Raw genomic sequence first — 144179 nt, 5'->3', positions numbered from 1 at the left:
CCTTTTGCTAGCTGGTCAATGTACTGATTGGCTCTTCAGTGCTTGCTGTCTCTGCCTTACGCTGGCTCTTGGAAAAGAGATTAAGTTTCTACCCAGGGCTTGGTGACGAGGTACATGCTTCCACCAAGACATCTGAATGAGCATTTTCTTGTGCACAGTGAAATAAACTTCTTGTCTGCTTTCCCCTATCAGCTCAGTCTCTCCAAGTTTCAAATTCAAGGCACTTTCTTTGCTTGTCAAAGCTTAATTATATCCCCTCAGTTGTTTATCGCAGTTGGTGAGCAGTGATCAGAAAGAGTAGCAGATATGAATAAGAAATCCCTGGAATACAAAGGTAAGCTGTGGACTCTCTTAAATTTTACAAGAAAATAAATTTCAAATGAACCCACTTAGGGTTAACACTGGCAGTTTGCACCTTCTTTCCCCACTGTCAGCTGTATATTCTTTTAAATAGGGCATCTACTGAAATAGCTCAAGACTAAGTTCCCATTGAAACCATGAGGGACTGAGGGAAGCCGGATACCGCACGTACTTCAGAACATTATCTGACAAGAGGGTTGCAATTTGTTCAACCCTTCAGACACAACTTTTCCTGACAAACTAGAGAACAAATGCAGAAAAACAGATTACCACTACTTGTTTCCCAGCCTTGAACAACAATCAGACGAGCTGATCCATTGAAAATCTATTGAAAACACACACTATGCTACTCTATTATCCTCTCCAAGTAACAACCACTGTTTCAAGCAGCTGATTTTTAACCTCAAAACAAACACAAACCTGCAGAAAATGTGTAAAACCAGAGGCCTCAATGATGCACTTCTTCACTTATACAGAGAAAAATTTTTTTTTGTCTTTCCACCACATCCATGGTAAAAGAGGGTTTGATTTGAACCTGGGGAAATCATCTTCAGTGCAAATAATGTAAGCACAGTCAAGCAGATGTCTTCTTTGTATGGATTAAGGCAATGGTGAAGACATCATCTTAATTAAGGTGTTCAAGAAAATTTCTTGATTTTTCACTTCAGAATGATACAGGAAATTTTCCTAAGACCAGCTGTATTAAAACTATGTATCAGAAGAATGTGAACATAGGGGCATTTGGTTCTTCACATTCACCAGATATCCCCAATTATCTATCCAATGATTAGTTTATCTAAATAATTTCATCTTCAATGCAACAGACTGTAAATCTTTTTTCTAGTATATAGCTAATCCCAGGGACATATCTTACAGTAAATACTGATTACATTTCCTGATTAGCAAGGTGGGGAAAGGCTATGCGTAATGACAATATGACCAAATCACTTGTAAGAGTATTTTCAGTTTAAAAAGGAAGATTGCTTGAGTAAGTGAAGAAAAGAGAACCAGTTATTTTATTTAATTTTTATCAAGTATCTCATTCATTACTATTTTTCCTAAAATAAACAGTTTCTTTTCTTACTACATCTTAAACTTAAGGATTTCAAATTTTGTTTTTGTGTAGTATTCTAGAACTTGCATAAATTAGGAATGGTCAAAGAATGACAAAGATGTCTAAGAATGTATCAACCATTGCAAGGCTTAATGTGTTCTGAAGGCCGACAAAAAAAACCCAAAAAAATGGATAAGGCAACCAATTAACTAGGAAACAATCAAAACATTTGTTTGAAGGTATTTATTGATGTTATACCAATTTTTCATTATGCGTCAGTAAAAGTATTGTCAGTTTCACAAAATTAACGTAATTTTTTCACCTTTTGTTGACTTCTTTGAAGGCAGACTTGCTTCTCTTTTTCATTATCTGTTGTTTAAATGGATACTTTGATATTTTGATGTTTTATGCTTGTAAGCAATTCTTACCAGCTACAAAGGCAGTTAGTGTTTTAAAGTACCATAGAAATAAACATGTCAGAGAAAAATGTAGAATCACAGAAATGTAGACACTTCAAGGAACACAAATAATGGCCTGTGTTATTGAACCCTCATCTCTTTTCTAAAGGCTGCTAGGACCCTTCCAATTTTTACTGCATTACCTCCTAAGTACTGCTGGTTGAATCTAATTTTGCTTTTCATTTTCATTCCTCAATCCTACCATGGCACATCAAGTAGAAAAATGAGTTCCTATGTGTCTTTTCTCTCAGACTTGACAGCTCAATATGCAGGGTTAGCCCTAAGGTAATGTTATAATAAAAGGGGATTCCTCCTGCTGCCACCACCCTGCACAGCTCCAAACCCATTTAGCACACTCTACCTGCACTCTCATTACTGCATTTTTCCCTTCTGCGTCCTGTGTTTGGCAATGCCAGAAGAAATTTTTATCCTCGTAACAGTGAAGCCTTTTGCAACACAACATGCTCACAACCGAAATCACTCACGGCTCAGACAGGACCTGGAGTGTAAACACAAAAGCTGCAGATGGAGCCACAGCAGTCGCCTCCTTTTCTCTCTGGGTTGAAACTTACCTTTTGCTTCCCCAAGTTTGTAGATGGACATTGAATTCAAAAACCTGTCTTTCTGATAGAACTCTTTTAAAAACTTTTCAGTCTTCTCTCAACTCAAATAAATCTAATTCTATGCCCATCTTTTCCCTCCATTTCAGTTAGCCGGCTCCCCTCTCTATTTCAAGGTGCAATGGTTCCTTGGGTCTCAATTCCATATAATGATTTTCAAATGTGCAAAATTGTTTCTATCCTTTGGTACAGTTATGTGTAAATATATTTGCACTAAAGTAAAATAAAAATTCATTAAGAAATTCCAGGTGTCTATTTAAGTTCTATCTCTCAAAGTCTAAGTTAACTTTTAAAAGAAGGTGAGGTTTATTTCACTATTTTTATTAGTATTACCAAAATTATAAACCCATGGTTCAACTACTAAACCAATTATAGTTTGAATTAATAGTGGTTAATCACCAGAAGTGTTAGTACTAACTTCCAACAACAACGTGGTTTTATGGCAAGAAAAACAGAGTGCACTGTCTTATTCTATCTACCATGAGCCTTTATAAACATAGTTTTCTTTAAGCAATACGCAAGGAATGTGTCAAATTTGCCATCCTTAGAGCCTGGTCTGTGCTGCAGACTAAACCCCGGACAGAGCTTTGCAGAGTTATTGGAAACTCCCAGGGTGTGGGTATTACTTGGCTAATTCAGTGTTCCTTCCATATAATCTTTAACTGTAACTTTCAGTATCACAAAGTCTATAGTTCTGCTACAGACCCATGTTTTGATTGACAAGGGGTCAATCAGTGCTGCCTACTGTTTGAGCTGCAGGTCCCCTTCAGATGTGAACTAATGTGAACCTCTCCAAATTGGCACTCCTAGATTCTGGAGCCTTCCAAGGCTGAACTACACTTCCTATGAAAAATCCTATATATTTGGTGTACATTGACTCCATGAAACTTTAGTTCCCACCTGTGTTTTCATCATCAATATTCAAGAGCCACCTGGTGAACACAGGATGTCTCACCCTCAGTTCTTTTGCTAATGAAGATGACAGTATATTCAGCTGGCTGGAGTAAGGGAGGGTCTGTCACGTGCAGACACGTATATAGGGCATTCTCGTATGGCAAGTGTAATATCCAGTGTTTAAATTTAAGCTTTCAGTTTTATTTCAGGCTATGTCAAGTGCAGGACAGAACTACAAAAAGTGACTGAGTGCTATCCATGTTGTTTTGAAATGGAAATATAATCGCAATTGAAAGTGTCAAGCAATATTTGTTTACAGCCACAGATACCTCACCACAGTTAAGTAGGTCTTGCCAGGGTCCTTGAAAATAGGCCACGTTGGCTCTAACAATCTGACAGGGAAATCCAGATTAATATAAACCTTTTTATCACTCTGTCTCTGTTCACAGTCAGTATAAATTCACAGTTTTTCAGCTTTTGTATTTATAGCACATAGGACTTTCACCACAAGAAGCAACTTCCATTTCTGCAAAGGTGTCTGAACTGTGATGCTTCTGTTATCTGAGCAAGAGTTCCTAACTTTTATAGCCTTTGTATCCTAAAGTACCTTTAATATGCTGGTCCATTGATTAAAATACAAGTTACCGGTCTGATATGATAAAGTGATAAATGTGATAGAGAGCTGAGCATTTGGCCTAGATATTCAGTTTGAATATCATTTTAATGTTTTTGATGGTATTCACTGGTGGTCTTCTTTTTCACCTAAGGACATGAAGGACTCTGAGTCCTAAAACACACGCTATGACAATAGCATGGCAAGTTATCACTCAAAACCAGCAAGAGAGATTGTAAATTTAGAATGCCCATCTAAGGTGAGATACTGAGGGATGATCAAGGGCTTCATTTTCCAGTGCCCAAGTCTCCTGTAAGTTTTGAGAGCACCAGCCAGAGGTCCTGGGTCTTTTCCATGACGTAACACAAAGCAATTTTCACCAGCTCTGTGACAGAAGTGTTTCATCCATGGGTATGAGTTGAGGTGTGTTTCTGGTGGACCCACAGCTCATCCTGAAATGAACTAGCATCTTTTTATTAATTAGTGGTCTGCTTTTCCTGCAGTGCAATTAACACACATGCTACCTTCTCATGGATTTGTAGCACTGTTCCCACCACTTTTCTCATGTTTTTGGGTACCAGATTTTGATACATTTCTGACAACCAGCATGAGTATAGATAACGGGACATAACACCATCTGTTCAGAACCGATATTCTCTCTGCAAAATCAGTTTATGTTGTGCAGCTGATTCTTGTCATCTGTTATCTCAAAGTTTCTAATATTTCACTTCAGCTTTAGCTATGAGCACACTTATGAGATGCATATTTGTGACTGAAGAAGCAGATCAACTGTTACCGGCTGTCTGCAGCTCTACACTGAAGAAAAGACAAGTCACTTCCACCAATCTCAGCCAGGAGCTCTCTGAAGCTTTTGTGTGTTAGGAGTATTGTCACTCCTATCAAACCTGATAGAAAAATATCATCTAAAATGCCCTCCTGCATTGCTGTGTTGCATTGTCCCAAAACAGGAGTTCAGAAGGTCATGATTTTCACTCTCCATTGGAAATTGCTTGTCAAATATTTAACTACCAACAGATATACTCCCTAACCCTTACTAAATAGGTTAAATAATTTAAGAGTCAATGGGACATACTTATTTTGCACTTCTCCCTTTCCTTCTGATTTTTAGACATTTTGTGTTTACAAGGACTCTAAACCCAGAACTATGACTCAGTTTTGATTTGAAGCCTTTGGGGAGGGTAAACTCAATAAAGATTTCCTAACCAGTATCAGCAATGCATTGGTGCAAGAAAGAACAGTAACCAGTCTGAGTATATTCATTACTCAGGTAGGCTAATATAATACTTTCCTCTACCCATCTATAGAGTATCTCACCAGGAAAATATCAGTGTCTTAGAGTAAGGTTGGAAAAATATATTGTATAGCATGATTAAACGGTTACGTTTGGATAATCATGCTTAAAACAGAGTGCAACTGCTTGTCATGAAAAGATTGATGCCTTCAGCAGACCTTGGAGAAAGAGATCCATATTTCCATAAACAACAAGGATTATTAATCCCAAAGTCTTGTTATTTAGGCTTTTGCCTATGATTCATGCTGCTTTTATTCTTATATCATCAATCTTAGCTGGGTGGCAGAAGTGCTGCTGCTCTACAGGCCAACTTTCAGGGAATTGATAAAAGCAAGCAAACTGTGCCCCCCTACAATGAGGGTTTTTCCTTGTTAGTTGGGTTCCCACTACAGTCCTTAGAGTGTCCCACAGGCTGTGTGCCATGAGCATGCCTCCTTGCCTCTCCCTAGATTTAGACAGCAACATTGCAACAATTGGTTTCACTGTCATGCCTGGTTGGCATTGTCAAGGCACATGGAGAATGATTTTTGTACATCTCTGGTTTAGGCCACACCATCAAGACAGAAGAGACAGATACCTACAGCTTCATCGCTGCAGCAGCAGACTGCTGGGTTGGCATTTACTGATCAAAAGAAACATTGCCTGAAGAATTTCCTCTGTCCAAAGATAAAAGGAATACAATACTTTCATGGAAAATTTGTCTGAGCGCATTCAGTTACTACTCTTCAGGCATAAAATAAGAAGCTGTTTGTAGAGATCCTATTCCCAAACAAAGTACCCTGTGGGAAGAGCCAGATGCTCAAAGGTAGTTAAGTAACACATCTTTATCGTAGCTGTCACAACATTCCCAACCAGAATACATTTTCACAACTCCCTACACGCTGAACTAGCTTCTGCAGCTACTTACCACATATTGGTCAAGCACGTGCAGCCCCTCTCCTACGGTGTGAATATAAAAGGCATACAAATACACAAGAGTAGTGTTTGCGCAGTATGTTGTGCAGTGGGTCAACAAGAGACCCCCTCAAGTACTGAAGCTGCAGCTGTTGCAGGGATTAGGAAATCTTAAGCAAAGAGTCAACTTCTGGAGGCAGTGTGAGTTCTTCTATTACTGTATTCCAAAGGCTTTTGAAAGCCTTGGGGCTAGCATGACTCATAGCAATGGCTTTTATACCAGTGCTTAAACAAAGAAAGTTTACTTTTGTGTTAAGCATTTGTAAAATTTTCATCACAACTGAGGACTATCTTTTGCTATTCTAGCACCAGGTCTCTGCTGGGCACTCCTAGCAGTCCCTCTGAAAATCCCAGGAGTGAGAAAGAAACAAAGGGCTCAGCAAGGATTTGGGGAAGAAAGTACCTGTCCCTCTGCCTCACTGTTGTGACTCAGGGCTTTGCTCCTCCAGTATTTTCACATAAAACATACACTTACCCAGGTTCATAGCCTTTGAACCTCAGTGATGAGGCCAAATGCTTGAGTCATTTAAAACCCGGTGGAGAAAGGAGAAAAGCAGCCACCCCCTGCCAGCTGGACCCTTACTTAATTCACTGACCCTTCATTTCAGCACACTACATTTTCAGGTAAGCCACATAGAGCAGAGGGGACATTTACCATGGCATAATTTGTTTTCCATCTCTTAGATCCCTTTGACCTGGCCCCTTAAGACCTTTTGGTGACCCAGTTAAATACCTCAAGAACACATCAATGGTCATGAGCACCCATCTTCCAGCCTTCTGTTTTACTAAGAGTCCTTGTGTGATTTTTGGCTCTAGTATATCTATGCCTGTCAAGGAGAAAAATGGCTGCTCATAGCAAGTAAAACCAATAAAACCAGAATGAGTGACTCAGTTGTTGATGTGACTGCTGCCTAATGCCACAGCAACCTGACACACATTTAAAGCTTTCATGGAGGCCAAAAGAGGAGCTCTCAAACTTTGCACAGAGCAAAGCTAATTTAATTTAGGTACATTTAAACATTTTCCTTATATGTGATCCCTTGAAATAGCTGATCTTATGGTCTTGATTGAGCTTTTTAAAGAGATCTCCAGGAGCAACCTGCATTTGCACAGCAAGATGACACAGATAAGTTAGTTTTATAACCTGCCTTTCTTAATTCCCCTGGTTTTACCCTTTTCTAAGTTTTACTCATGTATTTTTCCTTTCATCTTCCTCCGTTTAGCTGGGAGATAGATGAAACACAAAGACTAACAAAATAGGGATGTAGTCCAAAACCAAGCCTTTCGTTGACCAATAGCAAACACTAGGCCTCTTGGGATAGAGCTGAGTCCCAGCTTTCCTCAGTCTGTACAGATACACTGCTTAATCCTTCTCATCTGCCTCAGTTGAGCTGGCAGCAAAATGCTTATAAATACTTTGCTGAGCTGCAATTGTTCTTATACACATGACACATATCTTACTAAAGCTTGCTCACTGTCTTTGGGAAAATGGGAAAAATGTCATAATTAGAAAGTTCATTAGAACTACTATTTAAAATCTCCTGATCTCAAAAGCATGTGGCAAATCTTACCAAACCCTTACCTTCCCAGTGTTGTGACCTCAAATTTAGAAAACTATTTCTAGATTTAGAAAGCCTGTCATATTGATGCCACCAAAATTTAGCCCTTCTGTGTGTATACAGAAAGCAAGTTGTGTTGCATCAGGGGAATTTCATCCATCTCAGTCGGTACTACTGAGATTTGAAGCTTATTCAGATGGTTTCAGTTGACATAAATTTATCTCCTTTATCTTATAATACAATACTATTAAAACAAATCCTGAGAGTATAATTTCTAAAATGTGGCTCCTGAAGGCAGATGACCTTTGGTTAGGGAAAAAAAATCAGTCCAACCAAAAGTTAATAACATTTGGGTTAAACTAGGTAAAACTTTTAGTCCTGCGAGCCCTAGAATTCCAGAACTGAAACATCATATTTAAATTCTGTACTGCAGTACACAGTTTCTGTTTCAACATTTCCATGACCTTTTCTCCAATCTGTAGCAACTCCCCAGATTGCAGGTGCTTGCCCTAGACTAGCTTTTCCTATTATTTCTGTTCTATGATTGCCACAATTAATTTATTATAACTGATATTTACTCCTCCCTCCACTTTCCCACATGATTCATTACCACCTTTGAGCTCAACCTTACAGATTTGCCAGTGCAGATATGACGAAAAGGCGTGGGCCCAATGCTTCCCACATCACACTTGCTGCACGTGAAGAGCACAACAAATGTGTACACAAGCTGTAAATCTCCATAATCTACTGCTGAATATGTTACTGACAGCAGGTCCTTTCATAGCCAACTCTGTTTAAGGTAACCTCAGCATCTAGACTGGAGAAAATCTGTGTGTTCTTTAGCATAGACATGTTACCTACCTGTGTTTTTTCAGGGCATTTTTGCCCAGTTATTTGGTATCAATTACAGTGTTCTTTCACATAGCAGGCAGAAGTAGAGAAATTAACCTTTACTATTAACCTTTACTTCATTCTTTGTGTATACTCCTCCAGGCCCTGTAGATATTTGAGTACAGTGTTTTTTCAAAGTATCCTCTTAAAAGTATATTAATAACTCCGTGTAAATTTGTCCTGACTCAGTATGGGTGATGAAGGGTGAAGAAGCAATGGAAACTGCAGTGCTACCAGCCTGGCTAGAAGGACTCCCAGGGGATGTTTACAGGTTTTGTCGCACCAGACCTGCATTTTGTCAACTACATAAGCACAAAAATTACTTCCATCCAGCACTGATTAGCAATAGTATTCATAATTTGTTTCATTACTCTTACTTGTTCTTTGTTAAAGAGGAAACTGTGTCATTTCAATTTCTTTCGCAAAATCAGTCTCTAACTAGAAAGGACTATATCTGACACAAAAATATCTTGGTTAAAGCTGACTGCCTTCTTCACTCTTTAGCATTTTGTAATTAGCAGTTTACAAAAATGCAGTTGTGGAAGTAGAGCACTACTTTTTCCACTCTTAACAATTTTTCCTAATTACCATGAAACCTACACAAGTGATACTGTAGTTCTCAGTCATACTAGAGTTTTCTCTCTGAACACTCAGGAGCCTTTCCACAGTGGGGCAGATTAATACAGTTTCCCAGTACCTTTTTGAGTTTTCCTATAGAAGAAAGGAATTATTTTTGCATGTCTCTTTGTGATCAAAATTAAACCTGTCCAAGTCAGAATTCAGAATGACTTAATTTTTTAATTAAGACATTACACACAGGAGAGAGAGCTTTCCGTGGAAACTTGATTCAGTTTGTTACTAGCCCCACAGGGTGCCTGAGATCTAATGAAGTGAAGTAGGCCCTAATTATACAGCCCTGTGACAAAATATCACTCCCTTCAGGGCAGAGGGATGAAAAGGTCATCCTAACCTTTTCATCCCTCTGCTTTGCCCTGAATGGACCTTTCCTGTACGAGTCTTGATAACCTACAAAAAGGAGAGTTGAAGTCTGTATTGCTTCCAAGAGGGACCAAACTGGAGGAAAAGCAACAACCTTAAATGACCTTTTGCTGAGAAGGAGAAAGGTTATCAAACCAAAAGGTGAGAGTTTATTTACTTTTAGGCTTGAAGCAAAACACATCTAACTGACTCAAATGATACTAAGCATCACATTGTCTCAACAGTTTACTTAAGACACTTTTGATCAGTGTTTAACTGATCAAAGTATTAACTCAAGTATTTAGCTTTGCACTTTCAATGTAAGTTATTTATCTTTGCATTTACAACAAAGGTATATAATTAATTGAAGAGTTTCTTGCTGTATGCAGCTAACATTTCTTTACAAGTCAAATAATTTTTGGTACCTAGGGACGGTGTTTCATATAAGGAATAGTTTTCATAACATATTTAATTAACATTGAATTCCTGCATGCCTTAAGTTTTGGTTGGGGGTAAGATGCAATAGAGGATCCTGCCCGCTTCTAAGAGGGAAGAGGTAGAGAATTTCAGTACAGCTTGATAAAGTAATAAATGCAGAAATGTTAATTCTTTTTGGTTCCTTTGATATACAATAAAAATATTTCTTCCATGTGTCATCTCTTCTAGAGAATAGAGTTGCATTGACAGAAATCAGTCCAGAAACACAATGATTAGGGAGGTGTGCAAAAGCAGACAAAAAGCTTTGTTTTAACTGCAGACCTTTCAATGTGGTAAGTTGTGTGACAGCAAGCGACTTCATGCACTATTTAACTTGTAGAGTTCTTCAAAGAAAATAATTAATCCAAAAGCACCTTTCTGTAGCTTGTCTTTTGCCTTTCTTTTGGTTCATGTACTATTTCAATATGTTAATTTCCATATCTTTTATTCCAACAGCAGTACATCATTAATTAATGGCAACATGGTTTTCAAATTGCAGACTGAGGACAGTTACTCAGAATATGTATAAGACATCCTCCTTCACTGAAATGATGCCTCAGGTATCATATTCAAGAAAGCAAAGGTTGCTTGCTAATTCAGACTTAAGATAACTGTTCAGTAATTGCTGTCCATGTGAGATACAGCAGAAGTTTTATTGGTTTTCTTGTATTAAATTTTCTAATGAGTGTAATTAGGGAATATTTTTTACTAAGTTCTTCATTTATTAAATATACCTGTTCCTTAGAAATGCCAGAGAAGCTTGTTACACAGATAATAGTCTTAAAGTAATTAAAGTTGATAGGAGCCTATCAGAATTCATTTTCTAGTCAGATAGTATTTACTCTGGTCCTAAGGGCTTTCTAGTTCCTTTCTGTGTAAGATTTTTGATCTTTGTTCTTATCATCTGGGAACATATCTGAGCAGTCAGCTAAGAACACCTCTCATCAAAAGACTCACCTCATGTGGAAGCAGAACTGATTAATTTTTTGCTGCTCATTCTATTGCTCAGAAGAAAATATGATGCATGATGTAAAAGATCCACCTCTTCAAGCTTCAACAAATGATCTATGGCATGAGAATAATTCATGTCTTAAATTCCCAGCCATTGGTTTCCACCTCCATTTCTTGATTTTGTTTCAGGAACTTAAGAGTTTGCAGGAGAAAGACCTATCTCTGTCTAGATATTTCCTGATAGGCCCTGCCAGTGGAGAGACTTCGTATGGCAAATGTTTCTGGAGATAAATAATTTAAACCTAGGGCCTGCACCTATACACAGAAAGGAGGAGAAAGGGAAAAAAATGAGCTGTGTAGCTAAACAAGTATCTCCAACACAAGCTGAGAACATCAGGCCTGTGGCAGCAGCTTGCAGGGGGGCTGACTGCAAGCTACCAGCACCTGGAGTGCCAAACAGCCTTTCAGTAAAATTGCTGTCACCTTCCCATGGGGCTGGTGCATTAACAGGCTGTCCTGGGACACCCTTCCACCAGGGCCAGCCAAGAGGTGCCAGCAGCCTTGTGCTGACAGCTGGGTGTTGGCCAAGGGATCTGTAACCCTGCGAAAAACCCATCTCCCCTAGAACATACCCCTGGCAGCTGCTCAAGGGATATGTTCTTCTGCCATCCCTCAGGCTAAAATTATGCTCTGAGCAGCTTGAGGACTGGGCAGGAGGATCAACTGTGCCCAAGTCAGCTTCAGGAGCTCCAGCAGACTTGCTGAAACAATGCCTTTTTGACAAATGTTTCTAAGATCCATTCCTGAGCAAATCTGTTGCACTTGTGGGCAATGGAGACAGGCTCTCCACAAGGCAGAAACGGCAGTGCGTGCTCACAGGCTGGCAGAGCTGCAGCATCTGTGCCCCTGCTGCTCTGAAAAAGGCTTTCCACTGCCAAACAAGATGAGAAGTGATGTCTGCAGTACATAACTGAGCAGGGCTGGGGCCAAGAATTATGTCTTCACTTCTGAGGCCCTGAGAGAACTCCAATCCTTGCTCATCTCCAGCATTACCAAGAACCTCCATTATGAGAGATTTTTAATTAATTTTAGATAGGGCTTCCAGTGGTTTCTGGTTACCTGACAGAGAATAGAAACTTCACTGCCCTTACAGCTTCCCTACAGCCTACTATACCCCAGGCTTGAAATCTACTTTTGAAAAGCCCTGGGTTTTGTATGCATTTCTTCCATCAGTAACTTCTTGCTGCTGAAAAGAAGAGTGAACTCTTTATTCAAGTTTACTTTGGAAAGACACATACAAGCTAATGGCATTTTTGTTTATCAGTATTTGCTCCTACTCAGACACAAGGTCACTTTGCTCTCTTAGTTTATTGCATGGATCTAGGGTTGCCTCCTGCAAGCTTCTCTAAGATAAAAATAAATCATGGTCCGCATTAGGTTGTGTATTGACAGTATCTCATAGCTATCTACTTGCCTACCAATACACAAATTCTTCCACTTAAAGCACCTCTGGCTTGTACAACAGTCATTACAGTAAAAAAAAATCCAGATCTGGAGCCATAATTACATGGGGCTTCCCTCACACGTTTCACATTCATCTGAATCACTGATGTTGGAAAGTACCTGAGGAAAGTCATGTACCACAGGAAATTTACTGTGGCTTCCATGTTTCCCAAACAAACAAAGTCTCTTCAACACAGTTATTTCTCCTGACAGGAACCAACAAATTACTGAAATCCAAATCTAAAAATGCTACTCCAGGGCACAATTTAGAATAGAGCAGATTTGGGAATCCCTACATAGGCTTTACATATCTACTTCAGTACACTGAATGCATCACCTTTAACTCTTTCAATGACTTATGTGAAACTGAGAAAACACACAGTTTCCATGAGCCTAACCATGGATTTAAAGTCTGCACCCAGTGATGTACAAACTCCACGAGACTTGAGTCAACAGAGGCAAGTCAAGGGACATAAGATCACAGTCATGATAATGGTAATTCAGAGAAAGGGCCGGTTCAGCATCCAGTTCCCAATCGTGACCATATGTGGATACCAAATCAATAAAAATACGAAAGAAGGACAAGAAAAGGGCAAAACAAAGGATCATAACTATTTCATATTTAATTTGCTTCGCTTATCAGTGGGCAGCTGGTGGAAGGAAACCACTTCAGCAATTCCTTGCTGTGAATGTTCCTTAACTTCTACATAGTCCAAAGCTACAAAAGCTACTGTGTGTGCTATATGTTTTTATACACTGCACTTGATTCACTGTGAGATTATGGGACATAAGGTCTCTGAGACATGATTGTGTTGCAAGAGGTGAATATTTGGCTTCCACCTGGGGCAAAATTTTCATCAAACTGCTCTGTTTTCCTCACTTACTTGTTGAGAAGCATACAATTAATGACACATCATTTATTCATTTCTTGCTCATGGCAGTAACATCTACTACATGATATTAATTGTAGAAGTGAGCAGCCTTTGTATAAGTCACTTTGTTTCCTTTTCACTCTTTAAGCCCGAATGCAAATTTTAATTTTATCTGATTTGGGGAATTTTTTCTTATTCAACTAGTGCATACCAAGCTTAGCAATTCTTACACTTTATAAATTCCATCAAAACATTTTTCAGGTTAGATTTTCCCTCCATTGATAAGATTCCTTTGCCAAGTGTTTGTGATAAAAGCAGATTTTGAAAAATTACTTTCAAATACTCCAGTTCAAACTTTAATATATTATGTTGCAAATGACAAAGATTTGCTATTGCCATTAGAAAATTACCCTTTGAAGAAAAGGTCTGACACATTCCTCCTCATTTTGTTTTCCTCTGTGACCTTGCAAAGGAAAGTAAATGGAAAACAAGGACAGACAATTTGAGCACAGTGCATTCAAAAATTAGGCATTGTACACATGTTTTATCTTAACCTTTTGTACCGATACATGTTCAAGACATGGAATTTTAATGGGTTTTAGTTTGTTCCAAAAGTAATCGTACTTTCATATATATAAAATTTAATATGTTTTGTCCAGTTTTAATGTCTTTGGAACTTGAAGACAGTAATTGCAATAATTTCAAGACTTTAGCAAAACTCTACATTACATTCATAGTCATAATTGCAAAATCTCTGAATGTTAGGCTGAGTTTTGAAACTACACTCACCCAGGGCTTTGGAGAGGAAAAAGAGTAGTTGCTGTGTTACAATAGAATGTGTGATTACAGGTTGCTAAGGCTGACTTGAAAGCAACCAGGCCAAAATGTCAGAAATAGCGGTGAACATGCATGAATTATTCCCCAGGTGATTCGCCTATACCTCTTTTCTGTTAGTCTGAATGATTTCCTATTTCTTTAATCTAGAATTGTCCTTTCCTGCAGTTGTTAGAGTAGTATCTTTTTCTAATAAAAAGAACTTTGTATTTGTCAGTTAGAAAAGAGTTTGCTTGTTTAAGTAACATTTTAAAATCGGAATTTTCTGTCAGCCAGCATCTCATTAACACATAGACAAAAGGCACAGTAGTATAATAGGACAAAAATATGAAGAATTTAATTGGTATTTCTCTTCTGTCTTTAGCAACTTTTTGGGGACCTACTTTCCTGTAAAACAGTATTATATTCTCATCAAGGGGTACGATATATTAAACTATGTTGCTATTAAAATTGTCAGACTAAAGACAAAGATCTATCATATAACATGTAATGTTCAGCTGTAGCAAAATAGCAGAATAATTACTAACCTAGTTATGAGATGTACGGACAACTGTGCAACCCAGCTTATTAACTGGCATAGGGAATTGTTTAAAAGGCTTCACATGGATAGTTTATTTCAGGAATAAAGACAGCACCAGAACTTGCATAGCTTCTTCATTTCATTGTCTAGAGAGTATTATACTTGAATGTCAATTGCTGATAGTGGGTTTTTCCACTTAACTACATCAATAAATAATCAAGAGTTAATTAAATCATTGGTTTTTACTCATGGAGTACTGATACTTGAAGTCCTACAAGCATGAAGTTTTCGAGTCACCACAGGATAAGATGATTTTTTCTTGCATCCTGGAGACCTCTTGACTAGTTGCCTTTATCAAAAGGCACGGGGAAGTACTCACCTGGAAAAATATTGCTCCATATCCTGGCATTCAATGCACCCACTCACAGAGCTGGATGAGAAAACTCCTCTGCCCTGTCATTCTCTTATTGTCTGAGATAGCAAGCAGTCAAAACACTTTTCTTCAAAGCTCCTGTTTCTCCAGAAACAATGAATGCCAGTGACATGGGCTTTGCTGGCTACGTTACCCCAGGTAGTAAGACACCAGGCAAGCTTAAGACTGTGTTTATTCTTGGACACAAGGGACTGAGTTCTTGATCACAACTTGGAAATATTAGAAAAGTCCCTCAAAGTACTTTTTTGCTCAGCAGTAACCTAAATATATAGCCAGCATTAATCTCCAGCTATTATTTCCATTTGAGACACCCCTTAGCCATGGGAACAAATGACCAACTCAACTGCAGTCTGTCTTCAGAGGGCTACTTTTAGCATGGGACCCCAGCTCCAGTTTTATGGCTCCCATTTGTCCGGGGTCATAGGTTTTCATTGCTATGGAAGCAAACAGATTTTCAAATGCTGCTTGGCATGTGCTAGTATGCCAAGGGAATACTCTTAAAAGTTTGTCAGAGACTGATTCCCCTTTCATAGAGAGGGATGCTTGGCATTCTGTTACAACTTCCCACATTTACCTTCTTTTAGGAAGACAGCTGACACTACTGCATTGTGGCAATACAACACTGCTGTTATAATTAACAATTTCCAAGTTGCATGGCACATTTCTTATCTTACAGGAGATTCGGTTCTTTTGTCTACTAATTTTCACAGAAGCCAAACATACATACCAATATAATGATGAATAACCAACATTTCATTTTAAAGATTTTTTTATCACAGATCTCATTTTTTGCATTTTCTTTTTTAGCCTTGGCCCTTCTCTGTTTCTCTTAAAATTTCACTTCTTAACTGTATGTTCTCATGGTCTGGGTAATTTTTCTCATTTCCTTTTAAGTTACAGTTGTCTGACACCTAATGGCTTATTATCTCTCTGAAACCTTGGCTCCTTAATATATTTCTCATCCACCTGAGAGAAAGACTCCGAGCTTAGGGAAGTGCTGTTCAATTAGCCTGTGCCTGAGATAACAGGGGCCAAAGGTAGTGTTCATAATTTGTTTTGCAACGGCTTCCTACAGGTCCACAGCTCACCCTGACCTACCTTGAACTCTTGTCAGCTCCAATCTGGTTATAAATCAGTGTAATCATATCTAAGAAGAGGTTTTGATTGAAAACCTCCTTTTTCAATGGGCAACTGTACAATGTTAAGCCTCCCTGAATTCTGTTTAAATCTTCTAACTAGTAAAGATGAGCCAATTTTTTACAATAAAATTGAAGCCATGTTTTATTAATGGCATGTTTGGGATTGTTTCACTGTTCTTTCAGTTGATCATATCTATGGTAGCTCTCTGGTTTCTAGGTACTGTATTTTAGGTGATTTTAATATGTTCATAAATGTCAATGAATATCTTGGTACTTCTGTAACATTTAGCAACAGGTAGATCAGTTACATTTTTAAGCTAGAAAGCAAAAATTTAATTAATTTGTTTGACTGAAAAATGGCAGCTTTTAGGACACAGTACATAAATAGAGGAACTGTTTTTAAGACATTTGAATTAACAATAAAAATGTTCAATATTACTTAACATTATTAAAGGTTTTCAACTAAAATAGAAGATGGGCCCAGTTTATAAAAGGCATTAACTTGCATGTGGTTTTTACTGTCTAAAACTTGACATGGTCCCCAAAAATATTTTCTCCTCCTTTCTGGTCATGCTATTTGCCATGGTAGGAAAACAGTAGGGTTTGGGTATGTCTTTTCCATCCTTGCTTGTAGCACCTCCTTGCTGCTAAAGCACCATTATAATTTTTCATTATAGGCTGAAGTTAACATAATACAACAAGACTTTTCTGAAAGTTTACTGGCTTTCTAAAGGGTCACCTTCTTAAAGTCATTCTATGACTCTCTCAAGCGTGAGAAGTACAGAACATAAAGGCTATAATCTGAAGGTAATACTGAAGAGGGAAAAGTACAGAATGGTCTTTTAAAGTAGTATGGTTAGACTAGAATCACTGAACTAAAGGCAGGCTTTCATTCAGAAACGGGCTGATATGAAGATTCTTAACTAAAATTTTCCTATATACTTGCTCTGAGAGAAATTTTCTGTTGCTTATTCTGTAGGAGTTTGAATATCAGTATTTCATTAGCTAGCTTTTGTAAGCGGGCACTGCCTTCAGATGTTAGCATAATTAAGCTAGTTCAGGGGGAAGCAAAAATATGAAATTCAAATGGTCTTTACAGTCTTCACCTATTAAACCTTCCTAAATGACGTGCTTTACCTCCTAAATGAGGCAATGCATTTACTTTAATGTGAAGAAGATAAGATACATTTAGAAAGAGCTACCTATTTGCATTGAAATCAACATACCTATAATTTCTGCTTTCCTGAAAGAAGGCATGACTATGGGGAACACAATGAAAATTAATGCAATAAGAATCTGGTAATGCATTCAGAAGGAAAGATAAAAGAAGAATAATCCAGTGAAATTCTAGGTCTCTGGAGATGAGAGTTGTTTCTTCAAAGTGGGAGTAATACGGCAGCAAACCCAAAATGGTTTTTTCTTCAGATTGCAAAGGAATCACATATCTACTGTTAGATGATGGCAATAAAGTAAGTATTTATATGTGCATAGCACTGAGAATTCAAGCTGGAAAAGACAAATTAATAGAGTAAAGACTTGGCAAGTTGAAACAACCTGAAGGGATATCCACTTGAGTAAAGCTGGGTAAACAGTTTTTACTCTGAAATTGAGCCAAAACTTACAGGGAAGTGAGAAAGAAGTAGAATGAGATAGCTATGTTTTCAAGGCTGGGTTAGCAACTGGCAAACATTTGCTTATTGAAGAGTAAAGGAGAGCTGACACAGCCATGAATCCAACAGACCTGGTCAGTGAGTTCATCTAGGGGTTCTTCGGAAAGGAATCAGAAAAGCAACACAAGATTCTGAATTAGGCACACTAGCTGTCTGATTTTATCAGTCTAATGTTTCAATTTTTTAACAAGATGAATGCTTTGGGCAACCTTGAGGTGGAATGCTAATGGAAAAGCTCAGGAAAAAAATTAATAATATTAAGTGTTAATTCTTTATGAAGCCCTTGTAATCCCCAACTTGCAGCTTCAAAAATTCAGCCCTTATAGTCTTTTGACAATTTATGTGCATTGATTAGGATCTTGACTGGTGATTGCAATTAAAGGAGAGACAGAGCCCCAGAAATGTGATTTTCCTTTCAGCTTTTTTAAAATGTCCTTTCTGCTGAATTCTTAAATTGATTTCAATGCCTCCATTTGGCATCTGTCTTCCAAATCAAAACATGCAGGAGTGAAGATTCAACACCATCTTTTCAAACAGGATAAATAGGTTTGCATGATGTCCCCAGATGACTCAGAATTCCAGTGGAAAAGTAGTGGCCTCCAGTTCCTTCTGTGTATTGCTGAGCAATGTAAGTCTGAGTCTGTGAAAAAGGCAGTGATGCAGCTTGTTCAGAACAAGTAGCAAAGAATTTGATTTCTTAGCAGATGCGGGGAAGGCAAAGAAATGCTTAGTCAAATCTATTAAATTTTCCTAACTGGGACAAGGTATTCTTGTTTCCAGCGTCTAAGCAACAGAATATGATAAAAATGTCTGAAAAGAGTGATGGAAAGAAGTCTTAATTTAATTCAAGTGACTGTGTTTATGTACTAAAGAAAAAGACAAGTTAGAGCAGCAGCTGAAATGGAATATCAGGCTCCTGATTTGCAAACAATTAAAATTGGAAATATAGGGCATTTTTGCTCTAGTATCTTGGAAATCTTAGTCAAACCTGTTTAGTTCCACCATCACAGACCTTAAAGAGGCCATTGCTTAGAACTGCGCAGTTTTAAATAGTTCTTGAATGGAAAATGTGGATTAATATTACCTTTAAGAAAAAATACATCATAAAATTTGAGAGCAAAATGTAGGGAAAATCTAATGTATAAATGAAGCTAATTCAGTGATTTTGACAGGAAAATAGAGTATTTTTTTAATTATTTGAATATAATTTTTTTTTTTAATCCAGGTTTTTTTTGCATGTGGGATAGGAAGAAAACCCTAGAAATGTGCATTAGGTCCATCAAATCTTTCAGCATGAAATCATGTAAATCTTTCTTCAGTGGTGATATAGATGGACTACTGCAGGGTATGTACTAGTATGGATTTAAGAAAAACCAAAACCCACTAGGAATTCCAGAATAAAATTACTCTAGTGTGATATTCCAATTTAAAATTTCCTTTCTAACAGAAAAATACTCCTTGTAATTGGGCATGGGACGAACGCTCAGCCTTTCCCTAGCAAAGGGATTCTGATTCTCTAGATTCTGATTGTCAGATTGAAGTTACGTATATTGCCTTAGAAAGCAATATCTTTATCTCCTCACTCCTTTACTCCTACATGTGCTTTCAGCTGTGGGGCAGGCTCAGGAAAACCGGCCAAATTGGTTGTTTATTTAATGGAACTAACACTCTTCTAATTTGGGCAACAGAGCTGAGTCATGGCTCACATAACTGCTTAGCCCTATTTCTCTCTGTTATTTACAACTCAGGAAAAAGAAGGCCACATGCTGTTGTTTCAAATAATGCTGATATTGAAGATCAGATACCTGATCAGTGGGGCCCCAGCAGTGGAAATATCTTTAGCTGGAAAATGAAACTAAGAGATTATACCTGTCACTAACACAGGCTCATAAAAGTATTCTTGTTAAATCTCTCCACAGGACTAAGGAACTAATAAATTAGCTAGCTCCTTAAATGAAAACAACTAAGTATCAAACCCAAGAATCAATCTCACCAGTAAATTCTGAATTGTTTCTCCTGCTTCAACAAAAAGCAAAGAGCCTGAATATTTACTTATCTGTCTAATCCTAATTGTCTGTCAGTTACAGAAGGAAATTCGAGTGTGAAAATGTTATTCTAAGGTTTGCTCAGCCTCAGGCAGGTTATTTGATGTACCACTGCTCATGCAGCCACTGCATATTAAAGACAGGGTAAGGTATGTGGAGCTGGAGGAATGCAATATGCTGTCAGGTGATGCCCAGAAATACCTCCTAGTGTTTTGTCTCAGAATAACAATGCAGTGAAATATCAATAAGTCAGGGTGAACCAGCTTGTTGCAAAGTTTACCTAGGAAATGTGTCTCAAATATGTTCTAGATTTGTAGAGCTGTACAAAAGCTCTGAGGTTATTAGAGTGCTCAAATAGTTGAAAGGAAACAGTTTCAACTTATTACATCTCTTTCAATTTCTTCCCTGAATTCATAAATGCAGGGACAATTAAAAAAAAAAAAAAGAAGAAGAAGAAGAAGAAACAACATCATATGAAAGAGTTCTGGATGTGATAGTGTGATAGGTTCCTTTGAGGAAAGTAATGGGACAGTCAGGGAAGTACTGCATCTCGCTGGCAGGATAGTCTCCTGAGCTGCTGCATGTATGGGAAAAAACACACTGGGTTGGGTAAGTGTCAAGTTATCTGCTTTTAAAATCTTTCATGGTTCTCACTGTTGGTGTCATTTTTAATGAGAGTCTTGTATTGTGTCAGGAGAAGAAAAGACAAGAGTGCTCATGCTGTTTAGGATGAGCTAGAAATTAATCAGTATTGCAAATAAAGTTATTACAGCTTAAAGGTGGTAGTAGAGGTGCTGTGTATGTCATACAGGAGGCAGCAGATGGGAAGGGACTCTTGGCTATAAGCAGGCTCCTGACAGTATCCAGCAAGCCATGGCAAGGCTGCTATAGCTGCGCTGCACTGCAGCACAGAGCTGGCTTCACTCCTGGCTTCGGGGACTGAAGCACTGCGGGAACTCATCGGTGCAGCAACTGCATCTGCAGAACAACCTCTGTACAAAAGAGCGAGCATCTCCTTGTGCTACTGTTTGTTGTTTTCCAGCTTATGCTAACACTTACAGACCTCTAGCACTTTATAGTACTGGCTGGTATTAAGAGCATTGCTAAGGGTCCTGCTGCAATCTTTTGAATGTTAGGAGTAAAAGAAGAGGAAAAGTTGAAAAGTGAGACTAACATGAGAATCTCCTGCTGGTATGCCAGAGGTAAATGACTTCAGTACGGGACCAAGCTTCATTTTCTCCATAGAAATGTGCACATCCCCGAGAGCCCTGAAGGATAGCTGGGTGTCGTGCTCTTGGTTCCGGGGGTTATCAGTCCATGAGTCACCTGCCCCTAGTGGATATTATTAGCCCCTCCTACCACTGAACCCAAGCATGTGAGCAAAATGATCCAAGCACAGGGCGGGTGTAGCTGTGCCTAAATCTATCAGTGCAGGTATGCAGCGGTGCACTGGGGCCATTACACAGCGATGGCCAGGAATGTGTAAGAAGATAGCCAGCACCAAATTAGCTGACTGCTCCTCTGAAGACCACTGGACACAGTGGAATGGAGTGCTAAATAAAACACTGAGATACTGACTTGTCATGCACGCCAAGCATGTGGCCACAGAGACCAAAAGTCAGTCAGGTGTGCCTAAATCCCAGGACTCTGCTCAGAAATGCTGGACGCTCTTCTGACACATGGATTAGCAAACAAAAGGCATCAAAGGAGTCAAAAGTTCAAGTGTGTTTCCACACAGCTCTATATTGTGCTTGTCTGTACTCTTAATTGGTTTTGTTCATTACTGCAGCTTCTTTACAAAGAAATTATAAATTAGTAGTGAAGGGCATAGAAACTATTTTGATCCAAGATATCCTTTGATTCGCTTGTATCCTACAGTGATTACTAGCTCCTTTGTTCTCCTTATTGCTTATTCTAATATGGATGAAAACACTCATATTTTGTCTTTATTCTGACTGGGCCAGATTATCACAGCATTGTTAGAGAGAAAAGTACTTTAAACAGCATGTGGCCTTTTAGTTTCACCACCACTATAGCAAAAGAAATGACAGTAATATAGCTCATTTAAAACAATTCACCATTAAAAGGCATATACAGTGAAAGGCCTTTCCTGCATGCATGATTTTGCACATTGATTTAACTTCTTTCCTTAAAGACTTGGCAATATTTTATGTATGTGATGTATTGAAACTTCACTATTAAGACAATTAAAACATTTGAATGAAGACCTGTGAGACAATTCTCTGGTTTTTCTTCTCCAAGTTACTCTGTCTCCTTTGTTTTTTAGCCAAATGCAAATGCTGCAGATTGAGAAGACTGGAGGGAGGGACTGAAGTTAACAAAAATTATAACTAGCATAGACACTGACAAGCAGAAACAGAAAATTATTTTAAGGATATTTTCATTAAAAATTTGAGTCAAGCCTGCTTGTATCCTGTAAAAAGATATATAGAGCTGTTGTCAACCCTTTCTTAGTTTCAGTTCTGTGCCTGCTTGCTTGATCTGGAGATTTTTATGTTACATTCCACAAACTGAAGACTCTTTTTCAAATTTCCACGTGCATTATTTTCTTGCTTCCCGTACTTTAATACTTTTATTTGTACATTTAACAGTTACAGATTTTTTAATGAAAGATATTAAAATGTCTATTATAAGCATTATCATTTTATCCAATAAGCCCAGTGTACGTGCAATTCATATTTCCACAAGCTTTTGTAAGTGATCAGGATTAATAAGAAATTCTATGTTGGTTTCTTTTGCTCTTCTTCTATATGAACACATTTTTCTGCAGAATGTTTCTGGCAGCTGGTGCTGTCTGTACTACTAGCACAAGGGAACTTGATCTTGCCCTTGGCTTTCTTAAATGAAGGCTATTCAGGCTTTTCTAAATCCAATCTAGTTGGCTTTGTTTGTATAACAAGATGGACTTCAAGCTTCTTTATTTAAAAAAAGTTACCTATTTATCTTTATTCAACAATATGGACATAAAGTGAAAGCAGATGGAGTTTATTTCAGACACATCCAATATCCAGATTGTTTTCAACTGACAAAGGGAGTTTTTCTGAAAGCCAGAGAGGCTATGAACTACCATGAAAGGCTGCCTAGGCTAAAGGTACAAGTGGCCAAGCATCCATGACTGCAGTGCAAAGTCAAAGCTTCCCAAGTCTCACTTCTATTAACTGTCCCCACTTTGTTTAACAAGTGCTTCATTTTGTATGACCTGCAGTACTTTTTACGAAGAGTACAGATTATAGGCCTAGTTTAAGCTTTTAAGCTTTTAATTGCCAATAAACAACTCTTGGCTCATTTGACTTTTTGCCACATTAGCAGACTTTGCTTTACTTCCAAGTTTCACTTGAGCTTACCACTGATTCACAACTGCTGTCAACAGGGTTGTTCTTGACACAGTGGCTCCAGAGAAATAACCTAGGGGTTTACAAGCAAGACTTCTGAAGAGCTGAATCAGGATAATTATCCAAAAGGGTTATAGTGTTGCTGAGATCTGAAGATCGGATTGGGTTGAGGAGGGGACTTCTGTCCACAGGCAGCAGGTCCTTTTAAGATTTATCACAGGAGGTCACTAGAGAACCTGGTGACATCACTGCAATTCAGCATAGGCAAAAGTTTTGTGTAAAACTTTTTATTTTATATTAGAGAAAAATAGCTGTGGAAAAATACCAGTGTCTATCAGGCCAGCAATCAGGGAAAAGGTCAGAAAATGATTCATTTGCTCACCAGACCCAAGGGTGAGCCTCAGGTGATAATTTTACTCAAAATAACAGAAGGACAATATTTTCTAATCTGTGTAATCAAGAATCTAATCCTTTCTCTTTGCTAGTAAAAAATATGAGGTTTTTTCACTGTAACCTTGTGTAAATGTATAAAACAGACTAAAATAAAACTGACAGGAAGTAAGCGTTCTCTGTTTTTCCAACACTACAAAATGCAAACGCTAAAGGACTGGACACTCCAAACAAATTAGATGCTCTCCTTGTTTGGTCTGTCTCTCCAGAAAGGGACAAGAATAATTTTGAAAAAAAATCTCATTAATAACTCTGATCTTCAGTTCAACTACTTAGTTGTCACTTGGGCAAAATCTCAAAAAGTAAATGCTACTGTTTCTTCATAAGAAACATATCCTGCTCTTTTTTAAAACTTTTACACTATTAACTGTTAAAATATAGACTTTTAAGTTTTGCACCTCATTTCTGTACTACCTAAAGTACTGTCCATTAGTACTAACCATGAACATGCTTGCTGTGTAGTTAGAAGCATGGCTAAAAACAGTCTAAGGTTCTCCTCTGCTTAGGTATCAAGACCATATTTGTGCATCTCATCTGAGGTAGCTAAATGCTTTAAACTCTTTCAGGAAGGCTGTATTTTAGGAGTCAGATTCCACCTCTCAGATCTTTCTGGACAGTTTTGTGACCCGATATCTTTTTGTTCAGTTGATTCTTCATTAAAATCTTGGGATTCCTACTGAATGAGGAGGGCAGAAAGGGTTACTGGTGTCTGCTAGTGTAGTTACAGGTAGAATTTTCTTCCAAAATCTGGGAGAAGAGGAACAGATGTGTAGAGGAGGAACGTGTTCTTAAGAACTTCGCTGTATTCACGGATGACTAGACTTGGTGGCTCCACCTTATAGTGCCAGAAGCTATTTTTGATGACACACCTCCCTTCAGCTCCATGCTAATAAACCCTCCTAGCTCAAGCATGGTTTTGTTAAGCTTAGTGTATGGGCTCAAGTAACTTCCACCAACTCAACAGAAGCTTGAAACTAGTGAGACACTGAGGATTTTCCAGCTACTAGCCTTATGGGCTTTATTTCTTCTGAAGAGTCCAACCTGGAATTCAGCTTCAGCACCTTACACTCTGTTGGAGTGAATGAAGACGAAGAAAGACATCATTTAGAGCCTGGATTTTGTTGTTTTGTTTTTTCTTTAACTGAAAGAAGCATCTGATGCTCAAGGAAAGAAAAACACTAGTCAGGACTGACTACTTTTTATCATTTTTTTTATCATTTTAGGGAGTTAAGGTGTTAATTTATGCTACTGTCACTACCTATAAATTTGCCTTGTATTCATATACATATCCTTCTCACATTAAATTATGAGACCAGCTGTCCTCTTTCTAAAATCCAGTTCACTTCATTATATGACCTTACTTCCCCAGGTAGGTGCTTCTCGTATACCTGTCAGCAAGGTCTCCCTTGGGCCTTCAGCTTGTCTCTCTCTCTCCATCATCCACTGTGGCTTTGCAGCATAAAGGCATCCCTGGAAAGGCATGGGGAGCAGCTCACCAGATCCCAAAAACACATCCTTGTTTTTACCACCCAATTGAAAAATCTGGTCACGAAATTGAACACTTATGCCAGGAAACCTGCAGGCAGCCTCTGCTGTGACAAAATCCAAAGATATCCCTCCTCCTCCCTGCTCTGAATAGGCAGAACACAAATAAAGAGTGGTGGGCTGCTCCTTACAGATCTGTCCCTGCCCTTCACCAGCCTGCTTCATTGGAGCTACAAAGTCGATCCTCAGAGTGATTTCATACAGTGGGGTCAGGGAGAAACAGAGATGTATTCCTAACATGCATGCAGTAAGTAACACCCCTTTTGCCAACTTCACCAGTTTACGTTACATATTTATGGTAAAAGCCCTAAGGAATACCCAGGAAGCTACCTGTCATTCTGACAAGTTGTATTTCATCAATAAGCAGAGATCTCTCTTCCACTCAAAGTGTTCTTGGGAGGTAGAGCCATGCATGAGGCCATTAGCAAGCATTCTGCAGCCTTAAGTGTTTGCACTAGTGAACTTCGAAACCAAGATCATCATAATTCTTATGCCTTTAAAAAGAGCTGTAATTTCTGTATTAAGTCATGATCTTTTCAGCATAGAAATCCTAAGTTTGCTTAGTTATCTGAATTTCCCACTAATTTTCACAGTATTTGCCCAGCCCTCATGTTTCAAGCTGAGTTTTGTTCTGAGCCTTAAGTTATACCTGCCTGAAGAAGGCTGGAGTCAGAGGCCTGGTCTATTGAACATGAGCAGAAGTGTGGTAGCATTACCCAAGATACTTTTATTTTCCTTATGCGTTTCAGTAGCAGAAAGGAATCACCAAGAGCAAAAATTTCTTTTTACTGTGGCAAATGCTAGGCAGCAACATCAACGTACTCTTTAAGCCAGTTAGGCAGATGGGTGCACCCTTGGAGATCCCTACAGAATCTTCTTACCGTTTCATTCCAAGTAGTCTTTTTTTTTTTAATACTTACTTTCTAATGAGAGATAGTGTGTAGCACTGTTAAGCTTGATTACACAAATTTAATTGGCTATAGTTAATGTATTTGTGCAAAAGAAGTATTCATCTTAAGCGTGGTTCTTAATCTTTCAGTAATTTAGAATAATTTTAAAAACCACAAATTCTTTAACTTGTAATGGAATTCATTTCAAGTAACTTCCTCTATTGTCTCTTCAACTGTCCCTTAAACATTGCATACTTCCATTTCCGACATTGGCACTCCTCAGTGTCCACGTCTCAGATAGACACAGCCATATCCCTTTCCTCTACCTTGATGGTTTGGGCTCATTTCCTGTATACTCTGTATGAAGAACACATTTTATGACTATTTGGCATTCTCCAGTTTAGAGTTTTACCATTCCCGATTGCAGACACCAGATGTAATTCATTTCTCAGCACACCAGCAGTGCTTGCCCTGAAATTTATCTCCTTCATCTTCCTGTTCATTAAGCTGCTGCATTCCCAGAGCTCCTTCCACCATAAGGGTCTGCAAGAACATGGAAATCAGAACAATTGAACCTTATACCATAGAGCTACATCAGTATAACAGATTTGCTTGAGGAGTATTTCTAATCATCATTTTCCCTCCAGGAACTTATCTTCCTTTTCCCTAAATTTGCTCTGCTTCGTTTTCAGTTTGGCAATGCTCAGCAGAGAGGTGGCAATACAGCCGGACACTCAACATTTAAATAGTCAGCTACAAGAAACTGCAAAAGAACAATCCTCCTTAAAAGCAATTGTTTGCATGACTGTTGTTTCATACTTCCATCCAACTGTTTTGACGCACCTCAATACAGATCTGCTCTGGCTACTCAATTCTAGTTATTATCTCCTCTCAACAAATAATATTCTTGTTCTGTTCATGGTTCTCCTGTTTCTATCTTATAGGCTTGTGTTAATTCTCACTTAATGGGTAAAGGTGTTGAAATGTCTTCTGATGCCTGTGACTTAATTTTCTTTTGTACTTTATCAAATGAACACTTCAATCAGTAAACTTAAACCTCGTATTACTTGAAGCATGCAGCGTGGATACTAGAGAACAAACAGCTGACTGAAAAATGTATCACTGCTTCTACATATTGTGTATAGTTCATCCCTAATCACAGCCTAATTGAAACCAAATTGAAACAAAATTTAAGCAGAATTTTGTTTCATTGCTGTTTGAATGCTATGTCCATGCCTATTGGACTTCAGAGTACATCTCTAGTACTTGCAACTAAACAAGCCAAAGTTGACAGTTGCAAGGGGCTGAAGGTTTCAGTTTGCTAGATGTGTCCTCCTGCCTTCAAAACAGAGCACCAGCCTGACATTGCCAAAGGGCAAAAGTCCTCTAAATTTCCACTGGTACCAATAACACAGTTTTAATACCAACCATGTTAGGTATTTTCTTCCTTTCTTTTACAATTAAATAAGGAATAAGCAGGACCAATGCCCCTTTAGTGATCAGAGTGACATCCAGGTTATTACATGATCTACCATTACTGATATATCTTCTGTGGTCCCATTATTTTATAACCTGCTTCCTGTAAATGATGTAGAAATACATGTTCTTGTCTTGGGGTGGCTTTATGACGCTGTATCCCCTATTGCCTGCTCTATGCCCAGACATGAATCCTGTGCCTTTCTGTGTCTTTAAACCGGGTTCAGGAGAGGGGGGAGAGAAGCCAGGCAAATTCTTCAGTGTTTTGTGCTCAAGAACACATACATTCCCCTGTGTTCTCACTGCAGCAGAGCCAAGGAAAGAACTTTCCTGCTTTTCCCCGACTTTTGGCTCCTTTTCTCAAGAAAGAGACGGAGAACTAAAATTCTTTGCTTTTTAGCCAGCCTGCTAGTTGAGGCAAGATCTTTTGCTGGGACTTTGTTTTTGTCTTTTTTTTTCTCTTCTCCTGGAACTGTTTGCTCTGGTCCAGAACACATCACCAGGCGGCCCCACACTGAGGCCCGGAGGGGCCCACGCCACACCCCAGCTCCAGACAGAGAGAGCCACACCCACAGAAGGGACTCTGAATCTTCCCAGGTCTTCTCCACAGCGAGAGGTTTTATTATTTAACATTGTTCATTCTCTTTTTTTGGTGCCTGCGAGCACCCTGCTTGTTAAATAAATAGGTTTCTTTCACTTTTCTCTGAGAAAAATTCTTTCCAAACCTGGTGGGGGAGGGGCTGCTGAAACCCGCCTTCTATCAGAGAACATTCATCTCGGACATTTTCCTCCAAATTTGTCTCAAACAGGGACAGGTCCACACCATGTTCTTCATAAGAAAACCCTCCAGGCGTCAAATTCAGCTTATGCTATCATGGACGCAGTACAGAAAACATCCAATTCTCCCTTCTCATTTCTATTTGCTCCTGTGGTATACTTTTAAATGTACCTGTACATTAGAGACACATAATCCTATTATTTCTGCAAGGTTTCATTAGTATATGAAATAAAACTCCCAGGTATTATGCTGGTCATCCCTATCCTTATGTAAATGAACAATCTTTTGAAGCAACAGTGCATAAGTTTCTCTAAATGAGGTTGAAGTCTCCTAACTGCAATATACAGTGTCATTATTGCTTCATTCTCTACAAAGAACACCTCTGGCAACTTCTAGAACTGTCTATAATAACCTTTGCTACAGCCAAGCTTTTCTCTCTTTGTGCTGTAATAGACTGAGACTACCAGCTTACATTAGCCCCTATCACACAAGTACAAGACCTTGTCTTTTGTGCTGCGAAATTTTTTCCATTTTTGCTATATCGATTTTTTGCAAAATATTCCACTTCTGGTTTCTGTTAAAGATGCCCCCAAGCTTTTTCTTAGTGCATTTTATCACCATGCTCTTACTAGTTTTGCCTATCTTATTCAATATACATATTTACTAAAGGTCCCATGACAGATCTTTGCTAAACTCCCTCTGAAATTTCTAACATCCTCTATTTTTTCTCATTAATAAAGATTGCTTATTTAATATTTCTTCTGCTAATTTCTGTCTTTCTCTGCTCTGCATCATTTTGATTTCCTTGATTTGTCTTCTTGCATACTGACAACTGCCCTGTGCTTGCAATAACCCATATTCACTCCTTTGCTACTGCAGCACAAAAATGGCCGGAAAAAACTTCCTTTCAAGTGTTCAGCTTCACCATCTAATTTCTTACACAGTTTGGAAAGACAGTGAGTTTTTCAGTAAGATTTGGAGGGGGTTTATCTATACTGTTTCTTTAGAAAGAATTGAAGACTTTTTTTGATAACAACACTCAAATTTATGATAGAAGTTCTCTCTAAAACATGATTTGTATATTATATTCCTTTCATACAAGACTTCACAAAATAAGTGCTTCATTAAGGGTCTTTGATGCCTGTGAAGAAAAACCTCTATGCAACTCAGCAACATCAAGGTGCTATAAAAAAGCAAATCCTCCAAGTAAGGATTACATGTTTCCCAAGAGGAATAAAGAACATCCAATGATTCCTTTTCAAACAGAGCAAGAAATTGTTTTGTGTCCTGTTTAGAGAGTTAATGGGAACTCAGTAAATCAATTTAAAACTTCTGATGTGGATTACTGTTTCAGTCTTTTAAGAGAAGTATTCAGAGGAAAAATGTTTTTATATTCCTGTTGGTGTCACTGCATGGCCTATTGCTTGAAATTTTAATGCTTTCCATAGTCTAAGGCTATATGAAGGTCACTGCCTGGCTACTCTTCCATTTGCCTTCTTCTTTGTATCTTTAGTAATGCGCTATATTGCAAACTAGTTTAAATCACGAAGCTGCTTCTTTTTAAATAACTATTGATTCTGTCAACCCATTAAATTTAACACCTTGTCAAAGCAAGTGATGCTCAGTCAATCAAATTATGTAAGTTTATATGTCAGTGTACAGTTTCTTAAAAGTCTAATACAAGTAGTTTTTCTGGTATCAAATATTTTGTTGTTGTCAAGCATTTTTCCCTTAAGTTTCCTTAAACACATTCCTGTTTAATCCCAACCTGCAGCATGAGTTACCTTGCCTATTTCCACTAATTGTGGTAAAGTTTTGTGTACAACTGGTTCTCATTATAACATCAGTTCTAGATATGTCTCAGACAAATAGGCCTCACCCACGATGTAGACACTTGTTAAGCAAAACAGTGTTCTGAACAAGTTAACTACTGAAGTGCTACACACAAGTCAAATGAGTCAGTCCCAGTGAAGACCTGTCACAAGTTTGTCAGGATACCATAAGTGCAGATACTGTTTTAGAACCTCATGCTGTGATTTGTAACCTCCTTTTCAAAGTTTCCCTACCTGTCCCTTTGTAATCTCCAATTAATGGAAATAGCCTGCCTTTGAGCAACAAGTTCCTTGTTCTTGGCAGGAAACATACCATGTGTGTGTTTGAACTCATTCAACAGAAGTGGGTTTTGCATAAATCTGACAGAACTATATATTCAGCATTTTATATGAAGGATGAACATGGAGCCACGTGCAACCAACAGAAAGCACGAAACCAAAAAGAAATCTTACACTTATTGGTAGACTCATTTCAATTTTTACAGAATTTCCAAACACTATATGGTGGAACTGACTAAGTGGCCCTCATCTGGCAGTTCCTGTTCTGTAACTCCTTCATCTGAGGATTATGGCAGGCTGAGGTCTCTGCAGGATATATAAACTCTTGTTCACTGTTGCACACAACCAGAACTGAAACTGCAATGCCAGCTCTCTGTGCCATGGATGACCACACAGTAGTAAAGGGTGCACTTTCTCATTCTTCCTGGCACAGGTTGCAGGTGGAACTCCCTTCTAACTCTGGCTCATCTTGTCTCCCTCCCTTGTAACCCTGGGCAGCACTCTAGGAAAACATTACTGATGCTCTCTGCCAGGTTCCTTCTCCCTGCCTGGCATGCCAGGTGCATCTATGTACTTTGTGCACAAATATTATAGTTTCTGGGTTGAATATCTTACTGCAAATCACGCAGTCTCTGTGTGATAAACACTGGAGGTTTTCATTTTCAGTTCTTTTGTCCTTCCCACTCCCAGGACAGGTCTTCTATTTATTGTTGCTTTTCTTGGTTTGCAGTGTGCCCCAGAAAACCTGTTCAGCTAGTTTTTCAGTTTCTTTGATTGATTAACTTTTCTGTTACTAAGCCGGGATCAAGCCTGCTTTCTGGCAGTACTATTCTGTCTCCTTGTGCTAAACTTTGCAATAGGATCAGTGAACTGGAGAATAATAGTGGAATATGCATTGTTTGGTGGTCTGATACCTGACCATTACTTTTTTTTACATCAAGTTCCCTACAATCATGTAAGTTTTCCTAGAACAAAGAATTTAGTATTCAATTTGAAATAAATGGCTATATCTCTTTGCAGAACATAGATCTGTAGTTTTTAGTGGCAATCTTAACATATCACCTTAGAACTTGCCTAATTTTCTCTTTTGCTGTAGCCCACAGCTTTCATGCCAAGTATCGAATGACAATAATTGGCAAATTCTGGAAACCTGAAAGATACTAGATAGTTCCATAGGCATCCTGACTCCTTTTTTTTGGTTTTTTTCTTAACAGGTGTCTATCCAGGCCAAGCTGCTCTCCAAGCCAGAGGGCAGAGACTGGGAGGGACTTGGATCTGTGCTGTCGCACAGGAATTTTGCCCTAGCAGCTAACAAGTGACACAGAAGACTGCAGCTGAAGTTAGGACACTGGAGCTGCATAAAGGTGCTCCCACTATGCTCAAAGCAGAAGACAGTGTGGCGATCACTCTGAGAGGCAATGTGGAGAGCCCTCTGAGCTCCTCTGCCTCTGGATCCTGGCAGTCCTGTTTTCTCAGAAGCCTGGGGTAGCACTTACACAGGAGGATCCACAATTTAAATTGTGTCATCTCTTCCATTTCAGTGCTTCTAGACACTGATGTTCCCAAAGATGGTCAGCTACCTACCCCAATTAGTATTCATCCTTCATTAATTTTCCTTATAGATTTCTTATCACACTCTGAGCCATGTTAAGGAAGTTGTTATTCATATGCAACAATGTTTATACTGAAGGGTTTTGTTTTAGTTTTGCTATTGGCATAAAATCTAGGACCATGTTTTTTTCCCCCTGTACAGCCTTTGGGGCTGTTAGCAGCTTTCAAGTGCTCCAGGTATGTCATTTTCAAGAGTTAAAATTGGGCAATTTAACTTTGACAAAAATTCCTCTTTTGTATCCTGAAATTCAAAATGTTTGCCCTCTCCTTTTCAATCCTGCTCTTTAGTACACAGTCAATTTGTTTCGCTTTTGTGTTACTTACACGCACAAAGCTCTATTCTTAACCTCTCCCAGAATTTGCCTACACAAACAGTCACATTTAAATTTCATAGCTCCATGGTATGGGAGGGCAATGAAAGTTAAACTTCCAGTTTAACCTCTTTTACAGCATTATGACATATTTTTTGTGACATTTTGTTGGGCATTAAAGCATACAATTTTCTTCTCTCACTGCAGCAGCAGCAGCAGTCATTTTTTTGCTCTTATTAAGTAACAGAAAAGCCAAACCATATGGTTCTTCTATTACTTTTAGAGATGCAAGAATATAGGAAAAAAATCTGTTTTTTCATACACTTCAGGGAAGGGAAATACTAATTTTTTTCTGATATTTATTTTGTGGTGACACTGTGGCATATTAGAATATTCTCTCAAAGTATACTGGAAATACTAAGTTTCAAAAGTCTTCAAGTCACAAAAATCATAATGAACATGGTAAATCCAGGTTTCAGTTAGTTCAGGTGTGACCAAAATAGAATTTGAATACTGCTCATTCATTGCAGCACAGACGCAGAATTTTCAATAAAATTTAAATATTTGCTGATACTTTTAGTTACTCTTTAATACAGTGCTGTGCAAACTAGACCACAATATGCCTAAAATGTCTTGATCATTTCACAGGCTTTATCTTTGAAAAGAATTTTTTTGTCATGTGCATGCCCATTCTGCTGATACTTACATACCATTTCTAAGTCCTACAGTAATGACATCTCTTTGTCTAATAGTCAAAAGTATCAATATCTCCTCCTCCACCCCCCAACATTGTTCTTCTATTTCTTTAAAGATCAAAATCACTCAAAACGAGCAAACCATACATTAAGTATCTTGGCATTCGGTATTGCTCCGTCTTTGGTAGCCACATAATGACACACTGTATTTGTCACTATGACAATGCAAGCTCAGGGTATTTATTTCAGAAATCTGTTTTTCGCATGTGAAATATAGGGAATTATCTGTAGTGTTTGGGGGGGTTTAAGTCATTATTGCACAAATTTTCCTTCCTGTTCCAGCAAAATTCTTTCAGTGCTTCAGGACTTCTGGAAACCACCTGCAGTTCAGGTAATGGCTCTACCATGGTCCATCTAAGTCACCATGATAGACACGCCAAAGCTTTCTTAGTTACAGCCACTTACCATATTTACACAATACAATCAGATATTTGCATCAGCTTTCTGCAACATTTCTGGTCAGAGTAACTCAGAGAGTATTTCCACATTTTAGCTTTGCTAGAGGCAAGTCAGGTTCAATGGCTGCAATGATATAGCCATTTTGTTGCCTTTTTTGCTCCTATGCTGGGAATTTAGAAGTTATCTTCCATGCCCTGTCACCATCCCCATCCCATAAGCTGCTTTTCTTCCCTGTAGAGATTTTTCACATCTTGGAAGAGACTGAGTGTCACACAATATTTAAAGGTAGTATATGCAGACCACTAATTTCTGGCTCTTTGTTTGTGCCCCAAGGTTGCTTCCTAGACATCTAGGATGTTGGGTCCAAACTTTTCTAGTGCATGTTTTTCAAGCTTACAGTGCAAAGTGAATGCAGAGTTTGGCATCCTCCTCGTCTCCACGGGTGGAATCAAACTCTCACAGGAAACAGACATCACGTACTGTGTGAATAGAATGGCTTCACAAAGTCACCAGCAAGATGACATGCCCCAAAACTGGGGACAACCCATCCTAATATGGGATTAAAAGCCCAAGATGAATACCTCACACGATGCTGACAAATCGAAAACATCAAGGGAAAGAGCACAGTAAAAGGCAGATTTTAGACGACTATCCTGATATCCCTAGTGTGCAAACTAGGGTTTGACACATACTGGAGGGCAAAATATCCTCAAAAGGAAGAGCATGTAATGGTCTACTTTTTCAATACAAAAGTAATAGTTACACCGATAAAAAAACAAGCAAAAAACCCCAAATGACCAAATTTTATTTTTGGGCTTCCCAGGGAACAAAAGTTGTAACAAAAGTTGTAACAAAAGTTGTCTAAGCTCATTTATGAAGATGAACAACTGGACTTATTAACATTGGCTTTTCCTCACAGTGGTAATATCTGTTTGCAGTTAGATATTTTTCCTTTTTCAAAGTTGCTGTTATGGTAGTTATCAAAATTAAAGGATGTACTCATGTCTTGAAACCACCCATTCTGTTTTTTATTGGCTCTCGTGCTTGCCCATGCAATGCATTCCTTGTTTTTAACTGGCTTTACTACCAGCAGATGATAGTGCTCTATTTCTGAGTTTTCAGCTCTCAAGGACAAGCTGGCATTTAAGGGCTGGTGACTCCTTTTTATGCTGCTTTGTGCCAGCCCTAGAAAGGCCTGTGAGCAAAGGAAAGCCAAGCTGCTCCCTAACCAATGATCCTTTAACTTATAGCAAAAGTGACTTTCATCACATGCAGGAAGAGAGTTGTAACTTGTCAAAATTTAGCAGGGCTTGCATTTTAATCTGCATGCATGAAAATAATTTGAGTCTCTGTTTTATGTTAAGACACAGTGCTACGTATGGTTTTCTATGCTTGTTTTATTGTGTGGATTTGAGCAGATCTCAGGCAGCCACTATCTCTGTCCCCTTTGTGCCTCAGGCTTTATTAATTGTGAACAATAGGTCACTGTCTCTGAGAATGAAGAGAGGCTAATGCTTCCTAAGTACATTATTGCCTATTCATTTGCCCTTAAAATCGTTTGGCTGAATTTCATCTGTTCTTCCATCTGTGAAATCATCATTTAGCTGAATGGTGATTATGCAGAGTTGCTTTTCAGTTCTTCATTACTGTTTAATAGCTGTGCTGTCTTTAAAAGATTGTCTTATTTATACCATAGCTCAAATGCTTCAAACAGCTGTGCCTTCATATATGATGAACCCTCTCCTTTTCCCATCACTGAGTTCACTGGTGGGAACACTAGGGTAGCTCTAATACTGGGAAGCACTAGGGATTTTTTCGGTCTCCCTCTATTCAAACTGGAAGTTTAAGTTTATTTCTCTACACTGAAGCCACCACTGCAGAGATTGAACTCTAAGCAAATCTGAGCTAGGGTTGAACAGGGTTTTAAGTAACAACAATTTTAAATAATTTTAATGTAATTTGCCCATCATTCTATTTCTTCTTTAATCACAGGGACCTTTTCTGGCCCTAGAAAGCCTTAGATTAGAGGAAATTAACTCCTATCTAGTGCTATCTTTTAATGCTTGCAGGTAGTACCAAGACCACACTGTGAAGTTTATTTTTTCACTGCCTGTTTTAAAATCTCATCTGTACAGAATACTTTATTGTGTTCATATTTGCAATGTATCATCATATTACCATGTTTTTGTCATCTATTGAAGCTAGTTTAAATTTGTTCTATCTTCTTTTGCTGAAGTTAGCGAAGAATTACATTCCTCTATTAATACAACTAATCTATTTTAGAGCTGATTTCCTGGGAAGAGACAAACATAAAAAGCAAGTGAAGGCTGTATTGCCCTGCTTGTCCTAGGGCAGGCAGTTTCAGGTTATTAAGCTGTTAGCCACCAGCAGCTTGTGACAGGTACACTGCACTCCAAAGACACAGCTCAACCGGAGCCAACAATCCCTCCCCCATCCTTGACTATCACTTGTCTCATGGCTCAGTTCCATCAGCAGCTTCAGGGTACCTTTTCTGCACAGACAAACACAAGTACTGTCTTCTAAAGCTCTTTTGCCACTGGCAAGCAGATCTCTATTTTCCAGATGTATGGTATTAATAATTAAGAAAAAGTCAGAAAACTTTTACTTCAAGTATAGATTCTACATTCTACCTTGTCACAACTTACTTGCATATTTGAGAAGCATGATAAGAAGCCAAGTGCTTTCAATGTCTTTCAAACAAATGAGCCACAGTCCTCAAACCAAGAAAAAAAGTCTCCATTTGGGGAGGAAGAAAGAGTCACTTTGTTCCCTGCCACAGGCTTTCCTACCCAAATGGAATTTAGGTCTACACAGCAAAATCAAAGAAAATTGGATTGCAGGAAAATAAGGCACATCTTATGCAGCATCAGTAGATGTCTCATGTCAGGCTTATAGCTCACTGAGGATCCTGGGCACTTGGTCTGGGAGCAGGCTCTGGTACCTGCATTTCACAGTGAAGTTACACAGAGCTGGCAAAGCCCCTTACAATGACCACAGTCCCTCTTTCTGCTCTTTAGTGGGTTCTTCAAGGAGGTTTAAATACAGGTATTAACTTAACTGAGGTTTTGCTCAGTGGGTATAACCCTAGAATATATATATTTGTGTGCGTATAAATTATGCTAAACTTCATAATTTGAAGATCATTAAGCTTTTGGTAGAGAATAATGAGATCTACTTCAGGTCACAGATAAACTATCTCAAAATAATTTCAAGTTGTTACGTTAATGTAGATTTTCATAAACCAACTTCGAGCTAAGCTATATTTTGAAATTTGTCTTGAATTTCAGACAGTCACATCAATGGTCAACTACATTCAAAACTACTTGCATATATCTCATATGACAAAGTAGAAAAGGGAAATATTTTTCTTTTTTTCCCTCAGTCCATGGTGGGCCTGTGCAAAGTTGTTTCTTTTTAAACGCAAACATCCATATTGGTGGGACTGACTACTGCTATAAAAGACAACTAATTTTAGGGAGATTATTAAGGCACACTACAAGCCTACTAATGGAAGTTCATTTGTATTGCTTGTTGATCACACTCCTAGGATGCATAGAGATAAATGCAATATGCCCTGTACTTATAGCAGTATGAGCTTGTATTTTCATAGGCACAGACATTCCGAGGCCAGCCCCCATTTGGCTCTGACCAAGTCAGGTCTCTAAGCAATCTGTCTTGACAACTCAACAGCAAGAGGCTAAACAGGTTAAGTATACATTTTATCTTTATTGGCTGCTAGGAAAATTAACATCAAGCTTTACTTTATGGGATCAAAACTTCGGCCCATAAAGAGAGTAAGGAAAAACTGAAAGTGATAATGCTGCTTATCTATTAATCAGTCAGAGTAATAGTCAGCAAACACCGGTGAGATCACAGGAGTCCTCTTCATATTTCCAGCTCTAAATGGGTGTAATCAAAGTGTAATCCTAACTGGTTTACTCTATAACACATCCTTCCCTTTCCCTACCTCCAATAAATGTAATGATAAGGCTTCTCTTGATGATATAACTCTGTTTGTCTTTACAGAGGTAAATTTATATGTTGAAGTTCAAGTTTCCTTAAAATAACAGACAAAGGCCACTGTCTTTCATTAAGGCTTGTTCTTTTCATAAAAAAAGGGCCACTATGAACAATTCTACAGGTTCAGTATAGTTTTTTCATTCATTTTGGCTTTGTGACTTTTAGTGAACATTCAGCTGTTTCTGCTAACCACACTTTATTCAAACCTAGCTATCAACATCATGTACGCTACAGATGAACAATATGAACTGAAATGACCATTGAAAGCATCCATGTCAATGTAATTATTTTTGCATCAAATATCTCTGGGCCAGCTGATAGCTATGCTTATACCATGTCTGCAGTCTTGTGAAAAAAATGTAAGTATTGATAGTCCAGCTCTCACCATTGACAAACAAACTTCTCATCCACTTCAAAAGAAGAAATGGGGACTTTAGAGAGCTTAACAGGAAGGGATTTTTATTAAGAGTGAAATCTCTTTTGGGCTACAAGATTGTTATAAAGTGTATCAATTCTTCATTTTGTGTCACAGTACAGCTCAGCAGAAATACAGAGGTTGGTAAGCTAATTATTTAGCAAGATCTTTGTTCCAACCACCAACAATCAGCCTCTCTTCATCCACTCAAACAAGTTTATCAGGGCTCCTTGTGCTTTTTAAATAGACATAAATTGTTTTGTCCTTGGGACATCTTGCTTAAGACTAAAGCAAGCTGGAAAGCATCTGGTTACCCTTGTTTCAGAAAGGGTTTGGCAGTCTGTAGTTAACTTCTGTCTTGTCAGTTTACCTGCAATGCTGCTTCTGTTGTCCATGGAGGAGCCAGTAGGATGCATCCACTAAAACAGACATGGCTCCACCAGTCTTCCAGGTGAGCAGTGCAAATTGGCATATCCTGCCTGACTTCTGTACCTCTTGATTTTGTCTCTTTTGGGGCTTACTCTTTATCAGGTCCCATATCACACATTAGTGAGAGCTTGAAAGTATTCAATTGTCAGGCTTCAGAAAAAAGCACCCTTTAAGAAGGGAACTACATTATTCCAGAGTTACCAAGATAACCGACTGAAAAATACCTGAGTTTGTAAAAGTCATGCCTGTAATATGTGGCACTGTGGAGCAAGCATTGTGGAACAGATTAGAAAATTTTAAAAAATTGGTGTTAGAAAAACATAGAAGGGAATCTATGACGAAGCACTTTTTTTCTCTAAGATTTTTTAACCTGGTCATTTGAAGAGGTCTGCTCATCGCCCACACTTCTCATCAATAGCCAAGTAATGACATCTCTTATTGAATATTTATATATTATAATAAATCTCTAGTACATTTTACTTATAGGAGGCACTTAAATTTTGAGGAAGGTTCAAGAAAAATCTGTAATTAAAATTTTCAGTTAAAAGTCAGCCATTGCACCAAGTACGATAGTCAACTTTCAAATAAAAGTAGCATTTTATCAACACTGTTGCAATATTTATTTCCAGTCATTTCATGATAAAGTCTTGAAGTTTGAGGTATTATGTCAGCACTTTTGAAACAACTATCAATTAAATGGCAATAGATAATTCCCTGCCAAAGGCAGAAAAAACCCACACACTCAAAATATGAAGGCTTTAGGAAGCTGAAAGGACTGGAGCAATGTTCTTTCTGTTACCTCAGCAGAGTTCCAAGGAGCACGAGATAAGTTTACACATGAGACTCACATCAAGCACCTAATCCCTCATCCCAAGAGAACTACTGCATGGGTTTATATTTTACTAGCATTTGCTCACATGAAGCAATAAAAATTAACAGATAACTATTCTTCTTTTTCTAAAAGAAATATTTCACTTCGCTCTTTGCATTACAATATTGGTATGAGAATCTTTGGCTTGCAGATCATGCCAGAAAAAAGAGAAAATGGAAGAAAAACATTTGGTAGGAGAGGAAAAGAAACTGCCATCTTTTCAAGGCCAGTCACCATGCAAACCCTCCCAGAAATAAAGAAATCCCATCACAAATCTGTGCACTGGAGCTTTAATTTTAACACTGAGGCTTTGAAAATTCTAGCAATGGGAAGTGAAGAAATTGATTATTTTTAAGGAAAAGAACAAGAAGTCATCAGTGGTTTTCTCCCTGTTATATCCAAACACGATTTTTGCACCTGTTCTCACTGAAAAAGTGTTATTCATTTTGTGTCTAATTTTCAGTGATACAGGCGCATTTTTGCAGAGGGCATGCTGGGATAGACTTTGTAACTCTAATGTCAGCTAACTTCTAATGAGAATTAGGCAATATTTTCAGAATGAAGTATGCACATATGTTTTTCCTTTCTAACTCCAGAGAAAGAAAATGCTTTTTTTTTCTTTAATAAACTTTTATGTTTGAGCAAGCAGCTATCTCGCTAGAAGCTTTATTGTTCTTATAGTATAATTTACAGTGCACGAGAAAATATTTTAAGCATATTAGAAGGAAATTAATTATAATGTCCTTGTGTCAGTCTTTGAAATATACACACATCCATGCCCAAACACATGTTTAAGTTGGGACTAAAATCTACAGATGTTTCTGTTTATGGTAACATTTCTGTCTTTTTGAAGGATGTATTTCCCAAATTAGAACATACCTTCCAAACAAACTCAGACTGAGAGCATAGATTCTCATCACAGAATTTTGAAATGTTTACATCTGGGAACGCAGATCATGGAGCCAACTAATTCACCTCCAGTTTATGTTACATGACTGTATAACAAATAAGTCAGAAAACTGGGTTGCATTCCTGATTAATGCAGCAATTAAAATAATTCTGCAAATATAGCATCACTGAATTCTCTCCCAGTCATTTACATTTTAGCTGATCTGGTTTTCTAGGGAAAACAGTGATTTCATGGTGTCTCCATCAGCCACCTCAGATGTGTCCCTCATTGGTGAGTGTTAGCTATCCACTACAGCCCCAAGCTCCAGGGGTGTTGATAGTACAAGAAAGTACCTCACTATTGTGTTAGCCTTAATCTTTTCTTATAAATGCTGACTTACATATTAACTGAAATAAATTATAAAGGCATTTTTAATAAAGAAAATGGAAATTTATCTAAAATTTTTATAAGCCAACATTTTAGTAATGTAATTTGGTTTGGTTTATTTTTTCATGCAAATGCCTCAAAGTGAGTCCCAGGAGAACACAGATCTTCTTTATCCACAGTTATATCCATAGTTATATCCACAGTTTGTGTGTATATATATATTTAAGTTGGAAAATTGTATAACAAACTGACATTGGATTCTGTTTTTCACATAGTAAGCCAGTAGCACTATACCAGTGATTTTCAGGTGTGGAAGAAAGGGTCATACACAGTTACCTCTCAAAAGCCAATGTATCAAATATCCATAAGTAAAACACTTTACCTGTTGAAGGTTCTGTCCCTCTAATTTTGCTGGAGTTAAACAGGTGTAGCTGGAGGAGAATGTCAGCTGAGCACAAGTATAGCAGGCAGCACGTCCTTTCCTAGGAGAGAAACACAAATACTCTCAACCAGTGCACATGCATTCGTTGACAGGACTGAAGGAAAAAATGAAGAAATTGAAAGAAGACTCTTTCATCACAATATAATTCAGACGGGAGGAGAATACCTCATTCAAACAAAAACTAGAACACTCTTGGAGAATGAGAGGTTGAATACACTCTTTTTAACCAACTTAAGTGTTCTGGCTCCCTTTTTAATACCTGGGAGCATAGCAATGTTGTATTTTGCTTGTAGGAAGGACCTCGCGCAGACCTCACGCAAAGCACATGTATGTCTGCTTTCCAATGCAGTGAGGTGTGGAAAGTCCACCTTCCACTACTGAACCCAGTCATATTGTTTTAATGTCCTGGATTAACAATGTGAAGAACAAAAGTTACACAAACGAAATGTCCTTCCCAAAGTAGCAGGAGCAGAGGTCCCCAAATTCACAAGACTTATACAGACCAAGCAGGTAACTCAACTCAGAAAAGAAGTTTTAATGTAATTTATGTTGTCAGCAATGTCCAAGTCCATTTTAAAAAGATTTTGACATATTAAATGGGCCTGTCAGAATGCGCTGACAAGTGAAAATCTCACATAATTGAATATCTCCGTTTGGACTTGAGCTGTTTGCTCTTATCAGAACTGATCTATCAGTTCACATCAGAGGAGTCTCCAGGACTCCTGGAATAATGTGTTTTCTCATATTATCTGCATGAGCACATATGGTATCTCACAAAACACAAGATGAGAAAAGTATTTTGCTACTGTACATCACCAGTAATCCATCTGTTTTCAGCATGGCTGCAGCAGAGAGACTGCTACTCAAAGCCCTCAGCTCTTCTAAAAAGACTTCATTTGAAATGTTGTTTAATGTAAAACATAACAAAGCAACTGGCAGACCAGGAAAATGCCTAATACAGTGGTCAGCACCATCATCTGCCACTCAGTGATGAAGTGTATGACAGAGCATGCTAATTTCCACTAAAAGGGATAAAATAAGAACTCCTTGTAGGATTACTCACAAGGTATGGGAAGAGAGTTTTGTTCTGGGAGAACATGGAAAGAAAATGTTCATGCTAGCAGAACCTCTGTTATTCTTTGCTTTCTTCCTTAGGTCTCCCCAGAGCCAATGTGAATCTTTGTCATCTTTCAGACTTTCTGTCTTCCCACTTTCGACTATTTAGGGTCATTTTTTTGCTGATGACTATGACAACTTTGGAAAACAGCATCACCAGGCTGAGAACCCTTCAGGTAGGCACAGGTTGAAACTTCAAACCCATGATAAAAACTCGTAGGACTATAGATTGACTTGCCAGCACAGTACAGACATACATGCATGGATTTTCACTTCATTTGTTAACACAGTGAAAAAGGCATGCCTTGTTTTTATGCAGTCCTGTAATTCATCTTCAGTAGAACTACAGCTTCATTTTTGCACATGAACGAGTGCCAGGCACTGGCATTTTAACATAATCATTTCTATCTAGCTGTGATTCTAGCAAGACTGGTAAATGTGTACACATTTTACACATAAGCAAAGAAACACTGTCAAGAGTTTATGAACACAGTGATGAATTTGTAATCTAAAGCCAAGCCATGGTGTACTAGTGTAACAAGAGTTCATAATTCTTTATGCAGGCTAAGGAATGTCAATAGGCTGCTTCATAAAATAATGAATGTTTGTAGTAATAATTTCATGGGCTTACTCCAATTTGATAGCCTTTATTTCCAATATAAGTTCATGAAGGATATCATTGGTAAACAGGTTCTTACGAAATACTTTTATCAGAATTACCATTAAGCTCTTGTTGGTGTATTTGGTGCAGTTTTTACATGCTGTCACTGTTTATGTGATGATTCTGTTTCATAAAATTTTATGTGCCAATTAAAAGCTGGACATTTGCAATGGCTTTACTGAATATTCTTATTGATCAGCTAGGAGCTGGCATGACTCTGTGTTGCATCAGTTTTATGCTTGTCCAATACAAATTACTTCTGAGTGGCTTTTGATTTATGGAGCACGAATCCATAGACACTTTGCATCCTTTCCCTCCATCTGCCTGAATCTGTGGTGTCAGAGGGTGTCACATTCACTACCCAAGGGATTAATTTTCTCATTATTCAACAGGGACAGAGCAAGCAGCAGACCTGCCAATGTGCTCAGCCTTGACCTGCCTCTAGGGCAGAGTGGGTAATGCATTCCCTCTGCTCTTGCCTCTTTAATAAGGGAACTAAGAGCAAAAATCAGTGCTATTAGAACTCCTCTGCTATGAAATGGACCTCAGATCTTTTACTTGTAGTTTGAACTAGAGACCTGAAGATAAAGACTTTGTATGTTTTTCATTGAACCTTTGCAATACCTAGGTTCCACGTTTAAAATACATACTTGTTTTCTATTCACCATGTCCAGGACACAGCTAATTCTCTGAAATATTCATGTATTTTTTATGACTAGCAAAGCTGGAGAGGGCAGTTCTCACTGCCCATTGCTCGTCCCTCCCCGCATACCACTCTCTCTGTTGTGAATCAACAACTGTTTGTGCAGTGAATCAGATTTAAAAATGGAGCACCATGAAAAAGTTATACAAGAGAACAAAGTGAGAGCTACGTAAGCCAGTGCTGATGCCAAAAGAAAAATATGTGCTACAAAGTTCTTTGTTCTTCCTTGACTAGTTCTGATAAAATTGGCCCTAATTAATTGTAAATTACAATGGATAGTACAGAAATTATTTTTACATTCCAAAGCTTGCAGAACAAATCCATATAATGAAATAGCAAATCATTCTACAACTGCTGTAAACTTATCCTCTGTATGCAAACAGCAAAGAAACTCAAACAATAAACTATTAAATTGGTAGTGAGGAGGATGCAGCAACATATGACAATGACAGCAAGAGGCTGGCCAGAGTTATGACTCAACTCTGTGCAAGTAATTTCCAAGTGCTTCATTTTTTCCTTTAAAATATAAGTAAAGAAAAACATCACTTTCACTGTTAAGAAGTTCTGAGCTCTGGAGGACATGAAAGGAGTTATATAAGTGCAAATTACTGTGCTTACTCATTTATATTAAGAAAACATCAGTTTTTCATTAAACATTTTTCTTTGTTCAGAAGTCCGTATCTTGATGTAAGAAACCTTAGCCCACTCAAATAACCAGAATCTGTGATTCATTCACTGTGTGCAGCAACATTAAAGCTTTGCATAGCTTTGTCAGTGCCCCATAGTGAGATGGGCTATGATGTCAAAGTCTGGCAGCCTAGGGCATGATGTGAGCTTGGATGGGAGATCTTTAAGAATCCACGTTATACACTTTAACATTTACTATATCCTTCAACAAATGTCATATTTTCTTGAGTCCACACTGAATTAAGACCTCACTTTGCAGTGTGCCTTTGGAGGTGTTCCTTACTCAATAATAAAGCAATGCCAGAAACCCAGCTGGATAGGTCATTTTCCGTGGTGCTGTTATAACAGGGATACTTGTAGGGCTCAGGACCCTTATTAGCTGCAAAGAAACATCATATACTTGCTCTCTCTTAGAGAAACACCAAATATTACAAGGTCTTATCTTAACTGCTTTATCTTATCTTAATCCCCGTGTGAAAAACAGGGTTTCTATACCTCCCAGCTGAGTCTTGTAGTGTGCTCGGCCAGCCTGTTGCTCAGTGGTTCAGAGGTTGACATTCATTCTTTTCTGATCTATTCCATTTTTATTACTGTTTCTCATCTCAATTCTATCAGCAACCTTGGATTTGCTCCTCTTTAATCCACTTTGATGTAAGACCAGCCACTAACTGACTCACCAGTTAACAACCACTGTCAGATAAGGTCCTGTTTTCAGGGCAGCTGTTTCCAGCTCTCTGTAGCAGGATTATATGTAGTGCTTGTCCAGAACCATTTATGAACTGTGCATTCCAAATATTTGCATATGCGTGTTTTATTTTTTTAGTTACATTTTATTTTGGCTACTACATCTTAATAATCAGTATCCTCCAATGTGATGTATAGCAATATTGCCAACAGTAAAAATGAGCTGTGCCCACTAGAATGGTCTCAAAAGGTTGAACTACTGAGGTGACAACTCCTCAGAAGCAGTTACAAAGTGCTACAGACAGAACAGCAGGGAGGGGAAAACAGTCTCAACTTGCTTGAAGCGTGTTTGACACTACCTTGTGACCTGACCCATCAGATGTTGATCTCAACCCTCGTGCATCAGACTAGCCTCCGAGATGCTAACGTGAGCCGCTCATAGCTGGGCGGAGTGAATCTACCCTCCCTGGAGACATCCTGTTATTTTACAGTGTGTCCACTGGGCTGGCAACAGAAAAACAAGCTAGAAGGAGGGTGGCAGCTCTGGATAAACTGGGAATTCAGCAGGGGAGGGAGAGGCTCTAAGCGGACAGACACACCACACAGGGGAGTCAGGAGTAGAAGGTTGTAAAGCAACCTGTACCGCTTACAAATCTCTAATGCAAGAGGTATTTCAGGAAAAAAGTTCTATAAATGCAATGTATTGTCAGGTTTCATCTAGCGTTACTTAATTTCTCATTTTTCTGATGTTTATCTTGTAAAAAGTAGTAGATGTGCTCAGTATGCTAAGAGTAATTAATGCCTGCTTTTCATCTACAGAGACTGCTGTTGGTATCCAAAAGCACATCCAGTCCCAGGAGTTCTAGCAAGTGTATGCACTACTAAAGGCTTCCATATAGAAAGCTTGCTTATCCGAGCAAATAACCCTTAGCTGCTTAACACTTGCTATGCAAGTAGTTGAGCTTGCTAGTTCTTTCACACCAAGCTCAAGAGAGACCTAAAATCCAGCCTTAACAAAGTTCAAACACCTGCAAAATTGTCAGTGTCTCTTAAAGCAGTGGTTGATTGATGCAGTTCCCTGGGGATCTATTGGTGAGACTTCTGCAAAGGCATCAGAAAGATGGCGCTCCTCACTTTTCCTTCCTTAGGATTGCGAAGTATGTATATGCTTAGAGCTGGTGGCTTCCTTGATAATAAAAATTAACAAAACCGTGACACGATTTTCTACATGTTGTGCAGAAAACCCATACTCCCATATGTAAGATATGTCTCACTTCTGAGGTTGAAGAGGGGGTTTATACTTGAGCTTTGAACTCAAATATGAAAATTTTGTTTGGGTGTGTCAGTGATGATGTATGTCATCACAAAAGATTTTGAACATGAATTTCATCAATGGTGAATGCTAACAAATAATTCAAAATGGTAAATGGAGATCAATACACAAAGAAATCTTTCCGTGCACCTTAGATGAATAGAAACCCAAGTTTGGAGTTATAAATAAAGGTCTGTATCAGTTGAAATCTGAAATAGATTTTGAACTGAATCCAAGTCTGAAAGTTTCATCTTGCCCTTCCCCACATCTCCTTTTGTGTCTGAAGTTTTGTGAAGTCAAAAAGTAGGTCTCAGCATTGTTGAAGCCAAGACTATTTCCTGTACAGGCTCCAGAGTTGGACTCCTTACCCCAGAACATCAGATGTATAAATGCTGTCTCTGTGTGCCAGAAATACCACCAGGGATGGGAATAAATGGCATTGCTTCTATCAGCCAGAGGGCTCATTTAAACTGATCATGACATTATAGAATTTTCCCAAATTTGGTCTTCAGAATCTGTAAAGTGAAATAATCATATTGCATGAATCAGTTAAATGGTTTGGTAATGATTTAAAAGTTGAGCTTTGGGCCTAGACAATAAGTTTTTTGTTAAGAAGTTAACAAGTTTCAGTTTAGCAGAGCAAAACAGGTATGAGTGAAAACACATAAATTAGACCCTTAAACAGGCCTGTGACATCCCAGGGCAGGACTTGTAAGTCTTCACAGGTCGAGTGACCAAACAAGCAAGAGGTCTGAGGATCTCCTATCTATGCCTGAAGCTGCTGAAGATGTTGCCAGTTGTTGAGAGTTATGAAGCCATCAAGTTGATCCCTTCTGCCAAACATTTTGGGTACATTTTGACTTAAAAAAATCATCCTTACATGAGTAGCCTGAGGCCATCTCATGTAGTTAAAAATTGGTTTGTAAGCATATGCACATGCCACTTTGCTGACTTCTTCATTCTTACTGCTTGCAGGAATTTGTCAAATCAATAAGATCCAAATGTATCAGGCCATACACTTGTGGTGTTTATATTTTTATTAGGAATACATATATGCACTCTTTTGTCCTCTCCTTCGTTCATTTTTTCCACAGCAGGAAATCTCAGCATATTTGGCATGCAGGCACATCAGCACAGTACCACCTCCAGTGAGCACCAAGAGGCTTTCCAACTTGAAGCTGATGAATCCACAGGACTGGAAAAAGAAATATGAGAGGGGAAGCTCCGTTCAGTTTGATCACACTGCTCACTTGGGAGATCATTGCCAGGCTGCTGTTTCCCAAAGGCCCATCTCCCTGCTGCTGGAGCTCCTGTGCCAAGCTGGCTCTGCAGCTCCCACAGCACCAGTCCCCTGTCAGGGTGTCACAGGGCCTGTGACAGCAGGCTGGGGCAGTCATGGGGGACAGGGATAATTATTCATCAGCAGTAAGGGAAATCCCCACAGAGAGGACTCTTTACGGCAGTTCTTTGCCTTGCGGATGACCTCTATCAGTCACTGCACTGGAGGCCTAATTTATTGCAGCCCTTAGGGTAAGTATTTCTACTTTATTATTAAGATATTTCTACTTGTTCTAGCGGCATTTGCTCTCCTCAGGTCCCAAGAGAAAATAGAGAAGACAGTCACTGGCTTTATCTTTTAGTTTCCTCATGTGTCACCATGCTCAATGTTTCTCTGCTGAAAGAGTCCTTGGGCACTTCTGAACATTCCAGTCAGTCACTTCCCCGTGCTTTGCTGAGTGTTCCTGTTTGCGTTCAGGTATTGCTGCCTCATTCTTTGTATTGTTTTCTGCAGTGAGTGGAAAAGGCACATTACCCTGCAAGCTAAAGGTGGTGCAGACTCTTCTCAAAAGCATCACCTTAACATAAACTTGTACAGGTTGAGATTTTGGTATTTTGGTTTGATCTGCACAGAACTTTTCCTGTTTTGCTGCTGCTGTTACAAAGTGTGCAGCTCTCTGAAATGGCTGTCTGCCTGCTAAAGGCTTGCTTTCAGCAGACAGGAACTAGCATTTATCATTCATTCCTGCACAAGGCTTTAAAGGAAAAGGTGCTTTTTGACTCATTTTGACATGTAGCTTTTTATTTGTTCTTCCAGACTGAAGAAATGTTAAAATTAGACAACTGCAAGACCAACATGCCACTTGACCTTCATAAATGCTGTACTTAAACCAGATATTTTTCTGCTAACCACGTCTCATGAAGACCTACTAGAAAATAAATTACTGGCTTTTTTAAATGAAAATGTTTGTCTTTTTTTTTCCTTTTTGCTTCTGTTTTTCTCTTTTTACGGAAAGGAAGATAGAAAGAGGGAAATAAAATTGAGTCAGAAAATGATGAACGATGTCTAAATGAGTTGCATGGGAAAGTTAGAAAGCTCCAAAAATAAGGGCACTGAATTAGGATCATATGTGTTAAGAAGAAAATGTAATAGAATTACAGCAAGATGTAGATTAGAAGTTCACATTTCTGGGGTATTTTGAGGAGGCAGCAATGCATATTAAAGTTAATATGGTTTGAAGAGAGAGAAAATTAACAGCTAGGACGAAGTTTTTTTGATGGGGTGAAGAAAGAGAAAGAAAGAAGGAAAGAAGGAAGGAAAGAGAAGGAAAGAAAGAAAGAAAGAAAAGAAAGAAAGAAAAAGAAGGAAAAGAAAGAAAAAGAAGGAAAAGAAAGAAAGAAAGAAAGAAAGAAAGAAAGAAAGAAAGAAAGAAAGAAAGAAAAAGAAAGAAAGAAAGAAAGAAAGAAAGAAAAAGAAAGAAAGAAAGAAAGAAAGAAAGAAAGAAAGAAAGAAAGAAAGAAAGAAAGAAAGAAAGAAAGAAAGAAAGAAAGAAAGAAAAAGAAAGAAAGAAAGGAAAAGAAAAGAAGGAAAGAGGTGCCTGATTGTGGTATGCCTTCCACATGAATGAGACAATTGAAGATCTGAAAAAGCTGCTACACTGATGATAAGGCAGGAGGATTAAAAAGAAAATTGCTGTATTCTACTTGCCTGTCTTTGCCGCTGAGTGCATAAGCTCTGGCTGATTCTTTGATGGCACAGCTTCAATGTGGCTGTGAAAGGGGCAAGAGGAGAACAAGCCTGGGCTCTGAAAACACATGAACTGCTCAGGGAGCACATGCCAAACAAGGAATCAGATCTTTTTTAGGTGAGAAAAAGCAACTTTGGTCAGGGCAGGGAATGACTTTATTTTATTGCGGGCTGAGAGTTCTAGTTAATTTATGGTCAATGTAAAATCTTTAGACAATATTTTCAATTCTAGGTGGTTAAATGAATGATTTTAGTCCATTTTCACCACACAAATGAAGTAGGCCTGGTTTTCAAAAGCCATGACTTCAGTGGGGCTTATTGGTGCTCTGTCAGTTCCCAGCTAACTGCCAAAGTATGAATTTAGGAGCCCTGCCATAGTCAGCCAATACAAAAAGACCGGCCACAAAATATACTGCTGAGCTCTGTGTGAGAGCCTTAACAGCTCAGAGCAAAGCTTTGGAGAAAAAGACCCTACATATAACAGCTTTTATTTCTTGTTAAACTATCTGGGCTGTCTTAGATGATTATTTTATATGTTACACTACTTTTAACAGTATGTGGATGTTGTCCCTTCAAACAGGTGGATTTTCTCTCACCCCCTTTAAGTCATCTTAAAACGTTGGCTTATTAAAACCTCATGGTGCATCTACTGCAAGAGAAATTAGTCACTACCATGGCCTGGTCCAAACCCATCAGCTGGATTCAGGCAGGGGGATGAGTGCGGGTTCCTGAGCAATGATGGGTGGAGATGGCAAGCCTTGGACCATTGTTCCCCAGCACAGGGCTCCATCCCCAGCCCAACCTGCTCCTCACACAGCTCTCGTTTCCCTATCCTCATGTGAAGCCTGTTGAGCTGTGTCAGCAGCACAGAGAGAGACTCACCTGTAGAATGGACAGTGCCTTCTCCCTTGAGAGAGGGTCACAACGACTCCCTCACCGCCCTTGCTCTGTGTGTGCCCAGCGCAGACAAACCAGAGGTGGGGACAAGGAAGGACAGCAGAGGGGAGAGGGGTGGAGCAAAGCAATTGGTAAAGTTGTTACCTGTTTGAATTTTGTGCTCCTGGGAAAAAAATACATGACAAATCCTAGGATTGTATATGTTGCTTTTTTTCCAAATGTATTCCCTTAAATATTCTTATGTTTCTCTATACACATGCAAGGAACAAGCAGCTCAAGAAAGAAATTAAATTGTTTTTTTTTTCCTGAATTTTATTTGCACTTCTCTGTGTAGAATGAAAGTTCCTGTAGGCTTCCCCTCTAATCAAAAGGCCGAAATCTTTTACAATATGGAATGATTAACAAATTAAGAGAAAAATATTAAAAACCACACCCAACCAAACAGGATAGAGGAAGTACCATTTAATTTACCTAAGACAACTGTAATTAATTTATTCTACCTCGGGTTGTTAAAAACCTAAGACGCAGCTATTTGCGAGAAAGATTAGATTATCACTCCTTGTTGTCTCATGAGTTTTCACATCATTAGAACACACCCTCAGTTAAAAAAAAAAAAATTAAAACTTTTTTTTAAGGAATTTCTAAGGTTTACCCAAAAGCAGCTTCCAGCTCAACACTTTTTAATATTGATCTGTCTGAAAATCACTGAGGAACACTCAGCTACCTGAAGTCAACAATAGGTAAACTGAGGGATCAAAAAAAAACGTTGGTCCTTGCTAGACAAGGAGCATTGAGCACACAGTTATTCTTTTGTCAAATTAGGAGAAGATATGTGACTTACAGGCTCCTGGAAACACTATAAAGGAGCTCAGGGGAGTTATGAAGCTGCAGGAGCGCCTTGTTGAGCATGATGCATTTGATCAATGAAGAGCTGGCAGCATTCACACTGCAGATTACACTGGTGTTGCTGCATCTGGGCACATCTTCTGCCATCCTTTAAAGGTCCAAGCTAACATTTTACATATCAGGATTTGAACATCTCCTTGTGAAAGGGGCTGGAGAAAATGAAGACCACCAGAACAAAGGAGTCTGAAGTGCAGTTATAACTGTCCTGTAAATAGCTGATAGAGGTTTTTGATAGAGACATTATCCACACAACTGCGTTAAAAGCCACACTGAAAATCCTTCAGTGTAACTGGCTGCAAGATGAATTTGAGCACCAGTTGAATAGACAGTTAGTCAGGACATGATATCCACGTTTGAATCCCTGGATTAGTCTCACAGTTTACATAACGCAATCCCTGAGGTCCACTTTGTAACAGTTCCTCATCATCCAAGGATTTCCTTTGGATTAATGAAAAGATTAATGTCTGGAAATCCTTTGAATTTCCTTTCAGCAGCATAAGCGAGCAGTGAAGTTATTTGCCCAATTAAACATCTCTGTTTGACTTCCCACCCTTATTTTAAAAGTGGTGATTTGGCAACATAGATAAATGAATATTAAGGACAGTTGTCCACCCTTCCTTGGCTTATCTGTGCTTCATCCTCAGCTGTTGCTAAGATGATTTGCGATTTTATTTGTATTTAAATGTATGTAAATAGAGGTGTAAATTGGAGTTGCAGTTTCTGACAAGGCCTATAAAAACCTCATTCCAGAGATGTTTCTTTTTAAATGCACACATGTGAACATGAGGACTTTTCACAAAGTCCTCCCTAGACAGTGAACTGCTGCTCTCCCTCACAGATTTCTATCAGAGGATCTTTCAAACAGCTGACCACTTTCAAATCCGGCTATTGTCCCTACCTGCTACAAATAGCTTAGCCAACTTTGAACCAAAACCAGTCTTTTCACTGGATTATGCATTGCAAAAGGCTTTGGATTATTTTATATGACTGGACTCCTTATTTATAACAAGAAGATTATGGTTTTAAACAACAAAGAATTTTTGGACTCATGAGGATCCAGATCTTTTAATTAATTTGCTAAACACTTCAGGACAGAAGGCTCTTGGTAATCTTCTAGTGCAATTGATACCATAGGAATTCCTACTTTTATGTGCACTTTAAAAATTAGTATGTGCAGCCCCTCTGATACCCGAGGTGGCAAAACAAGTCCCACTGACTTATGCTGTGTAGATACTGACTGCAGCACTCAGGCTTGTTAACTTGGCTATGAGTTTAAAAAAAAAAAAAAAAACACTTGAGAACTGATAAATTCTAGCATTAGTTATTATTCTGTTGTTATAACACATGGCTGTCTCACAGCTTTTCCATTTATTCATGGTTATTTACCCATGGGATTTGTAAATCAGATGAAATTCACAGTGGTAGAAGAAGGTCCCCAGCGAAAAGTCCATTGCACAGGAGGTTCCACAAGCACCAGACTGATGAGGCTTCATTTTCTGTGAAGTGTTGTCTCATGGTTGACTGTCTCTGGCTTTTTCATTCTGAGACCAAAGTGAAATTTCTGCCATGGACAGATATTTATCACACCCTTTAATGTCTGCCTTTTCATGTCCATATTGAGATTGGATTTTAAATGCTAGCATTTACGATAAAAAATGCAAAAACAGGTCTTGTTCACCTCTGTGACCCCTTATTTTCATTAAATTTGTTGGAATTGGACTACCTTTTAAGCTTGTATCTCTGTATTCAAGATTATTGAAACTGGCCAGCCTAGTTCCAGTGGCAGGAAAGGATTTTTTTCAGGTGGAATAAGTGCAGGTGCCCACTAAGAATGCGAACTACTTTATTTACACCACCATTGAAATCAGTTCATGACCCACTGCCTTGTAGGAGTTTTGGTCCAGCCTTTGCTTTAATGAATGCAGCCCCATAGGGCAGTAACCTGGAGAAATGTCCTGCTGCTGCACCGTGCAAACTGCACTGCCTCACAATCTCTTCTCTTCCTATAATAGCCAGCAACCTTGGAATGATTTGAACTGTAAATAACTTCTGGGGCTTATCAGACAAGGAACAGTGTGGAGAATGATAAAATTGTTACTGTACATAATAGTCTAAGAACTCCAGGTCAGCCTCACCTCCAGTGAGGCAACTACCTACCTTCTCATGAAAAACAACAGCAGCTCCCTTCCCTGAGACAAGGATTCATGCTTTGAGAACAGATGGTGCTACTTTTTATGCCAAGCATTCTGCACTTCACTGTTTATTAAATTGTAAGACCAGCTCTCAAACAACACACATGAGCCATGATGTCTGCACAGTGCACACTGAACCCCCAGTCACTCTGAGGACCTTTTACACTGTTAAGACATGGAATATGCACGAGTGGAAATGAGGCCCTCTAGGACTTTTCCACCAGATGATTTGTTTTTAACTCTGTTTCTATTTTATTCATAGACTTTTATTTTTTTTCCATTTAAATAATTTCTGGAAGATCACAGCAACTGCTTTATAATGCCACCAGTGCAGATGGTGTCACTGTCTAAAGCTGGTGGAGAGGAAGCACTACTGCTTTGACTTCACATCTTTCTGGCTCCCCTTTGAATCCCTCCTGCGACTTAGTTCTTAGTGACAGAGTTCTTCATGACTGCTCTACTTCTTCCTAAAATAAGTGTCAAAACTCCCATGTCTTCAACATTATCATGCCCATAATTTCTAGCAGAGCAGAAAGAAAACCTCCTAGCTTTCCCTCTGCTCATCTCTCCAGCAGTGACCCAGTGTGCTGAAGTTTGGGATACCCATACAGTTTACTGATATTTGCTGTTCTAGAGGTAGTAATTGAGATATTTACACAATTGGCATATCTCAGGATTCAGCTTGGTTAGCGTACTCATCATCTCAATTTCAGTTGCCTTTACAGCACTGTAATATACCACAGTTTTATGATCCAAACCAAAAAAAAAAAAGAGAGGCCAAACATTTAATTTCTGTGAAGCAGCAGTTTCTGGAAAGAACAATTCCTGTTATTGATTTTGACTATTTGGTTTTTTGTGTTTTTAGAGATTGTACTGAAAAGAAAGTATGACCCTGAAATAGGAGTTTATAGCCCTTCACAACAGCCTCAAGTACTTGACAAATGCAGTTATGCATAACCTGTAATCATCATCTACAGAGGGGTCTACTCTGCCCTCAACTGTGAAAAATTACACAGCATTTCTTTAGGAATGCCTGGCAGTAGTAAGGTTCCTGGGAGAGGCTCTGGACTTTCAGCCTGTGCGTGTTGACTGCTGAAAGATGAAAGTTGTTTAACAGGGCCTATGCCCTCTGATCACTTCTGCATTCACTGCTTTGGCCTCCCTTCCTTTTCCTTTTTTTATTTAAATTTTTAAAAAAATATGCCTTGTGATGCATTCAATACCATATTTATGTTTTCAGTTTGAGGTCTGAAAATGGATGTCATTACAAATAGACATATTTCTGGACAACCTATCTCTTCAAGTAAAGGTTTTCCAAGTCTATGAAGATCAAAGTGGCTAAGAACATACTAAGTTGGGGAAGTTGTTTAGTGGTCAAAGTTAAGATTTACAGGCCAGTGGATCCTGCATAATCAAATCAGGTCTCTTACAGTTGGTTCCAAAGTCACACCAGCGGGCAAGTTGGAGGATCTGCAGGATGGGTTTATTGAAACCCAGCAGTCTCTGGAAAAGCAAGCAACAGTGAGAGGGGAGGGAGAAGGGAACCAGCTGAGCCAGCAGGGAAGCAGCAGAGGAACTCTGACCTAAGATTGCTCACTTTGTTCCATATGGCTGGAAGCCATTCTTATTTCAGGTTTATTATTCTTCACTGGCCAGAGGACTTAAGGAAATCAGCTTTTTTCTTCTTTAGTCAGTTCCTGGCTAATGCACAAGCAGAGCTTTTCTTGCTAAAAAGAAAAATTGTTTACTGGGACTTTGGCGTAAGGCTGGGTTTGCATGGGCAATCAAATCTACCAAGCAGGAAAATCAGTCACTGGCCAGTGGGAAGGGGGGTGTCTGTTGCAAGGGTTCTTGCAGTGTCATCTTTCTCTGGGTCAGGACAGACCCCTAAACCCACAGTTTTGCTCAGTTCTTATAATCCAGCAGGCCATGGCGCTGCATGACCAGCACAGCACATGCATAAGTCATTGCTACTTATACACCCTACATATAAAACATTTCTTAAATATCATAGCTACAGACACAAGATATTTCCTAATGGCCATTTCTGGAGGAATGGTTTCTATTGTCTATTTACAAATGTTTTATCTATGTACAATTCAATCACTTCAGCAACAGGGATGTATTGGTACACTGCAGCCAGGATGTCAATTAACATATTTAGGCACAGAAATTAGACTAGACATGAGCAGGAGTTTCATCAGTGAACATTTCTAGATCAGTCCACAATTCCCACCAGGTGGGCTCTGGTAACAGTCAACTATTGCATTATGAAGGTCCAGTTAATCACTTAGTTTCAGTCTGGTCCATTGTCTCAAGCTTGTCCATTATCTCATCCATGCGGAGACAGTTGGGATATTCCTGAACCCCTCAAGAAATCCATGATTTGGTGTGCACACAGGCACCCTGTTACCCAGCTGCACCATAATTATAACTAAAGAACAAGCTTGCTTTACCTATTTATAACTCACAAATTAAGTCTCATAGCTCTTGTCACACCTAGTTGTCCTGTATGGGAGGGAAAAATGTGGAATAATTTACCTGCTCTTGATGATAAACAATTGTCTGTATTAGAATGTCTCACTTGCAAAGAATTTTATCAGCCAAAGTGAATCACTCAGATATTCGCCTGCCCCCCTTCTAGGTAGCAGTGGGGAACTGAACTTTGAGCTGTAAGTTGGAATGTGGTTTCTGACTTTTGCAGTTTGAAGGGAAGACAGCAGTTCTAGCACACCTGTTATTTCCTCTGCTCTGAGAAAAGAAAGAATTGAGAGCACAATCTGGACTTTGATTAGGGTGCTTTAATTAAAACATACTGAATCTTTCAACTCTCAGCCAGGCTGAAAGAAAGCTCAGATTCAGTCTTCATTCTTCTACTGGAGATATAATTTATTAGTATGAAGTTAGCGTCTTCATATTTGAGAATTACAATATCCTATAAAGTCTATTACTCTTGATACTCGTATTTCATAATGAATAAATTTCTAAAAAGTGAACCAGAAAATGGTCTGAGGGGATGAGAGGGAGAGGGAGAGGGAGAGGGAGAGGGAGAAGGAGAGCAAGGAAAGGAAGGGAAGGGAAAAGGAAGGAAATGTTAAAGAAGGGAAGAGGAAATAGGGATGGAGGGAGAAGGGATGGCAGATGAGGGGAAGGGAGGAGAGAAGGCATTTTCTATATATTTCAATGTAGTATCATTTATTCTAGCAAAACTGCCCTGTTTTATACTAAATGAGAATCTAAACTGAGGTGACTAAATTGGTATATGAGCCCAAATCAAATAAAAACAAACAAAAAAAAAAACCAAGAAGACCCTAAAACAAAAACAAAAACCAAAAAAAAAAAACAACCTGAGCGCCTACTGATCCTGGCACTTTTGCTTTTGATATGCATTTATGTAAAACAATCATTAAAGGTTTTTATGGGAATACATTTACTTCTTTCTCTCCAAATAATGACATTCCCATGGTAATCTTTCTTATCTTCAAAGCTTTTATCCTAGCTTTAGAGGATTTTTACTTACAACAGCAATGTTCACTGAAAGCTATCAGCAACGATATAATTCATCTAGTAGATATTCCAGTAAATGTTCTTTGGGATAGTCATCTTCTAACATGAGAGGAAAGATGTAGTGAGAGGGAAAATAATATGAACCTCTCTCCTTAGAACCACATTCTGCAAATCCTTGAACACTCTCAATATTAATTGATCGACACATGAATGTACAATATTCAGTTCCTCAGTGGAAACGATCTGCAGCTCACAGAATCAGATACCTTGTTTTAATGTTAAAGTGGCTCATGTAAATTACATGTTGCCAAAAAACACTCCCTATTCAAAATTATATGATTGATTTGCATCAAAATAGCAAAGTCTTAACCATAGGTATTCAGACAGCTGTGTCTTTTTACATGAATGTAAATATTCATTAGAATGTCCAATAGCTTCCCAGGAAGATTAGGGATATTCTACTCTGGGGGTAGCTAAAAAAATAAATTGTTGAAAGCAAAAAAAAAAAAGCAAGAATAATTGTCACAGGAATTGGATAGAATTATTCCTGATGTAGTTATTGGGGAATAACTCCATTCCTTCCTCTTTCAGCAATCACCTCCTGAACAGTACATTAGTCTGAGTACAATGTCATGTGTGATTTCACAGAGCTTGACATCAGCTTCTTGTTTCTACTAATTGCCAGCACCATATGATGGCATTTACTTAAATTTCAAACCTATTGGAAGTGATTCTTAGCTCAACCTATCAACAACATAGTCACAGAAGAAGTCACTTGAAGTGTCAATATTTTACTTTCTACATATCTGCATTTGTCCAGCTATAAAGAAATTATATTTGTCATTTATTAAATCACCTCAAGTAACCAGATGAAGTTTGCTGGAATGAACAAATATAATATCAGGAAAACACCAATGACTTTAAGGTGTATGCTATTATTATTTTAGTGTTTGTATTCTATGAATAAAAGTATTTTCTTATTATAAGTTTTATACTCACAATTGCTCTAAGCCAAGGAGATCAGAGTCCTAGCTAGCTAGTTGTCTTAACTAAAATTCTTTCACTAAGCTTTTGGTTTCTGCTTTTCTGTCCTCATTACAACAAAGATCTTCAGATTTGAAGTAATAAAATGCCATGCATTCCCATGGACAAAAACAGAGCTTAAAAAAGCTCAGAAAAGATTTTGCACAGTTCACATGTCAGACAAACTTGTACAGGCTCACGTCGCAACAGAAGACAAAGATCAGAAATTCCTAGCAGCTTATACGTATGCATTCACTGAAGTTGTCCGTAATTTTCGAGTGATATTGGCACAAAGTTGCACAGGCACAGAAGAAACCATGAGCAGTTTACAAAAATCTCATTTACTAGGAGTCTGAGAAGACAAAAGCAAGCAAAGACAATGAGAAGCCTGCATGCAGGTTCCAAAGCTATTTCAGTCATGGAAATGCAAACATGGGTCAGTCATGTTTTTCAGTAAGATGTAATGAAGTGACTCAGAGACCGAGTACATATTAGCATGGTATTACAATGGCGTGGATACTGAAAATGTGAGAATTACATACAAATATTACTAGGTGAAAGAGAAATCTCAAGTTACATCATTATTTGCATAAATAAATGTGAGTATGTACACCATATGCAGACTCCCTCTCCCTGACATCTATCTAGTACAGAAAAACTTAAAGAGAAATTGTTTTTTCTTATACCCTTATACTTTCTCTTGTGTGTTGGGCCACTTTGTCCTCCCTTCAATCCTGTTCCCTACAGATAGGTGGAAAAGGAGGTTCCATCAAGAAAATCCAGTCACAGTACACTGAATGGTGAACAGAAGTGACTTTCATCTAGCAGATAATTTACCTATGAGGTTTACTTTCTTTAGGTACCAGTTCTGTAACAAACATCATTCCTGTTATAGGGCTTACATCCTAGATTTTTGATGCTTTGCTTGGCTACCAAATTTATGTCCCCCAGGAGAATTTCAAAGGATGGCACATGCTTCCATGATGCAGGAAACATTGCCAATATTATCACTGCTGCACACTATATCAGCTGCATTGTACATCTCTGGGGTCTCAGTGAATGGCAAGATTATAGAATGTTTTATATAGAGTGCTTGAGTGTGCACTTATATTTCCTAAACTTATTCTGAAGTCCTGGACATACCTGTGGTATAACTGATAATAATGGCAATGTAAATTACAGTCTGGATAGGACTTATTATATCTGAGGCAGAGATCATGTTTAGTACTGATGTGGCTTCAGAGTTATATCAATTTGGTTTCAGAGGTCTGAACATCCAGAGTAACTCTAATACTGAAAGTCTAGTGACTACAATGGCTTTTTTGCACAAGAATTGCAAAAGGAACATAAACTGTACTCTTGGAGTACAATTCTTTCTCTAATACATATGAGTATTAAGCAGGAGTAGACACTGAATTTCATTTTTCAAACTGGTCATTTTGTAATTTTGCCACACATTTCTTCATAATGAGAAACACAAATAAGACTCAGTTTTTACAGAGGTATTCACCATAATATTTATGACTAGAATACTTTCTTATTTTCACTTAGCATCCCTGTGTGGCAGATTGCAGTTCTTTACCATCATTACCCTGAACAGTAAGAAGTATTTTAAAAAATGTTTCTATTTAAAGTGAATATCACTTAGACAATAAAGATTTTTACCTGTTATATGTGAGAAGTAATGACCAAAATGGAAATAATGAAAACAAGCATTTGTGGGTGATGAACATAACATTTTAATGCACCTTGTCAAGATACTGATTTAGCTTGAATTCTGGAGGGACTACAGCATCTTTTTATACATCAGTATTCTCTATGTTTTTTAATTGGCCTATCTTTTAGGCTCCTGAGTGACCAGTGACCATAAGGAGTAACAGGATAAAACATGTTAGAGCACATTTAGGTAATTATAAGATGTTCAACCAGGACATCTTTCTGAGACAGTATTTAATTAACTCTATCATGGCAACAGGAGATCATCTCTGCTTAACTTGCTATGTTTTCCAGACAAGCTTATCCAAAGAAATCAAGCTTCTGGTCATTAATAATCATAAAAGTGCTTAATGAATAAGTTACACTTATAAATTTCAATATTCTGGTCAAACCCTATTTTAGAAAAATATGTTTCCATTAACTCCTCTCATATTTTCCATTGGGGTATTAATTTTCACTCCTTTAAAATATTTCAACCATGGTACCCCTTCCAAACACCCCCACCTTCACTTGTTTAAGTTGACATCATAATTTTGAAGTCTCGTGATCACCTGTGAAACATCACCATGTTTGATTGTAGCTTGGTAATATTTCTTAATTATTATTTTGCTTCCTGTTATTTATTTTGGTAGGTAGTTTTGCTTCTTCAACAGAAAGTATCTGCACTCTATCAAAATATCAAGACATATCATTGGCCATCTCAATATTAATCTTATTTGTGGTAAAATGGTGAAAATGTTTCCTCTGGAAAGTACAGAAAAGATGTTAAAACAGCCAGTGGAGTCAGTTGACACTGAACCGCTATTGTTTGATATGGGTAAGAAATTGTCATAAAAACCTGACAAGTCTTACATGGCTCAGGTTCAGAAGATAAACTCAGTGTCATGACTGAAGTTTTAGTGCATGGCACTAAGCTGGAAAAGAAATCAGTAGGAGGTCAATAAAAAATTACTTTGATTGTATGTCAGTGTGCATAGGTCTCCAAAATGTTAATCTCTCCCGAACTTTATCCTTCAGTGGAACTAAAGGGTTTGTCATGTGGATTAAAAATGTAATAGTATATTTTGCAAATTACTTCCCTACTGGGGTGCCAGAAAACAGAGAAAATACCATCCAGATTTCCCATTTGAGATGGATGCCTCTGAAGGGAGAAGTCTTACAGTGGAAAATGGGTTTGTAGCACCATTTTTTATAATTAGTCAAGGGTAAATCTCAGAAAAGAGTGCTTTCAGATGTGAACTCATGTGCACGTGTATGCTTATGTCCTCATACACATGGAGAGAAGAGTAACAGCACACAACATTATACCAACATCCAAACGAGCCCCTGTGTCCTTTAGAGGCTGACACCCCTGAATATGTGTCACACTAAAAGAGGCATATACTAGACCTGCATATGTATAGTTATGCTTGGGATTCATGTCAGAAAAAACGTCAGTATGGAAAGAAGGCTGATGGAACTAGAGCCTCCAAGGTTTCAACACAGGCTCTTCCTCACTTCTTGTGTATGCCATGAAATTGTTGCTCTCAATATTTTCCCTGTATGCTAATAGTGTTTGTGTTCTTATGGGATAGTAAAAAATAAGAAAAAATCTGACAGGAATAAGACAACTTCAGATAAGCAGAAATAAGTAAGGAGATCCAGAACTTCCAAAAGGTAGAGCTACTGTATTGCTCATGCATGTGGGAAAACAGGAGTTGCTTCTGGCAATTAGTGGAGTACTCCACTAAGGAGTGGATCAAAGATTCAGCACTGGGACACAGATGGCAAGAAATCCTGCACCTTCTCCTCTGCAGCTGTTCTGAGTCTGGGCTGGTTACAGCATGCTGCCAACAACTGGCATTACAGCGCAGCAGACAATGCACGGACCCAGCAGTGACGAGAGACGGCTGTAACAGGTAGTCAGACAGGGTGCAGCATCTCTTCCCTTTGTCCTGTAAACTGCAGCCCATTTCTGGTTAAAGGATGCCCACACACTTTTCAATTTCCTTTTCATGCCTGTGCAGAGGACACTGAGGTTGTCTCCAGTCACATAAAGTCTACTCAGGTGCAAACTTCACATTTAAATGACTTGCACAAATTATGATGAATATATTCATAAGATTTCCCTTTCCCTAATTTACTTGTCTATCATGCCAATGTCTGCACCTCAGCTAGTTAGTTCTGGTTTTCTAATTGTTCAAAGTTAGAAGCAGACACTTTTAAAGGTATGTTCATCTACTTTATTGTCCACTTTAGGATGAGATGCACTGCACCACAAAGATGTGTTTTCATCTACACCATCTTTGAAGGAAATCCAGAATGGAAATAATAAACTTACTTTTCATCAGATTAATCCCTCTATGTTTTTCAAGTCAAAGAACACCTTGTAAAAGACAGGTCCTCTAGGTGTCCACAGGTTCATCCTGAGGCTCAGTCTTTATGTACAATCCATGTGACAGTTTAATCACCTTAGCCGAGTTTTCCCTATCCTGATGTAAAATTTTTATTCTGGAGAGTTACGCCAGGAGAAGGGGGGCACTCCTTGTTAAATTACTAAACTTTTAAAGAAGTTATCAATTGTTACATGACTTCCACAAAGCCATGTAATATACCTTCAAGGGAGGCTGTTGTAACCATCTGACAGGCAATTAGCCATAAACTGCGGCTGCATTGCCAAGCACCTTTACAAGCTTTCCTAGTGGCAGCTGGATGTGCTATAGAGATGCAGTCCATGGGTGGGCAAGTGCAGTTTCCCTAGCTCTGTGCTGTGCTTCTCTCCAGGAAGAAGAATCTGTCTCAGCCATTCAGAGGCTGAAACTAGATCTGTTGTGTTGCTGGGGCTCCATCCAGTAATTACCCTGAGGATTATGTTTAAAGCCTTCAGCTGACTTTGGAAATGGTTTGGAGCCAAAAGGAGGAGAGTGGCATGAACCTCTCTTCTGCAAATGTCTGAAGCTAGTCAGCAGAAGGTGCTACACTTTACAACGCATGAATTTGTCATCTTCACCTACAGCTGCAAATTCTGTGAATTATAGTTACTCTACATGGAGGCAAACAATATAGGAATCATTGTTCTATTTTTTTAATTACTCCCATGAATTTTTGCTCATATAAAATATCAGAAAGTTACACATTTGCACCTACATGGGTATTTTAATATCATTAGTTGTCTATTCTGAATGAATCTGATTAACTTTCAGCTGAATTTTCCATAGAGAGCAACAAAGTTCTTTTTGTTAGCAGGAGAGTTGGTTTTGAATGCTCACATTCCTGTTTGGAGTGATCTATGGGTAGTCTGGAATCCTATAACAGGGAGGATTTTGTAGAAAATAGCTGGCTGCCTGATAGAGTCAAGCAGTAGCTGCTGCAGCAGTAAATCTCTGCCATAGTTTAGCATAAAGGCAAATCTAAGTGTGGAAACAGAGCCTTGCATTTTAGAAGTGTATATGAGAAATGAAAGTGTCATAGGTGACAAAAAATGGCTATTTCACCTGGGAAGGGATATATATAAAATCAAAACGTGCCATGAAATTGGATTCTATGATACATTTCAAAATGAGGGAAAAACCAGCAGATTAATGTGGTTTGTACATTTTCAGCAGTCCTGCAGTCACCTTGTACTTAACATTGGCTATGAAATGATGGCAGAATCAAACTCAGTAAATATTTATTTAGCTCTAAGGTATTAAGACTAATCCCTTCAGTTTTCCCCTCTGTTGTTCTTTCACACAAATGTAAAAAAGTTGGCACATGCAAACTTTAATTCACTAGTGGTAAGCTAAGGGGATATAGAGCCATTTTAACTTACAGAGGTACTTGCATAAGCAGTTACAAAATCACTACAGTGTTGCTGTAATATAGGAGAAAAGGTTTAAACTTTGTAGTGTGGTGGCTCTTAACTGACTGGTGGATCACAGGTCTTGTGTACAAAGGCCTGAACCTCATCATTTCATGAGGAGAATTTTGTACTGAGGATTTCTGTGCTGCACCCAGGAGCTGACAGATGCTTGGTGGGGTTTTACTGGATCAGCTTTACATCAGTTCAGAAAAAAATAAGTGAAAGAACATGGTCCAAATCCTTTTTGTCTTTTGCATCAGCTCAGCTCTTTTAATAGTTAACACTTGTACACTCTGGAATTGTGCCACGTGTCTTAACTCTTCTCTGCCCATTTTATGAGCCCTGCGTGTTGCACTTCCATGCCAAAGCTCTGAAGTTGGCGTCTGGTGTGTTCCAAACACGTCTTCCAGATATCCACTTCTGAGTGCCATGAGCTCTCTGCTCCTGTAGCTGTCCCATTCTGCTTCTTCAGCAGATCTCTAAGACTTCAGGAAATAAAGCATGCCTCCCCTTATATCTGTCTATGCAGGATGGCCCTAAGTCAGTCTTTCAATGAATTATGTGGGCTCTTGATGAGCTTCTTACCATGGCAGGTTTTTTCTGCAAAGCTGCCTGGTCATACCCTGTACATCTTTCAAAGGACAGTTTGAATTAAGCCAGGACTATTTGCAGTCCTGGCCTCATTCCTTGCTCTAACATACTTCGGTTCTGAGGACCTGGTTAGTCTGGTCATACATTCACCCATGGTCTAGCCACCTTTAGTCCATTATGTTACCTGTGAACATTGAAAAAACAAATTAATTGCATTGTCACACATTTATGAGGTGGTTTTTTTCTTCCAAAATATAATTGGGTCTAAATTGCTGTGCATACATTGGGTTATTGACACCTACAATTATTACTAATATAGAAGAGCAAATCATGATTCTATTTAGTTCAATAATTTCAATAAAAATATAGAAAAAATCTTCTACATTGAAACAGGAATGGACTTATTCTGTGTATTCTACATTGAAACAGAAATGGACTTATTCTGCCTTTTGTTCTCAGATTATGTACCTCTAATTATTTTGTCTTTAAAAAATATAGACCACTTGCCAATAAAAAAATGTTGTTTGAAAGAAGAAACCCAAAATGATTCATTAAAATATGTCAAAATAAGCAGTTGGTGATTTTAAAATGAAACATTTCAGATCTTTTTACACTGCTTCCATATTTTTCAGCTGTAATTATTTGCCAAATTACATTCATTGGTGTGAACAATTTCGGTCATTTTAAAACTGTACTTTCAGTGACTTTCACGGTAATTGAAAAAAAAAATTACCTCTCCCTGCTGTTATAACAATAAAGGATGTAAAAATATTCTCTGCAAAATGGAGCAGGAACAATAGACATAGTCATAACAGCTGAATAAGAAACAATATTTCTGTTTCATGAAAGTAATCCAGTAGGCATTTTCCAACCTGTCTGCATTTAACAGTTGTGAGTGGTCTATAGCTATATCTAAAAGCTTTCTAGCACCTCATGTAAAACAGTTTTTCATCTCCCAGGCTAAGGTTCCTCTCTTGCCTAAGTTACAGTCTGCATTTGAGTCTCAAATACATATCCCTGCATAAGTACTTTAGTGACTTCTTTCTTTATCAGGGCCCACGCTGTCTTCTCTGTCTACTGAAGATGTTTAACGTAGTAAGTATGATTTGGTAAATAGGGGTTTACATGTTTCAGATAACTTTTAGTCCTGGAGATTCTGACTGTCACCAGAAATTCCAGCGTTTTTGGAAATAGTATATACTCCCTTGTGAGAAAATCTGATTTCAATTCACCTACATTTTCTGAATATAAAAAGTGGTTTTGGTGTAATTTCCCAACTCACTGTAATCAAGTCAGATCAGCGCTTCTGTACTTGCTAAGGTTGACACACACACTGAATTCTACATGTGCCAGAGACGTTGTCTTGGTCATATCAGGCATAAAAAATAAAGCACAGGATCAGGTTACTCATAAGACAAGTTGCATCTAACACACCTATTTAGATAAATATATTTATACACAGGTAGAAAGATGCAACATATGAGAATGATGACTGGATTGCAACTATAATTCCATTTTGCTTAGAACACAAGAAATGTTCCTCTGGTAACATATAACTAGAAAACCATAAATTACTGTCTGTCTTCTACCTCTGTGACCTTAACTTTTAGAAGACATACTTATGTATTACTGGTCAGGGACATATAAATATTTAATGGCATAGAGCTCTGCTCATAATACACCAAAATTAAGAACTCCAGCATTTTTTTCTCCTGGAAAGGAGTTGCACAGTACATAATTTATCCTATTTTCCACACATACAGGGGAGGGCACAATGTCTTCTGTTTATTGACTGAACAGTGCACCAAAATCACCTTTTTGGCCAGAGTTCTAACACCCCAGTTCTCATGCAGGGTTCACATCCTTACAAGAGAAGTTATTGATTAGTGCCTCACTTAAGTTGTTTTCTCTCCTCATGGGTTCCTTATGGGTACAAGTTACTCCTGATTACACACAGAGGAAAATTTTTCACAAAGAGAATAATCAGCCACTGCAATCCCGCCAGGGAATCCCCAACACTGGACACTTTTAAGATTCAGCTGGGCCATCTTTTCCACACCATGCTTTTGCCAGAAAAGATTGGACCATATGATCCTTGATGTCCTTTCCAAGCTGGAATTCTATGATTCTATGAATCTCATTTCTAAGATTATTAATAAGAATATTATCAATCATAATACAAGTCAGTCTGACTTTGGAGAAACTTTTTTATTCATTTGCCTTTCTGAGAACTTACGACCTTCATGGAGGGGCCTCACGGGAAATTAAAGTGATACAACCAACAAACAATGCAGCTAAAGATGGCTGTCAGGGTTTAGACTGAGTATTTTAGATCAGAGTCAGCCAGGAATCCTTGGAAATTTGATGACAATCATCTATACTTTTGTGCTATCAAAATATGAAACTCTTCTGTCCTGGTGAAAATGTGCTTGGTTTCTCATTGAATATCTACATGGTTTTGGGGGCTGTTGGCATTTATGCTTGAACACCGCCTCTCCCCAACAAGATCTGTTAGAATCATTCCGTTACTGATATAACCACAACTATTTATGTAGTTTATTTAAACCCCATGCTAATAAAAGCATTGCACCATTATACAGCTCATGACAAGCCATCCGTTTCTGATACGTTCAAAAGAGTCAGACTTGAGGTGTCAGGGGTTCAGGATGACCAGGACTATCTGTTACTTCTCTGTACTTCCCATTTTATTTACTGTGAGTTTCACTCAATTGATTGCCAGCAGAGGAAGAACATAACTGATTAAAAATAAAGAATTGCTAGAAGTAACATAAAATAATAATTGCAGTTTGAAATGGGTAAGTTAAATATCCAGCCCACTCAAGCCTAGTGGCAGTAGTCTATAGTGGAACATGCAATCTTCCCTGAAAATGCAGTTCATGAACCGGATGCTGCCCTTCCTGAATCACATGAAATCATTTACACAACAGAACTGTAAATATTAAAAGTTTTTGTGATCATATAATCATAAACAGGTAAAAGATAAACTATCAGAAAAAAACCCATGAAATCCCATGCCCTGCAAAGCCATGAGGTAATGGCTTTTCTCAGATTTGTCATTCTAGATGTCTCTGCCCATGGCAGGGGGATTGGAACTAGATGATCTGTAAGATTTTTTACAACTCAAACCTTTCTGTGATTCTATGATCCCCTGGTTCTGTGATTCCGTGATTCGATGATAGCAGGGCTGACAGCTCTCATTGCCCCAAAAATGAATACGGCCACCATCGTGGTGTTTCACAATCAAGTAACTTCAGGAGAAAAATCTGAAAAACAGGATTTGTCAGGTTGGCATCGTTTTTCATGCTCATCAAACTGTTTAGAGAGCTTAGCCGAAGTAAAAAGTGAAACAGCATAGCAGCTGGTGCAAAAAAGATTCTTAAACATTTGATAGACGATGTACGTGAGAGAAAGCATTGCTCTGGCTGGGAGAGGGAGAATTGCAACAAAGACCCCAATTTATTTTTGCCATTCTGCCCATTATACCTAGGATTACAGCAGAAAACAAAGAAATAATGGCGTTATTCCTTTCAAGTGCAAAGCATGACTGACTGCATTTCATTCTGCTCCATCCCTTCCGCAGATTAAAGCCCAAGAGTGACGACTATGTTTTCACATCAAAATATAGATACATAAATAAATCACTAAATAAAACTGATCATCTGCTGCAGGACAGACGTTAACAAAACACTTGTGGTGTAGAAGTGAAATTGATGTTAAAAACATTTGCAAATAACTCTGTGACTGGAAAACATCAAAAACCAAGAGATTCATATTAAATGTTGGTACTTTTCTCTAATTCAGATGTATGAAAAAAAGAGACACCATATGCTCAGGGGTGGGAACAGGGTGGATATACCAAAGTGACATTATATAGAAATTATAATAAAATCACTGTTGAAGAATTGATCCCATATGACATGCTGTTGAATGTGCTTGGATGTAAAGGAACTAAGAAAACATAGATAATTAAATATATAATTAGGCCTTAAAACTTGCTGCTGAAGGTTAGTATTGAGGATGCAACTAATTTTATGAGGCATTAGTAGGTGTGAGTTTGTGGGCAGGAGAAATATGTTTTACAGCCTGTGTTTCTCAAGGTATTTACATCTACATGTCACTTAGAGCGAGTTCTCTTTTAACAGGGTTCTTCTCATTCCTAAAGTCACATATGACTGTGTTTTACCAGACAAGCCTCTATTCCTTCTTGATCATGCCTGATAAAGGATGACATTTGAAGAATGTCAGGTGTTTCAGTTACTATACACCTCATATAGAATATTCCTTTAAACTGATATATTTCATGTAAGTTGAAAAAAGGACTTTTGTATTTCTGTTACAGGATGGGCTGATTTGGATTATTTAATCCTTTCTGAGTGGATTGCTATAAATTAAGGGAAAAAAAGCTAAGGCCTTGTGAACACTTAAATAAGGTGTAGTTGTACCCTTACTCCACCCTCCACCCCCACCAGCTAAAATATTACAAATCCAAACCTCATTTTTGCAGAATCTGAAAACATTTGTGAATTTGGGACAGCTTCCAGAAACTTGCAGAATGTCTCATTCTGGAGGACTGCAACAAGGAAACAGTAAATATTTCTGAAATGAAACACTGATACTTCACATTTAAATTATGCTTTTGTTTAAAAACTGACCTAATTTGGAGGGGTCAGAAATGTGCATAAAAGCCAAAAAATTGAGCAATTCTTTTTTTGGCACAACTGAAATTACACTTTTCCCTGGATGACCAAAGAAAAAATCCACTATTATGTGCTCTTAACCTACACAGATTTTGTCCTTGTTACATAACAATTTTGATCGGGAGGTGATTTCTATGTAAAACAGTTAGATAATTGAAATTCAGGTCGAGTTATTATCAATAAAGGCACTTTTTTTTCCTTACAGGTATAAGGCTTTTTGCTTCTTCATAAATGCAGCTTTCTCTTGTATATGGGAATAATTGAAGAGGTGCAAGATATTTAAGTAGATGAAGACTTCAGCCTCAGTCATACCTTCATGTGCACCAGTGTTGCTTCTCTTGGTGTAAAGACACACCTTGGGATGGATCTCAGGTTAAAGCAGAGCTTTTGAGGCTTTCAGTGTGCTTCTAACAGTCTATTAAAAAGACGTGTAGAAATTAAGAACTCATTGTGCACAGAGAATTGCTTTTAAAGTTTTATAAAGTTCCTTCAGGGTTTTTTTTTCTCAAAAGATCAAAAAGTTTGTAGGTGCATTCTGGGCTACCTTTTTCAGGCTGAAAGTAGAAGGGGGAATTCAGAATTCAATTACATATGTAAAAGTGTAAAAGTAAAGTCTAAAAGCTGTCTAAAATTAATATGCACTCCTCTTTGCCACTCAAAGTTTTAAAATACTTGATCTGTGAGATAAAATGTGCTCAAAAATCATTCAGAGACTGAAACCTTCATTCAGTTTCAGGACAAGACCAATTTTTAGCAATACTCATAAAAGGCAGAATAGAAAATGCAATGTACACAGGCTTCATAACAGTAGAAACCTACAGGAAAACAATGTGAGCTTTTATGACTGAACCATGCTATGTTTCAATCTTATGCTGGTTTTTGAATTCACAGAAGTTAAGATGGTTTCAAGTATCAAACATGGATGTAAGCAGCAAGAATACAGCATGTTACTGCAGTTACCTTGTGACTTTACCTTGATGCATCTTTCATACACCACATCTCCAAGCTGTATCCATGAGGCACAGGCAGGCATAACCTTTGGGTTCATGCACTCCACTCATCACACTGTGGAAAACCTGCTGCATTTAGCTATCAACCCACAGAGGAAAAGATGAGGGAAAAGAAGAAAAACAAAATTTACACCATTTTTAGTAGTTAATGTCTTGCCAAGATGTGCTCATTTCTAAGGATAAGAATAAGCACTCTCAAGGAAAATGAAAAGACTAAGGGAGGAGCAGTTGAGAAGATGAAGAGAGTAAGTCTAAGAAGAAAAAAGAGCAAGCTCCTCCAGGGAATTCTAAACCTGCTTCTACTCCCATAATTAAGTGAAGCTAGTGTAACAGCACAGATACTAAAAATGAATAAATGTTCGCATTAAAATGAATGTTAAAACTGCCTTTTCCTTTTTCTTGAATCAGAAACTAACCTCCTGCTGGGGCTGAGATCATGTCAGTGAATTGGCATAATGAAAATATCATTGCAAAATGTAGGTATGCACTATAAAATTGTGAGCTCATTGAGAGATATATTTCTTTTTTTGGAAGTCATATTTCTTCTTTTTGACACTGTAGAAAAGAAGACTGATTTTGGTTATCTTTAGTTGTGAGAGAAATCTCTGTGAAGACAGCAATAATCCTTTTGCAGAGCTGGACCAGGACCATCTTGGAGAATCATCCCTCCTCCACACTATACCACACAGGGGCTGGATGAAGCGGCAGGTCAGTGTCTCTCCCTGGTGCAGGGAAGTCAGCCAGACTGTGGAGGTGTGCCTGGAGGCGTGTTTGGCTTCTGGAGAGACCAGTGCCAAGGGCAGAGAACTGCAGTATAAGGATGTCCAACTGGCATCAAGCAGACTGGCAACACCCTCAGCTTCTGGCTAATAGTTTTGGCCAGGGAGCAGCCCCAGGGTGAGTGACACCATTTAGTGCTGCACCAGCTACTCCCCAGCTACAGACCAGGGTATGGTCCTTTGGGTTTCTTCCCCTCTTTCTAACTTCTAACCACACTCCTGCTTTTAAAATGTCATAGTACCATAACAAGCCCTCACTCGCTCATTCTCTCTTTTTCCTCTCTTCTCCACCCATTCCCTTCACTTTTCTCTTTCTTGCCTTCTTGTGCTCTTTCTGGTCATCTTAGGTACCTAATGCTTGTGCCTAGAAAGGCTGTAGTTTTAGAAAAAGGTATGCAAATTGTGCATCTGTCCAAACAGACACGTATGAATCAAGGATGCTTTGTATTTATTAGTATAAAATATCACACTTCAATAAAAATATAAACAAATAGTTAAAGAGGAAGAAAGAAAGGCAAGAAAACAAGCATACAGAAGGAGAGCAAGAGACTACAGTAAAGGGAAGCAGAGCAGAAAGAAAACAGGGAAGCATTGTCTTGCAAATATGAGTCTGAGAGGAATCCTGAAGTTTTCTGTTCTCTTTGTCAATGAGGTAAGTGGAGAGAGATCTAATTGGAAAGTCTACCATTTCCTCACCTATTATTTTCTGTCTGCCAGAAATGCACGAGGAATTTACTTAGTTGGCTGTGAGTTTTAAATCTCTTGGCTGAGACAACAGGAATCACAGTTGCACTGCAGACTGGATGATATGTACTCCTGATCATGGGTATAAAACACAGTGCTGGAGAGTGATTATTGTCAGTAACTGCATTATTCTTTTGTGACAAAAAGCCTGAGGTCTGGAACTTTTCTGAGACACATCGAGAGCTTGACCACTCTGTGAGCAAGAGAACCAATTTTCTAGTTGTACTTTGCAATGCAGAAGGAGTCAGACAATCATATTTCTCCTTAAAGGGATAGTCTTTGATTGAAACAAGATTTAAGTATGTCATCTTTAATAGGATTGGCAAATAGATTTTAAAAATAGCATATACCATGCAACTGTATGTATGTTATTCTTGGCTAAGCTTGTTTACAATTGGAATCAAAATATTATGATAGATATTTTATGAGATGACAACGCAGATTGTTTTTCATTATACTGTATGCAAAGAGTGGGAAACATGAGAATAATCCAGTCTTACAATATATTCCTAATTTTAATCATTTCTTGATAATAGTCATGGTTATAAAGCATCCTTCCCCCAAAAATTCCTAAGAGTATCCAACAGTATTAAAAACATACTCTACCATTGGTAAGCCAAACTGTGTGCTGTGGGGTGTTGCCTGAGCCCTTCCCAAACACATCCATGGATGATCAGAGCAAGGAGTCCACCACTGGGTCAGGAAATGCATGCATATAAATATGCAGACCATGTCCTTTGGTCTTGCTGGCACCATTGTCAGTCATGCCTGCTGCACAGGCTTCAGAAATGCTTTTCCATCGTTTTCTAGACAAGGAATTGGACAGGCACCTTTCTCTACACAGCACAGAAAATAGTCCCTCGGGCAGCAGTTTTGCTGAGGCACACCCAGAGACACAATTACTCTGACTTCAGCTGGAGGGACGATGCAGAAGCACAACCACCTGTTAGCAAATTGCAGAAACTCCGTGCAATAACAAGCTAAATATCTCACCCAGCTGGAAGCACATGAAAAAGAGGCGGGTTTTGTTTGAGGTTGGTTTGGTGTGGTTTTATTTGAAAGGGTCATAACGGGTGGTGGTGTGCAAGGATCGCCAGGGAGGCCCTGTCCCATCCATTGGAATGGAGGCGAGAGCGTTGAGAAAAGCACATTGTTCTGCCACAAATCTATTTGCCCATTCCCACTGAAGTGAATAGCCCTTCATTCCAGCGGGAATTTGTGCCGTCATTTCAAATGTTATGCACATAAGTTAATTTCACACTGCTTCAGGACTTTGTTTTCAAACTACCAAAAGGGTTAAGAACTGAAAAGGAAACGCTTGCCAAACTCCCCAGTCTAAACCAAGGGTGAGGGATTTTTTTTTTTGCATGGGGGGAAGGGCAGGTGGATGGACAATGGCCAGAAAGTGAGGGAAATAGGGACTGGAAATAAAGTACAGTCTTTTGTATTTCTACAGCTCAAAGATGCTTTTGAAGAGGACTGCTGCCAACCATGGAAAACCATCTTTTTATGGAAAAAATATGCCAGTAACAATGGATTTACAAGAACTGAGCCAGTGTGTCCTATATGCATTTATTCCATATTATGCAAGATTAATTGTTTGGAGCATCATGCCTTCAGGAGTGTTCTAAGCATCAGGGAGCCAAATTTAGACTTGATATCATGAAGTCAAATTTCCTTTTGTACCACAAAGTCCCCAGGATGCCTGATTACAACAGTGCTGAATCTGGCACTGGAAGATGTTACCTACAGACTGGGCACAGTTCTGCTTAAATATGACAAATTGCATTTGCTTCCTTAGCCTGCATGAATCGATGTACATAATTTGGTGCTAGACCTTCAAAACATTTTATTTTAAACAGACTTAATGTTTTTTGTTGTTTTGAAATGAGAAGGAATAAAAATATTACAGCAGATGGCAATTTGAATATAGTTGTCACAAATAGGATTTTAAGGTTGCACTCTCAATTACACTATGGCCCCATTATACTTCCTACCCATCCTAAGAATGCCTTAAACTTGGTGTAAATGTAATTATGAAATGTAATTTGTTTCAACTGCTAACTATAAAATGGGATTTATCTGTATGGGACTCGTCTATACAGGGAAATGGAGTAATTACACCCAATTAATACGTCTACCTGAGATGTTACATCAGCAAAGCCATAGCAGTATAAATTATTCTGCTACAATTATGCTCATTAGTTTTCCTGTGTAAAAAGGCTCTTATCATAAATAAAAATGGGTCTCTAATGATTAATTCAGTATTATATTTATCCAGGTTTATTGGCATGGAGGAATATATTGGTTACCATGGAATCAAAAGGCAGAGTCTAACAGCAGAGTAAAGGACCAGGCATCAAAAGTATCAGCAGAGGGAGAAAACCTCTTTTAAACAAAAAGGTTTGCCATATGAACCTATCTATGAACCTTTGGACAGCATCCTGTGTATCACCTGAGCGACCCCACAGCTCTACTGCAAATTGGAACGAGAACAGTTTTGCACTAGCTGAAAATTAGACTGGCAAAATTACACTGATTTCATAAAACTTTAGGCCCTTTCAGTTATGTTGGTTTTCAAAGCAGAATGTTGAGGAATGTCCAACATCCGTCATAGCCAGCAATTTGCTTGTAGTAACTCTTCGCCTGAATTCTGTTTTGTTTCAGTTACAAATTAATGAGGCCAGTTAATTGGCAAACAGTGTGGCTGAAGACAGAATGAACATACTATTGTAAGCATCTGATAAACTTAGCCATGTGTATCCTTGAGAGAAACTGCTCATGTCCACTGTTGAAAGAAATCATCAAATATTACACTGTTTTGGGGAATATGTGGTGCTTACATGGAACCCATTCGCCATGGACATTTCAGCAGCAAGTATTTATAGCTATTCAGTATTTTCCTTGAGGTTTTGCAGGATAGTGCATCAAAAATGAAAAAAACACACCTAGATTGTAAAGGGGCAAGACTCTCAAACCAATTCTTTTAAGGTTCTGTATTTTGCTGTTGAAAATCTCATTTGGGGATACATCCATTGACGTTGTACCCACCAAACTGACGATCAGCGCCGAGATGCAGCAAAGGAACTGCATTTCTTACAAAAGTCACCTTTAGTTTTGTGACCTTGTTACAGACTGCTCTAATTCTGAGACGCCCTTAGCTGGACTCCTGGGACCTAGGGCAAAGGCACGAATTCCCTCTTCACCTCGAGCGGCCACTTTGCTCTGGCAATACTCGGGAGCATTGGTCTCCGCCCGCGGCTGGGGCACCATCGCTCCCTGCGGAGCAGCTCTGCCCTCCTCTGTGACAGCCTTTCCCAGAGCAAAGTTATGTGCTGTGCCACAGCCAAGAATCCCTGCAGGCATTAGCGTTACAGAAACGCTGCCTGCTGCCCCCGGACCCCTGCAGGCCCCTCTGCGCGGGCTGCACACGGCCGTATTTGGTATTCCTCAGTGAGCGCTGCACAGGGCTCGCTCTGCTCCCAGATGGTTTCAGACCTTCGGACCCTGCCACCTCTCGCGGGCTGGGGATGGAGTCCGCACCGCCTCATAGCCGTGCGCTCCACGCTCCCCGTGCGCCGCCCCGCTGCCCGCACAAGCCCCGTTGGGAGGTGCTGCGGGAACGGGGCCCCTGCCCGGCCCCTCGCTGCCCGGCTCACACTGCGCGTCCCGCACGGGGCTTCGCCAAGGGCAGCGTAAGCGACGCGAGGACAACGCCGGGAAAGTTTACTGTCGGCAAAACCACGGGGCACGGGCTGCGCGCCCGCGGCCAGCGGCCCCAGCGCGGGGTTCCAGCCCAGCGGGCAACCGCTCCCGCCGAGAGGAACCGGCCTGGCCCCTCCGCGGAGGTCCGGGAGCGGCCACGGCCGGATCTCCCGGCTCCCGGGAATGCCCGCACCCAGCGCCCGGCAGAAACGGCGGCGGTCGGTCCCTCGCCGCTCCCCGGGGCTCCCCGCCCGGGACGAGCGCTGCTGGCCGGTCCCCAGCCCACGGGACAGTGGCCGCCCAGGCCACCCCGGCCCGGCGGCGGCGGCAGGGAGCGGGGGCGGGAGCGGGGCGCAAGTGCCGAGTCCGGCCGAGCGCCCCCGACCGCGCTCGGGTTGGCGGCGAGAGGGACGGGGCGGGGCGGGACGTACCAACAGCCCCCCGGGGGAGGACACCGTGGCGCCCCCTCCCACAAGCCTCCCGCGGCGCTGATGCCAACGGGAACCCCCCGATGCGCGGGGCGCGTCTGCGAGTCCCACAGAGCGGACCGGGAAAGACGGGGGCGAGGCGACTCGCCACGGGGCGGGGGGGAGGTGGTGGGGGTCGCGGTGGAGGCGCACGACACACGCGTCCCTCCTTCCCCCGGATCCCCCTCCCTGCGGCGGGTGGTGCGGCCCGCTCTGAGAGGGCGGGAGCGGCGCGCCCCGCCCCATTCAGTGACACAGGCATCGTGTGGGGAGGCGCCGGCGGCGCGGGCAGCGGGACCGGGCGGGACTGACCGGGCGTCGTAGCGGCGGCGACTGCGAGCTGAGCCCGGAGCATGGCAGGGGCTGGAGCCGCTGTGGAGGCTGCTTCTGGTTTCCCCCCTTCGCCGCCTCCTCCCTCCCGCCGGGAACTTTTCCTAGCGGCTGGTGGCGGTGCCTCCCCCCGGTGGTGGCAGCGGCGGCGGCGGCTGCTACGTTCGGCGGTGCCTCCCGGGCCGGGGCTGGGGCTGCTGGGGCTGGTTTTCTCTCGTTTCTGCTGCAGTAAGTGGAACTTTTCTCCTTGGCGGACGGGCGAGGGGGCGGGTGGAGGAAGAGGAGGAGAGAAACCCGAGCCCCGGCAGCGCTGGGGGACGCGGCCGAGTTGAGGGAAACTTTGTGTGGCGCCCGGCGGCGGGGAGGGGTGGCGGGGGCTGCCGGCCGCCCTGCGCTGGGGGAACCGGGAGGGACGTGGCCGGGATGGCGCAGAAGGGGGGGATATGAGGCGGGGTCCAAGCTCGAGCCCTCACCGCGGAGACCCACAGGCGCTTTCTCCCGGGAACACCCGCTGCGGCCGCCGCCGGGAGAGCGGGTGTCCCGGGAGGCCAAGTTTCCCTGGCGGTCGGGCTGGTGTGACCGCGGCCCGGGTGGGGCAGCAGTGTAAGTTTATTCGCCGTGGCTGGGGCTTCCCCCCGGCGGACGGCAGGTTATCCGCTGTAATTCCCGTCCTAAGCGGCGGGATTTCGCTTGTTTGCGGGAATTCACGGGTTCTTCCCTCCCTTCTCCTTTCCCATCCTGTGGGAAGGACAGAAGGATCTTGGTGTTACCCGGGTGCGCCTCGGGGGAGGACTAGTACGCACTTTGCCTCTGGCGGTGTGGGCTCGTGTCATTGTTCCTTCTCACTGAGAGTGAAACCCGTGCTAGTTTCGGTGTTGGGTCGCTCGCCGCTGCTGCCGAGGTGGGATTGTTTGCTTGCTCTACATCACCCGCATCCTGAGCAGCTGCTGCCGGGGGCACTGCGGTGCGGGGCCCCGCCGGGCTTGGCGTGACCACTTCTGGCAGGAAAATGCCATCACCGACACCCCTTTCCCGTTCATCTTCCTGTGGGGAACAAACAAGCGACGTAGCAGTTGGAAACTGAGCAGGAATTTATTTATTTATTTGTTTGTGTTGTACTGCATGCGGTGTAGTGTGCGTAGTGTCATTTTTTTACAGCAGTGGAAGATGAGAGGGGATAAAAGTAGACTTGGACAAGAGCAAATCGAAAACCATCATCCTGCCGTTGTATTCCCAACGCAGTAATGAATAGTTGGCAAGGATATTTTTATTATAGGAGACGCTGTGTCCCTTCCCTCTTTAATGAAGGAGGAACAAGTTAGAGGAGGTAGTCTCTGGAGGTTCATGTGATAAAAATACCCAGGAACGAGCAAGCCATGCCACCGTAAAACACTTGTGTAGTATCTGAGAAATGCTTTCTCAGGGAGGGAGTTGAGGCGCTGCTGCTGTAGGATTGTGCTCGTGTATGTAATAGTCTCCCCCCTCTGGCAATGATGTAGATTTCAAAAAAGATGATTGTTACTAAGTTTGTAAATATTGAGAAGGCATCACATTTCAAACTTTAAGGCTTGAATACTTAGTTTTCATATAGTTGGCAAACTTTTTGCACTAGTACTTTTCTCCCTTTCCTTTGTTCAGGGTTATTTCTGCTCTTTTGCAGTTAGAAGAGTGAAGCTGCAGACTTGACATAACCTTGACAAGCTATTTTTACATCTAAATGTGAAGATAATAGTAACAATGAAATTAAGAGCATCTGTGCCTAGTGTCATACAGCGACTCAACCATTTTAGTCTTGATGAGTGTAATTCGGATGCCAGTCTTCCCGGTTTCTTTTTTTTTTTTGCATACGTGAACTTGACTGATAACACTTCAGAACATCCGCCAGAAGTGGCAATGTTGTGTTGAAATAATTTTGTTCTTCAAGCACAAAGTTTTGAAGTATAACCTCTGGATAAAAGCGAAAACTTAAAAAACCGCTAATGACTTCTGGACTTGGAGGTTATCAGCAGAGCAAGGGGTTTTTTGTCAGTATCTTAGGTTTTAGTTTTCTTTTCACCTTGAAATTTCCCACAGTTGTTTTCAATATCTCTGTAACTGTAACATGTGACTATGAAGGAAAAATATTATTGCTGTGGCTTTTAAGAGTTCTCCTAAATATATTTTGAGCATGTTTACATGTTGATGGAACCCAAAACTTACTTTTGGTTGCCTTTTGTCCTGCTACTCAGCCAATTCTGGTAATGCTAGCAGAAGGAAGATTTGAAAATGGTACCACAAAAAAATCCAAACCCTAGTAGAATAAAGTCACTACAAGACCAAATCAATTTTTATCCAGTCATTTCAATTGACAGTTAGAAACAATGATTTGAGCTGTAATTCCTCAGAGAAATATTGCCAAAAATATCTTAACACTCATACCAAAAAACTGAATGGGGGAAGAGAAAATATATCAGGACTCTGAAATAACAGCAACTTTTCTATTTTTGAGTAAAAACAGTCCTGCTTTAATAAATGCTGCTGCTTTTTTGAGAGCAAGACTGTTGGATTCAGGTTGTATGTACAGGTACTTCTTCCACTTCTCAGTCAAACAGTGCACAAGACAGTAAAGTGCATACTAAAGGTACATGATCGAACTAGGTGCTAGATCAAACTACATCCTTGAACTAGGAGAGATGTATAGCATCCATAGGAAGCATCATCATAATCTTTAATTTATGAAGTAACTTCTTTTGCATTGCAGCAGATATTTTTCAGCTAGGCTGTAAATGAGGACCTGTGCTACTAAGTAACAAAGTCCTCCTAATTCCAGTGCCTCGTTAGTTTGCACACAGTGAAAAGTTCTTTGCAAAGTTTTTTTGATGTAAGTATGAATTAAAAATAAGCAAAACTGTAAAGTGACGTGAATAGAAAGATGTACAAGATGCATTTTTCAGGTATTTTGCTGAAGAAATAATTATTTTTTTTCAATTTGAAGTGCTGGTTATGTTGAGCTTCTCAGTAAGGCTAGAAAAAGAAGTGTACCTATGTCTTCTAAGATCCCAGTGATTTTTTTTTTCTTAAAGCAGCCTGGAATTCAGAACTCCAGACTAGTAGTAGAGCTGGAAGGATTTGATTATAAAGATGTAGATAATATAGGTGTGCAGTGTACCATATACAAAAATTAAAAAAAAAAAAAAAAAAAAGAAAATTCCCAAGTAATTATCGATCAGAACAAGCTGACTATAAACCTTTTTGCTCATTTTTCGGGTTAAGTCATGGGAAATTAGAATGTCAAGCAAAGCAGATTACTGACTTGGAAATGGGAAGGTGTAGTAGAGTGTTCAGAAAGACAACAGAATGTGTTTTTTCCTTGTTGTATGTTAAATGTAATTATAATAGTTTAGAAATCCATGTCTAAATATGCTTTTTTTTTTTTTTTGAAAACGATATGGAAATAAATGCACATTTGAACAGGTGTTCAGTGAAGCAATGTCATAGCAGTGAAAGAAGGAATGGGAATGCTATAAAGGTATTTGAAAAGTTGGAATGAAATAGTGGTGAACCATGTAGTAGGCTGGGTGGTGTATGAAACTGCTGTGTGAAGAAACAGAGCAGGTGCACTGGTAGGAACAACAGATAGGAGAATTTAAATCTGGATTGTTTGATAATTAGCAAAAATTTTTAAAAATCTGCCAGAAGTTTGTCCAGCCTGTACTTGAGGATAACTTGTTGGAATATAAGGTGTGATCTTTTGAAAGAATTTTTAGCTCTGTTTCGTTGTGGTAGGTCTGTCCTTTTCAATGTTACTGTTACACTGTGATGCTTCTGGCGTGCAAGAACTCCCATATATATGAAAATGAAGTACAGTGTTATTTGAGTTAAGATCTGAACACTTGGAGTATCATAAAAGAATTGTAGTGATTTAGCCACTTGTGCTACATAAAAGTTGAATTTGATTTAAACAGTGTTTCTCTCTTGCCTTTCTAACTTAATTTTATGTCATGGAATATGAATGTTATTTGACAGTGAACAAGAGGTGGCTCTATCAGGATTTTCTTTTTGCGAGATTAGAGAGAGAAATATGGTCAAATCTAGGTTGTTTTCTTTTTGATCCCTTTTATGTAGTATTGCTGGCAGGATGATATTGAGAAACAAAGGACTGTTCTGTAGCAGGAGAAGCAAAAATGTGTTGCCTTTATAGAGCACCTGTACCAGCTGATTACCGTTCAGGTGCTGGTAGTAGAGCTTTTAAGGTAGGCACAATGAGATGTAAATTGCATCTGATGTGAGAAGGGAAAAGGAGTTGGGAGTGTGTTGCTTCAGAAAGCAGTGTGTGGGGCTGGTGAGTGTAGCATTTGTGGAGTTCAAAGGAAAAAGAAGTTGGAAACTCTAGAATCAAAAGTCTGAATTTCAATTTGTAGAAACAAAATCCAGAGTAAATGAAATTAGGGTAAGAGAAATAAAAAACCTGGTACACAGAAGATAATCTTGTTAAGTGTCAGCTACCTGCAGTGTTGTTGGTAACTGTTGTCTTTTTTTAGTGTTGATTTGGTTATCTGTTGAAAAGCAATAAGCTTTCATCTGGTGTTACAGCAGCCTGTTGCTGTGGAGGTGGCCTGCTCTGCTGTTCTGTGGCTGAATTCAGCTTTGTCCAAACAGCTCTTTATCAGAAGGTACGGCTGCAGACTGGTTGGATACGTCTGCAAAGAAGTGAGAGTGCTGAGATTGTGTTGTCTGCTTGCTCTGGAGCCCCCATACACTGCCTCTTAAAGGTGGCTGTGTGATGACAGATTACTTTGCTCTAGCACTATTTGTATTTGTACTTCCTATTTCCAGCTTTGAATGAATGTGTTGTATTGAATGAGGATTATTGGAACTTTCGTTGTTTGGTTGGTTGTTTCTTTTACCCTGATGACTTCTGTTCTGAGTGGTATGTGGATTGTAATGCAGAAGTTTCTGTCAGGAATTTTCTAAGGCACCTGATAGTTGGAACTGAGTGACCAGGTTTGCTAAGTGAAAAATAGGTATAGGTGCAATTATTTAATTATTATTATTTTGTTATGCCCCATGTTGTTGTGTTTTATTGTCATTAGAGGTGGAGGTATGTATGGTCTTTAAAGGTACCTTTAACCAAAACTCTTCTGTGTTTCTATGGTTTGGTTTTGGTAGGGTTAGCCTGTCTAAAACAACATTTTTGAACAGTACTTATTTGAAGGGCAGTTGTATTCAGTGCCTCAGAGTTCATTGGTATCTGAAATGCAGTAATGGATTTTTATTGAGAGGATGAAGATGAGGAATTCTTTGATTAGGCATGAAATAGGTTGATCAAGCTTTCTTGTTAAAGGTAAAGGGATTATTCTTTATTCCTGGTTAGAAAGCAGAAGGATTGCCTAGAAAAGAGTATCATCTGAGTACAGGAAGAAATCACAAGAGCTAAGAAGGAACAGGTGGGAATAGCTGAATGTGGAAAAAATACAAGGAAATCTATGAGAAGCAAATAAAGAGCAACATGTGCAGTAAAGGAAAAAAATGTGTCAAGGAAAATAATTATTGTGTTTCTGTCTCTGTTGTGGGGAGAGATGATAAAGCTGTTGGGTGAAAGCTTGTCTTACTCCCCTGGATGTCCTAGATGGTGAAGGTGTAAAACAGTGTGTTAAAAGGAGGTGGAGTGAGGTATGAGTGAAGCTCCTGACGGGGCTCATGGCCAGTATTTACACTGACTCTAGAAAAGCTGACCTGTGGTTGCTTATTACACAACTTAGTACATAAGTTTGTGATGAAAAGCTTCAAGGTGTAGCACAACTTCCAAGTCAGTGAGAGCACCAAACCAGCTTTTTTGTGTTATCCAATACATGAATGCTTCAGGAGTTACTTTTGAGGTAATTAACTTTCAGACTTTGGAGTGATTCAAATGTGAACCCAAAAATTGGTCATTCTGTCCAAAAGTTAGCAATAGAAGAAAATTAGCAGCAGGAATGGAAAAAATGTTAAAGTCTTAAAACTTCTGTTGATGTCCTCTATCCTTTTACCTTGCTTTTCCCAAGTGTATGGGAAGGTAAAGGTATGTAAAGCTTAGCATGCTATCAAGAAGGTCACTTTTAGTTCAGGTAATGAAAAGCAGTAACAAGCTTCCAGACAATCCTCTTATATCATAACTGCATTCTTCTGTTCCATTTTTTTTGCTTCTTTTCAGTTGTTTTTCAAGTAGTGTACAGGAGTAAAAGCAATTTTAATTTTTTAATAGTGTAAAATATTATCCACTTTATTCTCAATATGAAGGCTAGTTGAGTGTAACTCGCCTTGAGTTGACAGGGATACTAAGATTATCTGCAGCAGTAGACAGCTCTTGCCCATTCCCCTTCCCCAACCCCCCTCCCACATCAGATTTTCATTATCTGGCATTTAAGATAACTTTTTATGTCTACAGGGATTTGTTGTTTTCTCCTTTTCCATTAGTCAGGGTTTGTATAACATGATAGCTCTTAAACTAGTCCTGGGATTAGTTTGTACAGAGCAGAATGTTTTCCGAAAGTGACTGTTGTTTTGAATACTTGGCAGGTGTTAGTGCTATCAGTGTAATGCAGTGGCATGTGCAAAATTTGTAGGCATTGAGATGGCAATCTCCTGCTAAAGGTGAATAAAGACTAGTCAAACAGGTCTCTGTAGCTGATATGTGTAGAGATGAGTGGAAAAAAACAGCTGAGCTAGCTTGATGAATTTATTGGTTACTTTTGAATTTATTTTTATTAGCCCCTCAGAAGATTAAAGATTAGTGTTGGATTTAACTTTTTCTTATTCCTGTGTTGTGTGGGCACTCTTTGCCCACTTATGTTGCTTTTTTTACTTGAAATACCACCCATGCTGCATGTGGTTAAGCTGAAAACTAATTATTACTGGGACAAGCATACCTTAAACTAGCCTGTTGGATGAAGAGATGCTGAAGAAAGAATATGAAGAAGTTGAGATCATGTTCAAGATTGGTAACTTAATTTCTTTTCAGTGTACATAATTTGGTAGAAAAATAGTCACTTTAGTTAAGTGTAAGTTAAATTACATCAAATACCAAGTAACTTCTTAATAGCAACAGAGTAAGTGAGGGAGCAAGACTTCTAACTCATACACAACTTGGGGGTAATTTCTTTCCCCAAATTCCTTTAATTTCTCCAACATCATCTGTTGGCCCTTGCCACGATGAATAACTAACTCTGCTAAGGTTTATTACTAAGGGTTGGAGAACTGAAGTCAAGAGCTGTTAAGCTTAATATGATTTTAAATTTATTTGTGAAGATTCATAATTGCATTATAAAAATCCAGTTCCCAGCCCTCCACCAGTGCTTCTGTTTCTGTGTTTTAAACACTTCAATGTGCTTTTGATTTCAACAGATAAACTTTCTTGAAAGAGAAATAATGTTATTATGACTTCATTAAATCACTGTATCATTTAAAGACACTGTAGTTCTAAAGATATCAACGATGAGAAATTGATGGTTGTGACCATACCATTAATCACTTTGTGGGAAATTTAAATGCATCCTGTTGAAAGCTTCAATGTGTTATTGATAGCCAAGGTAGCATAAAACAATCTACCTCTGGTAGCTAGCAAATGTGTAAATAGCCATTTATCCAGGATATGGTGTACAGGAAGAAGCATAATAAATTCTGTGTAGCTGTTCCAGCAGTTTGAGGTATCAGAGGTAGTTCAGGCTTCTACATGTGGCTTATATGGTCTAGTTCCAATCTTTAAGGTCCTGTCCAAACCAAACTATTCTATGATTCTATATGTCTAAGACAACTGTCAGGTTCAACAGCTGTAAAACAGTAAGGTATTTTACTATAACCAGATTATCACAGTTGATGTATCAGTGTTTTCACCTGAATATTTAATAACTTATGCTACCTCCTGATAAATCAGAATGGAAACTATTGTGGAGAAGCAGATTTGTGTAAGCTTCATGGAAGATCTTTAAACGATTCTGCAGAGAGTGTTCTGCCTTACAGACAGAGGTGAGGACTATGTGACTCTTTAGAACTGTTAGTGAAAGTTCTTGTGATGAATTTCCAGAGCTACTCTATAGCTGTGTCTTTTGAGTCTCAAGAGATATGGTTTAGGTATAATAAATTGATGTGGCTACATATGGGTGAAAACTGAAGTGAAATGAAGAGCAGTTATGGTGGTGTCTCCACAACTGAGACTGCTGTGAAAAGAGGTCCTGAATTGATTGCTGTAAGTAAGTAGGACAAGGCACTGGACAAAGGAAGAACAGTGAGTGTTACTAACCTGAAACTTGTCATTGGTGGCACCAGTGCAGGGGCAGTTCGTCTGCATTCTGACCTCTTTTCCAGATTGTAAGGCACTTAAAGCAAGTTTGTGGATACTGTGGATGACTGTGAGGGTCAGTTCATCTGCTGGAGACTGGGGCTAATTGAGTGGCATGTCCGCAGGTCAGAAATGACTGTTGGAAACCTTGTGAAATTCAAAAGCAAGTGCCAAGCCAAGTCTCTCTGGGGAGGAATGACCCCATGCAGCAGCAGAGGTGTAGGCCAGACTGGTGACAAGTACCTTTACAGGAAAGAACATAAGGGTCCTTATGGGACAGTATGTGCCTTTGGGGTGCAAAAGCTGAAGAGCACACTGGGTGTGGTCAGCCAGTTGAAAGAAGCAATTATTCTCTACTATTTGGAGCTTGTGAGACTGCATCAGAAGTATCGTGCACAGTTTTGCGCTCCCAAATGGGGTAGGTGCTGAGGTGCCTGTGAAAGGCCACTAAGGTAGGGAGTCAGCACATGATGTATGAAGAGGGCAGGAGAAGTGAGTTTGTTCAGCTTTGAGAAATGTCTGAAGTGGGGGATCCTAATTGCTGCTGGCTCTGTTTAATAGGCAGTGAGAGGGAAAATGAAGACAGACTCTCCTTCGCTATGCACAGGGAAAGGATAAGAGACAGCAGACACAAGCTACAACAAGGGAAATCACTATAATGTGTTAGCAGTATGTTTTCCCACACAGAATGAAGCACTGAAACAGGTTGTGGAATCTCTGTCCCTAAAAATATTCAGAACCTGACTATGGTATGACCTCTGAGCAATTTGATCTGTCTTCAAAGTTGGCCTTGCTTTCAGTTGGAGATGGGATTGGATAACCTCCAGAAGTCCCTTTCAGTCTAAATGAGCCTCATACTGTGCATGGGCAGGCAGGAGCTAGTATACTATAGTTGCTAGCCCTGGAAGAAAAATAGAAGTAGTTGGGAGTCTTCTATTTAGATTAAAATGTCAAAGTAAAGTCTGAAACAAGTTTTTCCTACAAATCAATTTGACTTCTAAAAACGTACTTTAAAATTGGATCCCGTTGTTACTTCCTAATGTAAGTTTTAACTGTTAGAGAATTTGTTAAATAAAGATCTGCCTACATCTTTTTTGCTACTTCAGTAAGTAGCCAGTAAGACCAATCTTGTACAGCACAGAGCTGGGTGACAGTGTGAGACATACTGAAAAATGTAGCTCAGCAGTAAATTGAGCAGCTATTAAACAGCATTCCCTAGGCTTACTGTCAGGATGCAGTTCCTGGACAAAAAAGGGTTAACTTTCTGGAATGGCCTGCATCGAGCTGGCCTTAGGAGCTAAAAAAAAGCCAGCAGTGTCAGCAATGCAGGGGGCAGCAGGCATCCCATAACTTTGTAATGTAACTGGTAACGCATCAGATTTTGTTATGGACAGTTGAGATTTGCTGCTCCTGACAAAATAAGTTTATTTCATATTTCATTGTATGACCACAGTTGTTCAGTATTGGCAGATAACACTAAAACTTTACAGGTAATCGAAAATGTGAAGTTAATATTTAGCTGCCTTTCTGAGGTTATTTGAGACTTTGCTACATTACATAGTGCAGAGTACAGCTTCCCTTTTTACATAGTGCAAAGTGCAACCTCCCTTCTCTTCCCCCAGACCTCAGTTCTCCCGAGAGTAGGTGGTATGTGGAAAGACAACATATAAAAAGTGAAGGAGGGATCTGCTTAAGGCAGTCAGGGCTTTCCTAGGGATTGAAGGTCTTGTTCCTTCCTCTAGAAGGACATCACACACACATCAGTGTTCCTGACCAGTTTTTAATGGCTTTCTGGTTTCAGTGTGGGAAGTACAGTGCTGGGGGCAGGGAATGCTGCATGTTTACAGCTGTTACTGAACGCTTAAAATTTCAGGTACTACTTACTAATTTCACAGAAAAACAGAAACTCCCCAGAACCCAAAATCCTGATAATGGAGTGTTTATTTAAAGCAATTCAGAAATTTTGCTTGTGCAGAAGTTTTTGGTAGCCTTTGGTAGCTATGTGGACCATGTACACTCATACCACTAAATGCAGTGGGTAGTCTCTCTGATTCTGCCATGTCCATTTCTCCATTTCAAGTTGAAGTGATGTCCAGTTCCATGTGACTTGAATTTTTGCCTTATTGTTCCTACATAAAAATAATATCCTACTAAAGACAAAGATGGTAATACAACAGTATTTTTTCATTTACCTTGTTCTCCCCAAAATGGCTGAAATGCTCTAGATAGTTGGTTTTGTGGGTGTTTTTTTTTTGTTTGTTTTAAATTATCCCAAGTCAGGAGGTTTGTGCTTAAAACTTCTGTCTTGGTTAGGTTAGGAATTTCATAGACCTTGCTTTTCATCTTGGTTAGGTTAGGAATTTCATAGACCTTGCTTTTCATCTTGGTTAGGTTAGGAATTTCATAGACCTTGCTTTTCAGTATGGCACACCTTTAAATGTTGATAGTTTTGGTTTGCCAAAACCAGCCAGCATTTCTGGTGGTGTATGTCAGAGTTATTTGGGGGTTTTTGTTGATTTGTTAAACTGCATTGTGCTGATACTGACTGAACCAAGACAAAGGAAAGCAACCTGTGTACTCTTTGCTTTGGCTTTGTTGTCTGTTATTAACTGAACAGCTCAGAAATCCTTCTCCTTTTGACCCCTACCTTTGAGTAGGTAAAATATAGCACAGTTCTAGGACATGTAGCTTGAATGTGATCACATTTGTATTAAACTTTGTCTGAACATAAAGTTAAACAGTAATTGTGAAATGCAGAAATTGACAGTTAATCGGTTCTCTGCATTGACTTAGGTTTGCCTTGATAATGAATGAAGAGGTGGAGTCTGACAAGTGCAGTGTAGTATGGGAAGAACAGAAAGTATAGAGGTATGGAAAATTAAGTTACTGAATAACAAAATAATTAAGTACTGATATAGCACTGCACAAGTCTATAAATACAAGCCCAGAGATATGCTAATTCTTGATTTGTGTCTTCATTGCTTCTCCTAGCCAGCTGGGCTGTCATTTCAGCTTGTGTGCTGTGCAGTCTTATAATTAATATGTAGATTCTGGCTGACCATTACACCTTTCCTGTGCTGCCTGGTGTAAATACTATGAAATGCATGAAAGATCAGGTATTAATTAATTTGACTTCCCTAGTCACTGAACTTTCCCTGAGGAACAAGGACTACTGAACCAGAGGCAGGGTCTGTCTGATGAAGTAAGGCGGAAGGTTCTTTTCCAAAAGCATTCCTGACTTGTGAGGAGGGTTTTAAGCTATACATGTTGAGATGGCCTTTGATTTTTCTCTAATCTGAAGAGAAGCAAAGATGCAAGGAGCAATCAACAAGTGTCCAAGGGGGCTATGATGGAAGTTGGTTTTATCCCTTCCATTGTGAAGGCAGCACAAATGAGCACAACTGTGAACTTAGGATCTCATTGGAATTCCAGCAATGTTGTGGAATAGCTTGTATGACTGGAGTCATGCAATTTGCTGGATTTGTACCTTTCAGGGAAGGCAGGCTGGCAAGGTGAGGAAGAGTGTCTAGAATGCTTGGAGCTAGACTGGTGTGGCTAAACAGAGAGCTGGAATTCAGGAAAAGGAGAGTTTATGAGCTTTGGAAGAAGGGGCAGGCGGCTCAGGAGGACTACAAGGATGTTGTGATGTTTGCAGGTAGAAAATTAGAAGAGCCAAAGCCCAATGGGAACTTAATCTGGCTACTGCTGTAAAAGAAAGTAAAAAATGATTTTTATGAATACATGAGCAACAAAAGGAAGGCTAAGGAAAATCTCCATCCTTTATTGAATGTGGGGTAAGGGTGACGTATATAATGAATTCTTTGCCGCAGTATTTAATGTTAAGACTAGTTGTTCTCTGGGTACCCAAACCTCTGAGCTTGGAAGACAGGGATGGGGAGCAGGATGAAGCCCCCATAATCCAAGGATAAATGGTCAGTGACCTGCTGTGCCACTTAGACACACACACAAGTCTGTGGGGCCAGATGGCATCCACCCAAGACTACTGAGAAGTCTGTCAAAAGTGCTCACTAAGCCACTTTGAATCATTTACCAGCAGTCCTTGTTCTAGTTCACTGGAAGTTAGCAAATGTGATGTCCAGCTACAAGAAGGGCTGGAAGGAGGATTTAGGGGACTTATAGGCCTGCCAGCCTGACCTCAGTGCCAGGGAAAGTTATGGAGCAGATCATACTGAATGCCATCACTCTGCAGGTGTAGATATGGCACTTAGGGACTTAGTTTAGTGGCAGTCTTAGCTTAATGGTTGGACTCAGTGATCTTAAAGGTCTTTTCCAGCCTCAGCAATTCTGTGATTTTTAAATCCCACGTCTGGACTGAGATAACTCCATTCAATATAGGCTGTGGTCCAAGGGACTGGAAGACAGCTTGGGAGGCACAGATACAGGGCCCTGGTGAACAACAGATTGAGCAGTATCTGCAGTTTGTCCTCACAGCAAGGAAAGGTGACCTCATCCTGGCTCTGCTAAGCATGACAGCAGATTGAGGGAAGGGATCCTTTACCTCTCTTTGTCACTGTAGCACTGTGTCCAGTTTGGGGCTCACGGTACCAGGGGGACACTGAGCTACCAGAGTGGACAGCGGGTCTGTTGACTGGAGCACAGGGTGTGTGAGGAGAGACTGCAAGAGCTGCGCCTGATCAACCTGGAGAAGGGAAAGCTGAGAAAAAGGAACCCTTACTTTGCTGCCTGATGAGAACATATCAAGAAGGTAGATCTACACTTTCTTCAGAAATGCATCCCCCCAGAAGGGAATAGGAGCAAGCTGAAGTGTGGGAAATTCTGAGCCAATGTAAGGAAGTAAAACTTCTCTGTGAGGGAGCAGGTGCCCAAAATATTAGAGGAATCAATCTTCTGTGGTAATATTTCAAACTTGACTGGATGAATTTCCAAGCGGTCTGATATAACTCGACCTAGTTTGAGCAGGACTGAGTGGCCTTTTGAGGTCCCTTGCCGCTTTACCTGCATGAAATCATTATTCTCTACATCAATATTAGAGCTTGTTTGCCTTTGCCAATGATAAATGCATTATGAAGAAACCTGTGCCTAGGAGTTCACTTGTGTTTGTGGGTAATTGCTAGGTGACCTAGTTGGAAATGATCACTATAGCTTACATCTGTGTTTGACATGATCTGTTGAACACTTTGGAGACATCACAGGATTTCTTTGGAAGTTTGGTTGGTTGGTTTTTTCCCTCCCCTCTACAGGCTGGTACTGATGAATTCCTGGGACTTGAGTCTGAATGCTTCTGTCTGACAAATGAAGTCAGAGTGATTAAGTCAAGAATATCTTAATAATGCTCATAAGTTAGACTCTGGGATAGACATGAGCTTTTTGGGTAATCTAGCAAGATGCGCATTATAGCTATCCTCATGGTTAGGATGGCAGCTTATGTAAATACTGCTGTGTAGCAGAAAAGTGACTTGCTACTTTATAATGAAAGAGAACAAACAGCAGTGACAAGAATCCTATAGTGAACATTTTGTATTGTATTTTTGGGTTCTGATTGAGTTGCCTTGTTTTATTTCTGTTAGTCTGTGAAATGGCAAGTTTATTATATGGTAGTATTGAAACAACAACCATTTAACTTGGAAGGAAAGCTGTGTTTTGGACTGGGTTGGCATCTGGAACACCAACCCATGTTTTTGCAAGTTTGTGGCTAGGTGGAAGAGAACATGTTGCTGTGTTACTGGTAACTTCCACATTTTGAAATGAAGCAGAAATGATGGGCAGTAACTCCTCATACTTCTATGATATTTAGTGCCCAATCCCTCACCCCCAATTTCTCTTCCCCTTGAAAAAAACAGAAAAGGTGGATATTGTGATAGCATTCAATAGCATTAAATTGCCTCTCCAAATAAGGAGTGGAGAGGTCTGGAGTTTGGAAGGAAGTGGCAGGGTATTTATCTGACCAGACCGTTTAGCAGTCACTGTGATCTGGGAAGTTTTTCTGGAAGAATTCATGTGCTGGAAGCTATAGTTGTAGGTGGTGCTGGAGGATAGTAGGATCTTGTCTATTGCATTTCCTGGAGTATGAGGTGCCTTTATTATCATAACTACCAGTTGCTGATAACAAGTTGGAATGAAGATGAGTTACGGAGTTTTGAAGTACCTTAAGAAACTGAGTGATTGAACAGTTAAGCAAGCTGAAGTGTAGATGGATGTTCAGTGATGCCCATAAGGCATCCTTTGTGGAGGAGAGTATTAAGCTTTATGTGTATGAATTACTATAATACATAGTATTTGTATAATTGCAGAGAAGGCCTTGAGTATGTGGTGGTCGGTTCTGTGAACTTTGCCAGAGGTCTGTTTTGAAGGCAGCTGCTTGTACAAGGTCTGAACTAGGCAGCGCACTGTTGCGGAGCGTGTCCTCTGTCATGATGTTGTATTGGCATCCTCTTTGAACTTTAAGTGTAGTAACACCAGCTTTGACATTTCCTAGCCTTGAAGAGTATACTAGAATTGAAACCTTTTAAGAATAAACTGATGTCCAGAAAGTGTTAATTTTTGTGTAATGTGTGACATTGTCTGTATCATGAAAGGCAGTTTATATATAGAAGTCAGAAAAGCTGAAGGACTAGCTGACTAAAACTTTGTGATTAGGTGTTCCTGTATATTTCCTGAATGGAATTCCTGTCATCACCTTGAACTCACAGCCCTGCAAATAAATGAAGAAATTGAGCTTTTAAAATAAATTTTAAGCAAGGAACATTAAAGTTATGTCTAAGCATAAGGTTATAACTCAACGTATTATTGAGCGTGCTCAGAAGGAGTTACTTTTCTCAAAGCAGAAGGCTGTAATTTTTCTTAAATCTTACTTGTTGCTGAGAATAAGACTTGCTTGTAAGGAGTGATTTGAGGATGCCACAGTGACTTAACTAAGGACAAACTGAGGTTAACAGAGATTTCATGGGCACTTAAATATACAACTTTGAAGAGTTAAAAGCTTTTTACAAAACACATGATTAAAGATGAATATCTGCTTGTGGATCAGAAGACAAAAAATTAAGTCACAGAGGAGACTGGTCACCTGCTGTGAGCTGGCTGTTGTTCTGATGAAGAGGAGAACCTTTACTGAAAAAAGTAACTAAAGGATACAAACAGAAGGAAATGAGGAATATATTTGATAAGAAAGTAGGTATTTATTTGAACAAGTTGCAATATTCAAGCTAAACCCAAATACAGCTGACCTGAGGATGAAAAAAGTAGCTGAAAGTGCTCTGTTCTAGGTAAGTATGTGTTAGCTGAAAGCACTGGTGATCTGTTTCGTAATGTATTTTAAGTTGTACTAACAGAGCATTAAAAATGAAATTAATTTGCCATTCCAGATATCTTCAGAGTTAATGTCTATTTTGTGGTTTTGTTATTTCCTTCATGCGTCACTGGGTTGGTTTCTTGATTTGCAAAGCAAGTGGAGGATAGTTTTAAACACAGGTGAAGAAACAGCAGGTTGCTAGGAAGAGGACTCAGAATGAGGCTTGTAAAAGCAGTGTATTCTGAAATCTTCTCACAGTAGTAAAGTCTGGGTGAACCCAATGGTCATGCTAGAGCAAGTGGTATAAGTGTATGGAATGGAATGTTGCAAGTAAGTTCCTGAAACAAGAACTTTTCGTTAAGTCCTTCAGCATGTGTGTCATATTGGCTAACAAGAACTTGAAGGAAGACTGGATTATTACTTTACTAAAAATGTCTGTTAATCTTACAGTAATGAAGCCAATAAAATCCTTGATCATGTGCAGGATCATCTTAGGTTAGTTTGGGAGTTTGTTTTGGGTTTTTTTAATTACTAAATATCAAACCTTTCTAAAGGTTGGGGAGGTTTGTCATTTTGGCCAGGGTGTTCATATGAGAAATTCATGTTCTGTAGCACCAAAGGTTTTCTTTATTTCGTTGGACTTGGTTGCTTGTTTTTTGTGCTTCTGCTTTTGTTTTATTTATTGCTTTACTGGTTTATCTCCTTCCTAATCTTCACAGGCATTCTCAGTATTGCAGGCATTCTCTTTTTGCAGTGTAAGTACTTCAGGACCTTTATCAGGTTACTTTTTATGAGAATAATAATCAGTTGTTCCAGTCCTTTCTTGTAGGTCATGTTTTCTAGGCCTTTGAGCACACTTTGCTTTCAGACTCTCTGGATGGCTAATATATGATGTGTTCTGTTCAAGCTGAACAACTCCAGATGGAGCCTCATTGATGTTGGCTAGAGCAAAGTATACTTCTAGATTAGCATATTCTATAGTGTCACTTTCAATTCTTGAAATGTAATCACCGTACACTTGCTGTAGCTTTCAGAACACTCTTTGCTCTCTAACCAGTTATTTAACATCCTGTATGTGTTACTTAGACCTATTCCTGATGGCTGCTAGTCTAATTTGGACCCACTACCGCTTGAAGGGTTTTGTCTGCCTGACTGGGAGAGGTTTGTTACGTGTAACTTCACTTGTTTCTCTGTATATAATGCATTAGTCAGCAGCCCCCACCAAGATTCAGATGTACAACTGTCCTTCTGACCTCCAGTTATCTGTTACGTATTTTGGTTGTGTGTTTAAACTGGATGCTATATAGGAGGACTTCAACCTTTCCCACCAGATCAGTTTGTCAGAACTATTGACTCATCTTTTGTGTTTCAGAAGATTTGTAAGATCATCTGGAACTCTTTAACGAACTTTCCAGTCAGAGGTTTGTGTTACATTAAGGACTGCTTGTTTCAATCTCTTTTGCATATTTATGCCTACAGCTCTGATGCTCAGGGATTTGAGTTTATTTAAATGGCAGTGTGAAGCATTCTGTGGTGGTTAGGAAGTAGTGGTGTGTATATGGATAACTTTTGAGCTACTTCTTTACTCTTAATACTAGTTTTTTGAAGACGTGGGACTTAGAATGAGATGTTCTCCTCCAGTCCTGCTTTTGAGCCTGGCTCATTTGTTGGAAAAAGAGTACCTCATTGTCTCACTTTTTTCCTTTTAAATGAGGTGGGATTGGAAGATTTGGTTAAACAGAGTTGGAAATATTCATTACAGAAGAACTTCCAGCTGCCTCATAGCATGCCTTAACTATTAGTTCAACATGTTTTGTAAACATCTGAAAGCTTAGTATCAGGATAAACATGTATGTCTTAATTTGCTATGTGTTAATGTGTATAGAAGATTACAATGTAAGAACATGTAAAATGGACATTGATGTTAATATGGTTTAAGTCAAAATTCCAGACGAAGTTTTAAAGTTCGTGGGACTTTGTAAACATTCTTAGTGAGTAGTTACATTTAAAATTTCAACCTTATAAAATTGGCTAAGAGTATCCTTCCCAACCCCATTTGAATCACGAGCCTTACATTCTTTAGCTTCCTATAGTGTCGTAGATTGTCCTGCTGCTTGATACTAAAGGTCTGTGCAGCATGGTGGGAAGCAGAGTAGGCAGGGGCACAGGTGCTGTCTTATGTGGAGTTAAACTAGAACAGAAGGACCAGTTCACATATGAAAATGGCATTCTGAAATAAGAATGGTGGCTAACAGCCATGTCTGACTTCAAGGGCAGAGCTTTTTTTGAAGCTCCAACTCATGCCTGTATGAGTTGTGCTCAAGCTGATAAACTCTGAGTTGCAACTACGTTTTCTTTGATTTTGTGTTGCATTTGAAAGGAATAAGATGAATGTGTCTTTACAAACAGACCTGCAAATCTGCTTGTAGATAGGGCTAGGAGCTTAGAGATAGGGAAGTAACAGAAGAAAACTCTCAGTTCTAGATGATGTTACTAATCAACATAGACTGTTGCTCAGCCAAGGCCATGTTACATTCCTGAACCTAGAGAAAAAGAACAAAGACTTAATAGAATTATGAATAGGTTTTTTTCTTTCATATAACAAAAGGAGGGGGGGGTGGAATGCATGTTAGAGGGGAGCGTAGAATAGGCGATTCGAGAAGTCTGTACCTTCTGAGTACCTCAGCCAGTGCAGAAAGGAAGAGGGTGTTGCGGCCAGGAATTAGGATAAAAAGGGGGTTGCATCCCCCAACAATTCAAGAGACCCCAGGAGAATGCCTCATGGCCTCTCCCTTTATTCGAATAAATTTACAGGACTTCTCTGTCTCTTTTTTGGACATAAACCTCTGGTGTTTGTGAATTAATTTTCCTGACACATTTAATTTTCCTGACTCCTTTACATTGGAGTAAAGTGTCTCTTTGAAATCTGTTCCTTTGCTCTGTGTTGCAAATGTCAGTCTTGTTGATGGTTGTTTATTGTGGAGCTGAAGAGGTTTGCATACTTTGTCATCTTTGACCCCTTTGTGCTAGGATGACAGTACTTCATCCAGTATTGCAGTACCTGGCCTTTTAACAGGCAGTGTGAGTCCTCTCTCTGGGCTCTGCTCTGGTTGCTGTCTTGCAAATAGTAGCTGTAGCCTTCCCAACAATTATTACTATTCCCTGCTCTTTCTATGTAGATACATATGTTGATTCAGCAACTAGAGAGAGTTGAGAGAAGAGCTGATGGAAGAACTGGCAGTCTCTTCCATCAGCTGTGGGGAATAAAGGAGCAGAGTGACACAAGCCTCCTGGCTCAATGGTGTGATATCTTGTCAGCTGTACCCTTAGGAGCAGCCAGATGGAGGCTCACAGTATTTCAGAATTCTGCAGAACATCCTGTGATAGCACTTAACTGAGAATCCGTCTGTCTTGAGCTTGATGTTAGTAAAACCCTTCAGCAACAGTTAACTTTTGAGACAGCACTGAAATTAAGAGACTGACCTCTTCATGCATTCCCATGCTCAAGCAGTTCTCGTTGCCAGTCTCTTTGATTTTTAGGTGTACTTGGAAAAGATACAACTTTATGTAACTTTATTTTATAATTTTCAACTAGAAATTATGTTCCTGTTACTGTGGTTTTTTTGTAAGATGTCAGGCTAAAGTCACCTAGAGGAGAGCTGCTCATACCACTAACAAAGTTAAGACTGGATTCTCATTTTTGGTTATTTGCAGGTGTAAAAAGTTAACATTCAGAAGTTAATAGAACCATTTCCAAGTGGTGGATTTGCATGAGCTACATCATAATGTTCTTCATTTCCTGTTGGTATTAGATAAAGCTGACCTCTGATTCAAAAGATAGAATCCCTTGAACTTCAGTAAAATGAAAAAATAACCTGAGAGCGCCTGAGAGTTCCAGCGGTCTAGGCTTCAGACTACTGAATTGCTATGCCTCATTTCACCAAAATTTTTGCATTCTGGTAGGCTTTTGTATGCGTGTTATATTGTGTGCTAAACACTGAACAAGGTTTTAAGATTTGCTCTCTGAGGTGGAAGTAATACATCCCTAGTTTTCTTATTTAAAAAAATGAGGCAAGTACTGTACAAAAAAGGGAACTTGAGCTGAGTCCTGTAAATGCAATGTTTATGGTTGCTAATCTTGCACTGTTTTTTAATCCCAGCTCGCTTTCCCCCAAAAAACTTGTTGACAAACTAGCGCTCCAAGCAAGGGTTGTGACAAAGCAGATCCTTAGGTAAGAGTAACACTGGGTTGTAATACTATCTCTTTGATGTAAGTGCAGTTTTTTCCTAAGTCCTTTCTTAGCACTTCTAATTGGAAGCTACTGTTGAGGCATTTTGTACTACTTAATCTTGAATCTCTTCCATTTCTTGGTTCTGATCTTTTTTTGACACAGTAATTTGATTGTGCCCTGGTGGTCAAAAGACACACTGACTTCGTCCCAGTCATTTAAGCATATATTTTTATAAAGCCTCAAGTTGAGGTTTCAGCTTGTTTTCTGCAGTCTCTTAAAGCTATTTGCTTTTCCAGCTAAGCAAATCTCAAAATGCCACTAGATTTGTGCTCATTGCATCTGTTACATTGCCACTTGTGATTGACTGAGCTAATTCAGAAGGTTAAAACAGGAAGAGAACAAGTGAGGTTTTGTAGGTAGGGGTCTTTTAGGTACCTGATGAGTGCTGACACAGGAGGAGGAGGACTGCAAGAATAAGCTTTCTGATGTCAGCTGAAGTTAAACTGACATAACGATAATGCTTAGCCTGATCTTAAGAGTGTTCCATGGGAAGGTCTACTGACATGGCAACTTGCTGTCACCAAAATGGGATGTTCTTATTCTGAGCCATTCTTGATTGGAACTCAGAGGAGTTCCCTGCCACTAGTGTATGCTAAGGCCACATATCCATGAGCTGAATAACTTGCGGATAGAGGGCAAAAAATTCAGTTTTCTGCTCTTCTGTAGTTTGGCCATGTTGTCTTGTGGAAATAGTTGGCAGGTTATGGGAAATCAGTGGCTAGAAAGTGTCAGTATGGTCACCTTGTCTTGCCAGAAGTGTGCTGTTAAGTGGGTAACAAAATGCATTTCTTTTATAATTAGACTTGCGCATGGCTGCTTCATATAGAAAATCTAAATCTGTTTATTGCAAAATATAACAAGCCTGTAAATCTGGAAAATATTCTGTCATTTCATAGCATGAATACTTTGTTGTTTTAAGAAGGTTGTTCATATAATTCATCAGTATCTTTTCTTCAGTTAGTGGTAGAAGCTTAATTAAGAATTGATATTGAACAGATTGTTATCATGGTCAGCATTTGATAGCACCTAGTTCTGTGGCTTTTAATGCTAGAAGTGAGCCTTAGGGATTTGTTTGGTTTTGTTTACTCTTCAAACTTTTTGTCAAGTTATATGACTAGAGTCAGCGCCTTGCTGTTTCAGGTAAGATCCTTGACTTTATTGCCGGCATGGCATTGGATCACTGTGATCAAAAATCAGTTGGTGCATAGGGACTTAGCTAAAATTGAATCATGTAAAGGCGCCTAGGATGGCGATCTCATCAGGCTGCATGTGAAACAGTACAGAACAATCTTACGTCTTCCAAGGGAGCAAAAAGGAAAGGGAAGGCAGATCTGTAAAAACTTGGAAAAATATAAAGAAAAAAGTAAGAAAACTTTGTGATGCTGTGTTTACCTTGAGAAGTTACAAAACATCTTAATTACTGATTGAATACAAAGTGTATCCATACGGTTTGTTGAGGATGACAGACTTAAATACTGTGAACGTGAAGCAGAGAAGGTCAGATTTCAGTATTAGATTTCAAGAGGAAGAGGGCTAGGCCTCATTAAAACCAGAAATGTATGTCCTATGTGCTAGTACTTTGGATCAGTTAAGGACCTGAATAGGGTGGTCTTGAAGTGTCTTGTTCTTCAGAACCTTGTGCATTGTAAGCCTCTAAATGTGTTATTTTGGAGGAGACATGTAGCTCATTATTCAACTACAATCTGTGAGCAAAATACTGACTCTTGAGTGGAAGTCTTTATATCAAAGGAAATACTTACCTTAGAGTCTTGAGTCTTGGAGAGCCCTGAATATCTGCACGGTAATTAGCTTGCTAGTTTGAACTATTAGCTTGATTGCTCTGCAGCTAAAGCTAGTTAAAGAATAACTGGATGGAGATTAAAACAAGAGATACTGTTCCAAATTAAATATGTTGCATTGCATTGGCACTTCAGATTTAAGCTGTTTCTAGAGCTTTAAACACTTTGGAGTCTATATGCTGTTGTGTGAGCTGTATGTAAGTTCAAGTAAAATGGTCCTCATAGATAAGCTAATTTTTTTTTTTTTGGTCTTTGTAGTGTGAACATATGTCAGAAGATGAGATAAATGTAAAATTGTAAAATTTGGAGTAGTGATCTCTTAGCTCTACCTCCCTTGCTGGAAGTGAAGGAAAAAGATCTAACTGATCAACTAAAAGTATGTTTATGTCTATAAATATATATGGGTCCTGCTCAGTTCACTCTGTAAATCTTGAAAATAGCAGCAATGAAGAAGTTTGACTTCTGAAAATATTCATGTAATTCATGTGAGAACACAATGTTCTCATTGCACAAATGAGCTGTTAGAAGTGTTCCTTGGTGGGAAAATTGTGGAGTGTTGACTTTTTAAATGTACTATGGTCATTTTGATGTTAAAGCCTCCAATTACTGGGAGCAGAGTTGTCAAAAAAAAAAAAGGAAACAAAAAAGCTTGTGTTCAATTAACTGAGATGTTTTTCCAGTTCAGTTTGTTACCTTCCCCAGAAATCTGAGCAGTTTTTGTAAGTTCACTTGTGGGGGCTTTTCTATACTAAGTTGTTTGGGGTTATATATAGCTAATCACTATGTTAAAGCTTAATACAGGTTAATTCAGTAGATTTAAATGTTGCAAAAAACTGATTTCTGAATGAAGGTGTGTTTTTAATTACATTACTTAAAATACATTACAGAATATGTATATCCTGTACATTCTGAAATACATTTCAGAAATGTAACTTGTGAGCCTTATTTATAAGGTAGAAAGCAATAGTCAAATACTTTTTAAGGAGCACTCCACCTTATGCTTAAATGTAGCAATGGCAAGTGGAGACAGTTTGGGCAGAACTCTGCACATGCCAGTTTGCAAATAGATTCCCTCTTTCCAGTGTCTGTTACCATAATGTGTTAGATAAGAGGCATGAGGAGAATAGCCAGAATGTTCTTCCTCTACTTGTCATGGCAGATATTCTCTACATGAAACATATTAGGAGTTTTCTTACTTGCTATTTTTTGTCCCCTCACAAGCCCCACTTAGCCACTGATGCATCAACAATATTGATCTAAAGTTCTGGCTTAGTTTGATTTATTTGTGTAACTTAAGGTGTTCATCCTATTGATGTTAGGCAGTAGTTTTATACTGAAGAAATCCATAGCTAAATCACTTTTTTGGGTGACTTCATTGACTCAGAAATGGTTTGAACAATGAAAAATCAATTGATGGGAAGCAGAGAGCTATTAACAATGGACTTGTACGTAAAGGTGTATAGAGATATTTTGCCTGAACACATGGCTTGCCTTTTGTGTGAACTTGGTGAGTGAAAAGGCAGCTCATGTCTCAAGTTGAATGACTTCTTCATGCTTAGGAGAATGGGGCTACTAAAATTTATACTTGGCTTTTGCTTCATGGGTGAACTTCCCCAGTAACATCCTGGATATTGATTTGGTATCTGAGGAGTGAATCAGCATTTGAAATAGCTCTGTTAAAATCTGAGCACAGGAAAAAGAAATACACTGTGAACTAAGAGTTTGGTTCTTTTTCATCAGGTTAGTTTGCTCTGAGAGAGCTAATGAGTGAAGTTTCTGGAGCATCTGTTTGGCAGAAGAAATTGTGAACCTGTGTTATATTGAACTGCTTTGTCCTAGTGGATTTCAGTTTTTGAAAGGAGGGTGGTGTAAAATGCTGAGTTCAGAATGTAGTTGCTACTGTGGAAGGCATTTTAGGTATTAAACAGAAATACATTGAATCCTAAGCAAGTGCTTGACTATGTCTACTCTTGCATATTTACTGTGTGAGAGAAGATCTTGTGTAAAGACACCTCACCAGAGTGTAGCAGAAAGATTGCATATGTATGATGGTAAATGTCTTCATTAGGAAGTAGAGTAGGAAAGTTCAAGTTGAGTTCTTTGAGTGACTATCATTGTAAACATGGAGGTTTGTGGGATTTTGATAGGGGCTTTTTTGTTTGTTTTTTTAATTGTTGCTTTGCTTTTGAAGTATTTACTGGTATGGTAAGTGCTAGAAGTTTCACTTACTTCTACTTACAAAAGATACGACTTAATAAAGATTATTTAAGGAGAAACGCAAGTGTAGAAGTTTAACTTAAATTTTTGCTTGATGCTCTGTATCAGTAATCAGACTGCTAAAAAGTAACATGTCTTGTTACTGGTTTTTTGATAAATGTGAATCAACAAAATGTTCATGTCTAGTTAAATTCCCAAAAGACTGTTACACAATTGTCAGGTCATTTTTCTATGAAGTTGTGTATTAGTGGTAGTATTCTCTGAAAAATGGTTGATCTGTGCCTAGCTTTGATGGTTTTGCTTGAAATATGTTTCTGAAGTATTTCCACGCTATTGTGAATCAGTTATTCAGAAAAAAGTGGGAATTCTCTTCTAAAAAGGTAAGCTAATTACTGAAGAAGGCTTCCTGTGAAAAGTGAAAGACATAACTTTCTTCTGTAGCAACTAACAATTGCTTTGTTTTTAGGTGCCTTAGCTGGACCAGTTGTTGATCCACATGTGACAGCAGTTTGGGGGAAGAAGGTTGCACTGAAATGCATAATTGATGTAAATGAAACAATAACACAAGTTTCTTGGGAGAAGATAGATGGTAAAATTTCACAGACTATTGCTGTTCATCACCCTGAATATGGAATATCTGTTCAAGGAGAATACCAAGGAAGAGTGGCATTTAAAAACTACTCACTTACTGATGCAACAATCATCTTAAAAAATGTAAGCTTTTCTGATGCAGGAGAATATATTTGCAAGGCAGTTACATTCCCACTTGGAAATACACAGGCATCAACAACTTTAACAGTACTAGGTAAGTCAGCTGCTTTTTGAAATGAGAAAAATTCTTAACTTACTAGTAAGTTGTATTTTACCATTTAACTTAATGCAAAATATGTGTTTGCTGGTCTTTCATTACAGGTGTGTTATTTTTACTAATGTCATAGAGGAGACTTCTTTCGGGTCTTGCCTCTTTAGAACTTGACTAGTTATTAAAAAATAAATATTTTTTTAATAAATTAAAAAAAAAGCTCCTTTTTAGGCATTGTGCTTATACAGACATTTAGTTTGTATTAGCACAGTGCTTTAGAACTTTGAGAGACAATGTTGATACCAGGGGCTTGTGTGTATGTGCTGAGAAGCTGCTAAACATGGCTTTAGCTACCACCTTGGCTGAATTCCCTCACAAATTCCCTCAGTTAGTACTAAGTAGTCACTGGTCTTCAGAAAAAGCAGGTATTTCTGAACCCCGCTGATGACTGGTTGTCTCAGTGAAATAACCCATCATCTGTAATTAGGTTAGAGTTCCTAGTGAGGTGGTAGATGTCCCATGCCTGGAAACATTCAGACGGGACTCTGAGCAGCCTGGTGTAGTTGAAGATGTCCCTGCTTATTGCTAGGGGATTGGACTGGATGACCTTCAAAAAGTCCTTTCCAACTCAATTGTATGATTTTATAGATGTGTTGCTAACATGATAGTTTAATATAGCTGCTTGGGACTGGTGGTGTAAACTGTTCTTTGCACAGTGTAAATGTAAAGCAAAACTGTCTAGATGACTGCTGGGAGTTGTGGGAAGAGTCAATTTAAGCTCTTGACTGCTTGTGGATAGTCATAATGTGAAGCTTTTATAAACTTGGGGGTTTGTTTACACTAATTTTGTCCCTCTTGTTGAGGGTTGAGTATTGCTGTCATAAGGAATTAGTGCTGAAGTGCTAGTAACTCAGGTGTTACTGCAGTGTAAGGTAATATGATTACTCTGGAACTTGAAAGCCTGTTATCAAATTGCCCTCTCCTTAGAGTAGTATCCCTCTTGTACTAGTGTAAGGTACTTCTGTATCTACTGCCAGGAGTCTAGTGATATTTTCTGTAGCTGAGGTGGTCATCAATACCTACTTCTGTAAGCAGAAATGCTTTTTAGGATCATCTCTTAGTCTTCAATACCTGCTTTTCATAGTAGTAGAATATTCAATGGGGTTAATCAGGTGGCTTTAGCACAGGATATAAACTGGTTTTCACCACAAGGGGGAGCAAAATAAATGCATCAAAGCAACTGACTTAATCCAATTTGAAACCATTAACTTGACCAAAATTCTATGTGATGCACAAAGCATGTGGTCTTATGGCTCTCTTTTTCATCTGCCTTCCATCTGTACTGCAAGTGGCTGTCTGTGGTTATTGTAGCAGTCTTTTGACTTCAGGTTTCAGCTATTGTGCTTTACCAGTTAGCAGTGGGAAGTTCTTACTGTCTTGCCTCATCTTTTCTAGTCAGTTCCTCTTTCTAAGATTATTTCTTTTTTTCAGATCACATTAGTAGTTGTGTCCATTTTGCACTTGTAATCTCAGGTATTTGGAGGAACTTGGAAAGCACATGTATGTCCTGTGTGCTTATTATTCTACATTTGAAAGTGTAGAGGGACCACAACTGGTTTCATTAGATATGTGTTATGAAAAATTGCAGTTGAAATAGGCAAAGTGTTGGTCAGGCGTACAATGGTTCTGATCATAGCTTTTTTCATCACTGATGTAGATGGTTGCCAATTGCTATAAGTCTCTCAGGATTTGGTATCAACCTCTAAATGGCAAAACCCAGCTGTTACTTGGCAAAGATGCCTTTCCATCCTAGCTAGCAGCACCTTCACTTGCATGTACCGCTAGGTAGCCAGCCCTCTGTTGGACTTAAGCTCTTTGGCCTTACAGTTTTCTTCTGTCCTTCTAGAAAGTTTTTGCTGCACTGACATGCAGGCTTAAACAGTCAAAATACTGGAAGTAATGATTTTCAGAATATGCTGTAAATTAATGACTTGTGAACTTTGCTGGCCTGAACTCAGCAATTCAAGCTCATCAGAATCTTAGGGCATGCAATAGCTCTAATTTAAATCTTTATGTGACTTAAAAAATCTTCAATCTGACTGCATTCTCCCACTGGTCTAAAAAACTCTCCCTTAAGTAAGGAAAGAAGTTCCTGTCCTAATGCTGAGGCTGTTTCCAGTTGAAGCAGGACTGCCTTTTTTCCTAGTCCCTGTCTGTTCTTATTTAGCAAAGAATTTGTTTCCTTCCCATGTGTAGTGGACATACTTAATCATGTAGTAGATGCTTTTACGCTGTAAAGTAGAGACACTGAAGACAAATGGAAGGAAAAATTAAGTTCAAGGTAAAATGCCCTGTGTTTTGCCACAGTGCACTGATCATTTAAGACCATATTTAGAACCTCTTCTGCGCCCTGAGTTTAACAGACTTGCCGTGTTTGGTGACTTTACCCACTCGCAGTTTGCTTTGCTTACTGCTTCATATTGTCTTAAGGAAATGCACTGTAAAGAAGAGGTTAACACAGTGAAAATATGAAAATGCTTTTAAGGTCAAACAGATATATTGAACTTTGCTAAAACTTTGGTTTGTTAAACTTGTGCAAAAAATGGCAAATAATTTTTATGTCAAGCTGTTGGTTTCCCAAGTTGCTGACCAAGTGAGGCAAACTGAAGTCTCAAGGCAGAAGAGATGCCTTGTCACAGGGTAGCTTGCGGAGCTGACATAATTTTTATGTTCCTAACTTGAGTGCTGTCCATGACTATTTAAAGTACTTGGTTTGGTTTGACTCTGTCTTGCTAAGTTGGATTTCTCATCATGGGTATTGATAAAGTAGGTCGTCTTCTTCTGCAGTCTAGCTCTTACCAATGCTACAAGTGAAGGATGAATGTCAAAGGTATAGGTCTATCACGATGTGAATTAGATCCCAGACACTCTAATGCAGAAATTCTTCCAGTTAGGAATTAAAAGATGATGTGTGTCAGGCAGTATAGACACTGGATCCTCTCAGACAATTCTAATGAAGTAATGGTGTTTGAGAAGTGCTAATTGATGAGATGTACATGTTCTTAAGTACTACGGAATAAATACTCTGGGCCAAGAAAAAATATCAAGTAGATGACAAATTAGTGAACTGACTGGCCTTAAGACAAAAAAGCAAACCCCCCCCCCAAAACTACTAAAACAAGAAAACAACCTTAGTAAGTTAATAATTAAGCATTAATTAGCAAACAGGATAAGGTACACAGGAAGATAGAGCTGCTGATTTTGAGGCAAGAGAAAATAAGAACTTGAAATATTGTTTTGGAAAGAGGTTAATCAAGTACATGTCAGTTGTGATGAAGGGGATGACAATTCCCAGTGTCATGCTGTTGCCAAGGAACTAGTGAATTTAATGACAGGAAGAAATAATCTTTTTTGTGTTGTAATCATGCCAATTTCATCCAGACCTCCTGTGCCCAGTATGCGCAGAAGCAATTGAAAAAGGCTTATGAAGTACATGAAAACCAAGAAGCAGCTTTTTTTCTTCAAAACATAATGCAGTAGGATTTAAGGCTTTTGTCTGCATGCTGTATTATGTTATTTTTTTGTAAAGAAGTGTCAGGACTTAAGCAGTGAGAGATTTCTGATTTGTCCATGTTGAACATAAGGTGAAGGTAGAATAAGCAGGGTTAAATTAGGTGGTGGTCATGAATCAGTGAAAGGGCAAGCACAGATTGGCAAATGATTTGAGACCTTTTGAACAGCTGCACATCTAGCTTCCATGCTTCACCCATCACGTCTTTAATATTCAAATGCAATTCATGCCATAATGTTGCTTTAGATGGAACTCTTACACTGTGGAAGCAGGTCCTGCTTTTGGATCTTAGGGGGTTAGTCTCTTCCTTTGCCAGACATTGTCCTCACCATATTTTTCATTTGACCTGAATAGAGCATAATGTTTCTACTGAGTGGCTGTAGTAGCTTCTCTAATGCTCTTCCAGCTGCCTCATGTGTCCTCCACCAACACTGTGAGGAGTGAAAGTCAGTGAAAATCACATGATTCAGTGTGATTCACATGGCATGCTGAATGGTCCTGGGATAAGAGGACTGCATGTAGAAGTTACTCTTTAAAAAAAAAAAAAAAACAGAAAAACAAAAAAACCCCAAAACTTCCAAAGCCCATACTTTTTGAGTGATCTCTTTTCCAAACTGAAAATGGTAAAACTGTTTCACACTGTGAGGGATGAGATGCCAATGGCCCCTTGTAATTATGGATTCATTCACCAGATACTTCTCTTAATCCATGACTGAAACATCTAGAAAGGCCATAGAATAAGTAGCTGGGCTTCTGCTGGTTTTGCTTCAGTTGCTGGGACAAAGTAGTCCTGAATGATAAACTATAGAAATAAGTATCCTAACAGCAGCTGCTTTCCATTTTTCAGTATGCAGCTATTTAGTTATCTTGCAGTTGGTGTGTAGTACAAGAATCACAATTTATGGGAAGATGTGACAGTAGAAGTCTTTTATACATTTGTGATGTATAAAAAAAACTAGAGCACGGAAACACATAGGACTGGGAATAAGTATATTTTATGAGGCTGAGTAGTTTTGAATAGTTCACCTTTGTCTCTGGTTGACAAGTGTAAAACCAAGTATTACACAATGAACTCTGGTTCAAATCTCTGGTATCACTTGAGAAAGTAGGTTTTTTCCTTATAATGATAATCATAGGAGAAAGTAGGCATTTTAAATTAGTCTATCATGCTTTCTGGCTAGTTGAAGACTTTAAGAAAAAAGTCCAGTAATGACTAGTCTGCTTTGGGTCTGGAAATCTCTGCAACTAAGAGTTCTTGTTTACTTACGTATCCTTTCACAAAGAGGTGGAGGAAAAATTATGTAGTTGCATACTTGTTTTAAAAAGAAAAATCAAAGGAATAGAACATATCAAGCTTTTATTCCTATTAGTTGAAATTATTGGAGTCTACAGTTTTGGCATGAAATGCTAATGATAGCTGCTAATTTAGTTGATTTTACTGTTATGGAAATCTTGGGAAGGAATACAGCAAAAATTAGAATCTTCATGCATGTAAAACTCTAAATATAAATTTGGGTGTTTACTTCTGCATTTCAGTAATACTACAGAAGCTATTGAAGAAGTCACTACCAGTGAACAAGGCAATAGTGTTCATGTTAAATCAGGAAAACCAAATTGTGGGTCAAATAACAAAGCTATGTAAAGGCTTTTATCCAGATAATACAATGCCTCATATGTACACCAGATATCCAAGCTTATTGCAGAAAGCGCTAGCTGTTGCTGGTGTTGGAGAGCAGGGAATCAGATTTTTAAAGAAGCTCTATTAGAAATGCTTCAGATATAGAAGAGTGAGTGTGGAACTTGGCAGAAAAAAACTGTTACTGGTTTACTTTCAGTAGAGTTACTAACAAATCTCAGAGGGCAGCCATTCAGAGAAACAAAGTAGAAAATAATTTGCTCTCAGTATCTGCCCAAACAATCTTCAGTTTCATAACAATTTATATTCTTCAAGCACTTCTAAGCATAGAACAGAAAACTCATTTTATAAGGTTATCCATTTAATAGTTGCCTTTCCCTTTAGCATAGTTGAGAAATAATAAACCACCTTGTTCAGACATGAGCAGTGTTAGACTGAGCAGAAAACAATCAAAAACTGATCTTGGCACTGAAGGGGCTCAAGCTGAAAATATTTAGTAGCCAGTTATCTTTGGAAGGTGTAGGTAGTTGGAGAACTTGCCAGGTACTGTGAACTTTGCTCTACTCTGTTACAAGATGTATGTGTGGGTCAGCTTCAATTTATTGGAAAGAAGTTCCATGATCTAACTTTTCTCCTTCTTCTTGGATGCTGAAAGGCACAGAAGTTGCAAGACTTGTCTCTGCTTTGTGATTAGTGAGGGCTGATCCACTGAGGTGGATTCTGAAGCATTATGGTGAGTAGCAATGACCTCCCTTCAGAGGACTTCGGTAGCCAGATTAGAGCGAAGGACCAGGATTGTGGAATAGGCTGGTGCACTACTGCAAACCTGTCCCTTACAGAACTGGTAACACAAATGGGCCAGTCTAAAACAGCCCAACTATGGTTTGTATCTGAAGCACCAGGTAGTTTTTCTGACTTGGGCTGCAACTGGTGGGTGGCTCATACAGGGCTGAAACAGATTTGCTAAATCAGAAGGAAATTTTTTAAAAGCTTTTTAGTCTATGGCTTTCAACAGTAGACTCGTACATGAGGAACTCAACTTCCTTCTAGAAAAAGGTGTGTTCCCCAAGTCTCTAGACTTTTGGGGTGAGCAGTGGCTTTACAAAAAGGAGATCACATCCTTCCACGTGCAGATTTCTTTAGACTTAGACTTAGTATTGAGTTCCATTTTTTAAACTTTTATAGGGATTCATTCACAAGAACATGTGTGTGTATATATATATATATAGGCAAAATTTTATTTTATATAGAAACAATTACTTTGTATATTGAAAACTTAGATAAATTTTATATACAATTATGTGTATTTGTACATATTACGTCCTTTATTTGATGTGCAGTATGTATATATAATGAAGGTGCAGCATGGAAGTAATTTGTATTGTACTGATCAATAAAAGCTTAAACTCTTAATGTTGGGTGTTAGAACTCTGAAGTAGCTTTCAAGTGGCACAAACTGACAGATTAATTCTTGAATGCTTGAAAATGCAGCAGGATCTAAGCTTTTTGAAAAAAAACCTGTGGTGTAATTTCAATCTAATACCTTAAGCTCTCTGTTGTCAGACACTGCAACTGGAGCACTGCAATTGGTATTTTGGACCTAACCACTCTGGAATTCCCTGACAGTGCATTAAATGTAGTGAATGAACAACACTGAACTTGAATGAGTGGACAAGGGGGGATAGTGTCATTAGGCCAAAGCCTTGTAGAGCTATAATCTCTTGAGATATGCATGGTCTTATGTCTAGGATGTCTGATTAACATGAACATTTGCAAATGGATTAGATTTTGTCTAACTTTTACATAGTGACAGTTTCAAAGATGTGGAGTCTTTCTTGTTTAAATCTACTTTTTCTCCTTCTTCTTAGTTGAACCTGTTGTGAGCTTAACGAAAGGACCAAACCCTCTAATAGATGGTGCAAATAGGACAGTAGCAGCCACTTGTACAGCAGCCACTGGAAAACCTGCTGCACAGATTGACTGGGAAGGAGGCCTTGGTGAAATGGAATCCACCTCTACTTTGTTTCCAAATGAAACAGTGACAGTTGTAAGTCAGTATGTGATTGTCCCGACACGATTTGCAAGAGGAAGACACATAACTTGCATTGTGAGGCACCCTGCCTTTGAAAAGGAGATACGATACCCTTACATGCTGGACATACAGTGTAAGTATTCTGTGAGGTAATTACTGCCTGGTACGTATCTTGCAACCACCCCCTTAATCAGTGTATACCTTGCACAGAAAGGAGATGAGCACTTTCTGCTTCAGGAAAATAAAGGAAGTGAAAACCATATAGAAAATCTGTGATAAGGGGCAGGTCAGGCAGGAGTAAAAGCCTAGGGTCTCTGTATTGAAAATAAAGTCATGAAGCTAGAATACTGTTACATTTCTACTGTTTTGGATATTGAATCATGGGTAAACATGGGGGTTGATCCATAAGCTGTTTATAGTGTCTTACAATTTCAGCAGAATTAAAAAAGAACGCTAATGAAGATTCATGTTTGAGATGTGAAGTTGAAAATAGATCTTGTGGTGGTCAATAAGTTATTTTCAGGTTATTCACCAAACTTTGTCCACTCTAACTAGTGTAAGGAAACAAGAACATAGTACATACATGCCTAGCGTTTGTTATTCTGCTTCCGATGGCTCATATAACTCAAATCTGTACCGGCCTTCTTTAAAAAATTTATGGCTTTTAAAACACATGAATGCAAAGCAAGGTGGCTTACAATGTTGCTTAATTAAAACCAGTTAAGACAAATAAGCTTTAGGCATGTGGTCCATTTGTTAGACACTGCATATATGAACAAAACCAACTATTTTCACGTTGTTCCTTGGTGTTCTGTCTTGGCTGTGTGCTGCTTTAAAGTTCCTAAATCACAGAAGTCTGTCAGTTCAAGCAGAACAAATGTAGTGGCTGGAAAAAGTAGATTTGGCTGTTTTGATTTGACTAGAATTTGATTTTGCTTTGGTTTTGTTCTGTTTGGTAAAGAATCACTTATTTTGGCATAAAAAAATGATTAGCACTGCTTTATTTTATTGATCTTGAAATGAAGTTCTAGGTTGGAGGGCCATTGATACAGAAATAAAACTAAAGAGGATTTGTTCCCATCATTGTCTCAAACAGTGAATAAGAGAATTGTTTCCTGTTGAAAGTAAAGTGAGGATGCAAGTTGGTCTTAATATTTTTAGCTGAGATTAGCGTTAATGCATGTTTCAGAATTTCTAACAAAATTGTATAGTAAGGTACACAGCAGCAAATGAGAAGCAGTGTGTGCTCTTCAGTCTTCCCTGACACATAGTAGCTTTGCAACTGCTTCTCCTTCTCTGCTTCAGAGCTTGTCCCAAATCATACTGGTTCATCTGTTCCTTGGCTTTTGAATATTTTGCCAAGGCCTCTCTAAAATCACCTCCTGGCTTCTTAGAGCCATAACATAATTCTACATTTTGATGCCAATGGATAATTTAATCTTTATAGTTGGCGTCTGTGAATTTCTTGGTGATTTCCTAATTACCTGCTTTCTCCCAAGGTTGTTTCTGATCCTTTGCTGTATCTTTTTAGTGAAAAGTAGTTCTAACTTACCATTCCTCATGTGTCAAAAACATGAAACTGATTCTTTTTTTCCTGAAGTCCTCTCACTTCCCCAGGGTACTGTGTGGTTGCTGAAAACACAATAGGAAAGTTGCACTTTAAAACAATTTGTTCTCTGCTGCATATTAATGCTGTAGCTTGGAGCTGCATCATGTTCTCTGTATATTTTGGTGGTGGTATTTAAATTAAAAACAAAAGGGCAACCAACAACTAAAGCGCATATCCCTCTCAAAAAACCGTCCCAAAAAGTACCCTTCTGTTCTATTGATCTTAAATGCAATTCACTTTTAATGTAAAAATTGTGGTTGTTGATAGATGAAGTCTTTTTTTTTTGTCAGATGCCCCAGAAGTTTCAGTAACTGGCTATGATGGAAACTGGTTCATTGGAAGAGGGAATGTTCAGCTCAAATGCAATGCTGACGCAAACCCATTACCTATGGAATTTATGTGGACCAGGTAAATATTTATGAAAAGGGACTTCCCACATGATTCAAGTGGTATAATAACTTCGCTTACAGTAAATGCATGTTTTGAAAACAAAGATTATATGATTTGTATTGGTCATAATGGTTTTATTCAGCTTTTTAAAAGGAGAATACAAGATGTGTGTTTGTATGAATACAAGTGAGTGGATATCTTGAAAATTTGTGTCTAAACAGTTTGTCATTACTCTCAGGGTAAAGTCTCTTTAGTTACTCAAGGTGGACTAAGCTCTGTGTGTTACATGTAGAGCAAAGACCAGTAAATCCAGAATGGATCCAACTGTTATTTATATATGCCTCTTATGAAAAAATTAAAAAGCTTACAAAGCATCCACATTTTTTGAATTTATGGACTGCCATCCCCATCCCAGGCTTAGAAATTTCAGCACATAAAAATTCTTATGTTTAAAAAAAGCTTTAGCAGCAGTACCATTTGCTTCTTCAGATGCACTGTGGGTTCTCAGTTCTCTCATCTGAATTTCAAACATATGTAAGAACTAATCAATACAACCACTGTTTACAATTCTAGAAGAAATAAACCTATTTAAATACATTTAAAGCCATTCAAGCTTCAGAGGTGAATATTAGATTTCCTAAACAAAATGGAACAAACTTCTATAGGAAATCTAAATTTTCTGGAATAAACCTGGTGTGCCTTTTTGAGCAACAACAAAACCCATCCAAAAAGCTGTAGCACTGGTGAATGAGGAACTTCATGTGTAGGGGGTGAAATCTATGTAAAAGAAGGGAACCTTGAGTTTGAAGAAATGAGAAGTGCTGTGTTGAACTGTGTGCTGTATTACTGTTGTCAGATTACAATAGGTTGTAGAACTACCTTACTACCTTGTACTACCTTGATACTACCCTGTATCCCTTGGAATCCAAGATGACATTGTATTTACTGGGATAGTGATATTTTCATGGTTAGTAATATTTTAAAATGTTGCATGTATGAGAATTTTATTATAATAGACCTTTCAAACCAATTGACTGTTTTATGTATCTTGAAATAAATGCTTCTGGTACTGTGAATTACAGAGTATGTGCCTGATGGCTTTTATCAGCTTTATGTGGCTGAAGCAATTCTGGGCAATAATCACAGCAAAGGAGTAGGAATGTTGTGTTGAACCACATTTTTTGAAGATTGCATTTAGTGTTAACTTTTTGTTCAATACTACTTAAAAAATAACTTACCAAATGCTTTCAAGATAGTCATCTAGTGATCTAGTTTGAATATTGATTTAGGCCTGCTTAGATGTTAATAGGTACTTAGATAAATCAAAATGGGTTTCAATGGCATGAAATTAGACAGGTGTTTAATGGGCAGTTGGCAGCTCTGTTAAAATAGTTCCAAGGCCTTTGCCCTTTCCCCTTTTTCTGTTGTGTTTACACAATTGTTACTGCAATCTCAGGCAGAATTGTACAAGGAAATGATAGACTTTAAAAAGTCAGCTGATAAAAAATAAATTTTTTTAACCAGTTGTTTCCCCAGGTGTATCACCAAGTACCATATTCCATTTCAGTGCTGTAATTTAGACAGAAAAGTGGTGGGAGATGAGAAAAGGCAGCTCAGGAGAGGAGAAACTGCTTGAATTCTTGCACAGAAGTTCTAGTCAAAATGTCCTCTAAATTAAGCAAGTATGGACAGAAAGATTTACTGTGATAGCTCAGCTGGATGCAAATGAACAGGCAGATAATCCTGACAGCGGAAGTGCTTCTTAGTTAGATTGTTCGTTTTCAGAGCTTGCCTTGTCTTGTTCTTCCAAGTTCTTTTGAGGTGCATTTTTCTTAGCTGTAGTAGTGCTGGTTTTAGACAGCTTGCTAGATCCAGCAGATCTGACATTTAAAGGATTTGTCCCAGAAATTAAATACTAAATAAATCTTCAGGTGTACACTGAGAATATTGAAGGAAAGCCCATGGGAAGTGTCAGAGCACAGTGAAAAATTCATTCTATAGATTACTGGAAAGATTATTTTAAACTTCTATTTAAACTAGTTGTAAATATACGCATTTGAAGTATAACTGTTCTTTTAGGTTGGATGGACAATGGCCTGAAGGACTATTGGCTGTTAACAATACTCTGCAGTTCAGCAGCCCTTTGACTTACAACTACACTGGGACTTACGTCTGTAAGGTGACTAATGCTCTTGGTCAGAGAAGTGATCAGAAGACTATCTACATATTAGGTAAGTCTTACTTCTCAACAAAGACAGTATGTTAACTTGGAACTTTTTTTTTTGTCAGTGATTGAATTAGAAAACTGAAGAGCCAGTTGCTGCATGAAGTATATGAAATACATACGGTTTTTGTGTGAAAAGCTGTTGAAAGTGTGGATTTAAAAGCTGTAGCACAATTTGGGATTAAACTGACTCTTGAACAGCAACATACAGTGGAAATTCTTAAGGTTAAGGTGCTTCTGAGATGATTATTTTCTCTTGATAGTTAAACTGATGGTTTTTTGCAGTGTTAACCTGTGTTTGACAAGACTTACTGACTGCAATAAACAGTACTTCGTAAAAAATTGAAAAAACAGCTGTTGGTGGAAGGAGAACAACTACATTTAGAAAAGCTAAAGATGCTCTGTTTTAAGGAAGTTGGGGTTATGTTCTGAGTATCTCTGTTGTACTCCAGTTACTTGTGTCATTTTCTCAGGATGCAGATACCCAGTAATCATCAAGTTAAATACCTCATGCAGAACTCTTGCTGATCTACTTAGTATCATCTAGCAAATTTGTGTGTCTGTTCAGTGCTACTGCTGTTCGAACATGCATCCTTTTATCATTAACACAATGTAATCAATGTTTTACCATGGCACCTTTTTTGTGGAAGAACAGCATGACTTATTGTACACATGAATAGTTCTGTGCAAGTGTGGAAAAGCTGTTCAGATTTCCATAAGGCATTAGCTAAATTAATTTAATATTTAGCTTGAGCAATAAATGCTCCTATAAATATTAAAGGATTTTTTGAGGAAGATAATAGACATGAAAACTAAAACTTCATTCTGTTGTATTATGTTGCTGCTTTTCAGTAAGTTCTTGACATTAGTTATTTCATTAAGCAACATGTCAGAGTGCATGTTGGCCTGTTAGATGATACAAAGATGACTGATACAAACATAAATGACTTCTTTGTTAAAACTCCGTAGGAACACTTAAGGGTTAAAATGAGAATGAGAATTTAACTACTGACCACATCAGTCAGAATTCACTTTTGACAGTTGTCTGCATCTTTAGAATGAATGATGGTGTTGCAGTCAGTGCCGTAACTACACTGTAGGCTACTGTGGAAAGCTAGTAAATTCTAATTAACTGTAGTCAATGAGCTAGTTAACTGGAAACTTATAAATAGTTTGAGACAGTGGAATCACTTGTAAACAACTTAATGGCTAGAATTTTATGTAATTTAAAAGACTTCAAGTGCTGCCAGTTGTTATGAAAGTTATTTCTGTGAGTGTTACTTTTGAATGTTTTGGTTCTAATGCCTCTTCTGTGGAGGAGACTTCATGGCTGCATAGCAGTCTCAAAGCAATTACAAAAACTGGCACGTTTTAAGAAATATTAATTTAAAAAATCATAATATCTTTAAATAGGGTGAAACATTTGACTAGAATATAACTTTCAAATACACTTGCTCAAAAAATAACAGTGCAGTTTATAGCTCTGTTCTCAGCCCTATTCTAACTAAGCAGTGGGGAGAAGTTTTTAAAGTCCCCTGTTATTCAAATTGTCAGTTTTGTGAATATCATCTGCTGTCAGTAGACCTTACACTTTTTACTGTGACTGTCATGAATGGAAACAGAAGGCTGTCATTCAAATTATGTTTTCAGCTAACAGACTAAAACAGGCCAACTAGGAAGTCATAGATAATATTTCCTAAAATGAATCAAGATTTTGAAAAGCAGAGTAGGCATACAGGTTAGTCGGGCAGTGGTGATGGTTTATGTTCTAGCCTAATGCAAATGTTAGACCATTTAAACCAGCTCAGTGCAGAGATAGATAAGCTGCAGTCGTTGGTCTTTGCTGTGAACTGATGGACACTGTTTACATGTGTGTGGCTTTTCAGCTGTGCTCGGCAACTTTGTCGTACTGTAGTAATTTAACTGCAATTAGCAAACCTTAGCTGTTTTCAGGGAGCGACAAAACTGAGCCTCACTTAATGAGGAATCATACAGGGTCATGGTTCTGCCAGTTAGGTGCACCAGTAACAACAAAGGGTTTAGCTGACAGTAAATTTCAGTCTTTTGAAGTGTTATGTTGATCATGCTGACAAACTGGTTTAAAGCACTGCATATAAACTTTTCATATATAGGAGACTTGATAAAAATGGGAGAGGTGAAGCAATTGTTAGTGTAACACCTGTATTGTTTTCAGAAACAAATACTAAGCACAATTTATTGTAACTGTTCAGAATAACTTCTCAGCATGATTGGTTCTTTAAATAACTGAAATGCCCTTAAATGATGCAGATTGGGCAAGTGATTAATAATCAAACCACTTACCACCTTTAATATTTGACTTAACTCACCAGGTATCTATTAATGGCAAACATGGCAGTGATAGAGCATTATATTGCAGTGTAGAGCAGATATTGCAGTGTAGAGCAATAAGCTGAAATAATCAGTTAGTTTATTTTTCTATCTTTGCTCTTAGCCACTGTATAAAGCTTGGCATAAAATGTGAAGTGAAACATGAAAGTTAAGGGACAAAGCTGTATGATCACACCATCTTTCAAATTTTAATTATGACACTGTCAAAAAGGATTTATGAAGTTAATGTTTCTGAAAAGTCGCGATGCTGGTAGTTGTCAAGCTTTTTAACTGCTAGAAAAGAAGTTGAGATGTGTTTTAGAATTGGAATGCAAGCTGAGCAAAAACTTGCTTTTGGTCCTGATATTCATTGTTAAAAAAGTCAAAGCTATATTCTTAATAAGTTCTGTTGTTCCTAAACTTGGTTGATATTCTTGGAGTACAGAAATGAAAGACAAGTAGTTGACCGGAACTAAATGGTAAATTCATCAGCTTTTAGTTTCAGGAGATGATACATCTTTGTAGGAATAGAGAAATACTGAAATGGCACTTGAAGCCTGATACTTCTTTTTATATTGCTTTTAAGGCACAGCTATCTTTGGTATTTTTATTAATTTGATGATGTAAAGTTAAACCTTTTCCATAGCTGTCCAGCAAAAGCAAGTTGTGCTCCTTGTGGAGTTCAGGTGTTGAAGTAACAGTTTACCAAAACAAGCTGTCAGCTTGATATATAAAGCACTTCCTCATACAGTATTGATTTACTCAGTTTTCTTACACAAGGAATTGAACTTTGTTGTCTTGGCTCTGTGTTTCTTCGCCTTCATGCTGTTTACTGAGGCTTTCCCTTTCTCCCCTTGCAAGGGAGAGGTGACCTGTGAGACTTGCCTTAAGGTAGGGCCATACTTCCTCTGTCATGACAGCCTTTGGAAGAGATTACTTTTGTTAAAAGTAAAGCCAGCCTTTGTTAGGCAGCAGTCCTAGGAAGGTGTTGTTTTTAAGTACAGGGTCACCCTCTTGTAGAGTGGGCATTGTCAGGATTAACAGCAGAGGCTGATCGTTGGTTTTACTTTTTGCTGCTTCATATATAAACCTCTGTTCTGAGAGTGCACTGTGAATACAGGCACTCTTTTATTTTCTAAATTACATATTGGAAGGGATGTTGACAAACTGCTCTTTAGCAAAGGGCTTTTGCTTCCTGGTCTAGCAGGCTTTGAAATTTCAGTGGTCTTCCTGAATATTCTTCCATGCTGGAGGTTAAGTTAATAAAAAGTTTCTCTTGTGTCCCAAAAAAACCGCCAAAATCTTTTATTTGGTGCATGAAAATCCCAGCTAGAAACCACAGAAGCACACTGAACTTTGAAAGTGGATGATTGATGAGAGAAATCTTCGTATTATGCTGCCAAAATAGATGTGGGGGGACACACACTGAAAATAATCCTAAGGCAAATGTTTAGCTCCAGTGTGGAACCTTTGTAGGCAAGACACTGTGGGGAAGGGGTTATGCAGTGTCCTCACCTGTTACCTAACATTAGAGTAGCAATGGTTGGAGAAAGAATGATAAATTTCAAAATCATTTACTCTTAGACATTTAGAGTCTTCTAACATGGAAAGCTGACTTTCCCTGCTGTCATAAAGGAGTTACTACATAAGCTTTCCAGAAGTTGAAATAAAGGGGCAGTTTTTAAGACCCAGCTGCACAGAATTATTATTTAATTTTTAAGTACTTAACATCTAAGGGTAATTTAGAAAGAACAGTAAGACACAGTAGTATGTATGTATGTATCTCTGCAAACATACAAGTAATACATATACAGGCAGATACTTGACACTCAATAAAATGACAGGTACAAAGAGAGATCTTGTAATTTGTGCAAAGCCAACTCACTTTTGGATTAGAAGTAATTGATAGATCCTTGTTTTGTAGGAGGCAAAAAAAGGGGACATTTGTATCTTGAATGTTGTGGGGTTGTTTTTTTTCAAATAGGGAGAGCTATTTTTGGCCACTCTGTTGTGGCTTTTGCGACCAGGCGGACTTTGACTGTATGTTAATACACAACAACTCTCCAAGGAACCTTTCCTTCCAAAACTTTATTTCTGTAATGTTTAAATGACAAATTTAAACCCAAGGAAATTGTGCCAATATTGAATTATTTTATCTGTTACAGAGCTGGTCACTTTACCTCTCAAATACTTCATAGTGGGCTAAATCCAAAATGGTTTATGGTTTAAGAATATTGTGTTCTCTAGTTGATTTTTTTACAATGATAAGCTGATAATACCAAGACAGGACTTAAACATAAGACTTTGAAGATAGCGACCTGGTTTTAAGGATGATTCATCCATCTCTTTCTACTTTCATCTCGCTGACATTTTGCTTATTGTCAGCTTTGAATTGGTGCAGAGGCAGAGGTGAGTCCCAGACATTTGAAGGATGTGGTACTGCAGGAGGATTGAAGCGGGAAGATGTAGTGTTTGGGACACGAAACATGTCATGTTAGTTGGAGGCCTGTACTAAACTTAGTTGTAGAAACTCACCTGTTGAAGATAAGGTGTTGGAATTGCAAGAGCTGAGAAAACTATATCAAGAGTAGGCATTTCAGGGAAAAATAAAAATATCAAACTGACACTTGTGGATACAATATTGCTGCTAGCAAGAATTTTTCTTTCTAAGCCTGTGAGATACTTTTCTCTCACGCAAAGATATTTGCAGAGTTCTGTAAACCATGAACACCTGCGACCTTGTAGAACTATGTTTATGGTACAGTAGAAAAATATTTTGACAATGGATGTTTTAGGATTCTAGCCAATCACCCCCAAGGGGTGGCTGATCCTTTGTTCAATTAGACTATGAAGAAAAAAGTCTATAAAAGAGTTTGTAAAATAATTAAATCAATCTTGCTGCACAATTCCTGTCTGCTGGATCTTCTCTTCTCTCCTTCCTACAGCTGTAGGATACAGTAATAGACACTGTTGAAAGTTGGTACTGACTTCCATGGGAAACATCTGGAAAATAATTATTAGAGTGAAAACTAAGCAGTGCACAGGGAACATGGTCCTTTAATTTGAGGTGGTATCAGGGCTTCATTTGAAGTCAAGAGTAAGTCTTGCTTTTATTGGCAGAAAACTGTGTTAAAGGCTTTGAAACCAACTAGGGAAACTTGGCTTCTTTATGTGTATGGAAGGAGCCAGCTGACTTGCTATGTTCATACCAGAAAATTGGTTTTTGCTTTCTTCAGTTATGTCTCTTATTTTAGTGGGGGTGGTAGCTATGTAAAAGTAGAAGAAATTCTGAGGTCTTTGCTTGTCCTCATCATTATTACAGGGTGCATGTACTAAGGATTTGAACAGGGACCAGAACATAGTAAGAGACAAAAATTGAAATCAAGATGCATTTAAACTAAACCCAAATATTTTTCCAGAATTTCTTCTACTTTTAGCTCCCTGGCCTGCATGGATATTTTAATATGTTGTTGTGCTTTGTGCAATGACAGAAGCCTGTATCAATGAAAGAGACAAGAGCTGTTAAACATTGGGTCCTAAGTAAAATGTTAAAGGAAATCATCAGTAGGAAATTGATGCTTTTCAATAAAGTGTCATATGAAACAAAATTTAAATTATGCCTTTAATGTTTTGTGGAAAGCATTAAAAAGTCAAACATGTCAGTGATTATGTGAAATATTATAGTTAAAGAACTTGCTGATATGAAATGATACTGTCTTCTATAGCCACAGATAAGAGTGGCATTTTCTTGATTTGGAGATGGCATTTGAGATATGATTTGCAAGCAAAATGTTATGAGGTAGGCATCAAACTTTGGCATTCCTGATCTTAATGTTGTTCTCTATTTGGGAAATTTGCTTGGTACAGGAAGTAAAAAAAAAAAGTTAGCTTTACATTTAGAAAGCCCTGGGTGACATGAGAAGCTAACTCAAATATTCTTAGTTGTAATTGGCCTTATAAACAAGAAGGGACGGTTTTAATTTTGTCATTCTTCAACAATAAAAGGTACCAAAACAAATAGACCTTAGAGGTATCATGTTGCAGGAATACATATAAACAAATGCTTAATTGATCCTATGTTTGCAATTGATTTAATGTTAATTAGTTCTTGTCTGTAATGCAGCTGGACAATCTGACAAATTGTAGATGAATGGGAAGTTTTGAAGGGAAAACTTTCTGTAAAATGCTGACTTTCTAATATATTAATAAAGTTGTAATTGCTACTGTGCTTATTTCACATATGCTATGGTTAAATTTGCCAGGATGCAAATACTACATTCTTGTGGATGTGGAGGATAGGACTTAAGACCTCAGTATCAGAGGCAAAACAATTATGAAGCCAGTTAATTAAAATCAAACAAGTATATATAGCCTGGAAGGATTTTGCTGTTACTGTTTGAAATTGTATTTTAAGCTCACAAATCTTTTGTCTAAAGCAAATACCTTTTCAAGGAAGAGAGATTTGAACTTCTTGACCTAGGGATGTGTGGGACATAGAACCCTGGTAAACTTTATTCTTTAATCTCTACTTCTTTGTTAAATTGTCAAACTCACTTCGAATCAATTTTTACTAAAATCATAATCTGAATTCTTCTTATTCATTTTGGTAGTGCATCTTTCTCGTTCCATTTCTTGTCTTCTGTCAAATTAATTCCATTTACGTATAGTTCCCTAATGAACCATCACTTTTTACATAGCTAAGGAATATAATTATGCCCTCTGAAAATCTGTGTAAAACTTTACTTATGTGATGCTTAAAATGTTGCATTTAGCAGCAAGGTGTGTACTGATCGTGACAAATGTGAGAATTCTGTCTAGTATGAGAAAACTTTATGTCTGTCTCTCAGTAGCAAGGTTAAAAATCATATTTATGGCTATATAATTGTGATTTGTCAAATAACTGAAAGCTTGACAGAGCTCTAGTTCTATCTGGTTTACTCTTTGTGGTGGTAAATTTAGGGTGCCTCTAATGTGGTGGTAGTACTGCTTTCATGAATCTTGCTTATGGGCATTTAACTAAATAACATGATACAATGAGCTACTTGGCTGTCCATGTAATATTCTCTCTGAAAGGTTCAAGCTATAATAACATGTTTAGTATTGCTTTATTGGTTTTAAAATAATTAGCTTGCATTGGGCAAGGCAAAAAGTAATTTTTTTTCAGTGTGGCATAGAAATAAGAAGTGGAGTTGTATGTAATACTATGATTGACTGGTATAATCTCAGTGTCATCAGCCTGTCACTTGGAACCTTGTCTGCAATACAGATGCATACATCTCCAGTAGACCTAAAGAACAGAGGAAAAATCTGCATGCTGGAGAAGCTTGGTACCTGGCAGTCTATTGTTTACATGCATAACCTGACATGAAATCAGTTGATATTTTATATTGAGGAATAAATATGGAAATTTCTTTGTGCATGAAGGATCAAATGGCTTATAGAAGGAATGCATAGAAATAATTTTTGGTTCAAATGTTTAATTTTTTTTATTATTTTAAAAACCTGAAGTCTCCTTGCTCAACATAAGTGTTACTTTGAGATTAATACATGCCATTTTTAACTGTGCTTCTTTCACTAATCCCAAGGTGAGGCTGAGTAAGTTTTATTAATGAAACAAATGTTTTTGGAGAGAATAGCTTAAAAATCAATAGTTCACGTGACTGAGCATACAACTCATAGTTTTTCATTCTTATATTCAGTGCCCTGAATCATTTCTGAATGGGGAATTTAATGTAGAATAATTGACTCAGCAGCATAATCAGTTAATTTGATCCAGAATTCCCTATGGCTGGATGGAAAGTTAGAGGACTACTTGGGTTTTTCCTCCTTGGAGGAGGTAAATGATGAACAGTCAACATCTGAGTGGAAAAACCATCTCCTTACTTTGAGGAGGGCAAATTGTCTGCCTGAAGGTTATTTTTATTTTGTTCACTCTCCATACTTTCTGTCCTGCTGCAGCTTAACTCAAAGTCATGTGTCAGGAAGCTAGTTCAAAGCTTGTGAGCAATTTAAGACTTTTATAGTGCCATGAAGTTGAGAATGAAAAACTATTCTTGTAGAACATACCCATCAACTTTGCTTTCTTATAAACCCTTAACTGATTTAGCTCGCATTGACATTCTGTGCCTTTTCTGTGTCTTGTCTACTTCTTTGCTCTTTCCATTAGATCCTCCTACTACTACCACTCGACTGCCCACGGTTCCCTGGCATCCTTCGACTGATGGCACCACAGGTTTAGCCACAGAACCTAGAATAATAAATTTCCCAACATCAAAGCCAACAAAGCAGGACGACACTTGGGGTATCATCGTCGGTTGTGTGGTGGGTGGGGTTCTTTTACTGTTACTTCTCAGTACTCTGGTTGGAGTTGCCTGCTATAGGAGAAGAAAGACATTCCGTGGTGACTACTTTGCTAAGAGCTACATTCCACCATCAGATATGCAAAAAGAGTCCCAAATAGATGTCCTTCAGTCAGATGATATGGGTTCTTACCCTGGCAGTATAAAAAAAGAAACAAAGCACCCAATGAACTTAATATCTAAGGATTATTTAGAAGACCCTGGAAAACCTGAGTTGAACAATATAGACAATACTAACAGGTACCAGGACCGTTATGAAAGACCAATGGATTACCATGAAGGTGGAACATTTGGAATGAGTTTCATGCGTGGTGAATTTTACGACGATGATGACTTTGTTTCTCACTTAGATGGCGCGGTAATATCTCGGAGGGAGTGGTATGTGTAGTAACCACTGAAAACTAAACATGTACCTGCAGTTCACTTCATTGGCTGGTCACTTTCAGATTGTTTATACTTACACAAGAGGAGGAATAAACTTTTCGAAACTTTTTTTTGAAGGTTTTTATATTGTGACTTGACACAATGGAAATACTGAATCTGGGGAAAATGTATTTGAGCTGCTTTATTTTCCCAATGCTGTACTACTGTTTGAGATTTGAGTTTTAACACAGAGTGCTTATATTGGTCTATGTCAGAGGTAAAAAAAAAAAAAAAAAAAGGCTAAATTAAAGTTGCCATTCAATATTGTTTAAGAATAAAAAGTGGCTCTCTGATTTAAAAATAAGTTTACCCAAGGCAATGATCAAATATAATCTTTGGGGGCTTTGAATTACTCCAGTCTAGGTACTATCCATGGTAAACTTAATGCTTCTATGTAGAAAATACTTTACCAATTGAAATGAGTTACAGCAGAATTAAAGCTTTATTTTCTAGGGTTTTTTCTGCATAAAAATGAATACCTCTTAGCATTTTAATGAGCCTTCTTATAACTATATACTTAAAAGTTAAGTTATTGCACTGAAACTCACTTATGAACAACATTTTGAGGAGTAACTGTAAACAGGTCAAAGGCTTGTATTTGAATAAGATGAAAAGTTATTTTTTTATAGTCATTGATTTCTAAAACTTATTCTAGTGTTTGGATATATACATACAGTAAGGTGTTTTGTTAGGCCTGCAGTTGGCAGGATGTCAAAACTCATTAACGTATACAAGATACTCTTTGCAAGTACACAGGGTACAATTTTTGAGACCTGTTTTGGAGGCTTTTTGGGAATCTTACCATTTAACTTAAAAGCTGGTTAATTGGACACAACTAAGGAGAAAACACCCATATAGATTGCGAAGCTGGAGGCTAATGTGAATGTGCTTATTTTCCCAGGTGCCAAAAAGCATTAGAGTTTCTATGACCAGAATTTAAAACAGCGGTTTTACGCTGCTTCCGCCTAAGTTACAATGCCTGCTTTGAAGAGGGTAACCAGAGTTTCAGATTATTAGTAGGGAATAATAGGACACTTGCGCTGCTACTTCAGGTATTGAAAATGCACTCTCCAACGGTGCAACTAAAGAGTCTAAACAGGAATTCAGATGATTTGTGCAGTCTCTGTACCGCAGTGAATTTGTTTTCCCTGCGAATAATCAATACTGATTTTACATGTTCTTTAAAACATCTTGTCTGACATCTGAAATAGTTCTACTTTGTCTTGAGCAGATTCACCAAACTAAATCTGCTGATTTTGTGAGGCGGAATGAAATAACTTTAGATGAATTGCAGAACAACGATAAATTCATAAGTAGAATAGTAAATCCTTTGAAGTGCCATTTTTAAGTGTTTAGCTTGAGGAAATTGAAGCTGATAAGGCTATTAGTATTTGAAACCTGAAAAGGGAAAAGTCTCTGCTACCGTTGACGTGAAATAGGCTGCATAATTACAGCTGCTTCATGAGCATTCATGCTGGAAGTTCTTTTCTATCCTCATGATGTTTGGTAGCTTACAGCATTTAGAGCTTCACAAAAATAGTTGTATTGAGCGTTGTAGACAATACACTGTGATTGCATATGACTGCATGTCTTTAAAAAAGATTGAGACAACAGCTTTATTTGAAATTCAAATGGAAAAGCATCCCTAAACAACTTAAGTTTAGGTTTGGATTAATGGAGTACTGATACATGATTGACCAAAGTCCCAAAAACAATAGCAAGTGATATTGCGGTTATCTGTAGTTTGAGTGCAAACACAAGAGAAGCAGTGAAATTTCTAGCAGAGGGTTCTGATCCAAATTATTTCTGGAATAAAGAGATTATACCTCTCTTCAAATAAAAAATACTTGATATATCATCTTTAAAAGATGGTGTTACTTGGAAATAAACATAACCATAAACCAGTTTTCCACATGGGATATCTTGCTTTTGTCTCTGTGGATTTTTTGCTTTGATTTTTAAAATATATATATATTTAATTCATATGGGTTAAGAAGTTGAAATGTTCTGGAGTTGAAGTTATTAATAGGGATAGGGCTTACGCGTGTTGCAATGTTTTGTACATTAAGTCTACTGTAAAAAGAATTGATTGTACGTACAAATGGCTGTTGTGTGAATAAACTTTTTCTTACATTCTGGAACATAGGTAGTGTTCAAAAATGCTTCACAGGTATGTTCTTAAGAATTGGAGATGGAAAAGCACAATAAACCCAGAGGCTGGATAGAATGTGCTGAAGTGTTCAAGCTGTTTGAGATGGACTGTTTAGTATTGCCCCTTGAAGGCCCTAAGCTTCTAAAACAAGCATCTTCAGAAACTCTTTTAAGAAGATTAAGAGAATGATAAATGGAGGTGGTTACTGTCCAAAACATTTAATTTCAAGCACAGCTGATAAACTAACTAGGAATTGCATATTTAAAAATAGCCTTGTTTTTTCATTCTGTTGTCTTTGTTAGCTTCAACCGTATTTCTTGGAGTTAATCAATTCCCATCTATTTCTGGTGGTTAAAATGCTTTGTAGGTGGCACCATGCATCTTAGGTGCCCTCTGGCTTGTTCAGCTTGGCATGGTGGTCTGGGTTTATGATCATTCCACTGGTTAGACTGATGTTTTGTCAAAGCAGTTCAAAAAACCAAAATAAGTGTGCCCTGTGATAATTGCCCTTAAGTTTCTGTGTGTCACTACACGTGCTGGGATATTACTATTTTTCCTGGTGTTCAGAAGCCAATGGGTGGTTATTGTCATCTCACCCAAAATGAGACTCAAAGGCTGGACTTCGATTGAAAGTATAATACTTTTTGATGCTTTAACATTATAGCAGAATTTGCTAGAAGAAAAGGCACCATGAAGTTAGGATGAAGCAGTCAAGAAACTCTCCTGGTGTAATCACAAGACCAAGGCATCTTCAGGAATTCTGGACCTAAGAATGTAATATTCATTAGTTGAGACTTTTTCACTAAAAGAAGAGGGCACCCAGTGTAAACTAAACTTAAGCCAGTTAAAATGCAGTGGTTAGGCGAACTCCTCATTAGTAGAGCGTGAGACACACACACAAAATAAAAGTCCTTGACTTAGGATAAACACAACTTAATAAAAACTAAAATGTGGGTGGGTTATCAACATTATTCTCATGCTGAATCCAAACAACTGTACCTGCTCCTGAGAAGAAATGAACTCTATCCCAGCCAAAGCCAGAACAGTTTATAGTGTCCAGGCTGGTATCTGACAGACACACGGAGCTTATGCCAGGAAAGCTGTTGTGTAAGCCAAAGGTGGTGCCTTGCGTTCATCTTGAGGAGGGAAGTAAGTTCTGCCAGTTGTTACTCTAGGACTTTATTCCTTAGCATTGAGGAAATCATAAAAAAAGCTTTTTTCCATTTTTTTCAAGTTATTTAAGTATACCTTTGTGAATGTGATCCCAGGGGAATATTCATGTTAGATCTTTCATAAGCAGTGAGGGGACAGGAATTGCTGTATTAGAGTGCAAGTGTTGTATTTTGGGTTTCTTTTTTTAATTGAGAGATTTTGCTCAGCTTTCCAGCATACAGACGGAACACCATTAGAGCTCTGAGGAACTGATAAATCATGTTGCATAGTTCCAGGGTTTTTATCTGTGAATAGAACATACAGCTGAAGAGGCTCTCAAAATTTCTTTCAGTAAGAGATTAGAGAATGGTTGTGTCCCGTTTGGATAATAGCTGAAGTAGACTGCTTTAGAAATATGTTGCAGGTATAGAACTGTGTTAGTTTTCAATTTCTTTGCTGTTAAAATTTCTGATTTGGTAATCATTGTAAATCAGGGCATTATTGTAGGTAAGTGTTTAGTGCAGCTGACATGAATTATTCCAATTTTGAATTTTTTTTTTTAACCTCTTGGTGCAAGTTTGAAGCACTGATGATTTTAAGTTAAAGTATATTAGGTTTTTCAGTTTTGAGACTTAAAAATTGATTTCTAAGCATAGCGAAAGGAGTGGCCTTTAAAGACTGACAAGTGTGTTAATTCAGTATGAGAGTTGTTCAGCATTGGATTTGACAATGCTAAGGTCAAAAGAAAAATGCTTTGAAAGGAAAAAACACAGCTTTTTCTCTCCCCTTATTAAAATTTATTTATGAAAATTACTTTCTTGTAGCTTGAAGTGTGAAGTCCTGAAGATGATAGGTGGTCTTAGGGGTTGCTTTGATAAGTGTAAGCCAAGTATTTTGTGTTCCTTTGCGTGTTCGTTGCTTCTAGTAGTATATGTTTTTTTTACCCTGACTTAGTTTTTCTTTTTTGCTTTCTGCAGACTTAAGTATCTTTAAAGAAAGATTGTCAATAAATCATAGTTGCCCAGGTTTTTGAATTAACACCTTGTTAGCTCATGTAAGTGCAAGCCATATGTTTTGTAATGTCATCTTGCCTTGAAATTGACAATGGAAGCATACTGCTAGTACTTACTGAAAGTAATCCATGAAATTTTTGAAATCAGTTTTGATTTCATGAACTCTCTTAATTCCTCCAGTTTTTTAGTTGGGTAAGTTGAGGCAATACTACAAAGATGCTAGTGCAGGACAAGGCTTTCTGTTAGGTGGTGGAAGGAAGAAGCCTTTCTCAGAACAATGCTGAAGTATCTTATTTGAGTATTGAAAGTATATGAACTTCTTAAAGTTGTAATCTATGCTATCACATTGCAGATGTGCCCTTTAGGCAGACATCTTCTGTTGCTGTAGCAGGGGCTGTGATTGGAGCAGTCCTTGCTCTTTTTATCATTACCATCTTTGTGACAGTGCTGCTGACCCCAAGGAAGAAAAGGCCAGCCTATCTTGACAAAGTGTGAGTATGTGTTGGACTTTTTTTTTTTTTTTAATTCAGTTGAAAGCAATATGCAGAAAGCATTTGTTTTATACATGAATTTAAGTGTCTGACTTAATTTAGCAGCTGTTCAGCTTTCATAATTTCAGGGCTCTATTTTCAGAGTAGACAAATGTGAAATCACACTAGTATTTCTGAAAAATAAATGAGAAAGGTAAGAATTACTTCAGGGGTAATACAATGCTTTACCTCTTGAGAAGTTTGGGTTTTTTGAAACAAAACTATTCATGGATTTAACTGGAGGGCAAAGGAGAGTCCCTTCTTGACTGATGTCAGTGACTGCTAGTTTGTTGTAACTGTGGGTCTAACTTGAAAGTAAATTGTCCGTGCTTTGGAGATGTTGAAGGCCCCCTAAAATTAATCCTGATATGTTTGTAAAATTAAGCAAGCTCCCACAGATACGTGCTTAGAAATTACTGACTTCTTGTGCTTTCTGGAATGTTGGTTGTTTCTTCAAGTCTCTGGCACAGATATGCAATTTACTTTATTCAGCATCCAATGTGATCAAACAAAAGAAGGAAACAAAAAAAGTCTGAAAAGATTTTGTCAGTTAAAGTGGATGATGTCTAGATCCTGTTTGGAACATGCATAAAAAAAGTGACGAGGGCTTAGAATATATGTAAATATGAGTCTTCTCACATCCCATATACAGTTAACACTTAATCTGAATGAGAAATGAAAATGTTGCTCATGTCTGTACATATAGTTAATGAGAATTAGAGTAAAATAACTTACAGCCTTTAGCATAAAATAAGTTTCTTCATTTGCATTGAGCTAGCAAGATGAGTCAAGAGTCTTGAGCAATTTCTAACATGTTAGAAATGATGTTTTCTTGTTTGTTTCTCTTAAATTCTGTATCTGAAGCATATTTATATGAATGGTCTTAAACATTTAAATTCTGTTATAACCATTTGCTTTCACTGAGAAAGTTACAATAGAAAAAGTCTTGCATGTAAGAATTGATAGTAAGGCTTTCTCAAAGGCTTTTTAAGGAAAGGCCGTAGTTAAAAATGTTGTTCGAGCTCTATGTCATAACTTAGAAACTGATAGATACCAGTAGTCTCTAATCCTCAGTTGGAGTGTATGGGGGGAAGCTCAGTCTGCTTAACGCAGTATGGAATAAATAACAAATTATAGGTGGTGCTTCTCTACAAAAAGTGTGTGGCTGAATAATAGTGTGGTGGACATGTTCCATTACAATATATCCCATCTGAGTTATTGCTGACTGAAAGGTGTTTGTCCATGAGTACTGAGTGTTGGGTGATTTGGCAGTTAATATCTGACCATTCAATTGGACTTCACAAACATGATGTGTCATATTTCATTCTTTCTTTACTACAGGATTGATCTTCCACCCACTCACAAACCAGCTTCATTTGAGGAGAGAACATTCTCAGTACCACAGAAAGAAGCTATGCTTCAGGTGAGTAAGTGTTTATATGCATCTTAAATTGACTTAAGGAAAGCATTAACTTTGCTTTATTATGTTAATTTAGTCTGATTTTGCTTTCCTGGTAATGTATGGAGCCTTTCAATTGTTTCACAACCGATCTGTTTCCCTATGTATGTGATATCCAAATCTCTTATCTGTAATGTTAAAGTCATCCTTAGTTAGAGGTCAGGAAACTGGTAGACAGATCATCTTGTATTTCTAACAGGCACAGATTCTTTTGAATTAGAAAACCTATAGTTGAAATTCTCTGGTGAGAGAATATACATAGCTTTATAAAGCAGTGTTCATAAGGGGAAAAGTTATGTTTGGTAAACTTACAAAGTGATCTCATCAGCTCCCTTGCTAGTAAACAACTGCCATTCTTTTGAGTTAACAACATTTGAGGGGTGGGCATATATTGGAATTCGAGCTTTGACTAATTGGTAAATTGGTAATTTACCAATTTGGTAAATTGGTAAATTGGCTAATTTACCAAAGTATGGGTTAGATTCTTGTTGAAGGTCACTAAATCACTTTTAAATACTTGCAATTATGTAACTTATAATTTTATATTTTCTTCTTGTGTTTACCAGCGACAAAAGACCCATACGAATTTTGTGACAAGTACTTGAATTTTTAGTGTGCTTTCAGGAGTAGCTTCTTGTCATCCAAAGTAATGCTGCCCAAGCAAGACAGCAATAGGCAAAAAAGTTCTTTACCAGCATTTAGTGTTTGTGTGTGTGTAGTCTGATCAAACAGGCTCATAGAGGTCACACTGGAAAGCTGATTCTAGCAAATGAAACAGTTTGAATAAGTGGGGAGCAAGGAAGGATAGGGCTACTTTCTTCCTTACAGCATGGTTTTGAGGTGGGTTGGACTGCTTGGGAAACTCCAGGTGAATTCAGGCTTCTCTTGCACTAGGCATTATAGAGGAGATCTGTTCATGAGAGATGGCTCAAGCTAATATCATTGATTATTACACTTCATATAATAAACCAGTCAGCTAATGAAAACTATAGATCCTGGCTATGGCCCCTGAAGTGCCTTTAGTGTGTGTGTGTTTATGTTAAATTAGTCAGTCAGATTTTTTTAGATTTCTGCTTACACTGAAGAAAACTTCCGTCACCTGTCAGTATTTGTAAGTATTAGATTATAGTTGTTTTTAATGAAATTTTTGTTCCATCTTCAGTACATAGCATAAATAATGTGATTCTAACCACTGATGTGCTGAATAATAACACTGAGGTAATGAAGACAATCATTTGTTTATAAGGAATATTGTTTTTTCCGATACTGTGGTGTATCTTTGCAGCTTTAAGGACCTATAAAAGTCCTTTTTCATAGAGGGAAAAAAATCTTCACCTACCTTTGAGAAGGATTTTGATGGAGTTCTTAATAACATTGAAAATATTCTTGTAGATTTTCTTTGTGATTGATGGTTACTAAAGCTCACCAAATATCAGTTGCTGATAAAAGCTTTCCTTATGTTGTAAACGTAACAATGAGTAATACTTGTGTATATTGTTGCTGAGTGAGGCAAGAAACTATTCTGAGATCCATTGCTGCTTTTAGTACCAGCCTGATGATTATAACATTGTGAAGGTAGAAAACATTTTGTTGGCATAAAGAATAATAGGTTTTCATCTTTTTACCTTAAAGGTGATAGAGCACCAAAGATGACACAAAAGAACCAGTGCTTTTCTGTGCTCAGGCTGGGCATCTTAGCTATTTCTTCTGTCACTACAGTACTCAAAATTGCAATTTTTGATGAATCATTCTTCTGCTACTATTTTGGCTTAAAGTATTTGAAAAATATTGTCTTGCTTATAGAATCAAAAGATACAGTTTATTGTGCTGTTTGTGCATCTGTAGTGCTGCTAGATGGCAAAATGACAACACTAGGAAATACAATTATTTGTCCTTTACAGAGCTACTTATAAAGGAGGTAGACATACGAGGATGTGTACCTTATTGCTTTCCTCTTCAGAACTTCGCTGTCTTTGAATTCTTTTCTAGGTTGTGTATACCGTGGTTTCTGTTGATGGGTACTAAAGAACTTAGGCTGAAGCTGACTGTAGTCTTGGAATGGTTAATTAAATGTTTTATGAAAATTTACTTTGTAAATAGAGAAAAAATCGTGAAGAGACTGAATCGAATATTCATTTTCCTCAAGTTGGATAAACAGAGTTTTAAGTTGTTTTGGGAGGAGAAAGATTCCTCTTCAGGTTAGGTGTTAACTAGGCTTTATTTAAGAAATGGATGTTGGCATAACACTGTTAGTGTACCTGTCTTTTTCTCTCTGTGGAACTCCAGAACTGAAAAGAACTGGAGCTGGAGGCTGTCATCTTAGCTGATACTGCCTCTAATCAGTATGTACTCTGTTATGCTTGAGGCAAGATCTTCATTTTATCTAACAGAAATAAATGTCAAAATACTGGCTTTAGCCAGGAAGTGATTGGTTGCATTGTTTTGGTGTAACAAGCCAGCATTTGGATAGCTGTAAAGAGGCAAAAGAAACAAGTTAGCAGCCTGTCAGGGTGTCTTGTCCTGTGTGACTAAATGTCTGTGCTCACTACTGTATTACCTGATGTTCCAAATGCTGCCTTGCCTACCAGGACTGAGAAGCAGGTGAGCCTCTCACTGGGAGTTCAGGTGCAAACTTCTGGATACGCTGAAAACAACTGTAGGGGAATTGTCACTGCTTTGTCAACCACAATAGATGATCAGTTCAGTCTGAGTGGAAATGATAGGCTGCACAAAGATGCAAAGTAAAGAAGAATGAATTTAAATGGTGTCTTCTGCATACTCACAATAACTTAGAATTGAAAGTGGATTGATTCAATTTAGGCTGATTCTGGTAAATTGTCATAAATAATGTTCAAGTTTTTCAATCATCTGTACTGTTATTGTTCAAATCATGGACAGTAGCTTTTTTTTGATCTTGTAAAGTATTTGAGATTCAACTGATGATGCTGAAATTCTCTTGTTTGTATCCCAGCAATCAGTATTTAACTAATTTTATGCATGTCTGAGTCAGTAGATGATGGTATTAAAATAAGGGGAAATGTTGTAGACCTGGGATAATACTGGCTAGTCAGTATCTTTCATGGGTACTTCTTGAGACTTGGAAGATTTAAGTTTACTTTAAATATATGTTATCATTTACATGCTAGTGTTAATAATGAGCTACCAGTATGTACAAGTACTATGTAACTGAGTACTCATAATTTCTCTGTACTGGTATTTGCAGATACCAATTCATGTATTCATGTGAATCACCTCAGAACTGGGAAAAACTGGTTCACTTAAGGCCCTAAAAGAGTGAGGCAAAAGTCCAAAACATAGGAATACTATGGAAAAAAATTACATTATAGTTAAATTTACTGTGAAGACTGTAGGTTCATCTTTGTCAACTCTTTTGTCAACAGCACTCCTGCTTTTGTCTGGGTGTCCTTTTAATAATCATTGTCATGGAAATACTATTCTGTTACTCAGAACTATTTATTGCATGTAATGTGAAAGAGTGGTGAGAGCAGCCTGAAGGTTACGTCCTTGGTAAGAGAGGAATCTCTGCTTGGCAACGCAGTTTTTGAGGCGATTCAGGAAGAAGTTGAGCAATGCAAGAATTCCAGTGGCTTAAAGAGGAATTTTTCTATTGCATAATATTTTAAAAAGGAGTGGAAGAGGGTGCACTAATTCCAGCAGTCCTTGGAATCATTAGAGTTAGCTTCATTGTTTCAAACAATACAGTACTAAGAAGCAAAAGCTTCTTTATTTTCCTCTAAACGTGCTTGAGACAGGCAGTCTTGGACAATGTGAAAGAACTGAAGTTATTATTACCTTGACAGGTGCTTATGAAGGAAAGAGAAAAAAAACGTGTTTTGCACAATGCAGTGCAACATTCAGAGTTGTTGAAGTATTCAGAATTTAACAGGGTTCTTCTGTAGAAACAGGAATAAGAGTGGATAAGGGAAATGCAGCCCAGTAGGTAGGTCTGGCCATGAGAAGACTGACTTTAGACTTGCAGCTTGGAAGAATGCCTCACTTATTTAGCCAAGCAAAGCTCTTTAACAATAATATTTGTATTACTGATCACAACGGGAGAGAAAAAAGTGAAGTTGTCTTAGCACCATTAAAAGCATAAAACACCATTTACCAAATGATGATATTTCTGAATCAAATTTGAAAACATCAGCCACTGAACCCTTAAACCTAATATAATATTGATTCATTTATAGATTATGGCTCTCTTGCATTCTTATAGTTCTTTTCCTTATGCTTTTCATAGAGGTGGGAGTATCTCTTCCTTGATGAAAAAGGAAGCATTATTGTTATCATTTGCCTTAGACCAAAGAACTGTTTAGGCAAACAAGATTGAATGGAAGGGAGCACAAAGTGTGCATAGATAAAATCATCTGTACTGATCTTCAAATAGGAAAAAAAAGTTATCAGATGGGGTTAGAATGAGGCACAAACTGTTTTGGTAGTAGATCCCTTTGTAATGGAATTTCTAAACTGAAAAGTATCAGAAAATGTAAGATGAAGTTTTTTGCTGAGATCGTTGGTTTTAGGCTTTTGAAGAACTATTTGAGAAGGAGAATTCTCAGAATAAAACAGATTTCATGAAACTCTGCAAAATGTAATGGTAAGACAGTGCAAACTTCTGTTAAGAATCCAAGCCCAGAACCCCAGATTGTTTCCATGCAGGAAGACACAGACTATGTAGCTCAGCACATTTGTCTGACAGAATCTGTAATTTTGGTTCTGTCACTTGCTCCGTGGCTGTAAAATGTATAATTTCATTATCTAGTGAAGGTGCCATGTGAGATGATTTCCTTTGACTTACAGTTTTAATTGAATAAATGGACTGACTGGAATTTGCTATTCTGGTTTCCAGTGTGTGTCTAAATCATGTCCACATCCACTGTTGGTAGAATTTCTCAAGCAAGCAGATTTTTTGTTTGTTTGTTTAAAGAACATTAGCTTTTGGTGGAGATGGGACTGTTCTTGTTCCCCATCTGTGTTTTACCTTCTTGTGTGGTGAACTCATGCTCTTAGCTCAGGTGTGAAAGAGCAATGCTGCCGGCTGAGTGGTAAATCACAGAAATGCAGATTGCTTTTAGGACTTGAGAAGCAAAAGCAGTGTGACCTTAAGGGCAGGAGAGGACACTTCGAAATGGAATTACAAGACAAAAAGTTTGACAAACTAAAGTTGGAAAAATAGACCTGTGAAGAAGGTGAAAAATAACTGTTGGAGGAGTGGAGAAGATAGGAATTATTATATGATTTTTTTTAAGTAATTTTACAATGCATGTGGGGGTCACATTAAAACTTAAACAACTCAAAATTGCTTCAAAACTTGAACTAAACAAATGTGGAAGGGTAAAATGTTAAGGGGAAGGAGGATAAAGTAAGAAAGAATGAAACATTACTGAGACTAGGTTCTCTTCAAAATAATTTTTGAAGGTGAGAATATGGATGTGTGATGACTGCAAATGTTACCTACCTGTATGAATACTTGCTGTGGAGGGACTTCTGCACAAAGACCAGCAACCTAGCTACTTCGTGTTCTTGCTACCACTGTGAGACTGTTGGGAAAAGAAGGAATTGCAAAACAAAAAATACATACAATTATGCAAAGATGTTGCTTTGGCCTATTGTGCCCCTATACTAAGTGTGGCATAAAGGAAGAACTTAATTAGGAGTGATGATACCACAGTGCAAACCATGCCCTAAATCATAATTCTTAGATGGCATTGCTTGGTGTGACTTAGATTGGCCACTAACTCAGGTAGTTGGTGAATTCTGGATGTTTGGAAACAGCCCATTTCACAAATGAAGTTGTTCTATCATAATGGTGAATAAAAAAAAAAAAAATTTGAAAGAAGGGAGACTTCAGCACTTCTGCATGAAGTAACTTCTCATCCACTGCCATTCCCAAGTCCTCCTCAGGGCTGCCCTCAGTCACTTCCCTGCCCAGCCTGTGTTTCTCTTTATGATTGCCCTGAACCAGGTGCAAGACCTTGTGCTTGGCCTTGTTGAACTTCATGAGGTTCACACAGAGCCACCTCTCAAGCCTGCCAGGGTCCCTCTGGAGGGCATCCCTTTGTGTCCAGTGTGTCACCACACCACACAGCTTGGTGTCATTGGCAAACTCACTGAGGATGCCTTGATCCCATTGTCCACATTGTCAAAAAGATGTTAAACAGCATTGGTCCCGATACAGGCCCCTGAGGAATGGCACTTGTCACTGGTTCTTGCTCAGGCGTTGACCCACTGATGAGCCATCTCTTTGAGTGTGTCCATCCAGTCAATTTTTTATCCACTGAGTGGTGCACCCATCAAATCCATGTCTCCTCAATTTAGAGACAAGGATGTAATGTGAGACAGTACTAAATACTTTGCACTGGTCCAGATAGGTGACATCCATTACTCTTCTTTCGTCCATCAACATTATAATCCTGTTATAGACAGCCACTAAATTTGTCAGCCTCAATTTGCCCTTAGTGAAACCATGTTGAGAGTCACCAACCACCTCCTTATTTTCCATATGCCTTAGCACAGTTTCCAGGAGAATCTGCTCCTTCACCTTGCTGGGCACTGAAGTGTGACTAATGTGTAGTTCCCCAGGTCATCTTTGCTGCCATTTTTAGAAGTGGGGGTCTTATTTCCCCTTTCCCAGCCAGTGGGAGCTTCATTGGCCTGCCATTACTTCTAAAATAGGATGGATAGTGGCTTAGTCACTTCCTTTGAAAGTGTCTTCAGAGCCTGCAGATGTATCTCATCAGGTGCCATGAACTTGTTCACATCCAGATTCCTTGATGGTCTTTAACCTCATCTCCTACAGTGGGTGGTTTGGCTGGGGTGGACCTAATTTTCTTCGCAATGGGGCCATGTTTGAGATTTGTGCTGAAAACAGTGTTGATAACTCAGGAATGGTTTTTATTGCTGCACAGCATCAGGACCTATTCTGCTTCTTGTACTGCCCTGCCAGCAGATGGGCTTGGAGTGTGCACAGGAGATTGGGAGGGAGACAAGATATTGGGAGAGGGAACACAGCTGGGCCAGGTGACCCTGACTGATACCCATCTTTTTTCCAGTAGCCATTGGATTGTAAGAAGGATTCTGAGTGAATTAAGACACTTCCTAAGGCAGAGTATATTTTGGGATGACTGGTGTTTTTTGTATTAACCAAACCTGTTCTGCAGTGTTGAATCTTGACTTGTTTCCCCTGTAACTTTTCTTCTTTCAGAAAGAACATTTTGTGTTGCAGAGCCAGTACAGAGAGAAAGATGCTGGAAACTTGCAGCACATGGTAAATAATAAGATGGCTTGAATTCCTGATTGAAGCTTTGATTTAATCTCATTCCATAAAATAAGCTTACAATGTTGTTTTTCATGAACAAAAAAATATTTGGCCATCCTGGTCAATAATTGTTGGATGTGTGGGTTAAGTGGAAAGTGGCAATACCATTTTAATATCCTATAGTAGTTTTGCTGACTAATTTAAATACTTAAATACTTCAGCTTTCATTTTTTGGTGAGTAACATAAGGCAGAGGAGTGTTGACAGACATTTTCTTAGTTGGTGATTTGCTCTTTAGATTTATTGAGCTTTGAAACAAACATTTGAGGTTGACTCTGTTAGTGAAATTTTTAAGTCCCTATTTCTTTATTCATAGGATTGTTTTGGAAATCATGCATCTTTGATTTTGCTTAAAGCTTTACCAAGAATAGGAATTGCAGGTTCTATACATGAACTATGAAACTTATTACTCCTTGTGTGTGTTTAGAAAGCTGTGAATGGAATGCAACTTACTTGTGAGGCTGAAGAGCCACAGGAACAAGAGGGTCTTCAGCCTATGTATCCTGTTTATCAGCAAACTTACTATAAAAATTGGAGCAACAGATACCCACAAAACTCAGGACCTGGAAGAGTCTACATCAATCCAAGGGAGCATTATGTATGATTCTGTACCCAGATGTCTTTAACAAAGGTTTTATTACCTGTTGACTGTATGACCTTCATGTCTTGTTGGCTTTCATCTCTAAAATAATTGGGGTTTTTTTTCATGTGTGAAGAAATTGTATGGAGAATTTTTTATAGGTAAACCATATGGAATTTGAGACTTAACTTGCCTTTAGTCTTTGGTATGTCTGTGTTTTTGTAGTACTGTCGACCTGCCCAAAGAGGAGAGCCACTTACTTTTATTAACCTTCACAGTCATAAGATGTATAACCTATATTAATTGTTTGGCACATGCTGAAATGTGGTTAAGCTTTTTCACTGGCTGTCTCTGAGAGCATTCTCTCTGGATGTTTTACAATAACCTTACCTGTGTTAAAGTGACTAAATATGAGCAAGGCAACTGAATCCCATGTGACATTAGCAGTCTCAGGCTGAGGCATTTTTTTTCCATCTTAGAACACTTGGGATTATTATGATTTTCACTGGCCTTAGCTTTTGATTTCTTGACTAGCTCTACCTCTCTCAGTCAAATGAACAACTAGACTACCTCTCAAATACTGACTGGCTGTTCCATAAACTACACTGTTTGTCTTCCCACCTTGTTAAAAGTGAAGCAATTGCCTTTACATCAAAAGCTTTTTATTATCTATTGATTCTGCCTGTTCCTGGGTTTGGTTTTACAGTTACATTTATATGAAACTTAGTTGAAGGAGGTAGATGACTAGCAGACAACTTTTTGTAAGTGTCTTGTGAAGCTACATCTTACCCTTAAACTGTTATTTAGCTGTTTTCCCAACTATGACTCCTATTTTAAATGCTGCAGAGTTAATTTTCCTTGGTAATAAATACATTCTTTGTTTTTTTCTCAGTTTGCAACAAAACTGCCTGTGATGTGTTCTTATGTCTTAGCAAAAAAGAAAAGCTTCAGTCAACTTCAAATGCTTGTCAGCAGTGTCCTTTAATCTTAACCACTTGTGTGAAGTAACTGGAGAATGTCCTGATGTTACCCACAGGAATCTTTGAATGTCTGTGGTAATGGTTAAAAAATGTGCTCAGGATCTTTCTAGAAAAATTAGTTTTCCTGTGGACTAAAAAGTAAATATTTAGCAAGTAAAAAATGTGTATATAATGTATTAGTGATGAAATGAGCTCACAGGACAATCTTAAAATACTTTAAGACAGCAGAAAAATGAGTTGTGTCTAAAATTTACCAGAGAAACTTAACAGACTTTTGTATTCTCTAAGTACGTGTACACGTAAGTACAGAATGGTGATTTTTGGTCCGCTGACCTGAAGTACAAAATGTTAAGAATGGCTGTGTCATGCTGAACTAGCCGTTGTAGAGAACTGAACATTACTTCTGGGATATTAGTGTGTTCCTCTGCAGATGTTTGGATTTAGTAGTAAGAGTCAAGCAGTAGAAGGAGCAGAATTGAAAGCTAGCATGGGTAAGTGTGCTGCAGGCAGGAGGCCATTGTTAAACCTGCATTCAACCTGCATTTATCTACATCACAGGACAAGTTAATGAGATCCCTGTCCACAATAGGGCCAGGTAAATTAAATGCTTCTAGCTTGTTACAGGTGGCAGCTAGAAGATTATGGCTTGGGTGCCTGTGTTCTGGACACTGTAGAAGTAGGTATTAGCTGTTCTCTTGCTAAGCAGCTTTCTGTTAAATGATGTGGTTGAAATTGACAACTGAAGGAATGGCAAAGAAAAAGGTTGGAGAGAACCTGTTTTTTGGGAGCTATCTTTGAAGCACTGTCACCTTGCTTTTCTCTTAAGAACTGGGCATATTCATGTAAATTGAGCAACTGTTTTCAATTTTAAAGTTTCCTGCTATATTTGAGACCTAAAGAAGGGCTTTGTGTCCCCCAAAAATGTTTTTCCGTAATGTTAGTTAAGTGGCTACCTCTTTACGTGAGCATTGCCTCACCTATCCTTACATTACTGCAGCTCCAAAAAGCATCAACTGTCAGAACATCGAAAGAAAACAGTGTCTTGGCCAAACGAATGGTAGAACATTGAGATGAACTATACTGCTTAAGATAATTTGATCAATACTACTGAGCAAAACTTCATACCAAAAATACTTGAGTAGACATTATGGAGTGGTTCAAAACTGTTGCTGTGGCAATGCTTCCTCTGCATTCATTAGTACAATGTAGCGGTATTGAGCAGGTGATCATTTCAGTGCCTTTTATGTTGGCAGATGGTGCAAAAAACAATTATTTTGGGTTCAGACCTCTTTTACTGCTTTTTATTCTTATTTGCAGATCTTTTTTTTTTTGAAGAGTTATAACTTTGAGGGAAGGAGGAAGGAAGAATGCTATCAACAAAGCTATAATTGGTTTTTTAATTTGTAAATTAGCTTAAAAAAGAAAAATATAATCCAACTGTGTTGTTCAAGTTATGTATCAACAAACTACAGAAAGCTTGACTTGCAAACTACCAATCAGGATGTAGTTTGCCCTAAAGTCATTAGGGAAATACATTATCACCTACAGTTTTATTACCTGTGAGAAATGGTTTCTTTGTAATCTGTTCAGGGACATTTAGTGTATTAGGTTTTTGAAATGTTGCTTTTAGTTTTAAGTGTGGCTGGATTTGGGGAGATTTTTGGGGAGAGGATTTGGCATAGAATGCTTAGAAGAGAACAGAAACAATGTCTTCTGAGTAGGATTTCTCACCAGTAGGACTGTACATATAGAAGTAAGTTTGATCTGCTTTTTTAAGATGTAGAAAATGTCCTTTTTTATTTTTGTACATTTTCAAATGCTTGTATTTGTATTCTGATTGGAATAAAAACATTCAAAATATAAAATTTTCTTCTGTTGTTTAGATTTAAGATTGCTTAAGGTCTGGAAAAATGCATCCACTTTTTTGGTGACATGTTTCTTCTGTGGTTGTATATGCAGAGCATGTGTTTTTTTCCTAACAGTACCGCTTTGGAATATTGTGGTGTTGCATGTATTGTGTATCCAGCTCAAGGAAAGCCCAATAAAAAGGTGTGATAATTCATGAAGAGTGGAGGGAAGGTTTTCGCCTTCAGAGTTGTTAACTTTGCCTTCTTTCTGGCCATGTTACTGCTCTTTCCTCCTCTGAGGGATGCAAGTTCAGGTTCCATGTTGTTATACAGGTGATTAAAATGTATTACAATAACTTTTTAATGCCGCAGACCTGAAACTACTCTATCTGAACCACTGTGTTGTATGAAGGGTGAGTGAGTGCCGGACCAACAAATAGTTGCAGAACAGACGACATTGTTTTGACAACTTGGGTCAGTTCAGAGGTTGCTGATGAGGACAGGTAAAGCTCCAGGTGAAAAAAAGAAATATCTGTGGTAGTTAGCTGCTCGATTGCCTTGTGGGAGGTGGTCTGGGGTTTTTTGTCCACCTGTGGTACATGTCCAGAGTATTGGGAGACTGGGTTTGACCTTCTGACAGAAGGTAAAGATGTGGTATTTCTGCATTTATTGAAAGGTATGGCATTCTTCTTGGTGAATAGCTTTATACCTTTAGCTGAATCATATTGAAAATGCACAAAAAGTGTATTGTGAATCTTAGTAGTAATTATTCAAACAATGTGATAAACCCAAGTAGGATGTGTTAGGCATTTTAATCTGCACTGACAACCCCTCAGTGAAATTTTTTCTATACTTGTTTTCTGATCTTAGTTGAGTTGATTTTATGCTATATCTAACTCTGGATCCTTCAATTGTCACTAGAAAATAAATTATATTTAAAAGCCTGCAAGTCAAACTGTGACTCTTTTACCCTTTGTGGGACTAGTAATCGAGACTATAAATTGGAATTTACCTCACTATTTTGAGACCAAGTTGGAAATCAAGTAAACTCCAGCTTCCTCATCAGCTGAAATAAATTTGAATTTCTGTGCAGGGCTACACACTGAGTATGCTAAATATATTAAAACGTCATTTCAATTTGACTGAGTTTAGCCACAGATGTATTGTATTCCAATCTAAAATGTACTAGGTTAAATTAGACTTATTATCTAACAGGCATTTACAGGAAATAACTTCTCTAATACTGATTGTCAGAAGAAGTTTGATATGCTATAAAAGATTCCACTGTCTTTCTTTTTTTCTTTTTGTCCTTTTCCCAATGTTAAATTTTATTTGTTTATTACTGTCTTGGATCTCTGAATTATTACTTCTAATGGTGTTGCTGCATTAGATCCTGTTCCTAGGAAGGTGTGCCTGCAGGTTCAGTTTCCCTGACACTTCATCTTGCCTGTACTATTAAGAAGTCTTATAGTCCTCTGTATGACTCAGATATTCTGTACTTCAACAGCTCCATTCCTTGACAGTAAAGTACTTTGGGCCAGTATTGTTTACCCAGTTCAGCTAATAACAAACTCCAGAAAATGACACTTTCCCTGCTGATGTATTGGCTGTATGCAGTAGGAAGTCGTGTGCAATGCAGCAGTGTACCCACAAAAGATGCTTCAGCCCTGCCTTCTGGCTGGTCAGGGGAGAGGCAGACACCTGTCTAAGTGTGGTCTCCACTATCACCATAGTGTTTCGTACTAACAAGAAAAAGAATTCAGAGATATCTATAACTTTTCTGGACTGCCATCATAATATGGGAATAATTGCTTTCAGGCACTGTTTGTGGCAAATGCTTAATTCCTTATCAAGTATGGTAGACTAAACATAGAGCATTTGAATTTCTGTCTTATGTTTGACTAACCTGGCTCTTTTAAGACCAGACTTCAGCCACTGATGTGACTGTTCCTATTAAGCATACAAACTGAAGGAGCCTGACTTTAATCCCACAACTAACAAAGCTCCTTGCTTCTTTGACATGAATTGAGAGGTAAGAGAGAAATGGCTATGGGCAAATAAAATGTCTTTGTATTAACTTTACAATTCAGATTGGTGGATAGCATCAAATGTAGATTGGTTTATCCAGCTAGGCTAAGCAAATGGACAAAAGGCTTAAGGTGGCCAGAGGAAGGAACACACTGCTTCAGAGTACAATGCTTTGTTAGTAATACTTGTGACATCTCAGTCACAAGCATTACTTTCATCTGGATCAATTTCCCGTGGCCATAAATACTGTTAATGGCCCTGCAAAAAACCCAAATATTGGGCAAGGCAAAACAACTCACCTGTTTGGATGTGTTTTGTGTTGGTTCTTCAAGAAGTTCTAAAATTGGCTACTAAATGTTTGGTTCTTAAAAGTCCCACTACCTTTAACTAAAAAGTCAAGCCATCTGCTTTACACTTCCCCCTACCCTGAATTTTTCCTGGGTGGACTTCACACCTTAAGTCATATGGCACGCATGTATCTACTGCACATAACAAAATTGAGTGGTCTCTTAATTTTCTAGAATTGGTGTGGCCATTACCAGGGTTTGTGTGGACAGAAATACGGTTTTCCAGAATCTCACACTGTGGGATTGTTACTTGATCAGCCAGCAAAGCCCCTGGTGTCCTCTGACTTCGTACACTCAGTGTTATAAACCAGAACTTGCAAGTTCTCCTTCTTGCCTCTGTTCTTTAAAAGGGAGCTTTTCACACTGTGTTTCATTCGGTTCCATTGGGGATTAGTAATGAAAGTATTTCACACTGAAAAGTTGTCAGCCATCTTAAAAATGCCTACTTGTTTCTGTTAATTTGGCAAGTTGTCTGTCTTCTATCCCTGCCCTATACCTTTGCTCCTTCTATGTCCTTAGGGTTTTTCTTTGTTCAGTCAACTCGTATCTCTTTTTCCAGCTGGGAGAGGTAGCAGTCTCCTCCCTAGGATTTCCATTTTTGTATTCTTGGCTAAATTATTTCTCACTAATACACCTAGTTAGGGCTTTATTAACAAGAAAATACCTAACGCAGTTGTAAGATGGAGAGTAGGTTCCATTTTGTTCCATATTTGTCTCTTACCTTTCTGCTCTGGCTTCTTGGGACAGTGTTAGTTAATTTTCAGCTCTATATGGAAATGTTTGAGATCCAGCGTTGCTGAATTCTTTTTCTCCTCTTTCATGTTCTGTAACAGCTTGAGGGCTGTGGTGTGTCTATGTTTAACTCCAAGAAATTTTCAAAGTGGAAAATGGGAAACTTGTTAACATCAGCTATTCTCGTTATAGCTGGACAAATGAAGATGATGAGGCATTGCAGATGGTTAAATCATCTGACTTTCAGGTGATACGTGACGTAGAGTAAGCAAGGAAAAAGGCAAAAATGGAATGGAGCTTGGAGGAAACAGTTCCTGCTTACACAAGAAGGTGATATTTAGACTACTTGCCTATTGTCTTCTTGAGGCAGCATAGGTGGTGATAATAAAGCATAATAAAGTATAGTATAATAATAACATAATGGTAGGGCTACAAATCAGCAAACAAACAGAAAAATATTGTTCTCTGTCAAAGCAGTGACTCTCTGTTTTCTGAAACAATTTCAAATGAACCAAAGGTAACCACTGTCTAGAAAGCTCCTCAGTTTCGGATGTGTCTTAATAGCAGGAAGAATCTGGTTAATTTGAATGTTGATGCTGCTTAGATGATTGTTGCAGGTTATAGCAGGTTATCCCAAAGCCAGTTTGGAGACAAAGTGAGAGATTTAGAATTGTCACTTTCAAATGTGTTACTATGAAATCACATCCAAGTTTCACCATCTGCTTAACATGGGATCTGTGTACAGATTAATTAGCCACATAGCTGTGCCCTGTTCCATCCAAAGATTCATCTAGAAAGCCAAAGATAATTGAATTTCTAATGTCACTGATCACACTCAAGTGCATGATTTGCACAGCAAGTGTAATTGACCCCATGGGTATCAATGTGAAATAAAATGCCCAGTGGATACTTGTATCTAAAAGCATTGATTATACAGTAAGTAGTTTGAGTTACTGTATTGGGAAATATTCAGTCTTTTTGAATTAACTAAGAAAATCTATTCTTTAAAGAATGCTGAGGGAGGGGTGTGGAAGAAACTGCTGTCAAGACCCCAGAATACAAAGTGTCAGCTGAAAGTAGAAAACAACTTCAACTGAATAGCTACAGCAAGTAGTGGCATTGGCTTCTCTTGTAATGGAAGCTTCAGCTTTTAGATAACTTTTCCTCTTGCAAGAATACCTGAAGATGATTCAGAACTCTGCAAGCCTTTGCTTGGAAAAGCCATCAGCCTTTTGTGTTTAAAGACAAAGCCAGGGGATGCTCAGTGGAGATGTCCGAATGCTGCAGGTGCTCACTGCACCTTTGGCTTTCCCTCCCACTGTCCCTGTCTTGAGGCTGCCTGGGAACCTCGGCAGAAGGGCTTCTGCTGCAATTCAGCTTCTCTTGACATCAGCAGTTGGAGCTGATACTAATTGACTCTGGACTGCTTTCTGATGCCCCTTGCTCCACCCCATGCCCTCTGCTGATGCTTTTAGCAATATTTTGAGATTTTTTTTTTTTTTTTTTAATTCCTAATGTTCTAGAGTTAAAGGAGCCAATGTTGGCGAGCTTCTGAGTTGATGACTTAAATAAACTATGGCAGACTATGGTATGATTATGTAGTAGCAGGCTAATGGATGCCTGTTTGGAGCTGCTTTGGATCTACTCCAGCACCATTTGAAAAGTACTGTTTGAAACACTAGCTGATGTGTATTAAAAGGAAGAGCTTCCTTAGGAAACCACATGGAGTCATAGAGGTGGTAGTGCTTTTTTTCTGCTGTTAATGTTTGATTGCAGCTCACAGCATAATGTTCATAGACAGATGACATCTTAATTTGATCACATACAATTCATATCTTCCAGTTCCTTAATAGATATTCGGTAAAGAGGGGAAAAAAAAACACTGAGGTGATATGCAAGTAAACTTGAATCTGAAATGAGCACATTAAGGGCTATGCTTAATCAGTTTATATGGGAGTTTACTGATAGTTTAGACAAAAGTCAGACAAGCTGAGCACCTACCATTTTGTGCTGAACCATAGAGGTGCCAAATCTTGCCAAAAACTGGGAGGAAAGGTTTTTAAATTACATTGAACTTGCCCTAACTCCAGTTGGCCTAGTTGCTGCCTATGCAAATAAAAATATTTCATGGCATCCATTGATGCTACACAGTAATATTGCTTTTTTTTTTTTCTTTTTTTTTTTTAAGATTCAGGGAAATAAGCAGAAGATTCTTGTAAGCTTCCTACACACAATATGTATATGACGAGATGTATGTTGATTGATGCAGTTCAGGAAACCGTCTGTTCCCTGTCACAAACTCCATCTTGGCATTTCTTACAAGTTTAATTGTATCAATAATAGCACACTCCAACAGCAAATGTTTGCTGGCTTTTATAACTGGAATTTTGGAATCCTCTTGGAAATCTAAGTATTTTTCGTATTTCTTCTGAAGCCTGTTTACTACTTCCTCTTACAAAGATAGTCTTGCTGCTCCTCTGCATTTAACTAAGCATTGCTTTGTTTACTTGGAGATGGAAATTTAATTTTGAAAGATCAGGTCATTCTTGCCCATGCTTGACTGACATAATTACCAGGTTCTAAACAAGACCCCTCTATTTAGGGCTTTTTATTAACCTGTCCCCTTCCCTTTGTGACTTGGAATATGAAGTCCTTTTACTGAGCTCTGTATTTTCTGTAAGTCTGTGCATTTAGCACATGTATTTGTTTCGGTTTACAGTTAATTTAGACTTACTGACACACCTGACATTTTTGAAGATGAAACTGAAAGAAAAGGGGGAAAAAAACCCCACATCAAAAAAAGTTACCAAACTGGATGCTGGCTGGTATATGCTACCATCCAAGTGCCAAAAGAGCATTTTAAGGGCTG

At 38.5% G+C, this 144179-nt stretch overlaps 1 protein-coding gene and 1 long non-coding RNA gene across 3 annotated transcripts; one reads left to right on the top strand and one right to left on the bottom strand.

Moving 5' to 3' along the window:
• Positions 1-63321: 63321 nt before the first annotated feature.
• LOC125321604 lies at positions 63322-69333 on the bottom strand. The gene is made up of 4 exons (XR_007201608.1): positions 69161-69333; positions 68643-68721; positions 67278-67414; positions 63322-64314 (listed from the first exon to the last, which is right to left on the bottom strand). It is a non-coding gene; the product is annotated as an uncharacterized LOC125321604 (long non-coding RNA).
• A 6488-nt stretch (positions 69334-75821) lies between these two features.
• NECTIN3 (nectin cell adhesion molecule 3) lies at positions 75822-138221 on the top strand. Of its 2 annotated transcripts, XM_048293735.1 has the most exons (9): positions 75822-76111; positions 100224-100562; positions 107635-107931; positions 109698-109815; positions 111877-112028; positions 125822-125960; positions 127341-127422; positions 134684-134746; positions 135224-138221. In XM_048293735.1, the coding sequence occupies exons 1-9, from the start codon at positions 75907-75909 to the stop codon at positions 135398-135400; spliced, it is 1572 nt and encodes a 523-aa protein (XP_048149692.1). In that variant the 5' UTR covers positions 75822-75906; the 3' UTR covers positions 135401-138221. The 2 variants fall into 2 exon arrangements, with proteins under 2 accessions (XP_048149692.1, XP_048149691.1); XM_048293734.1 differs by lacking the exons at positions 125822-125960; positions 127341-127422; positions 134684-134746; positions 135224-138221 and adding an exon at positions 120537-123293 and having other exon boundaries at positions 75824-76111.
• The last annotated feature ends 5958 nt before the right edge of the window (positions 138222-144179 follow it).

This window comes from Corvus hawaiiensis, chromosome 2 (genome assembly GCF_020740725.1).
Source record: "Corvus hawaiiensis isolate bCorHaw1 chromosome 2, bCorHaw1.pri.cur, whole genome shotgun sequence".
Classification (NCBI taxonomy): domain Eukaryota; kingdom Metazoa; phylum Chordata; class Aves; order Passeriformes; family Corvidae; genus Corvus; species Corvus hawaiiensis.
This window is presented reverse-complemented; position numbering and strand designations above follow the sequence as displayed.

Excerpts from the sequence above, each read along its gene's own strand:
- NECTIN3 (XM_048293734.1), top strand. The coding sequence starts at position 75,907 with ATGGCAGGGGCTGGAGCCGCTGTGGAGGCTGCTTCTGGTTTCCCCCCT. Across the intron at positions 76,112-100,223 it reads TTTCTCTCGTTTCTGCTGCA|GTGCCTTAGCTGGACCAGTT; the intron begins GTAAGTGGAACT and ends CTTTGTTTTTAG. Across the intron at positions 109,816-111,876 it reads ATGGAATTTATGTGGACCAG|GTTGGATGGACAATGGCCTG; the intron begins GTAAATATTTAT and ends CTGTTCTTTTAG.